Source organism: Manis javanica, chromosome 17, assembly GCF_040802235.1.
Source record: "Manis javanica isolate MJ-LG chromosome 17, MJ_LKY, whole genome shotgun sequence".
NCBI classification, from domain to species: Eukaryota; Metazoa; Chordata; class Mammalia; order Pholidota; family Manidae; genus Manis; species Manis javanica.
In genome coordinates, this window is record NC_133172.1 from 8,130,659 (window position 1) to 8,257,644 (window position 126,986).

At 47.7% G+C, this 126,986-nt stretch overlaps 4 protein-coding genes and 2 long non-coding RNA genes across 15 annotated transcripts; 2 read left to right on the forward strand and 4 right to left on the reverse strand.

The window, feature by feature from the left end:
- Window positions 1–3,711: 3,711 nt before the first annotated feature.
- Window positions 3,712–6,868, reverse strand: LOC140846958 (uncharacterized). Its single transcript, XR_012126532.1, has 3 exons — window positions 6,749–6,868; window positions 5,125–5,256; window positions 3,712–4,059 (listed from the first exon to the last, which is right to left on the reverse strand). It is a non-coding gene; the product is annotated as an uncharacterized lncRNA (long non-coding RNA).
- A 1,047-nt stretch (window positions 6,869–7,915) lies between these two features.
- On the reverse strand, window positions 7,916–9,112 carry INAFM1 (InaF motif containing 1). Its single transcript, XM_017663202.3, has one exon. It carries the CDS (start codon window positions 8,775–8,777, stop codon window positions 8,271–8,273), a length of 507 nt encoding a protein of 168 aa, XP_017518691.3. The 5' UTR covers window positions 8,778–9,112; the 3' UTR covers window positions 7,916–8,270.
- Window positions 9,113–9,556: 444 nt separating this feature from the next.
- On the reverse strand, window positions 9,557–21,197 carry CCDC9 (coiled-coil domain containing 9). 7 transcript variants are annotated; one of them, XM_017663214.3, is made up of 15 exons: window positions 21,073–21,197; window positions 19,351–19,429; window positions 19,102–19,206; window positions 17,332–17,430; window positions 16,893–17,141; window positions 15,552–15,635; window positions 15,298–15,471; window positions 14,514–14,695; window positions 12,927–12,973; window positions 12,687–12,819; window positions 12,216–12,306; window positions 11,733–12,129; window positions 11,310–11,402; window positions 9,917–10,319; window positions 9,557–9,726 (listed from the first exon to the last, which is right to left on the reverse strand). In XM_017663214.3, exons 2-14 carry the CDS (start codon window positions 19,351–19,353, stop codon window positions 10,216–10,218), a joined length of 1,761 nt encoding a protein of 586 aa, XP_017518703.2. In that variant the 5' UTR covers window positions 19,354–19,429; window positions 21,073–21,197; the 3' UTR covers window positions 9,557–9,726; window positions 9,917–10,215. The 7 variants fall into 7 exon arrangements, with proteins under 7 accessions (XP_017518703.2, XP_017518701.3, XP_017518702.3 ...); XM_017663212.3 differs by lacking the exon at window positions 21,073–21,197 and adding an exon at window positions 20,611–20,796; XM_017663213.3 differs by lacking the exon at window positions 21,073–21,197 and adding an exon at window positions 20,611–20,794 and having other exon boundaries at window positions 10,270–10,319.
- A 150-nt stretch (window positions 21,198–21,347) lies between these two features.
- Window positions 21,348–25,788, forward strand: LOC118969929 (uncharacterized). The gene is made up of 3 exons (XR_005057737.2): window positions 21,348–21,821; window positions 21,920–22,008; window positions 23,440–25,788. It is a non-coding gene; the product is annotated as an uncharacterized lncRNA (long non-coding RNA).
- Window positions 25,789–38,119: 12,331 nt separating this feature from the next.
- BBC3 (BCL2 binding component 3) lies at window positions 38,120–45,960 on the forward strand. The gene is made up of 4 exons (XM_037005033.2): window positions 38,120–38,257; window positions 40,967–41,255; window positions 42,675–42,865; window positions 44,865–45,960. The coding sequence occupies exons 2-4, from the start codon at window positions 40,982–40,984 to the stop codon at window positions 44,979–44,981; spliced, it is 582 nt and encodes a 193-aa protein (XP_036860928.2). The 5' UTR covers window positions 38,120–38,257; window positions 40,967–40,981; the 3' UTR covers window positions 44,982–45,960.
- A 6,020-nt stretch (window positions 45,961–51,980) lies between these two features.
- SAE1 (SUMO1 activating enzyme subunit 1) lies at window positions 51,981–113,598 on the reverse strand. 4 transcript variants are annotated; one of them, XM_073226845.1, is made up of 10 exons: window positions 113,378–113,598; window positions 102,439–102,550; window positions 98,114–98,287; window positions 95,836–95,978; window positions 94,483–94,582; window positions 84,411–84,516; window positions 65,345–65,489; window positions 58,023–58,095; window positions 56,473–56,542; window positions 51,981–53,039 (listed from the first exon to the last, which is right to left on the reverse strand). In XM_073226845.1, exons 1-10 carry the CDS (start codon window positions 113,473–113,475, stop codon window positions 52,993–52,995), a joined length of 1,068 nt encoding a protein of 355 aa, XP_073082946.1. In that variant the 5' UTR covers window positions 113,476–113,598; the 3' UTR covers window positions 51,981–52,992. The 4 variants fall into 4 exon arrangements, with proteins under 4 accessions (XP_073082946.1, XP_073082948.1, XP_017518699.1 ...); XM_073226847.1 differs by having other exon boundaries at window positions 102,439–102,606; window positions 113,378–113,523; XM_017663210.3 differs by lacking the exon at window positions 58,023–58,095.
- Between the last annotated feature and the right edge of the window lie 13,388 nt (window positions 113,599–126,986).

Consider the following 126,986-nt stretch of genomic DNA (forward strand, 5'->3'; position numbering starts at 1 on the left):
CTGCCTATTTGAAGTTTGGTGGGGCCACGTGACTTGCCTCGCCCAATGAAATGCAAGAAGGAATATGTGCCATTTCAGTGTGGAAACTTTAAGAACTGGTACATGCTTGGCCATATTTTGAATTTCCCCTTGACCAGGGTGGCTAGAGAATGGTTGCTGCATCAGCCTGGGTCCCAGAGAGAAGACGATGTAAACAAGAGGGAGTAGAGCTCCCAGCTGACCCATGTGGGATGAGGTGCATGAATGAGAAGCAGACCTTTGCTGTCTCAGTCTCCGAGACCCGGAGGAGAGTAACTGCAACATAACCTGGCTTGCACCGACTGATATGCTACTCTAGGTATTTTAAGCATATTGGGATCTAATACAAGGGATTCAGTGATTTAAAGTCATTGGGTACAACCTCTATGAAAAACAGTGTGGCAGTTGCTCAAAAGGTTAAGCACAGAATTACCATATGACCCAGGAATTCTAGTTCCAAATAGATACCCAAAAGCAGTGAAAATAGGGACTCAAACAGATACTTGCATGCCAGTGTCCACTGAAGCATTACTGACAATAGCCAAACGGTGTGAACAACCCAAGTGTCCATGGGTAGATGAATGAATAAGGAAAATTAGGTATGTACATACACTATGATTCAGCCATTAAGGAGAATGGAGTTTTGATACTTGGTACGATATGGATGAACCTTGAAGGCATTATACTAAGGGAAATGAGTCAGGTACGAAAGGACAAATTTTGTACGATTCTACTTATATGAAATATCCAGAATAAGCAAATTCAAAGATAGAAAGTAGATTCCAGGTACGGGAAGAGGGGAATGGGTAGTTACTGCTTAAAGAGTGCGACCCTTTTTCATGCTCCCGCCTCTTGAGTAAAGCATACCCGACAGGGGCCACCTCCTGTCACCATTACGCTGAAGACTAGGTTCCGGTGTATATTTCTGAGGGGACACGTTCCGTTGGTAGCCATCACCATGACCACACCCGTCACTGTCACTTTCACCACCGGCTTTATCCAACGCCGAATCATCATCCCCATCACCGTCCTCCTCCTCAGCACCACCTTCTTCTGCTTCACCATCCTGGCTGCCTTGGCTTGAGTTTCTTCAGAAGCATACTCTGCGACGAGAACGTGAGTGCAAGTAGTTATTCAGGAGGTGATTCTAGAAATTGCAAGTGTGGAATGTGAAGCAGGAAAGGAAAGAAATCTAGGAAAGGGTGTGTGCTGAGCAGAGTCAGCTGAGGGCCAGTGGGGCTAGTCCCACAGGGACCGCCTGGGAACCCAAGTGGAATGCGCCTTCGAACGGTCTCCTCGGAGGACAGATGCCTGGAGGGATTTGTCCCCTCACTCCCATCATCCATGGGTTGAGGATTGCCCTAAGAACATGGTTTTATTTGTATATGGCCACATAGCAAGTCTCAAACAAAGTAGATTTTAAAAATTTCATGTTCTCTGTCTTGGTTCCTTGGATGGACCTGTGTTGATTTGAAGGCTTGACTGGGCTGGACACCCCAGATGGCTCATTCCCAGGGCTGGAAGTTGATTCTGGCTGACAAGGACGAGCACAACTGGGATTTTCTATTGGAGTCCCTGCACGTGAGCTCTCCGTATGATTTGGGCTGAGAGGAAAGTGAGCAGGGAATTGGGCACAGTTTAGAATCAGATTGTAGATTCTCATCTTATCTCCTGTCTTGCCTGAGGGTTTCAGCCATGGGCAAGTTCACCATGGATTCGGTGAGACTGAGAAATGACAAGAGAATGTTCTTGGGGTAAAAGGCTTTATACCCAGCCTTATTCTCACAGTGGTAGGTCAAGACTAGAATCACGTCTGCACCCAGCAGTCTGCAGGTCCTTAATCCACCTCTGTCTCTGCCTCCGCCCAGAGCACTGGCCAGAGCTCTTTATATAGTGACTCAGTCAATAACAGCTCATTGCCTGTGGACATGGAACCATTAGCCCAGCAGTAGGCCAATTACATTATCAAGTAGTTTAGGGTCAGATGAGGACCTGGCCATAGGAACTTCCATTTTCCCCACATCTTCCATCCACCCCTCAACACACACACTTATGACTCTGCAAATTACTATTTAACCTCTCTAAGGCACACAATATAAATATTAATGCCTTTTATATCACCCCTGCTCAGAAGCTCATATGCTTTGGTTCCGGTTCAGGTTTGAGCACAATGTCCATGTCCCTCATCCCTACCCCCACCACGGTGGCCTAGGCTGGGACATGACCGCCTATGGCAGATTAGATTACTCTTTAGGAGTCTTCACTCCAACCACCTCATCTCCTAGGAAGACATGTACTTCCACCCCTTTATACTGGGCTTGGCCATGCAACGTGCTTGACCAATAAGATGATGTCACGCAAAACACAGTGTCCTGAAATGTACCTTTGCAGTTGGGCTCACACTTCTGCCATCACCATGAGAAGGACATTCCTGGGCTAACCCACTGGTCCCATGTATTGGACACACCTGCCATTTCCAGCCAAGATCAGCCCACCCACAAACACCTGAGGGAGCCCCATCAAGCTCAGTGAGCCACCAGTCATGCCCAGCCCCCATCAGTAACCCCCAGATGACCACACACGTATGGGGAGCCCATCCACATCAGCACAGCCATCCAGCCCCAGTCATCTGACCCTCACACCCCAGATGCATGTGCTAGATACATGCCCGTGTGTGTACATCACATACAGGTTTCAGTTGTTTATTACCCAACAACAGTTAACTGATGTATTACCAGAGGTATAGCCACAAACTCCTCATCATTACAGTTACAGTGTGACTGCATGACTGCCAGATTACTTTTATTTTATGATCCATGGACCACATAGACAGTGCTGGCAACATCATAAGAAACTGTACCCAGAACTGGATATTGAATACTGATGAGTTGGAAGGCTAAAGGTGATTTTGCAACCACAGACGTTTCAGGTTAATGTGGTTGAGGGGTTAACTGGCTTGGAAAACTCCCACTTGAGACTTCCCATGACTTGTCTGGACTTCACCCAGAATTTTCCGAAGGTTAGTTTGTGATATTGCAGATCAAATGCAGAAACAGCTATGACAATACAGTTGTCTTCTACGGAGCCACACATTAAATATTCTCAAAAATGTAAGTTAATGCCAATCATTAATTTTTTTTTATTTTAGAAAATAGAGCATTTCTCATTTAAATTGTTATTTATGTTAAAATGCACTGAGTTTCCGAATGTCCATCAGCAGGTGAATGGATAAAAAAATGTGGTGTCTGTGCACAATGGAATATTACTCAGCCTTAAAAACGAAGGAAATTCTTAACACACTCTAACGTGGATCAGCCCTGAAAATATTATGCTAAGTGAAAAGTGAAATGAGACAGACACAAAGGGCAAATACTGTTTGATTCACTTACATGGTACATAGAATAGGCAAATTCACAGAGACAGAAAGTAGAATAGCGGTTACCTGGGAATGAGGGGCAGGGGGATGGGGAGTTAGTGTTTAATGGGGACAAAGTTTTAGTTTTCAAGATGAAAAGTGCTGGAGACGGATGGTGGTGTTGGTTGCACAACGAGAATTTACTTAAAGCCACTGAACTGTACAGTTAAAAACAGTGAAAATTTTATGTTATGTATATTTGATCACAATAAAATAATTTCCAAAAAATGCAATGGATTTTTTAGTGAATTAGTATATATACATATATTTTTTTTTAACTTCTCGGTCTTAATTTTATACCTATATATTGACAGATACAAGCCACACAACACAAAAACTCTTCGGGATCCTCAATAATTTTTAAAGGCGTGAAAGGATCCTGAAACCAACAAGTTTGAGAACCGCTGCTCTGTATCCAGCTGAGATGAGCCTGAGCTAGCTGTCCCTCCACTTTCGTCAACTCCCAGATGAAATGTCAAAAATGCCATTTAAATTTCTTCTAGCCAGGGTAGACAGGCGACCTCTAGTGGAAGTATCAGGTATTGCTTGACAGCACAAAATTTCTCTGCTAAATACGTAATTTTGTAGGGTCCGTTGAAATTCTAACACGCGGCAGAGATGGTCACCTGAAATAAGGATTTTACATACTCCCTTTATACCTTGACCATGCCTCTCATGCACATTCACACAAACACAAACATACATGGACCCACAGTCACATACACACATACACACAATTTGACACAACCAGATGTCCACAAACACAGTGACACACATGCAGACACAAACACACACTTATACACAATCTCTCACACAGACCTATATTTGCACACACACAGGAATACTGTCAAGCATATACAAGGAGACACAACCTCACCCATGGACATACACTCACAGTCACATCCACACACCCTTTCACATACAGAGACACACACACACTAAAAATAGCGAATTAACAAAGGAGACTTAGTAAATGAAAGCTATTCTCTATTTTTAAAAAATTGTAATGGAAAATGACTTTCTTCTCAACGCCATTAAATAAATGTTGAACAAATAATTAAGATGAATCTGAGTTTGGCAGCATGCCCAATCAGAGGTCCACAATCCCTTAGCTGAAGTCCTTGGGGACAGAAGCGTTTCAGAACTCAGAATTGTTCCAATTTTAGAAAGGTAATTTTGAGCAAATGCCATATATTATGTAACACTCCCAGGGGCCTGAAGCAGCCCCACCCCCATCAGGCATGTTAATATATTTGCAGCAAAATGTGTGAAAATTCACACCAAAGGAGATAAATAAAGAGTGTAAATAAATCGTATTTGCCATCATGTGAGACTGGGCCAAAATGACCCCTCAAAGGAGTATTCTTTGGTTATCAGAGCTTTTTGGAATTCGGAACTGAGGATAAGGGATACCGGACTCTATAGCAGGCCCCTCACATGTGCGTGTAAAGACATTCCTGCTCTGATTGTAACTTCAATTCCAGGGATGGGCGTGGGGCAAGACAGCGGGATCCAGGAGGACCGTCACTCTTGGCAGTCCCAGACCTTGCATTTTGGCTGCGGAGCTGGGATGCCGGCGGGCTTTGGCCAGATCCAGCGCTGGATCCTGATTGGCCTTAATCTGGAGTAATCCCGCCTCTACTTGCCTGTGAGTAACTCAAGAACACAAGTCTTAGCCAACCAGCACCTACCACATGTCATGTGACTTGCGTTGATCCAATCAGATTGAAGGAAACCCTTCGGCTCACCGAAGGACGGGAATGAGGAGCTCACAGGTGCCTGATCTGTGGGCACCCCGCGAAGCTGACTGGGGATGAGGCCAACTTCGTGCAAAGAAAGAAGTAGAAATGATTTAAGTCCATGTGGTCCCCATGTTGGAGCGCTGCTGAGGTCTAAGAGATCCTGCTGCTGAAAGCATAGCTTGCAGTCCCGCCGCATTGGAGCCAAGGCCAGACCTCCCTTGGGCTGCTCCCAGTGACAGAACACAGTAGGTACTGGTGCCAGCCGACTGCCACCAGACCCACGACTCCTCAGACGGGCGATCTTTGCTCAAGGACCCCACACATACCCCTCTCCCTTCTCAGCACCGTTAACAGCCTGAGGCACCTCTGACCCAGTCTCCCGCCCTCTCTCTTTTCCCAGCTCTAAGACCTGTGGATGGTGGCGATGGGCGCATAACCTAACATACTCAACTCCCTCCACTGTACGCTTTTAAATAATGGTTAAAGTGGTAATTTAGGCTATGGTATTTACACGCACACACAGGTCTTGACCACCCACTTCTCCCCTCCTGTCCGGCCACCACCCTGGTCTAGCCACCATCGTCCCTCACCTTGGCTCCAGCTTCCATCCTCACCCCTTACAGGTCATCCTCCAAGGAGCGGTCCCAGGGTCCTGTTAACCTAGTCGGCTTACGTCCCCATTTTAGAAACCTACCACAGCTCCACCTTATTCAAAATAAAAGCCAGAGTCCTCATCATGGCCCCTGAGGCTCTACCCCAATTCCCTCTTGCCTCACCTCCTGCCAGTCACCCCTCATTCACTCCGCTCCAGCCACACTGGCCTCTTGGCTGTTCCTTGAACTTGACCTGAGTCCTCCAGCCTCAGGGCCTTTGCATTTGCTGTTCCCGCTTCCTGGGACACTTCTCCCAGAAATCTGCATGCCCTGGCCTCACTTCCCTCAGGCTTCTCCCAGGTAACCAGCAACTGCATCAACTCCATCATTCTTCAGCAGTTCCACCTTGGTTATCTTAACCCTTTGTACTTATTAACGTATATGTAAGTTATTCATCCTCTTCCTTGTCTGTCTCCCCCACCACTATGCCAACTCTTTTGAGAGCAGGAATATTTGTCTGGTTCACTATTGTGACCCCAGTGCTTAAAATAAGGACTGACACATAGTAAATGCTTGATAAATATTTGTAAAATGCAAGATTAAAGAGAGCCACTAAAGAGAGACTGAAAGAAACAGGAAGAGAGACAGAGAAGGGGGAGGAGGTAGGATAATGGAGAGGTTGAACTAGGGGCAAACGGGAAGGAAGGTAAAGCAGGAGAGCAAAATGCTGGGGAGAGGTGAGGAAGGGAGAGCTGGGATGGAGAGTAGCAGAGAGGAGAGGGCAAGTCAGACAGCAGAGTGACGGAGAGAGAGAGAGAGCATTGAGAGACATCAGGGAGAGACAAATTGAAAGAGACAAAGAAAAGAGAGTGAAAGGCAGAAAGAGACGTGAAGAGAAACAGGAATTAGGAGACACGGGGCTGGGAGAAGAAGACTGGAAACTAGAAGGAGGTGGACAGAGTCAAATCCCTCTAACTCACCACTTGCTGGTGTCCAGGGCTCTGGTCTGACCTGTTATCCCTTGTGATCCAAGCTGTGACTTTTAAAGGCCTGAGGGTCAAAGGTGGGTGGTGAAAAGAGACATATGAAGCTGTCCCAAGAACTTGAGATCACTAGTTTACTCTAGGAGATACTATCACCTTCATTTTCTAGGACCAAAGAGGTTGAGTAACCTGCCCAAAGTCACATAGCTAATGAGAGGAAGAGCTGCGATTTGAATCTGGCCATCTTGGCCCCAAAATCAGTGCCATTCATTACTACCTATGCTAACTGTAAAGGGGTGCTGGCTTCCTCACTTCCTCTTTGGTCCGGAGACATCCTCTGGGAAATGGTGCTAAGGGGCAGAGAGGAAGAAAGCAATGAGTGACATTCCTGACCCAGTCCCTGCCGACACATGTCCCAGCCTGAGGGAGAAGGCTCAGCTTACCCTCCTGAGAAAGTCTCCAGTGCAATGGAGGAAGCTGGACACAAAAACCACTTCCTGCGTGCAGGGCCCAATGCTTGCCCAGAGCCAGGCCTCAATCTTCCAATAGGAAAACAGACTCAACCAGCTCTAATTCGCAGTGGAACCTGAGTTTCTCTGCCTTGGTTTACCAGCAGCATTGCAGACCAGAGAGGTTGCACTGATCTTCAAAAGCAGCACAGTACTTTGATAACTTCCTCTGTGATTTCCAGCGAGACAAAGAAGCCCCACCACCACCCCTGTCCACCCTCAACTCACAAACCCCAGAAAGACATCATTCCTTCCCAGCAGTATCCTGACATCTCAGAATAATTTAGCCTCTGTCTCTGATATTACCCTTCTACTAATCACAATTCCCAGAACTTCAGCTCTTGCCAGAAATCATCCCACCTCTCCTGTTGCCTCCTCCGCTGTAACAGGAGGGCAGACACTCTGCTTCTCTCCAGAGGCACTTGCCCTCCGTCCCAAACAGGCAGAAACTCTGAAATCCTTCACGCTGCCTGACCTTCATCTACCCTGTTGCAGATAAGCCCCTTTTCCCCACCTCAACCCAAAATCTACATGATGGTGACAGAAGAAAAGGGCCCCCCTAGGAGGGGAAGACTGACAAAAATCAGACGCCATTAAGGACTTGCACTCACAAACTTGAGAAGTACCTCTGCAAAACAACACGAAAAACACAGGAGGCTGTTGGGACTGGAGTTTATTGCAGGTGGATATACGCATATGCAGATTCAAGAAGGGGAGGAAATGGGCTGTGGGCTCTGTGCTCAGAATCCTAAGGAGAGAGTGTCAGGAGGCTGAGGTCGGCATGGGGTCTGCCGGATGGTGGAGGACCCGGCCCGACGGCGGAGGAGCCGCAATGGGTGAGGCCCGCAGCCAGCTCCCCTTCGCCTCGCATTCTTTAGGATACCAACTCCAGAAACGCTTGGTTGGCAATGTCGTGAACAGGGAGCCTGGGCCCAACTGGAAAAGCGCATCCGCGGTGGGGGCGCTGAGCTCTCAAAGGCCGGCGGTCCAGCTCGGGATGGAGGAGACGATTACCCGGGTCCTCGCTCCTCCGCGGCTTCCGGCGTCTCTCCGGGCATCGAGCGGCTCCGGCGGCGGCGGCGGCTGCGCGGCAGCTGCAGCTGGGGTCGCGGCCCGCCAGGGGCTCCCAGGAGGCAGGACACCGAGGCAGCCTCGGGCGCCCGGGCGGGCGGCACGCCGGGGCGGGCGGCGCACGGAGGATACGGAGCGCTGGGCGGCGGGCCTGCTGGGGCAGCGGGGGGCCGCGTGGGAACCCAGATGAGACCGTAGTAGACAGCGAGAAGCACGGCGGCCAACGAGACGCAGAGAAAGTAGGCGCAGACCGGAGCCAGGCGCAGCCAGCGGCCCCGCGGTCCCTCGCTTAGCCCGGCGCTACCTGGGCTCTCGCCGCCACCGCCCACGCAGCTCGTGCCCCGCATGCCCGCAGCCCACTCCGCGAGGCGCCACCACCCGCCACAGGCCCCGCCCCCTCCGGGCTCCGCCCCTAATAGAACCGCCTCCGCAATCTCCCGGGTCATAAACCTCCTCCGCAGCTATGACTACGCCCCTGCGTGGGCGGGCCTATTCCACGTTCTAGGCCCGCCCCCTCTCAGCCTCCGGCCAACCAAGCAGCTAAAGCTTAACCACAGCTCCCTGACCCCGCCCCTACGTGAGTCTGGCCCTCCCCAAGGAATGCAATACATTTTTTTCCTCAAATGCAGGTCTCGGCCCAGCCGACTCCTGCCGAACTTCGGTGTTATACCCACGCCTCTTAAATAGTCCCGCCCTATTTTCCCTGGCCTTTTTCCCGCGCCCTAACTCGTTGCCCCTTTTGGGGCCTCAAACATCTTCCAGAAACCTAGCCCCGCCCCCGAGCCCCACCCCCTTGCCGGGCTTGGATCTCACAAGCCCCACCCCCAGCCTTTACCCCGCCCCAGCTCTAATTTGCCTGTTCTCCCGAGTCAGAATCTGCTCCCACAGGCAATCCGCCCGCTTCTCCCCCGGCCTCATCGCTCCACCCCTTTGCTGCTCCTCTCTCCACTGGTTTCAGCATCATATTCTGACCTTGCCCTCCACTGGCGGCTGAGCCCCACGCCAGCCTTAACTCCCCATCTAAAACAGCTCTTGCAACCAAAGCTCACATCCTAACATTGTCCCTTATTCTGACTCCTTCAACCAGCACTCTAGCCCCCGCTCAGGCTAGCCACGCCCCTCAGGGGGACCTACCTCCTCCTGGCCCTCCACCCTCTGTGTTCTGAGATCTAAACTTACTACGTTCCCGTTCCGCCCAACACACCAATCACACCACTTCCGCAGCAACTGTCCCTTAATTTCTTTCTCGCCCTAGCCCTAGGGTCCGGAATGGGCTTTGGGGAAGAGAGAGCAGAGTCTGGAAATCCAGACTAAACCCCTCCTGCCGCCCCCTCCCCATCAAGGCGGGGAAGCTTCAGTCCCCTCCCAGCGGCGTCTTCAGGAATTCGGGGAGGCCTGTGGGAGGTGGGGAGGGAATAGGTATCAGGGAGGTGGAGGAAGACCCCTTCCTCCCGCCTCTTCTGCCAAGGTAAAGCTCGCCAAGCACAGCAACCCAGCCTGCCCCTGCCAGAATCACAGTTCAAAGGTCAGCAAAAGCACTGCGTTTAATAATAAACGGGGCGGAGTCCGAGTAATGCAGAAGTACCGGCTATTTGCCATGCCCCAGATGTAGGCTCCTGGAGGCGGGAAACTCCGCCCGGGGACCAGCACCTAAGCCCCACGGCCTCCATAGGAGAACGACTCGCGGGCGTCTCAGCCATCCCGGTCCCACAGCATCCCAGGTGAGACAGGACTATTGCCCTGGCCCCACCCCTTTCACTGTCCCTGACTCCTCCCCCCTTACATTTAACCCTCTCTTGGCTGGAGTGTAGCGGAAGCAGAGGATAGAGGGGCAGGGCGGTGCGAGGTTAGTACACAGCACGTAGCCGCAGTCGGCGGGTGCGGTCAGCGGGCTGTCCCCGGTGGCGATGTGGCCGCCACCACCTTGCAGAAACGCACCCTCTGGAAGTCGGTGATCTCTGCCGTCTCCTGACCTTCGGGGCCCGCCTCTGGGGAGAGAAGGGGAGGTCAGCGTCGGGAAGTAATTTACCCAACCTCTACCCGGACCTAGGACATCCTCGGAGAGCCCCGCCCCTCATCCCAAACGAGCCAGGCTACAGCCCACCCCGCGCTAAACGGTTTTTTGGGCTTAGACTCCTTTAATCCCCGAAGTGGACGCACGAATCAACATACACCCCCCACAGAATCTTGTTCCCAACCGAGTAAATAATCTGGTACTGCGAGGTCAGGGCAATTGGACAACACGTGGTAGGAAAACAAAGGGCCTGGGCACACTGGCTTCCCCTACCACACTGAACTGTCCTCTCCGATCCCACCCCACAGGCCTAAACCAACCTCCTTCATGCCAGCCTTACAGGCCCCTGCCCTGCACTGCCCATCTCCTGAGTCTTTATCACTCCCTGGCTCTCGCTCCAAATCCTAATCCATGGAGGGGAGGGGGGTATATTGTCCCTTGTTCGCGACCTGACTTCTACCCCTGGAGGTGGAAAAACAGAATTTAGCCTCTTCCTCCTCATCTGCGAGGCCCAACATTCTAATGGGGGCCTACATTTGTATTATTTACCCCGATAGTTGCACCTCTGAACTTCAACTCTGCCCACAGCGAAAATCCATTACTCTGCCCTTCCCCTTTCTCACTTGCATCTGTTTTAGTTTCTGCTCCTCCCTTTGAACCTAGCCCCTCTCTCGCTTATAGATTACTTCCCAAACCGCTGAAACCCACCTCTAAATCCTAATCCCATTCTGGTTCTACCTCCACACCCCCAGGCCCACACAGACACAATTCCCAGCTGGCTGGCCCCAAGTCCTTCCTTAGCTTCACCCCTCTGACACTGGCTCCATTCCCACCCCATTCCAGCATCCCACCTCTCCCCCAGGTCCAGCTGCTGCCCCACACACCAATGGAGCCCAAGCCCTCCTGCCGTCAGCCCCAGAGGAAGAGGAAAGCCACCTCCACCAGGTCCCATCCTCTCCCCCACCTGGAGCTGCCTCAGACCTCTCCTCTTCAGCCTTCTGGATTCCTGGGAGGCTGGGCCCACTCTCCAGGGAGGCAGGGGCTGGCTGGTCACCTCCTGGGGAAGGTGGAGGACCAGTCAAGCCCCTTCCCCCCCAAATATCCTCCCACTCCGAGACAGAAGGCCCTGGGAGAGAGAGGATTCAAGGAAACACTTGGGGAATGTCATCTGAGGATGTGAACTCTTTATTGGGAAGGGGGCTCTGGCCCACAGCAGGGGCAGGACCTGGGACCGGGCATTCCAGAGGCAGGCACAGTGCACAAAGCAGGCAGCTCCCTTGCCACCAGGGCAGTAGGGCACGTGGGTTCCCTGGCCCAGCCCGAGGGTCTCCCCTGCCCATGCACCCCTTGAGCCAGCCTCATGCATTTCCAAAAGGCCAGGCCTCACCCAGAGAGAGGGCATCAGCCGGGTGGGCGGTCCGGGGAGAATTCAGCTCCATCTCTTCACCCCAGTCGGACACAGGCTGGTGGCCCCCAGGGGGCGAGAAAGGACTGGAAGGCGGGGCCGGGGTCTGGGGACGTGGCCGAGGCTCCTCGGGCCTGGAGGGCTCTTCGTCTGCCGGCTCACTGGTGGGGCTCCCCGCTGGCGCTGCCTCTCGGAGCTGGTGATCTTGCGCTGGTTCTTCCTCTTCCCCGTCAGCCTCTTCCTCCTCCATCTCCTCCTCGTCCTCACTCACGTCTTCCCATTCCTCATCCTCCCCGTCGTCTTCCTCTACCGCCTCCTCCTGCTCCTCCTCCCCCTCATCCTCTGGAGGCCGGTGGGCAGGGGCTGGGGTCTCGGGTGGCTGTGGGGAACAAAAGGCAGGTCGGGAAGAGGGTGCGGGCCCTGAGCACCCCCACACCCCCACCCAGGGATGACAGCCCGCCTTACTTGCGTGGGTGTCTCCTCAGGAGGAGGGGTCTGTGGGGCCTCAGGGGCTGGGGACACTGCCTCCTTCGTCTCCCAGCGGTCATCGTGGTCACTGGAGGGGACACAGGGAAGGCATGAGGCCCGGGTGAACAGGAAGACGGAGCTTCCCACCTCTGGCTCCTCCCCAGAGAAAAGCTTCAGGATTCCCAGGTGAGGACTGGGGATGCTGGTACACTGAGGAGGGAATGGTGGGCACGTGTCCCCAGGCGTCAGGAACAGGTAAATGGAGAGGGAGAAGTTGAGATGGGAGGGAGATGAGGTAAAGGCCCCAACCCCCTAAAACCAAATCCCTGACCCATAGGGAGACAAGTGACCAAGAGACAGGGCCAAGACAGCACAGACCGACGCACCACACACACGTCAGAGCGCAGCCAGAGAGAGCCGCACAGACTCACGGTGGCGGCGCACACACCAGGGAAAAGGGTGTCGCACCTGTAGGCACGGGGGGCTGCCCTGGTCTGGGGTCGGCTGCTCTTCCTCCTCCTGCGGCTGACCTCTGCTTTGTGCTGGGACAGGAACTCCCGGAAAGTGGGGGGCTTGGGTGGCCGGGCCCAGGCCTGGTCATCTGCAACAAAACCTAGCAATCAGGGGCAGGGGGCACAGCACCAACCACCCCTGCCCCCTCACTTGGCCCAACCAGCTGCCTCGCCCCACTCAGGAACACCCACTCACCATAGCGGTGCGATGGTTCGAGGGCAGCAGCTGGGCCATCCTTGAACCTGGGGAAAAAGAAAGGGGGTGAGCGGGCAGCTGGGGGAACAGTGGGGACAGGAGGGAAGGGATGAGGGCAAGTGTCAGAAATCAGTACCATAGAAGGAGAGACGGTCACTGATTGGAAAGGGGGACAGGGTCAGGTGATGGACAAGAGGCAAATCTGACAACATAATAACAAGTACAGAAAAAAAATTCAGTATTTGACACTGATGGACAGTGACTGCAATGGGGTATGGGGGGGACTTGACAATACGGGTGAATGTAGCAACCACATTGTTTTTCCTGTAAAACCTTCATAAGAGTGCATATCAATGATACCTTAATAAAAAAAAAAATCAGTATTTGACCATCAGAACAAAAATTTGCAAAGTGTGTGATCCTGTCACTTCCTCTCTCAGCTTGCCAGCTAAGCAGATTTTCCTGCCACACAGAGCTCGTCTCAGGGCCTCTGCACCTTCTGCTCCTGCTGACAATCTTCCCCAGATCTTTCAATGACCCTCTCTCTCACCTCCTTCAGGCGTCAACTCAGAGGCCTTCCTAAACCACCTCTAACGTAATCATATACTATGACATACATCATCGGAGTCTAAAACAACAGCTCCCATTCCTCTCCACACCATGCTTCATTCTTCATGAGCCGCTGTTAAGATCTGTTGATTGCCCATCTTTCCAACTAGTCTCTCAGTTCCATGAAAACAGAAGTGTTTTGTTCACTGCTGTGTCCCCATAACCTAGAACCTTGCGTGACACACCGAAGGACTCAAACATTTGCTGATGAAATCAACACACGTTAAAGAAGCTTCTTAGAAGCTGCTCTGGGGACACCAAGAAGAAAACAATTACTTTCTTGTTGTTAACCCTGTGAACATTTCCCAAAAAGCTCAGCTGCCTATATCTAAGATCAGCTACAGTATCTATGCAAAATATTTCGCATGCTTGCACCAGCTTAGTTCACAATCCCAAAATGCACATCCCAACCACCAGACCTGGAGAAGAGCCCTCCTCCTCTAGCTGGCACTGACAGACTTACGGGTGTGCAAACCTCCAGTGCAGCGAAGGATGGAGAACAGGGTGAGAACTATAGTTGCGGATCCTAAGACTGCCATTCCGCTCTTTTAGAACCTTCTCCACCCTTGGTAGGACCTTGGTCCTCCTGTCAATGATGCAATGATGCCTTTAAGTTGGACTAACTGGATGTTCCCGGAGACCCAAAAGAGGACACAGTAGGACTTGAAGATACTAATGCCACCAGAACAAAGGGCTCGGGTTTGTGGGGGATAGATTAGAGGGATGAAGGAAGGACACAAAGGTCTATCTGTTATCAATTCCTCAGGCCCTCCCTGCATTAGACCTGACATCCATACCGGCAGTACCACCCGTGAGAGTGGCAACTTAATTCCCGGCCACAGCTGGGCCTGTTGGCTAATAGAATGGGGAAAGCGTGTCCCTTCCTCGCCCTGCATTTGCCAGGACCAGCATTTCCCCAGTAGCTGCTCCCCTCGGCCTGAACCCCAGAATGGGCTAAACAGGCAAGTGGGGACTCACATTCCATCAGTCTTCTCAGCGTCCCACTCGCGCCGCCACTGGCCAGTGGGCTTGCGGTGTCTCTGCAGCCGCTCTTGGTCAATCTTCTCCCTCTCCTGCTTCCAGCGCAGGTACTCCGAACGCTCACGGCCCGTCATGGAGAGTGTCATGTCCTGAGCACCGCCCATGCCGGCCCGGCGGCCCTGTCCCCAGTGGACAGACGGTCAAGGCCCCGTTCTACAACCCACCCCACCCCACCCCATTCCCTCTGAGCTCGGGGATACAGCCACCTGCTCAAGACCACACAGGAGGAGGTGACAGGGCAGAGACTAGAACCAGGTCTGCTCACCTGCCACCTCCTCAGAGGGCAGCCCAGGTCCCTCTGAAGACAGTACCCCCTCTACTTTTCTGTCCCCTACCCCTACTGAATCTTTCTTCACAACCTTTGGCATCACCTGACATCTTCTTTATACCCACTTACTAACCACCAGAATAAACTTCAATAGGGCAGTGGCTCTGCCTTGTTCACAACTTAGCACCTGAGACAGTGCCGGCGCCCAGCAGGTGCCCAGGGAACATCATGAGCGTTAGTAAGGAGAGGACGTCACCAGAACAGGCCATGAGGCTGTGAAAAGGTAGGCGCACAGTGACAGCACAAGAACCCACAAGAGACTAGGGCTGGAGACGGGAGTGCAAGGAGGCGGCCTCTCTGCTCAGTCTCACTCGCAGCTGTGCCTGACATTTGCACCCCCACTAAGCATATGCTGCTGAAACGAGATGCTGGCTGCAGAATGCCAGCTCCTACCTGCCGCTCCTGCTCGAGGCCGCAGCGCACCCGCTCGAAGTCGGGACCCCCCCAGTTACGCCCGTGCCGGCGGCTGCCTTCCCGGCGGTCCCGCTCAGGCTCCTCCAGGGGCCCGCTGCGTCGTCGGGGGTCATCCAGGAAGTTCCGCACGGGGTTGGGCTCCAGCACGCCTTCCTGCGGCCACAGGGTGTGGGGTTAGCAGGCTCACGGGGCCTGGCGGCTCTGCCGCGCGAAGGGATGCTGGTGGCACTGACCCGCTGGTTGCGCTCATACTCTGCAATCTTCTCCATCTCTTCGTTCATCTTCTCGATGTTCTGCCTGCGCCGCTCCTCCCACTCCTGGAGGAGGATGACACAGACCCTGGGCATCAGGACCTGAGTGTGTGTTACCATTTGTGCCGAGGGGTTAACACGGCGGGCCTGAGCCTCTCTCCTTCGGCTGGCTTTCACAGCGGGCCCTTGCCTGGCGCTCAGGCTCACCGGCCTTTACTGTCTGCGCAAATACCACGGTGTATGCCGACCACCTGCTTTCCTTCCGGGGGTGTGGATTCTGGGTACGGACTAGGCAGAGGGCACCCACATGACCAGGCCCCAAAAAAACCCTGGGCCCCAGTCTCCAGCGTTCTGGTTTCCTCCAGACTTCAGCCCGTGCGCCTCTTCCCTTTGCTGACTGTGCTTTGTAACCTTTCATTGTAATAATCTTTCTGGCAAAACGCTGACCCTGAAAGAGGGGTTGGTGATCCCAATGCCTCCTAGTTTCCACAGTAATAATGGCAGTAATAAAGAGGAATAACTTGGCAGGTGGCTGGGTGACCCCCACCCCCAAGCCACCCTAAGAGAATTTTAGATGAGCACATGGCCAAGCTGCTGGGGATGAAGTTTTCATTCCCAGGGCTCAGCACACAAGAGAGAAATAAACTTCCACTTAGTTTATGCTAGGGCATTTGGGGTTCTTTTTGCTACAGTAGCCTAGTGTGTACAAATAATAAACATTTCTAAGTTACATTCACTCAGCACTTCCTCTGAGAGTTTCAACACCTGATGTCACACAATGCTGACCATAACCTTTAAACCTGATTATCATTCCCACCTCAGAGTGAGAACCAGAACCTCCCGTGGAAGTGAGCTGCCCGGAACCTCCCGGAGAAGTGAGCTGCCCAAGCTCAGGGAACTAACAGAACCAGGCTGACACCAAGTTCAGGGTGGGCTCTAAGCCACTATGCTACACGGCCTCCCACCCTGCTAACCTGAGCATATGAGTGGCAGAAGCAGTTACAATGAGAACACCACTGCTCCCTAAACAAATCCAAGGAGTGAGACCAACAGGGGGTGTGCACGATAATCAGAGCCCACCAGAGACAGACAGACAGACAGAACCACGGAGAGCAGAGATGCAAGGGAGGGCAGGTGGGCAAGCAAGCACTGGACAGCGAAGAGGAGGGAGACCGGGAAGCAGACTCGGGCACTGGCTGGGAGAGGAGGAGCTAGATGCAGGTGAGAAGAGACAGACAGAAAGATGGACAGGAAAATGGTCTGAGAGTAGAACTAGAGAAACAAGACGGGAGACCACCTCAGCCAGCTCCCTCTGGCACCCACCTTGGATTTGCGGTCGGCTGCTGTGGCATCGCCAGCTCTGGAGAGATGAGGGGACCCTCTGGCCCGGCCCCTCCGACCACGGCCCCCAGTTCCTCCTCGAGGCTGCTCACCAGGACTGTCCTCCCAGCAGTGGAATGCCCGGCCCATGCCAGCCCGGCCTCCCTGCTGTGGGGTGGTCCGGGCTCCCTTGCTGGCCCCTGGGGGCCGAGGAGTCCCAGGAGCCCTCCTGGAGGGACCCACGTTCTTCTCCTGGAAGGGGACAAGGAGAAAAAGTACAGTCCCTGGGGCAGGGAGACTGGGACACCCCAGGCCCAGGGGGCAGCTGCCCACTCCAAGCCCACCCACAGGGTGTGGGGCCGCTGGGAGCGCTCCTGGGTGTCCGGCCTCAACTCTCCCAGTCCCTGTCCTCCCAAGTACCCCACCCTGGTGTGGAGCTCACCACCTCTACTGCCACATTCTCCTCCACTGCACGGCCTTTCCGCGGAGCTGTCACTGCCACTCCATCCAGTTCGGCTTTTTTACGATCCTCCTCAATCTCCTGGGGGCAAACATCAGAGGAAGGGCTGTGTCAGGGGTCCTGGGCGCCAGCTGGGTCCCCACGGCCCAGAATCTCCACCAAGCGTGGCCCCAGCCCAGGCCTCTCTCCTGAGCTCTCAACAAGAAAGCTGGTCACATCAGCACCTTCCTGTAGCGCTGTTCCCCTGCTCAGAACCCTCCTACGGCACCCATCTCCAAGGAAGAGCCAAAAGTTTCCCCACAGCCCTTGGGGCATGACAGGGTCTGGCCTCAGCACCCTGACCTCATCTCCCACCCTCTCCCCACTGCTCACTCTGCTCCTAGAACATACCACGTTCAGACTTGCACCTGGTCCTCTGTACCTGTGGTTTCCTCTGCCGAACACTCGGCCTGCAGAGCTCCTTCAGTCCCTCATCCCCTTCGGTCTCTACTCAAATGTCCTTCTCAGGGAGGCTTTCCCTGATCAGGTCCCCTGCCATTCCCTCATCCCTTCCCCCAGTCACCACCTGGCATTATGTGTATTCTGCTCATTGTCCAACCCCCATCCCAAAACAGAATCTGCCCTAGGACAGGGTTATCTGTTTTGTTCACTGATATATATACCCTGAGCCTAAAATGTGCCTAGCACACAGGAGAAATTCAATGCTTTTTTTTAATGAATGAATGCATGAAAAATGAATAAATGAAACACACTCCTCCTCCCAGGGTCCATCTCAAGGACAGCTCTACCACCTACTCTGTCACCTTTAACAGGAACCTGGACCTTGCCCTGGACTCTCTCCTCTCTCCCTCTCCCTGACTCTCACCACTGCCCGTGAATCACTGAGTCCCTCCCAACGGCCCTGTCACTGGCCAAGTACCTTCTCTCCACCCGAGGTCCCTGCCTCAGCTTCTTCCTTGGTCTCTTATCTCCAGTACCACCTCCCCCCACCTGCCACCCCATAGCAACCAGAGGGGAGTCTTCCTAAAAAACTATTTTGACCTGGTCCCACTCCTGCTCAAAGCCCTCCATGGCTCCCCAGTGCCCTCTTAGTCTGGCCCCTGTTGACCTCTCCAAGTCAATATTCCCCAACCGACTCTCCAACTTGAAGGTCTAAGTTTTTGCACAAACTGTTCCCTTTTCTTGATACGTGTTCTGGTCTCCTCCTCAACTGGCTCACCCTTCAGGTCTCAAAATCCCCTCCTCCAGGAAGCCCTCCCTAATATCCCCTACACTGGAACATTAAAACACTATCTAGCATACAACAGAATCTCAATATGCATTATTTATTTATTTTTTTTGTTTAAAGAAGACCCCTCCTCAGATTCAGTGCAGCTGCCTGAGACACAGGCTCCCAGAGACTCCTGAACTCCCCAGTCTCAGCCTTGCCCACTCTGGGTCATCACTGACTGCAGACAGGTCTGTGCCCCCACTGGACTGGGAACTTTGGGAGGGCAGGCCCAGGGCTGTGTCTGTCACAGTTATTTCCCCAGCACCATTCAGCACAGGGCCTGGTACAGTGAAGCAATCTTGGTGAGTATCTGTGAATGAGTGCTAGATGATGGCATGAAGGAAGGAATTCCAGGCTAAGGCCTTTGGCTTTTGTCCTGAAAGTGATGGGGAGCCATGAAAAGTTTTAAGGAAGGGAGAGGTCAGGGAAACTCACTGCTGGGAGGAGAGGGGATAGGGTCTCCCAGGGCAGGGCTAGGGCACCTGGTAGCGCCGAATAAGGGCCTCATTCTTTCTCCGAAGAGCCTCGATCCTTTTGTCCAACTCAGCATCCTTCTCCTCCTTCGATTTCAGATCCAGTGCAGCTGCCTGAGACACGGAAACAACTGACAGAGGGCAGGAAAAACCTGCACTCATCCCAGGGATATTCAACCCAGGGTCTGAGTCTTGCATCCCCCTCCGCCCAAGCCCCCACCCCAAAGCTCAGACTGGAGACCCCACTTGCCATCTCACCATTCCACTGGCCAGGGTCCCAGAAAAGGGAGGCCAGGGTCCCAGAAAAATTCCCTTGCAGAATCTGAACACAGCACCCCTGAGGGAAGAAGGAACAGACGGACTAAGCCAATGCCCATGCCCCTCCAATCTGTTTCTACCTCTCCCGTACCAGAGGCTCTTCTCAAACACAAACACCTGCACCCCACAAAAATTCTAGCCCTCATCTCACCCCTACTTTAAGGTGCTATCCTGCCCCTTACTTGCAAAAAAAAAAAAAACCCTCGTGAATAGTTGGGCCCATCCATTCCTATGTAAACACTTGAGTCACACCCACCCTGGGAAAGTTCTGGCCCCGCCCCACCGCTGAAGGAAACATCCCCTTCCACAGGAAAATTCTAGTCCAGCCTCCACATCCCTCTGTTGGGAGTTTTAATCTAAGCCTTCATCCCGAGTAACCTGTACAAGAGGGCCCAACTCTCTGTGCCCATTCTGGTGCCATTAACATCCCCATAAACACTCTAGGTCCGCCTCTTCCTCAGGAAAATGTCAGAACCGTCCCATTACCCCACACTCAAAAAAAAGCCCTAACCCCTAACTCCTATAAACTAAAGGGACCCTCAGAGAATATTCTAAACCCACGCCTCCATCAGAGTTGTCCCAGCCCCAAGCATCTCAAGACAAGAACGGCTGCCTTCCCGCACCCAACAAAGATTCCGAAAATAGGCCCGTTACCCACTGACGAGGCTTTCTGGGTCTGGCTTGACCTCCCCAGTTAATACTCTTAACCTCCTGGGAGCTGACAAAGCTTCCCCGCGCGCCTAAGGCTTTCCAGGGAATAACTCCAGCCTTGACCCGGTTGGAAACGCCACAGCCCCGCCCCGACCCACACAAACTTTCTGGCCCCGCCCACACGCCTGCGTCATAATCTGGACCCGCTTCTGCCTTTCCCAGCCAACTCAGGCCCCGCCCCCTGGATTCCCAGGCAACAGCCCGAACCCGCCCCCTTCTTGCGTTATTACACCGGTCCTGTCCCCCCTCCCCCACCAGCTCTCCAACCAGCGCTCTGGCCCCGCCTCCAATTTGCTCAGCCAAGCTTCTCGTCATCCCCCAACCCCGTCGTGTTAGTATCTATCCCCGCTGCCGGGGAACCCAGCCTAAGCTCTGGGTCCCGGAAAGGCTTCCCCGCCTACGTTCTGGCCGCACCCCTGACTCCAGCAAAACTTCCTGGCTCCACCCCCAGGACTCCCAGCCAACACTCAGGCCCCGCCCCTGGCTCACCTCCAACTTTGATCCGCCCACACTTCTGCGTTAAGCCTCCGTGTCCACCCGTGGCTTCCAGGCCAACGATGTGGAGCCGCTTCAAGCACTAGCAAAACTTTCTGGCCCCGCCCGCAGTGCATTCGGCCAGCACTCCGACACCGCCCCCAGCCAGCCGGGCAACATTTTGGCCCCGCCCCAAGCCCAAACACAACTTTTCGGTCCCGCCTCCAACTGCCCACCCATGCAACGGCCTCGCCCCACTCCCCGCAGCCCGGCCTGCCCGGGCCCTGCCCACTAGCCGACGTCCGGCCCCGCCAGGGCCCCTCTAGCTTCCATGTGGGCATCCTGTCCCCGCCCCCCGCAGAGTACTCTGGCCCCGCCCCCGCGGCAGCTCGCCACCCAGCCAGCTCTCACTCCCCCAACGTGGGGCATCAGGCCCCTCCCTCTCCGGGTGCGCTCCCGGCCCCTTCCCTCGGTCACCTGTCCCGGAGACCCAGCGGCGTCCGCTACTCTGGCTCCGACGGCCTCCGAGTCTGCAGCTCCCGGGTCACGCGCGTCACTTCCCGCCGGCACCACGTGAAGAAGGGAACTAAAGAGGGCCACTTCCGGTCCTGTCGGCCCGTTTCCGGGAGCCTTAAAGGCGCCGCGCCCCCGCAGATGGAGGCGGGAGTGGTTAGAGCTAGTCCCCAAGGGTGTTCTGGAAGCCTGTTCAGTTTCTGCCCGGATTACCTCTTTACAGGGAAGGGAAAAACACCATCCTCTCTCTAGCTTCTACCTGCTTCCCCTTTTTTTCTGACTCCAGTAAATGAGTGCCAGGCACTGGGCAGTGGCTCCTGGAAGCCTGACCTGCCAGCTTGTGCTGGGGGTAGGTGGAGGCATTCCTCACTCTCTTGCCAATGAAACCTTAGAGTTAGTTGTAGAAGCTTAAAATTTCCAACAGATAGAATCTTTCCTTCATTCTCTAAATCTGCGCCGAAGTGCCAGGCTCTGGGCTGGAGGCGATGGGGAGGAGCAGAGGTTAAAGCAATGAGCAAGGCTGACCCCATCCCTGCCTTTCCGAGAATGTGAAGTAACGTGAAAAGTAAATGTGAAATAACAGAAACAGAAATGGGGGAGATAGCTTGCGAGAGGGGCAGGAGGAGAGGCCTGAGGATAAGAGCGAGTCCAAGCAGAGGACACAACCTGTGCAAAGGCCCCGTGGTGAATGAACTTGGTGCATTCCAGAAACTGTAAGCAGCTCAGAGAAAGATCAGCTGAATTTCACTACAGAGCCCAGGGAGTCACATGCATTAACCAAAACTTAGCCATAATAAACCTGTTTCTCCAGGTTTCTCTGTTTTTCTGCGATAAATGCTACAGAATACCCTTGCCAGAGGTGATGATAGCTGTAAGAGGGCAGACGGATTCTGTGAGTTTGTAAGTAACTTTATTTTGTGATTTAAAACATGGAAAGTGGAAGTACCTGGAAATCCCTTGCCCCTAATGTGGTTGCTGTTAACAGCCCTTCAAAGAGACTTGCTCTTACACATACAACTTAATTCTCTTGTCCCCAAATAACCTCCTAAGTTCACTGCATCACTTCTTCAAGCTCTTTATTCAACATCACCTCCTCTTAGGGACCTTGCTTGAAACCACTTCTTTGAAAATTGCAAAACCTCTCATCCCTTTTCCTCTTCCAACTTTATTTCTCCATTTTATTATTCACCCTCTAAACTGCCATATGTTTTATTCACTTACTTGTTCCTTATCTGTCTCCATTATACTGTTTTATACCTTGCTATGTCCCCAGTGCCACCAACAGTGTGTCGTACATAGTAGGCTCTCAAATAATGTTTGCCTACTGAATGAGTGCATCTTTATTACTGCTATCTTCTGCCCTTTTTATAAAACAAAAAGTATACTGAACTGAACTTCTATATCTTCAACTTAACAATGGATGGTTGACAATATTTCACACTGCTGTGTGATATTCCACCCTAGAGATGGGCCTTAATTCGTCCCACCAGGTCTCATGGGCATTTGAGTTTACAATTTAGGGAGATTGCCAACAATGTTGCATTGAAGTTCTGTGGGCACACATCTTTGTGAGTATATAATCTGGAACTTGCTCAAAAAGGACTCGTAATGTCATGGTTAAGAAGCATGCTCTCTGAGGCCAGAAGAGCTGGGTGTGAATCCTGTTTCTGTCACTTACCAGCTGTGTGACCTTGAGCAATATATGAAACCTATCTGGACTTGAGCTTCTTCATAGAGAAACTAGATATCATAGCACCTCCCTGCTAGGTTTGGTGTACAGAATTCAATGGATTAATGAATGAATACACATAAAGTGCCTGGCACCGATCTGAAAAATTGTAAGTTCTCAATAAATGGAGACCATGATTATAGCTTCTAAGAAGACAAATTACTGGATCAAAGGCTAATTCACATTTTTACATCCCAGTAAAAATGGGCAGAGGCGGACCCAAGGTGCACAGGACCTAAAGTTTAAACAAAGTTGGAATCCCTCTTGAAGAAAGAGAATAAAAGAGCACTTCAGGGAGGTACACCACAGGCACCTCCCAGGGTGTTGGACAGAGTCATGGAAATGGAAGTCCCAGAGCTTACATTCCATCTGCCTCACAGTAAAGCCACCTCTGATGGTGGTGGCTCAGCAAAGAAGTTGGGCCCACTTCCACTCCGCCAAGCGGGACAGGAGTGCACGCTTCCCCATAGCTTCACCAACACTGCGTTTTATCATTTTTTCATCTTTTCCAGTCTGCTGACCAAAGGGAGGTGTCCCGATGTAGTTTGAGTTGCCTCTCGCTGATTAAAAAGTGAAGCTGGGCACTTTCTGTATGTCTACAGGAGACCGGAAGATGGCATTAGGAGCGAGCTGGACCCTGACACTCTCTGCTTGAGGCACTCAGCATTTTGCACCAGCACTCTGAGCACCTAAGGGTGTTCATCATTATTTCCACTTTGCCAGTGAGGACAGGGAGACACAGCAAGAATCCAAAGGTCAGTTAAGCTACCCCTGAGTGGGTAACCTGCCTGGAGCCAAGCCACGGGCTCAAGTCCCAAACAGTCGTGATCTCCTCCCCCCTCCCAGCCAGCCAAGGAGGTGAGCAGGCTCACCCCTATTTTAAAGATGCAGACACAGGCCCAGAGAGCTGATGGCACTGGCCCTAAGTCATCAGCTACTCAGCAGGCTGACGTAGAATCTGAACCTGGGGCTGCTTGACTGCAGAGAGGTAGTGTGGAGAGAGAGAAGAGCAGGGGCTCTGCGCCCAGGATGCCTGGGTTCAGATCCCGACTGGAGCTGTGGGACCCTGAGGCAGTTACTTAACTTTTCTGAACCTTGGTGTCCTCATCTGTAAAGTGAGGGTAAGGGCCCACCCCACTGGGCTACTGGGTGTGGAAGGGCCCAAAGATGGCCACATCCTGCCCCTGCCCCTGTGAATGTTCATTTATACAGCAAAAGGGACTTTACAGACGTGCAAAGAACACAGCTGAAAAATGGACTTGAAAAGGTAAGTAAACTGATTGTGCCCTTGAAGCTCCTGATCTGGGAGCCTGGCCTTGCTGACACCTTGATCTGGGCCCGTGAAGTTGATTTTGCACCTCAAACCCCCAAAAGTGTAAGAACATAAGTGTGTGTTGTTTAGGGGCAGCCAGAGGCACCAAAAGCAGTGCCTAGCCACAAAGGGTGCATTGAACTGTCACTACTGTGACCTAAACCCCCCACCACCACAAAATCAAATAGTCCAGCGCACAAATGTTTGCTAACTTTTGGTGAAGGGAACACTCTCTTATAGTCCGTTATCATTGTCCTGAAAGGTAAGTGCCTTGTTTGTACCCATTTTGCAGAGAGGACAGCAGGCTCAGTGAGCGTCCCCTACCCAAGGTGTGCCAGCTGCTAAGCAGCTATCTTTGTTTCCTGGGGCTGCCATAGCAAATTACTACAAATGGTGTGACTTCAGACAGCAGAAATGTATCCTCTCACCGTCCTGGAGGCCAGAAGTCTGGAATCAAGGTGTCAGCAGGGTTGGTTCCTTCTGGAGGCTCTGAGGAGGAATTTGTTCCCTGCCTCTCCCAGCTTCTGGGAGCCGCTGGAGAGTCTTCGCAGTCTTGGCTTATGGGCATGTCACTCCTGTCTCTGTCTGGGTCTTCGCACGGCCTTCCTCTCTGCGTCTGTGTCTTCCCCACTTCTGCCTCTTACAGGGACACCTGTGATTAGGTTTCAGGCACACCCTGGCCCAGGATGATCTCATCCTGAGATCTGTACTCTAACTACACCTGCAAAGACTCTTATTCCAAATAAGGTCACAATCTGAAGTTCTGGGTGGACATAACTTAGGGGCTGCCATTCAACCCACTGCGGTGGCAGGGCCAGGATCTGAACCCAGTCTCAGAGACTTGCCAGCCTCCACGTGGCCCGGCCCTCCACAGAATCTTTCAGATGGAGGGAGGCTGCTCAGGGCACCATAGCCGCAGCTGAGAAATCCTACTGTAGCCACACTGAATGAAATTTTTGGTTCCTTGAAGATAATGCACTCTCCCTCCTACCTGGGCATTAACATAGGCTTTTCCTGCTTGCAACACCTCTTCCTCCAGGCTTACCTTGACCCCAGGCTAGATGACCCTTGGGGTTGTCCCAGTCCACCTGGATTCTCACTGTCCATTCAGGGTCCTCACTGCCCAGGGGCAGATCTGTGTCCCCCACTGGACTCTGAGCCCTGTGGGGGCAGGTTTGGGCTTGTCTCTGCCCCAGAGAAAGGACCAAATTGTGTCCCCAGCACTGTCCAGCACAGGGCCATGCACACAGTAGGTCTCCATACTTAATTGAACAGCTAAAGCATCCTGATTCTCATGGAGACGTCGCGTCTCACTAACCCACTAGACCAGCAGTTTCCAGCATTATTGAATCCCAAGTGCCCTTTATAACAACCCTTTCCTAACATTACTGTACCTTCCTGAGATGAAATGTCTAGAGAGTATGTCCTACCTACATATATCACTTAAAAAATCAATATAATTACCTAATGTAACATAAAGACCTTTTAGAAATTAATTTATAATAAAGAGACATATGTAAAAATACATTTGTACCACTACACAGGAAAACATCAAGAAATAGTCCAACACGTTCACCTACTTATAATGAATGTGTTTGAGTATAAGAGAATTCACACACTCACTAGTGGAATATTGTCAACACCCTTTTTATATATTTGAGGTTTATTGTATTTAATTATAACATTTCATTTAATTATAAAGTACTTATGTATTTTATATATATTATATATGTTTGTTATTTATGTTGTTTATTACAACTATTATATATTTTATATTTGTATTTATGTGTATTATTTATACCATACATACTTTTATACATGTTATTTTTGAGATTTATATTCATGTTTGAGGAAGGGTTAAGTGAGCATGTGTGAGTGTATGAATGTATATATAAGGACCCAGCTTGAATGTGACATCTGGGACAACACACACAGATGCTGTCCTCAGACACTTTGATGTGACTTTGACACCAGAAGTGGCATGGCAGTGGTGATATTATTATCAGAAATGGTGCCTAACCCTTAACTGACTTATTAACAAAACATGCTACAATTCTCCTTCGAAAAAAGCAGATGCATCCTGGGAAATACAGGTTACATTAAAACCATGCAAATAATACTTTGCAGTTACCCACAAAAGAATGTCTCAAAATGACAGGGCCTGACAATGTCAAGTGCTGACAAGGATGTGGAGCAGCCAGAACGCTCACCCACTGCTGGATGGGATGTAAAATGCTCCAGCCGCTGTGGACTGTTTGGCTCCCGGGGTATGAGTCAGCAAATCCACTCTGAGGGATTTACCCAACAGAAATGCATGCGTGCAGTCACCAAAAGCCATGCCATGTACAGAAATGTTCATAGCCCCTTTAACACAATGGCCCGTCTCAGGGGCTGATGTGTGCCCCACCCCAAATCCATATGTTGAACTTCTAACCTCCCCACCCCCATATTTAATAGTGTGAACTTACTTGGCTAGAGGCCTTTTACAGAGGTAATTAAGTGAAACGAAGTCATGAGGGTGGGCTGGTGTCCTTATAAAAAGAGATTAGGATGTAAATGGATGGGGAGTGACCACAGGAAGACCGGGAGAAGGCAGCCATCCACAAGCCAGAGAGAGAAGCTTCAGAAGAAACCAGCCCTGCCCACACCTGGATCTTGGACTTCCAGCCTCCAGAATCACATGCAAACGAATTTCTGTGATTTAAGCCACCTAGTCTGTGCTCCTTATTGTGGCAACAAATCCTGCCCCGAATTGGAATCAACCAGAATGTCTGTGGACAGTAGGACGGATAATCACTGAGGTGCCGGCATACTCGGGGATACGAGTCAGCAGAAACGAACAGTCTCAACCTATGCTCAACAACATGGATGAACATCACAGACGTTACGCTGAGTGACACAAGCCAGGCAGACGCACAGCACATCCTGCATGGTTCCATTTACACGAAGTTCTCAGCAAACCTAAGCTCTGCTGTTAGAACTGAGGATGATCATTATCCAGAGGACAGAGACTAGAAGGGGCCTGGCGGGAGGTCCTGGGGGACTTGCTCCGTTCCTTCCCTGGGGTGCTAATTACACTGATTGGCATTTGTGGTTTTTACAGAAGTATGTAACTTGTGCCTCACTTTGAACAACGTTTAAACAGTTTTGAAGTTCAAAAAATAATCGTAAGAAATAATTTGAGTTTATATGTGAAATGGAATTAAATTCTGTCATTAGTACGTAATTATCAGGCTACCGGAAGGTCTGGGAGAAGGCTGAGCGCCAAGCCGGCCGACTTTCGTGGTGCGAGTTTCCCACTCGCCACCAGAGGGCGGTGTGGCGCACAGTCTGCCGCTTTAGACGCCAGACAAGCATTCATTCAACAAATAGACCGTGTACCGTGGAAACTACTTTGTGCCGCGTTCTGTTCTAGCTTTCCGATCTGTGAAATGGGGATTAGAATGTGCAGCTGTGCTGGAGGGATGTCTCTGTCACCACGGAGCTTACTTTCTCTAAGAGACAGGCAGTCAGGTAGCTAAACAAATGAATATGTTAGTAGATGCGTTGTGGAGCAAAATAAGAGCGCCTGAGGGGCAGAGATCGTACAGAAAGATTTCGTTTAAGAGGTGACATTTAAGGAGAGGCCAGCGTGAAACGCGGGGGCAAGCCAGACGAATGAGGGGGAGTCCAGGTGAAGGGAAGGAATATGGTGGCTCCAATAACCAGCTCTACAGGTGAAAAGGGAAACTGAGGCAGGCCCTATAGGAGACAAAGGATGGCACATTATCTGACACAAGCAGCTCAGGCCGAGGTACAGACAAGATGAGCCCCTATGAGCCTGCGGGCGGCAAAGAGACAAACAGAGGGTACTGCCTGGAGGAGGTGACACAAGACTCAAAGCTTGTAGGCCCCTCGGTGTGACTGAGTATTTTATCATGATTGCTTGAAAGTCCTGACTGGCTTTGTCTATTGCTGTATTCCCAGCCCTGAAAGAGAGTCCGTACTAATACATCAAGAGCGTTTTCTTCCTCTTGGCCTCACTTTTGTTATTTGCATTATCTCATAAACTTATCTCCAAAGCCCCATGCTTCTAATTTCCATTTTACAAAGCAGGACACCAAAGCCTGGAGACATTGTGAGCTGCCCAAAGTCTCACGTCCAGCCATGATTTGAACCTAGAGGGAGGGATCTTCCTGACTCCCAGAGCACCCTCTACCACCTCTATAATTAAATAATTATAATTATTAGTAGTAATGTGCTAGGCAACGTACTTAGCTAGGCTGTGCCTCAGTTTCTGCATATGTAAATTGGTACTTATGTTAACATGTTGTGAGGATTAAATAAGTGCTGAGAACAGTGCCAGTCACACACTAAGTGTGTTTGCCATCATTGCTATTATCCCTTGTGTCCACAAAGAGCTACTGAGCAATCATGTAGACTATACTTTCAAAATAAATAAATCTAAATAAGTCAGAATCCGACCACATCCCCCACCTCCACCTCCTGCCTCTCAGAATAGTCATAAGGATTTAACGAGGTCAGGCACATAGTAGGTGCACAGAATGTGAGAACTGCAGTTAGAATTATTATCACGATTATTATTATTCTCTTGGCCCCTTCCTCCTTCCATCCGCTCAAGCCAAAACCCAAACTCCTCTTTTTCCCTCGCATCCACACTCAATGGCTCAGGGAATGCCATCGGCCCCACCTTTATTCCCACCCTACAGAGCCTGCGTGGTGGCCACCATTCCAGCCTCAGTCATCACAGTCGCCTCCTCTCTGGGCTCCGGCTCTCTGCTCACATCCTGTTTCCCACTTAACCGCCAGAGGGCGCCTGATAGAACGAAATCAGCTCACGTCGCTCTGCTCAGAACCCTCCTGTGGCTCCCACCTCAGAAGGGTCCTTGCCACGCTCTAACCCCCTTTCGAACCTCACCTCCCTACCCTCTCCCCTCGTTCACTCGCTCCCAGCTCTTCCAGGCCCTCAATAGTTCCTCGCCTTCCTGGACACTCCCATTCTGGCCCCAGGACCTTTGCACCTGCCAGTTCCTCTTTCTGGAGCATTCTTTGCTCCCTCACCACTTTTGGGCCTTCGCTCAACTTTCTCAAGAAGACCTTCCCTGATCACCCTAGTGAATAAGACCACCAGCAACCCTCTCGAGCCGTCTTCCCGCTTCCTTTCTCTACCTCCAGACTCACTTTGTACTGTTATTTCTGTTCATTGTCTCACTGAACAGAGCATGAGCATCATGAGAAAAGGGGTTTTTGTCTGTTCTGCTCAAGGCCGTATCCACAGTGCCCACAACAGTGCCTGTCACAGAGGAGGCCCCCGGGAAATCTTTGCTGAAGGAGTGACTGTAAGAATAAATGGCCACAGACATCTTGGTGTTTACAAGCATCCTCTTCTCTTCCCATTCCCCAGCTATGTGACCATAAGAGGCCGACCTCAGTTCTCTCATCTGTTTCCCAGTTGTAAATGGGATTTAAAATAGTCTGTGTCTCAAGGGGCTGTTGGGAGGATTATATGGGTTCGCATTTGCAGCATTCCTAAACTGGCGACAATGGTCAGCGGCAAAGCTGAGCTTTCGGCGCGGCACCTGCGCTTCCGTCTTCCGCCGCTCGGGGGCAGCAGGCGTCCGGCGGATTCGCCCGCGCGACCCGCGCGGGATGAGGAGCGGGGGCCACTCCGGCAGAGGAAGCTGATGAAATCCAAGCCAACTCGCAGTGAGCTCATCCCGCCCGGGCGCCTCCGGAAGCCGCGGGGCCGCCCGGCCTCCGCCTGGCGCGAGCGATAAAGCTCCGGTGCCGAACCAGGCGGGAAGTTCTTCCTGAAGTCTGCCCTGCGTGGGGGCTGCGGCCAGAGGCTAGGCCTGAGGGAGGGGCGAGGAGGAAGGGGTGAGGGGTCCCCCGGCTCTCTCCGCACAATGAAAAGTGAATTTTGAGCGTGGCTGTGGGAGTGGGAAAGAGGAGGGATGGGGGGGCGAAGGGGGAGAGAGGAGTCAGAGACTAGAGCGGGGAGCGACAACGATGGGGAGACTGAGGCAGGGAGGTGGAGACAGAGGCGGAGAGGAGAACCAGCCCAGGAAACTGAGAGGCAGGGGCAGAGATGGGGAGAGACCGTGAGAGACAGGGAGGCAGGGAGAGACAGCGGTGGGACGTGGGAGAGAGAGGTAAAGAGAAAGGGACGGGCGGGGACCCAGAGGCAGGGAGAGGCAGGGACGGGGAGAGACCCAGCGAGGGGCGGAGACGGGAGCGGGGAGGCCGAGGTCAGCGGGACGGAGTCGCGGGGACGGGACTGTGGACTGAGGTGAGGTGGGCGCCGGGGAGGGGCGCTCGGGGCTGGGGTCGCCTGCAGGGGCGGGCCCGTCCCGGCTCCCAGCTCGCAGCCCCCAGCCCCGCGGCGGCGGCGCGGCCGAGTTACCGAGTTACCAAGTTACCGCAGGATTCGGGCGCTGCTCACTGGCGAGGCCGCAGCCAATCAGAGAGCGGCGCCGCTGTTCTCGGGCAGGAGGCCTGCCGACGCGCGCACCTTCCCCCGACACCCCGCGAAGCACGCTGACACACAATCACAGGGGTTCACACACGTCCACTGTCCCAGGGATGCCCAGCATCGCCCACACGCACACACACAATCACAGAGACACACACAGCGACATACACGCACGGTCCCAGCAACACGCAGAGACAGACACACAGCATCGCACAGACCCGCACGATCTCAGTGAACACAGTCCCAGGACACAGCACTGATCAAACCCACAATCACAATGATACACGGCGTTTGTGTCGGTGCCGTGTGGCATATGCACACCCAGCATCACCCAGGCACATGCAATCTCGGTGATTTAGTCCCTAAGAAAACACAAAATCAGTGACACACACAATCACAGTGACACCCTCATAATCCCCACAGCCAACTGGTCCTGAAACACACAGTGTCACGGTGACATGACCACAACGACACACAACAGTGAACAGACACACAATCTCATTAACATATACACAGTCCCATGGGCGCACATCACCCTGACGAACACAACCCCAGTGACACATGTTTGCAATGACACACAGAATCATAATCATGATGACACACAGCACTGCACAGCTGCACATACTCTCAACACCACAGTCCCACAGACACAAGTCCCACAGATGCAAGGACAGTGTTATACACACAATCGCACTATATACAGCAGCATCCAGACACACACAATATTAGCGACATAATGCACATCTTCCCCTGATGCACAGCAAAGCACACTGGCATACGTATTATCAGTGTATGTTACCCTGTGACACACATTACACAATTCCATTCATACACTCAGTGGCACATACAATCCCATGGACATGCAGCATTGTACACACACACACACAACCATCATGGCATACACATACAATCCCACCAACACACAGGATTGCACAGGCACAATCATCGAGACACAACCACATGACACGGTGTTACACTCATGCATACAGCCATACTAGCACAACAGCACAGTAACATGGTAACAGTTCAAAGTTCTGCTACACATCATTCCAGCACATATACAGTCCCAGTGTCACACAAACACAATCACATGGACACATACCATCTTACTCACACCTACCAGCACATTGCACACAACAGTGCATTGGCACAAACAACACACAGATATACTATGACACTCGCACCCAGCACACCAGAACATCCTGCAATAGCAGTGACACACAGTCGCCCCTTTGGACAAAATGAAGCCTGCTGACACAACACCATCCACTGACACACACTCAACTGATACAAATAGCACACTGACACAATCACACACATATGTCCCAACACAAAAACCGCCCTCATATGTCAACACCCTGACACACGGCATACTGACCCAGCAGACCTACAGAGAACTCTTCAACACACAAAAACACAGCCACACAAACACACACACACACCCAGCCCTGCCCTTGCCCCAGTAAGACGTGTGCGATGTGGGATGCTGGGTGGGGGATGCATGGTAAATAGGCCTGTGTGTGTGTGTGTGTGTGTGTGTGTGTGTGTGTGTGTGTGTGTGCGTGTGTGTGTGCGTGTGTTTATGCCTCCCCCTCCCGGCCCTTCCCCGGGGGCGGGGCCGTGCGCCAGCCGCTGTTACCGGGTAAACTTCCCCGCCCCCCCCCCCGCGCGGCCATTAGTCAACCCCCCCCAGAATGATGTCATCGCCTCATTCTGGAGTCTGAGTAATCCTAGACTCCGCCCCCCCCAGGTACCAGGGTAGGGGCGGGCCGCACCTGGGCTCACCAGGGTCTGGAGCTGGGGGCTAGGCTGCTTGGGTTTCTGGGGTGGGGACTGAGGAATCTGAGTCTCTCTGGAGTGGCCTTGGGGCTTACGTCAGGATCCCTTGAGGCTGGAGGCTCTCAGTCCCGGATCCCTGGTGGCCAACTAAAGGCCCTAGGAGGCTGGATCTTCCAGACCGGGGGTCCTGGGACTCCCAGCGCCCGGGGACTGGGAAAGGGTCCCCTGCACCACTCTGAGGAGCTGAGTCATCTTCCCAGGTGTCTGGAAGGGGCTGGTTCCGATAGACTTGGGGCTTAGGCTCTGGGTCCTTGGCACTTTGAGGTCTGGGACCCTGGGGTGGGGTGGGGGTTGGGTGCCAGGAAGTAGAGGGAGTGACTCTGGGGTCAGAAGCCTGGGTCCTGGGAGATCAACAATCTGGACCCTGGGGAAAAGGGCTTGGGGCGGGGAGGGCACGGGAGCTGGCAGGTCTGTACCCTGGGGATGGGCAGGTGGTCATCTGGTTGAACTGGACACCTGAGGGTCTAGTGGTTGCTCGGGGGAGGGGTCTTCCGGAGCAATGTGGTGAGGGCCAGTGTGTCTCAGAACCTGGGGGCCCAAAAGCCTGAGTCTTGTGTCCTTTGTGAGTGAAATGCTGAGATCTAATTTCCACAGAATCAGACAGGCCTGGTCCCCTTGTTTCCTGGGGCTAGAAAACGAGCATTCCCTCGGGGAGGGAGCTTACATTCTTGTCACAGAACAGAGCATGCCTGGGTCCTCAGTGGAGAGGCATGGGTACCCCTATATCTATGGGGTCAGGACGCCTTGGTCCTTTTTGGGGGGGGGAATCCCAAGCCCCTGTTTTTAAGAGCCACGATGGCTGAATCCTGTTTGGGGGATGGGGGCCAACAACCAGACTGTGTTCATGGGGTCAGCATGCCCAGATCTCCCGAAAGGGGAACGCCTGGCCCCTTTTTTCACAAGGCCGACTCCCGCGTACCTTGCTGGTGGGAGGGACGGGATGCACAGCCCCAGTTCCCAGCCCATCCCAAGTGCCCATCTACGCCCGAGAGTTCGGGGCAGGGCGGAGCGGGGAGAGGGATGGGGAGGGACGGTGCCCAACCCGGCCTCACCCCAGCCGGCCGCAGCCTTGCAGGCCGTGTGCCCGGCAGCTCCCCGGGGCCCAGCTCCCCGCCCCCCGCGCCCAGGGCTCCCCCAGATCCGCGCGGGCGGGCGCGGCGGCGGCCAATGAGCGCGCTCGCCGTCTCCGGGAGCCGGGCCGGCTCTGCCCGCCTGGCATTGGGCACGCGGTGGGCAGCGGCGGGCGGGGCCTGGGGGTCCTCGCGCCTGGTTGGGCCAGGCTTGTTGCTGGGTAACGGGGCGGCGAGTTTCCCCTGGCAACGGCGGCGGGTACCGCTCACTGGCTGGCCGGGAAGGAGGGGGGGCGCGGGCGCAGGCAGGCCCCGCAGACCCCAGCAACAGCGCGCGGCCCCCGCCCCGCCGGGGAGCAGTAACCTTCACACGCGCCGGCCGCTCGGACCCCGCGGACACCCGCGCCCCCGCCCAGCCCCCACCCTGCTCCGGTCCAGCCTCCGGGCCGGAAGGCCGGCCGCACCGAGGGCACGCAGGAGGCCCCCTCCCCACCGCGGAAAGCCGGGACTCAGACCCTGCAGTGAAAAGTTAAGTCCTTCCCAACTCCCTCTGTCGGTGCTGAGACATCTACTTCCCCAGAATGGCATACAAGATACTGGGGAAGGCAGTGGGTCTGCAGTTAAACCAGCTGGCACATTTATTTTCTTTAATCAACACCGCAGGCGGAGGCCACTACTGCCGGGGACCGTGCTACGTGTATTACAAATACGAACTCATTTAATCGTCACGTATACTTTGAGGTCCTATGGTGATCCCCTTTGCACATATGAGGAAACTGAGGCATGGAGCAAGGGAGCTGCTTGCTCAAGGCCATCATGTGAACCCAGGTAGCCTGGTTCCAGAGTCTGGGCACTTCACTATGTTGAATGTCCTTTTGAGAGGCATTAACGTTCAAAATTAGAAACTTCACAGGTCAAACAAAGCCCACCGCGGGCTGGCCCCTGGGCCACCGGTTTGAGCCCCTTGCCCCAACCCGACAGTCTTAGCTTGAAGTCCTTGATTGAGTTCTCAAGACACCCACACTCACAGTAGTAATGATAGGTAACAGTATTAAGCACCCAGTAGGCCCCCAGTGCTTTATTTTTATTGACCTGCACATTTTGTAGACCCCTATGAGGTAGGGACCTGTGCTCTAAGGTATAGGGACCAACTCCCAGATGAGGCAACTGAGGCAAGAGAGACACAAGGTCACACAAACAGTAGGTGGCAGGGCTGGGGATTCTAACTCAGGCCCATGCTCTTTGGTGAGCTCTGCATACAGACTTTTGCGGGGTGGGCCACAACTGTGGAGTCCCCACAACTGTGGGGACTCCTACCTAGCTCATGGTTCTAAAGCAGGGGTGATTTTGCCTCCCTGGGGGATATTTGGCACTGTTTGGAGACATTTTGGATTGGCACAAAAGGAGGGGGTGCTACCACAGACAGTGGATAGAGGTCAGGGGAGGTGCTAAACACCCTGCAAAGTGCATGACAGCACCCCACAACAAGTGATCATCTGTCCCCAAATGTCAATGGAGAGGTTGAGAAACCCTGTTCTCTGCCAAGCAGACCCACCTCTCACCCCCACCCCTGACCCCCCTCGTTTTCTCTCCATCTAGCTTCTCCCTGTCTCTTTCTGACTCTCCTCTCTTCCTCTCTCTGTTTGTAACTCAGTTTACCTGTTTCTCCCCCTCCGAGAAGCCTCTGATCTTCAGAGTCACTGTCCCCTCTTTGGGCAGGGCTGGAGTGAGGCCCAGAATGCTCCTCCAGGAACGTAGAGGAGGGAGTCCCTTGGTTCCTCAGGGTGGGAGAGAAAGTAGTCTGGGAAATGGCAGTGGGGCTCCCTCCCTCCCTGTGACCCTAATGGAGGGAACCTCAAAAAAGGCATCTCTTGAGCCAGTCACAAACTCTTCTTATCTTTGCCCACATGGTTTGTAAGCCTCTGGAAGGACCTAGCTTACTCCAATTAAGCCACAGTTCCCACCATTCCCTGTTATCTTACACTAGACTCTTTCTCTCATTTATTTAAGGATGGCTCTTGAGTTTGAGAACCTTATTCTGGAGAGATAGGATGATGGAATTTGAAACAGGATCTGGGCTAAATAACGGGAAGGATCTTGACAGGTGACAATGTTTGTGGCCTGGCAGACCCTTGGCCTCTCCCACTCTCCTACCCCTACCCACCAAGCCAGATTCCTATTCTCCTTCACACTCATTTTCTTCTCAGAACATATCAGCACATCTGACCTCCTGGTGTCCAGCCCTTTACTAGGCAGCTTGAGGGCACTGGTCAGTGGTTAACGGGTACAGAATGGGGCCTGCCTCTCTCCTTACTTCATCTCTGTCAGGCATAGAGCAAACAGTGACAACAATTAGTTATACTGAAGATAATAGCTAACATTTATTAGGTGCTTACTATGTGTCAGACACTGTATTCAATGATTCCCATGCATGAGCTCATTTAATAAATGTCTAAAGTAGCATTTTTTTATTAAAGCATCATTGATATGCAATCTTATGAAGGTTTCACATGAACAGCATTCACCCATATTATCAAGTCCTCATCCCCCCATTGCAGACACCGTCTATCAGCATAGTAAGATGCTATAGAGTCACATTACTCGTCTTCTCCGTAAAGTAGCATTTCTTAAATCCTTTAAACTTGGGTTACAGTCGGAAATATACTTTCTTTGTGACCTGGGATGAATTCCCTATATAAACAAAATTTTCACAAGACAGTATTCTCCTTTGACTTTATGATTTTAAAAAAATGATATTCTATTTTGTATTTTTTTACGTGAGGTCAAGAGCCACTAAAGTTGTAGGTAGAAAGGATTTCCTGTAGAAGGGCACAAGGGAAGTATTTTGGGTGATGGAAATGTTCTGAGTCTTGATTGTGGTGAAGTACAAGAGTGCACTTTTGTCACAAATCACCGAACTATAAAAAAAAGTGAATTTTAGTGCATGTAAGATATCTCAATAAACTTCAATAAAAATAAGATCCATGAAAGTGACTTCATGATCCATAGTTTGTTCATGACCCACACTTAGAAAAACACCGGAAGGAAGAAAGGAAAGAAGGGAGAATGAATGGATGAATGAGGGAAGGGAAGGAGGAAGGGAGGCTAAATTAGTGCCCAATGTTTAAAGTAGGGGGACTTTCAACTGAATTCTGCATTTCCTGCTTTTCTTGAGAAATGGATCTGGCCCCAGAGGGAGCCAAATTTGAGAACCTGGACAAGACCTTTGCTCAGGTCTGGCATCCCTTCTCTGCAAGCCCTGTGCAAGGCATTCGGAGGTGACTCGCCCTGTGGTGACAAGGTGTGGTTTGGGCTGTGACAGAAGGAATGGAAGGTGCAGGGGAGACAGGGAGGACATGGGGTCGCCACATCCAAGTGGGGGAGGGAGTGACAATGAGAAAGTGAGAAGGGAAAGGGAACTGAAAGCCGAGAGGCAGAGTGAGAGTCAGTGCAGGGGCTGCCCGGGCATGTCTGTGCCAGGTGCCCGGGGCTTCCTTCTCACCAGACTACAGGCGACAGAGGCCAGGTGCACGTGCTCCAGACTGTGTCCCGTCATAAAGCAGGAACCTGTCACAGGTGTGACTTTGTGACTGTGTTGGGGATCATTTTTTAATATCTCATGATCTATGTCTGTGAGGGTCAATTTCCTTTGTCATATATGAGCTGTGAGCTGGTATGGGTATTTGTATGTGTCCCTGTGGGACTGTCATCTACATCAAGGTCTGTGTCCGGAGTCCAGCTGCACCCAGGTAGTCTGTATTTCCTGGGGAGCTCTCAGCCTGTCTGTGTGGGCCTGCCACTGTGTGTATGCCTTGGGTGCCCGTTTCAGAGGGAATGTTTGTGAACTGTCAACATGGTCCGTTCATGGGTCTGAGCGTGCTCATCAGTGTGGGTGTTTGTGCAACCGTGTGTGTCCCTGTCACTGTGTCAGCGTGCGTGTCCCAGTGACTCTGTCAGAGAGCAGTCTCTATACTTGTGTCTGGGTGTGTGTGTGTGTGTCCTGGTCAGCGTTGTGTCCACGCCCCTGTCCAAGGTGTGCGTTTGTGCGGCTGTGGCCGTGTGTCTGTGAGTCGGCTTGTGCTCGTAGCGCTCGCAGCACGTGACTTTGTGTACCCCAGAGCGCCGGTGGGTCAGTCTGTGTACACGCCTCTGGGGGTGTGTGTGTGTCTGTGGGCCCCAGTCAGTGTGTCAGTGTGTCAGTGTGCGTTCGGCTGTCCCGGGTGCTCGGCAGCGCGCCTCGGTCCTCCAGGCCCCGGCGAGGCCCCGCCCCGTCCGCGGCTGCAGGGAAAGCCCCGCGCGGAGGTAGGGGGCGCGGCGCGCGCCTGCAAGTCCCGACTTGTCCGCGGCGGGCGGGCAGCGGGCGGGGCCCTGGCGTCACGCGGGGGCGGGGCGTGGGACCCGCTGGGCGGGGGCGGGGGCGGGGCGGCCGCCGAGCGGGCCGGGGATCCGCCGGGCGGCCTGAGACGCGCGGCGCGAGCCACATGCGAGCGGGCGCCTGTCGGCGGCGGCGGCAGCGAGATCAGCAGCGGCGGCCACGACGCAGACGTGCCTGCGTCCCGAGCAGCAGCAGCAGGCACAGCAACAGCAGCCGCCACTGCAGTTAGAGCGGCCACCGCAGCAGCAGCCACAGCGGCAGTCTCAGCGAGCGGCGCTCGGCGGGCGCGCCCTCCTCAAGGAAGCCGCCCGCCCCCCATTATCGCTCCCTCCGGCGTGTTCATGCCCCCGGGGTGAGTGTGCGCACCTCGAGCCCCCGCCGCCTGCGAGCGGCCAGGCCGGGTGGGCTCCCTGGAGGAGGTGGCGGGAGTGCACTGAGAGAGCAGTGGGACCTCACTGCACCTTCACACCGTGCCTCCCTCTCTCCTCGCCGTCCACTTCCACGAGGGTCCCTGGGCTGGGGTCGCCGGGCGGGAGGCGCTAAGAATCCGGGAACGCAGGTACCTCGGCGGTCTGGCGGGTTTGTTTACAAACAATGGGGTGCAGGCTCGGCAGCGCCCCCTGGCGGCCAGTGCGGCCCCGGGGAAGTGAGACCCCGACTGCCCCGGCCACCGCAGTCCGGGAGGGGTCGAGGGTGGACGGCAGGGAGGGGCGGCCACACCCCGGGCGCGCGCCCGCTGGGGGCGGTGACAGGGGCGGCTCGCGGGCCGTGGAGTCTGCGGCTCCTGCGGGCGGGGGCTGCGCCCCAGCAACAGCCAGTTATTGGCCCCGCGCTCGCCTGGCAGGCGGGGCGGGCGCACGTGGCGGCGGCGGGGTGGGGGGGCTGTGACAGCGGAGGGGGGCGTCTGGGCCCGCCGTGGGAGCGCGCGTGTGCGGGGTTGTGGATCTGCAGGTGTCTCGCCTGGGTGTGTGCGTGTGTGTGTCTGGCTCCGAGTTTGTGCTGGGGTCTGCAGGGAGTGGTGGTGTCAGTCCAGGGCAGTGCTGGGGTTGCGGCCCGTTGGAGTGTGTGCGTGAGTCCCCATGTGTGTTTGTGGGGGCTTCTGTCTCTGCCTGCCGTGCCTGAGGGGTGGGTGCTCTGTTTATGTGTGGGGTACCTGTGTGTATGTGTGTTCTCTGTGAGAGTTGTCTTCGTGTGGTTTTGGGGGTGATTCTGTGGGTCTCTGTTGCCTGCCTGTGCTATACAGTGTGTGGTTGTGATGTGTGCGTGTTGCATGTATTTAGTGTCTTGCCTGATGTTCTGTTTGTGCGTGCTAGTGTGTCTTGACTATGTGGACTCTGTATCTGCAGGGCATGCGGTTGAGCTAAGGGTTTGTGATAGTGCCTGCTGTGTGCTGATGTCTGTTTTCTGCCCAGGTGTCTGTGAGAGTTCTGCTGGGTGAGTGCGTGTGTGTGTGTGTGTGGTGGGTGATTGTCTCGGTCTGTGTTTGGCTTGTGTGTCTGGTATCCGCGGCTGGGAATTGAGGACCAGGACTCTGTGGGGTCTGTGCATTGCAGTCAGTGGGTGTTGCTGGCAGTCTCTTGTATGAGGCTGTGTCTGAGCCTCTGTGTGTGTGTGTGTGTGTGTGTTGGGTCTGGGGGGCTTGTCTCAGTGATCGGCTGGCTCATGTGTGTCATGTGGGCTGCGTGTGTGTAGTGTTTATGTCAGTCACGTGAGACCAGTGTTTTCTGTGGGTGCTTTAGGTGTGCATGCTGCCAGGGCTATGTGGGATTAGAGTTAGCTCTGTGTGTGTGTGTGTGTGTGTGTGTGTGTGTGTGTGTGTGTGTGTGTGTGTGTGTGTGTGGCTGACAGTTGGTGATGGTGTTTTGAGGCTGGGGGAGGAGGGTGGGTGGGTTGATGTCTGCTCCTGCCTGTGTGTCGTTGTGGGCATGTGTGGTGATGCCTCAAGGTCTGATGACATGTACCTGTGATGTGTGTGTGCCTGGTTTACATGTGTCCTGGGGTCTGGGAGTTGGTGACAGGTGGGTGTTTCAGTTTCATTGGTCTGTGTGTGTCCAAGGATGCCTGTTTTGTGTCATCACAGTACCTGGCTACTCTCCTTGCGTTTTGTGTTGTTACGTGTGTGAATCTTGAGGTAGGTAGATCTTGCCTCGTGGGTGTGTATGTGGGGGGAGCAGCACGTGTGTTTGGGAAGTGTGGCGGTGCCTATTTAGTACACTTGTAGTGGCTGCGCTGTGTGCGTGGCCTTGGGCATATCAACAGTGGGTCTGTGTGTGAGATCCAGACAGAGTATGTGTCTGGGGATGGTAGGCATGGGTTGTGCCAGGCAGTGTGCATTGTGTGTGTAGCTCTTCTGATGGTCTGTGTATGTGTGTGTCCACGTTTTGGTCTGTGTGTGTGTGTGTTTGTCTGGGGCAATCTCAGTGTTTCTGTGCAATGGGAGATGAGGTTGGAGGTCAGGCTGGCCAGTCCTGTGTGAATCCTCGTGTATCTGTTATGTACTTCACCCCCACCCCTCCAACAATCTCCATTTGGGTCTTGTGTAAGTCCCTCTGTATATTGTGGGAGCCATCAGAGTATCTGGCTACCCTCCTTGTGTGTCCATCACTGTATTCCAGAAGTTAACCCACCAGCCAAGTCCTGTGTGAATCCCAGGCTGTGTGAGTTTGTATTATGGGACTGTCAACCCTCACACACACACACCCCCAACAGACTCCTCCATCTGGGTCCTCTGTGAGCCCTTGTACTTGCTGTGAGAGCCATCCTGTGCCTCCTTGTCTCTCATGTGTGCCCATCACCAGGTGCACAGATGGCTGTCTCTGCCAGCCAGTGCCCTGGGTCAGCCCTTAGGTGGATGTGTGTCCTGTGGGGTCATCACACACAGCTACAGTCCCCCCTTCTGGATCTCTGCGTGTTGTGGGCACCAACCCCGCTCCCCACGTGTGCTCATCACTGTGTGCAGGAGTGGGGGTGCCCATGGAAGTCCATGGAGTGTGTACCTTGTGGGGCCCTGGTGCCCCCTGCACTTCCCAGCTGACCGCACCCCTCTCCCCTTGTCCTGCAGGCCCCAGGGAGCGCCATGGCCCGAGCACGCCAGGAGGGCAGCTCCCCGGAGCCCGTAGAGGGCCTGGCCCGCGACGGCCCGCGCCCTTTCCCCCTCAGCCGCCTGGTGCCCTCCGCCGTGTCCTGCGGCCTCTGCGAACCCGGCCTGCCCGCCGCCCCCGCCGCCCCCGCCCTGCTGCCCGCCGCCTACCTCTGCGCCCCCACCGCCCCGCCCGCCGTCACCGCCGCCCTGGGGGGCTCCCGCTGGCCTGGAGGTCCCCGCAGCCGGCCCCGAGGCCCGCGCCCGGACGGTGAGTGCCCGCCCCACACCAGGGACGACGGGAGCCAGGAAAGACACTGAGGACCCGGGGAAGAGGGAGGGAGTTGGGGGAGGTGGCGAGCCGGCCGGGCCACAGGGAGGGTGTGGCCAGTGTGGTCTTTGTGTTGCAAGAAGCAGGAAGACGGAGTGAGAGGCTGGAGTTGGGGGAGGCCGAGTGGGAAGTCCCTCCTGGAATCTGACTGCAGTTCCCGAGTTGCAGCCCACGGCCTTTTCCTGGCCTGGGGCAACAGCTGTTTCCCAGCCCCCTCCCCTAGTTCGGGTCCCCGTAACCCCCCCGGAGGATTGTAGTTGAAGGGAGTGGGAGCAGACTGGGGGCACTGTCACTTAAGGACTTAGGAGAGGGGTCGAGGGTGGCCTCTTGCCTCTATCTGCATCTCTTTGGCCAGGCCCGGCCCTCTGCGCGGTCCTGGAGCTAGAGAGGGGGAGGGGCCAGTGTGTCGATAAAAGTGGCGGGCGGGGGTTGGGGAGGGCCTGAAAGTGGGAAAGTCAGTCCTGGGGAAGGAAGAGTTAAAGTTCCCCAGCCCGATGGGCTGTTAACTCTGCGGTGCCCGGCTAGCCCCATCCCGGCCGGCGCAGTCGGTGGCAGGGGAGAAGGTCCTGCTGCCCAAGCCTTCCCCACCCCCACCCGGGCCCTGCGGCCCAGGCGTTAACGGGAAAGCAAACTTCCCCGGCCCCGGTCTCTGGCAGTGCGTCAGGAGGGGACCAAATTTCAAGACCAGAGTTACAGGTGAGGGAACGGAGGCCCTGATTTTCTGCCTTAGGGATCCCTCGTACCAGGACCTGGTGTGACAGGAGGGAGTCGGAGACCTCGAGGAGCTTAGAAGGGGGTGGGGCAGGAAGGCTTCTCCCGCTTTCCCAGCCCCCAGGCCCGTGCTCTGAGGCAGCCAGTCTGGCTTCTGGTCTTGGTGCCACATCCGGGGGTGTGGCTTCACTGTGGTTGGACTCGAGAGGGCAGGAGACCTGGAGGCTTGTGATTCTGGGTGTAGTCAGTGCTGTATCCCTGTGTGACCTTGGGTCATTTCTTAGGGTGCGCCTCAGTCTCCTCGTCTGTTAAATGGAGCAGGCAAAGTTTGGTCCCGTTTTGGAATAGAGGAACTTAGGTCGGATAAGTGGAAGGACTTCCAGACTAACACGAGTAGTGGTGTGGTAGCTGCTAGACACACGATCTCAGAGAGGCCTCCTCAGGACCTCCTCTTGCTGTCTGGTGTCTGGGGAGTTGCAGCTGAGAAATCTGGCTCTAAGAGGGAATCGCTAGAAAAGAGGCGAGGACCCGAAGGGAAATAAGGCGGCTGGAAAAGGGAGAAGCAGGCCCTGGCTAACTGGTCCCTCGGGGATACTTAAGGGCCCAGAGGGGTGGTGGGTGCTGACCACGACCCTCGGCTTCTCCCAGGTCCTCAGCCCTCGCTCTCGCCCGGGGAGCAGCACCTGGAATCGCCTGTGCCCAGCGCCCCGGGGGCCCTGGCGGGAGGCCCCACCCAAGCGGCCCCGGGAATCCGGGGGGAGGAGGAGCAGTGGGCCCGAGAGATCGGGGCCCAGCTGCGGCGGATGGCGGACGACCTCAACGCGCTGTACGAACGGCGGGTGAGTCCTGGGGGAGGGGTAGGCGGCAGGTGGGACTTCCCGCCGGGGAGGGGGCTGCGAGCCGCCCCACCAGATGTGCGGCAGCTGCTGCCCTGCGCAGCGGGGTCGCGCCGGGGACAAGCAGGTGGGAAGGGTGGGGTGGCCGCGGAGCCGCCGTAAGGCCCGCGCCGCGGCTGGCACGGCTGGGCGAGGGCCGGAGCCGCCCGGAGAGCTGCGGCGCGCCGGTGGCCCGCGGCCGTGGGCACTGAGGGCGGCGCTGCGCGGCGCAGCTCATATATCCCGGGCTATTTATAGCCGGTGAGTCAGCAGCGGCTGCGCGGCCGCGCCCGCCCGCGCGGCCCGCGGCGCGCCGCCGCCTTCCCAGGAGGGCCCCGCCCCCGCCCGCGCCCCGCGGCAGCCTCCGCCCCCTCCCCGCGGCAGGCCCCGCCCCCTGCCGCGAGGCCTCTAGTTGAAACGAAGTATTTGAAGCCCGTGGCAGAGAATAAAGAACAACAAACAGGGCACCCACCACCCATCTCTGTCCAGTCTGAACCTTACCCCGCATTGCTTGCTTCGAAGAAAAACAAACACCGGATGTTATGAAGCCCCGGGTTCTCCTCCCTGACCCTCTGACCCTCCCATCTTCCAAAAGAAACCTCTCAGGTTGGCTTGGTCCGTTCCTCTGCAGGTGTTCATTCTGTTACTACATATTTACCAGCCCACAAACAATGCATAGGATCGTGGGGCTCTTTTAGCCTCATGTACATGATATGGTGTGTGTTCTCTGCAAAGTTCTTTCCTTTCAATATAAAGCTTGAGTCAGCAAAGAGCTTTAGTTACTCATTTTTACTGCTATGTGGCATCCTTTTGGATCAACACCAGATAGTACCCTTGTTCATTTTCTCATTGATGGATATTTAGGGTTTTTAAAAAATGTTTCGTTTTATTTAGCCTTTTTTTTTTTTGGTCCTTTCAAACGATGAACATCTCTTGGTGCACTTGTGTGTGTCTGCGGAGTCTGCCTGGGTGATCTGCCTGCCCTCGGCCTTGCTAGATGATTGCTAACTTGCTCATAGAGGTGGCTGTGCCGTGTGGTACCCCATAGCAATGGGACATTGGCAGACTTAATTCCAATCTGACATGCCCCCTTTGCCACCCTCTGCCTGCAAGAGTTGGTGAGGCCAGGGGCTGATACAGGGCATCCCACACCCAGGTACCTGCTAAGATAAGTGGGATGATTTATCTGGCCTTCTTGTTCTCATCTAGAAGATCAGTTTCCCCTTCCCGTTTTAGGGGGAATGCGATTGGGCGGAGCTGACCTATGAGCACAGGGCCTGGCCATGCACTCAGTACAGAGGGCAGGAGCGTGCTCTAGCTTGCCTTTGATTTTTATTGGTGGGGAGTCTTTTCTTGTATCTACCTCCTTCATTCCCACTTTCAGCATTTTGGAACTGAGAGGGTCTAGAGGCCACCCCAGGCCTTCACCCTGCCACTGGGGAGAGGACAAGGGTTAGCTTTACCTGGACACACATCTGTGCAGCCTCAGCACAGTTCTCCTCCTTCCACAAATTATTCTAAAATCACTGAGACGAAGGGCACCCTGCACGATCTCTCCATCTCACCAGACTTTTAGGGGCAGGCAGGGTGGGCTGCAACCCAGCTGCACCCCTCAGCCTTGTGTGACTTTGGTTGGGTGACTTTCCCAACCAGAGACCATAGCTTGGGTCCAGGCACTCAGGTTTGCAGGCACTGTGCTGAGGGCATTCCATCTGCATCCTCTGCGTCTTGTTCCCATGTTCTAGGTGAGGATGCTGCAACCCCAGAAGGTGACTTTGGCCCAGGTGGTCGTTGGAACTGGGATTTGGACTCAATTAGCCATAATAGCACCTACCTCAGAGGGTTGAGTGAGGGCATCCATAGCTCCCTCTTAGGATCGTGCCTCCCTGCTCACTGCCTGCCACCCGACCACCCCTGTGCCGCGGTCATACTCCCAGTCTCACTTCTTCTCCCTTCTCCATAGAGACAAGAGGAGCAGCAGCGACACCGCCCCTCACCCTGGAGGGTCCTGTACAATCTCATCATGGGACTCCTGCCCTTGCCCAGGGGCCGTGGAACCCCCGAGATGGAGCCCAATTAGGTGCCTGCACCCGCCCGGTGGACGTCAGGGACTCGGGGGGCAGGACCCTCTCACCTCCTGACGCCCTGGCCAGTGCGGGGGACTTTTTCTGCACCATGTAGCATACTGGACTCCCAGCCCTGCCTGTCCCAAGGGCGGGCCAGGGCAGCCACTCCAGACCCAGCCCCGGCCCTGCCCGGGGTGCACTGACGAGAGGTGGACTCCTGGGTCCCTGGCTGAGAAGCCAGGGAAGAGAGGGCTGCGGGCCTCAGCGTTGGAAGGCGGCGGTGACTGAGGGGGTGGGGACTGAGCCGCCCGCCTCTACTGCCCACCACCATCTCAGGAAAGGCTGCTGGTGCTGGCTGCCCCTTCCAGCCGCAGGGTGATGCTGGGGGGTCTCCCTCCCAGTGCTCCTTCTCTTTGGGCCTGCCCTCAGGCCCCTGGTGCTTCCCCCCCTCCTCCCAGGGAGGGGACCCGTGAAGAGCAAATGAGCCAAACGTGACCACTAGCCTCCTGGAGCCAGAGAATGGGGTGTGTCTGATGGCTGCCCCAGCCCAGCGCCCAGCCATCTTCCCTGAGCCAGCCGGCGGGGGGTGGGCATGCCTGCCTCACCTTCATCTGGGGGTGGCCAGGAGGGGCCCAGACTGTGAATCCTGTGCTCTGCCCACGACCACCCCCCGCCCCCATCAATCCCATTGCATAGGTTTAGAGAGAGCACGTGTGACCACTGGCATTCATTTGGGGGGTGGGATATTTTGGCGGAAACCGCCCCAGCCTTAGTCCCCAGGGCGAAGCGCTGGGGGGAAGACGGGGAGTCAGGGAGGGGGGAATTCTCAGAAGAGGGAGGAGTCTGGGAGCGGGGAGGGGTGGCCCAGCCTGTAAAATACTGTATATGCGCTGCTGTAGATAATGGAATGAATTTTCTGTACATGTTTGGTTAATTTTTTTTGTACATGATTTTTGTATGTTTCCTTTTCAATAAAATCAGATTGGAACAGTGGATACTCTCTGCTCTTTCCCTGTTGCACGTGGCCAGATCCCCATCTGGGAGGAGGTGAGAGAGGCAGTCCACGGGCACACCTGGGTGTCTGCAGCTATACCTAACGGAAGGCTAAGGAGCATGGGCGCCACTGTAGGCACCCTTCATCCATCCCCGCTTAACTCACATTAAAAGCAAAGTCTCTGAAGGCATGGGTTTTTTGGTGCTTTATCCTTACTTTATCCCCACTGGATAAAGTATGTCACAGAGGCTGGGTATTCATTAAGGGAATGACCTATAACTTACTCAGAAGCACCACAGTAAGAGTCCTGGGAAATGTGTCAGTAATGAAATGGATCTCGTCCCTGTCCTGATGGAGACAAGGTGACAAGGGAGTGCACCTCGAGCCAGGGTCATGGGGAAGCTTCACCTGTAGCTAGCTGTTCTGAGGACTGGCCCACTGCCTGGCCTGAAAAGCCTGTTGGATTCACAGAAGGGGAGCTCCCACTGTTACCTTCCTGAAGACAGGGCAGCTGGCCAAATGCCTCTGCTGTGCCCTCTCCCATAGGGTGGGCTCAGACCCCAGCTCCGCCCCTTCCTGGCTGTCCTCACTGGTAGAGGGGAAGTTCACGGGCAATGGCCCTTCTAAAAGGCCAGGCTGGGGTAACTGGGAACCCTGGAGAGGAATTTGGCCGAACCTTGTCAAGCTGAGGATACACATACCTCTGCTCTGCCCACAATTGCCTTCCTGGGTGTCTCCCTTGGAAGTGGGTATGTGCAAGTGTCCAACTATTGGCAACACACAAAACCAACCATCTAAGTCTTCACCAGTAGACAAAAGGGTCAATCAAGTCTGCTCTAGTCATTCAACAGAATGTTAACATACTCATAGGAGGTTAACAGCAGTTAGCCTCCGATAGACGAACTAGATTTCCATCGATATGAATAACAGTGAGCAAAAATAATCACAGTGAGTCCTTGGGCATTTATTCTAACACTTGTGCACAGGCCCCACGGGGCACTCAGCCCAGCTGTCTGGCAGTACAGCTCTTCTTGGGCCTCACTGCGTTCCAGCAGTGCCCCTGGCAGATGTTTCCTACTCCTGTGACCAACCACCTCCCCTGTCCAGGAACAGTTCATGGAATTAAATCTCTAGATTTATTGTGTTTTCCATTTGTCCTGTTTTTGTTCCCATGTCCTCTCTCCTGCCTCCTGTTGGATTATTTGAATATTTTGAGTCCTTTTAAATGTATCTTTTGGCATTTCAGCATTTCTTTAGTATTGCTCTTGAGTTTACAAACACATCCTTACCTCCTCGCTGTCTAGAGTTAGTATTCACTTCCCTTAAATGTGGAAACTACCACTGCTCAGTCACTGACTCTTCCAAACCTCCCATCACTTCACGGGATGGGACACATTACAAATGCCACAAGACAGTATAATAACGTTTGCTTTGAAGTTGGACGTATTTCAAAGAAATGAAGAGAAAAAAGTCCCCATTTATTTACCACTTCCAATGTATCCTTCAGTTCCAAGTTCATTTGAGGATAATTTCCCTTAGTGCCATTAGCATTTCTTACAGTGTATTTCTGCTGGCAACAAATTCTTTTTTTTAGTCTGAAAATACCTATCTTCACTGATTATAGAATTCTGGGGTTGACAGCTTGCTTTCAGCATTCTTAAGATGTTACTTCATTGTCTTCTGGCCTGAATCATTTCTGCTGAGAAATCCACCATCTCTGGAATCACAGCTCTCCTTTGTAATGTGTTGTTTTTGTCAGGCACTTTCAAGACGTTTTTCTTCATTTTTGGTTTTCATATTGACTCTATGTCTAGGCACAGTTTTCTTCAAATGTATATTCATAAGTTGGGGGCCATTATTTACTCAAATATTTCTCCTTCCTCATTCTCTCCTCTGCTTCTAGGGCTCCAATTACGCAGCTGTCAGACTTCTTGAGTGTCCTACAAGTTCCTGAAGCTCTTATTTCAAAAATCTTACCCCTTTTTTAGAGTGGTTACTTTCTATTTGTGTATTTCCAGTTCACAAAATCTTGTCTCCATCATCTCCATTCTGCTCTTAGGTCTATCTGTGGATTTTAAGAACCGCAGGTATTGTACTTCTCGGTCTTAGAACGTCCATGTGGTTCTTCCGTTTTCTGTTTCTCTGATGAGGCTTTATATTTTTCGTCATTACACATAATTTTCCTTTAGCCCAGCAAGCATAGTTGTAGTAACTGCTTTAAATTGTCTGCTAATTCCAACACTTGGCTTCCCTCGGTCATCTTGTCTTTTCCCTTGAATGTGGGTCACATTTCCCTGATTCTATGAATATTAGCTAATTTTGGATTGTATCCTAGATATTGTTATGTTGTAGACATTTTGGATTCTGTTATATTCCTTCGAAGGCTGTGAATGTTTTGTTTTATGAGGTATTTGTATTTATTACTCAAACTGCTGCAGTGGGTGATAGCTCAAATCCACGTCATTTCAGTCCTGCTCAGAGTCGGCTCTGTGCATTCACGGTCCAATGGTCAGCAAGAGACTTGGGCTGAATTTATATGCATACCTGGGGGTTTCTCTTCCATGTTCTCCTTTCCAGTAGTTGTGGTTACTCTGGACTCTGCCCTCTGGGTCTTCAGGCCAGAAGACAGCTGGTTTTCCACCTGAGTTTTATTTTTAGTTGCCTAGTGCAGTACCTGCCCTTAGGCTAAGCTGTGGGAGAAACAAATGCTCGTGCTTGCACGCACGCACGCACCCCGGAAACGCTCCCTGCGGTGGGCTTTCTACAACTCTCAACTCCCTTCCAGAATACACCTGCTTTTTGATCACTCTCCAGTCTTCCAGTAGTTTTGTTTTGTTTGGTGAGGTGTTTTTTTTGTTTTCTTTAATAGTGAGTCTTATTATTGGTAGGGTTTGTCTGTTAGAAACTTACTCCATCACACCAGCAAGAGAATTTCTGCACATTTTTAGTAGACCCAAACCTATCATTTGTGGGACTGAAAGGAGGGAATCCTATCACATTATCCAGGTTAGATGGAAGGAGGCAGACCCAGGCACACTCAGGGCCAGAGAAGGCCATATTTTGTTAGCAAAGCCCAAAGAAAAAAAAGATCGGCTGTTCCAGAGGCAAAGGAAATTAGACCTAAAGTCATCTATGGACTTCTCTTTTGGACCCAAGGTGTCTAGCGGTCCTGCAGCTCGGCAGAGCTGAGGCTGAGGAGCTGGCAAGGAGGCTCTTCGCTAAACCAGTGCCACCCACCAACTGCAACCTCCAGCAGGCTAACCCCAGAACCTGCACCTGCAGTCCTCACCCGCCTTCAAATAATCCCATCCTGCAATGGCTGCTTCCAGAAAGGGAAGATTTTCTTTTCATTGCTTATATAGTTTTTCCCCTGCCTAAGAAGAAAAAAAAATTTTTTTGCTGCCTGTCTCTGTAAACCTTTCAATTCTGTACTGTTTATGTGTTATCTATTCAGACAACACATTAAATGTTAAATGCTAACACCCTAGCATTTGGGAGGAATCAACATCTCAAATGCATTTGCATACTCTAACCCTGGCACCTGACTGGGGGGGGGGGTGTCTTTCCCAAGTGTGTACAGAGGAAACCAGCTCAATGTCACTCAACAGCAGGCTGATTAAATAGCTTATGGCTCCTCTACGGTTGTGGAATTTGAAGCACAATGCACTAAGATCTCCACTACATAGTGAGAAAAAGCACATTTCTATGCGATGTATTCTATGAATGTGCATTAACAGTGGCAAAAGATGAGCAAACTCTCAGTGTATTAATTCTCACAGATCAGAGAAATGTACTACTGTTACTCCATTTTACAGATGGGGCAACTAAGGTACAAAAAGTCACTTCCTAAGGTCACACAGGTTAAGTGTAAGGGTCTGAGTTTGAACCAGAGAGTCTGGAAGGATTCACTCAGTAGCTGGCCAGGAGTGACCTCTGGTAAGCAGGTAGGAAAGTGGATACAGCATATCCAAAAAGCATCTCAGGTTTCTCTCCAAAATCCCACTCACCTGTGAAGTCAGCTGCTTCTGCCGTGTGGCCAACGTGGTGCTGACAGACTGTGTATGTAGTGGGAGGAATCTTTTCACTCTTAAACATGTGTTTTATGCCCATGTTCTACTACAAGCTTAAACACAAAACCCACCTGTGCTTCTGGACCCAGCTGCAGACCCTCCCTCGGCACCGGGGCCTGCCTGATGGTCTTCAGTGCTGCTGACGAGGTCTCCGGGCCTCATGAGCGCAAAGCCTGAGTTTCCTTATCCTCACGGAGATAACAAGGTGCCCCTCAATCTATGTCCATTGATGTCGTGCATAGAAGCCTTGCCCATCGTCCCACTGCATCCTTCGCAGGTTTCCTCGTCTGCAGTATGGGCGTGACCTCAGTTCCGACCCCCATGGTAGTGCTGTGAAGATGCAATTTAGCTGAAGTCTAAGTATTTGGAAAGGTACCAGGCCGGTGGTTGTGAGCATCTTGCTGCCGTTATTATTAACCTCTTTTGACTTGCCAACTACCATCTAAACCCCGATCTCCCACCTGTAAAAGGGCAAATAGAGTATCCCTAATACATCACCCCCATTTATATTAATTGGTCAGCAGAGGGGATCCATGGAATGGGGGGCTGTGATGGGACTGAGGCTGTCATTTTTTACTTTTTTTTTTCTTGAGTAGAACCTATTCCACTAGACTGTCGTCTTAAGTCCTCAGCACATCAGGCCCTTGAGAGTCTCGCTCCTACTCATGCCAGAGACCATGTAAGGGGAGTATGGAGGGGAGACGGCTGGCAGCCCCAGGACAGCCCACGCCTTTCCTTCGGTACCTCCAGCACCCAGTGTCGCCTTCACAGATGACTTCCTCCTCCCAAGTGGGCTACACACCTCCTGGAGGTACTAGAAGCCCCAGGACAAGTACTGTGTGCTTCCTGGAGACTCAGGAAATCCACCCTTATGGTAATACCCACACGTAATAGGGGGGTATATGGACTTTGTGGAAATGAGAATAAAGACATTTCCTCCCTGAGGCTGGCAGCTCCCTGCACTACCTCCGACCCCCAAGGGGTCGTCTCTGGATGACTCAGTCTCCGCCATTACAGACATACAGCGGTGGGAAGTTCAAAAATCCTCACACAAGAGTCTACCATGCCGATTTTGTTTTTAATCCATCCAGACCCGCCTGCTCCCCCTTGTGACGAAGGCCTCGCATTGCAAAGTAAAGGGTATAAGATCAAAATTTCGAAGACCATGTGAGAAGTATGCACAGAGAAAACCTTGGTGCCCCCGACGTGACAACATTGGGGCCCAGAAGGGGGTCCCACCGGAACCGCAGCCCTGGCCTCACCTAGGGTGGGAGCAGAGGTGACCGGGCGGCTCGGGCACTGAGCTCCTCCTTCCAGTGCAGCCAGTGCATTCTGACTGACTGCAGCACGACTGCGAACAGGAGCGGACCGATTCACTCAGACTGGCCAGGCCCTCACCTCCCACAATGTACATCAGGAACAAACTGAGGGCGAGAACTGGAGCATCCCTGGGCTGCTGAGTCGAGACAAACCTGGTATCCCAGTGAAAGATCTGACCGTACAACTATGGCACTTCAGTGTCACTTAACTTAAAAATGAGCATGTTAGCTACTATTATTAAAAGTCTTTGACTTGCCAAATACAGTCTAAGCCCCCATCTCCCACTGTCACTCTGCACAATGCCTGGCACATGCAGGATCTAAACAGAGGGCAGCATCGGTATCCTGTTTAACTCCTTTTCCTTTATTATCATAATTCTTGTCACTGAGAACAGCCACTATTTAAAGTGAGTTATCAACAGACAATTGGAACCAGAAGCTTCTACACTCTAAAATTTGAGCAATCTAACTCTGGCGGCATTACTCAGAAAAATGGTGGCAGGGATGGTGACTTGGGTGGGGGGGAATCTGAGTCTTACTTATTAAAACATCTGATATTTCTTCAGATTAAAAAAGGCATGGTAGGATCACTCCCTGGCAGAGGAAGGAGGTTCTCATGTGCAAGAAAAACAAGCTCTAAAGCAAATAACTTTATTTCATTCAATGCTTCTTAGAGAACCAAGGAAGTACAGAAAATATAAAAAAAACCCAGACAGCTGTGATTCCAGGGGTAAGTGAGGGACCCCTGAGCCCAAAGTGCCGCAGCCCCAGGGCTGTTCTGCTGCAGCGGTGACGGAGCTGCGAAGAAGGCGGGCCCTCCATCCTCACTCGGCCCATACATCACAATCGCCAGGGGTGGGACCCTGGAATCTGCCTTTTTACAAATTTTTCCATTAATATTCAATGCGCAAGGTCTTGCCCTAATACCCAAGAGGACTTGGTAACATTTCCCCTCATCCAAAATCCAGGCTGGACCCAACTAATCCTAAACTAAAACTCACGCACCACATACCAGGTGGTACCTGTTGTTTTTCAGACCACAAACTCTGGAGGAAATACATTCCGCCTGCCATGTTTTTTGCCTCTAAGACCACCTGTCGGCACTTGGAACCAGGTTCCACTAGTGTGGCATCGTGCTTGGGCCTCATTCCCCAACTGAAGTCACGCTCCTCTGTATGATAACAGGTGGGGAGTAGGTCCAAAAAAATGGCAAGAGGCTAAGCAACAAGGTGCACTGGCTCCCAGCAGGCATCTCGCGCAGGGCCCCAGAGGGCTGGGGCGTGGTGACGGCGCCAGGACAGAGAAAGGCAGTGGAGGGGGCTTTCGGGTGATTGCCACTTAGGGGAGCTGGCAGGGCTTGGGCTGCACACAGTCCTGAACAGAGCTGGGATGGAGAAGGGAGGCCCTGTGTCCCTTGTTTAGCAGCTGCTGGTGCTCGGAAGAGGCACGTCCCCACAACCTCACAGGAGATGGTTTGTCTGGGTCCAGCGCCTTCATTCTTCCCTTGCCTGAAGATGCCTCTGTAGGGGGACAGGGACAGGGGAACACACGTAGGCATGCTGCAGGTCAGCGTCTCCGGGGCTGCAAGTCCTGGGTTCACTTGGGGCCAAGGCACTCCACGACCCCACTCCCCTTCACACCATCAAAAAAGAAGAAGTTGTTGTGAGGAGGGTCCCTTTGAGACAAAGCCTGTAGAGAAAATGAGAGATTTCAGCTCAAGTGCTTTGGAAGGGATAAAATGGACAAAAACCCGTTAATAATCAGATTGAAAAGCTGTTTGGGCAGTGATGTGACCTCAATGGAGGTGGATTTTCCTCCCCAGGGGCTATCTGGCCATGTTTGGAGACACTGATTGTGACTGTCGTGTCTTCTCGCTCTGTCCCTCACCACCTGTGTGTCTTTGGACAGACCATTTAGCCTCTCTGAACCTTACTTTCCCCACTTAAATGAAAATAACAAATGTATTATCTTAGGCATTAAAAGAGATGATGTACCTCAAATATCAAAACCAATGTCTAATATGGAGAAGTGCTGCTTGGCACAGGGCACTAGGGATTCGCTGTGACTATTCAGCTGAGAAAGGCGGCGATTCACTTCCACCCATTGTAGGCTGCAGCCTTGGTCACGGACGCATACTGATGCAGACGTGGCTCCTCCCTGAGACTAGGCTGCTGCCTCTACAGGGCGGGCCAGGCTGCAGTCAGAGGGCCTGGGAGATGAGATGCTATCCAGCCATGGAAACAGTGATTATCTCGTGGGGTTGACAGGACAAAGCACTTTCAAGGGCCAGCCTTCCTGTGTGCACATATGGTTCTCAAAAAAGGGTGGCAGTTGAGTTTTCTGAGAGGTTCTTACCCCAAAAGGGGTTCGGTTATTATTTACAGAAGAGGACATTACCTAAACAAACTGTGAGGCAGGGTTTAAAGGTTCCTGGGAACACCATGCTTGTCATTCATCAGGTAGGACCCTCCTTCAGAAAAGGTTAGGAACATGCTCTAACCATCCTGTAATTTCTCTTTGAATTGAGCACCCATCCCAATCTGTTTCCTCATTTGTAAGGTGGGGACAATTATACCTATTTCAAGTGGTTATTCAGTCACTTGTCCAAGGAAAATGTACTGAGCATCTACTCTGTGCTTGTGTGTGGAATGGCAAATAATAGCAACACCTGCAACTGTTTTTGATGAGAATGAAATGTAAGCATATTGTAACACGCTTGGCACACAGTAAATTCTCAGACAGTGGGAGCTGCTATTACTATTAACAGCCAGGGGTCAAAGCTCTACCAGTGTCTAAGGGTCCCAAACTCTGAGCCAGGTGGAAAGGCCCAGAGCTGGAACTCTTAGAACCCATGGTATGGAAGACGACACACACGGAGCGTTTTCGTGGAGCCCGGTGTGGCTGCTGCTATCACCACCCCCTCGAGCACTGGAGGCAGGGATACCTACTTGTGGGGACGGTGGGGAGAAAAAGGGAGGGCGATGTAAACCGTTGGAAGCACATGACAGGGGACATGGATAGGACATGTAGTATCTGCAAGGACAGAAGGAAGGAAGGAAACAGATGATTCCAAGGAACAGACTTTTTTACATTTGCCCCCCCTGTATCTTAATGCTTATTTTTTATGAGTGGTCAGATGGTCCCTCAGGAGAGAAGGGGGAGGCCTGCCGTCCTCAGACAGTGGCACCTCGCTGCCTGATGGCTGCGGGCTGCAACTGTGTTAAGTAAAGGGAGCGGTGGGGAGTAAGGAGGGCATGGGGTGAACATGGGCAAAAGGTAAAGCGTTTCCCAAGCCGAGATCAGGGTAGGAGGAGATTCCAAACACACCCAGCAACCAAGAATGCAGAGTACTCTGGCTATCCGGGAGAAACAGAAACAAGATGCTGGGCAGCAGCTGTCCCCAGCAGGCAGGAACGAGGGGGCTGCACCAGAGGTTAGGACTAGGATGCAGGGAAGCCACTGCGAACAGTGGGGTCAAGGCACCCGCCCTGACCCCCAGTCTCCATCCCACAAAAACCCGGGGGCAGCTGTGCAGTGGATGCAGAGAGTGAGGCCGTAGGTGCAATGACAGAGGGCCTAGGTCCGTGCAGACAAGCGCTACTAAGTGGACAGAGGGCCACTTAGGGGCAGCACCTGAGCACAATGGCCGATGGTAAGGGCTCAGAAACCAGAGTTTCTGATGAAGGGCTTAGACCCTGGCTCCGCCACTTCTCTGCATCCCAGCCCCTCCGCACACAGCAGGGATCACAACAATTCCTACTTCACGGACTGTTTTGAGGACAAAATGAGTTAATTTGTGTAAGAACATGATCTCGCATGGTCTGCGGTGGGCTTCTAATGAATGCTATCTGTGGTTGCTGTTGTCATTATAGGATACAAAAATGTATTTTTGTTCTCATTCCCCTTATTTCTCTGTCATGACACACTCTCCTGCTGACTCTGCCTACAGGCAGCCTCAGAATCCTTCTCAACACAGTCCTCTGGGTAGCCACTACCAACTTCTCAGCCTGGGCACAGAAGCTGAAACTGTATCAGCTGGGCTAAGCAGACAGCGTGAGCGAGCCGCAGGCACGACCACCGAGCGCTCCTCCTCTCCTTCCTCTTCCGGGGGCTCACCCAGGTCTACTGCCTATGACACAGAAGGCAGGATTTAGGGAAAACATCTGGTCCAGAGAGAAGGATTGGGGCAGAAGAGAAAAAGGAGCCTTAAGAAGATGGTGGGACTGTGAAACGGAGTCAAATGTCTCCAGAGTAAATTTAACAGACTCTCAGACAAAGCTCCCCAAATGGGTCTGCTAACTTGAACTTGACATATAAATGGATGTGCAAAATAGGCACAACTGCTCCACGAAGGAAAGGACAAACCACCAGTGCAAGTCCACGGAAGCAGCCAAGAGCCTACAAAAGGCAATCGAACATCTCTGTCCCCAAGGCAAGTAAAACACATCTGTGGGTTCGCTATGGCTTTGGCAATCCAGGTGCTCTGGAAGAGACTCAAAGGCTGTGCTAGTTACAGCTGACATGACGCAGATGAAATACTTCCCTTCTGAGAGGGACAATGATACCTAAGGTGGCCACAGGTCACCGAGAGCCTCTGGGGCTTCCTGGAATGATGTGTGCACTCCAGTGATATTGATGTCCCCCTCCTCTATTCACATTCATGGTGTGTGCATCAACAGGGGGGAGATTTCACACCAGTCACAGATGGAGAGAGAAACCATATGAAGTGGAAGTGAAGAACACAGGCTTTGGAGTCCCTTCTTTGGGTCTCAGTGTCCTCGCCCTTAAGTGGGGATTGTGACCGTACCCATTCCACGGAGCCCTGAGAAGAACACGCAGCAGGTATCCTAAGGCCCAGATAACTAAGGTGTAGTTAGGGGAGGCACCAGTCCAGCTCTGGGCCTAGCACAGGGTAGGCACTCAAAGGTCATTTGCTGAATGCCCACCTGGATGGGTTAGGAAGAATGGGATGGTGTAGAAAGGAAAACGGTGGGTATGGAACAAGGATGGGTGGGGTTACAGAAACCAGGCAGCTAAGACAGTCCCGGGTTCTCTCAGCTACCACATCTACAAGGTCATGGTGTGGTGGGTCAAGGACTTTCTGTTCCACACTGACATTTACCTTCACAATTTCCTGGGCCAGGATCCCTCCAACCACTGCACACACTGGGGCCATCTCGGAGAAGCAGTACCTAAAGAAGAAAACAAGTGAAATGGAGCACTGAAGAATAGGCAGGCTGGTAGGCCATCTGGGAAAGACCTCGAGTGGTGGGCTCACCTGGATCAAAACATCTACCAGGAGGAGTCGATTCGGACAGTAATGCTAACGCTGGCATGGAGGTGTGAAAATGAAAACTTGTCCAGAAGGTTAGCAGGTGGCTGGGAAAGGCCTTCGGCAGGGCAGGAATTGTTTCACAACTTTTTTTTTAAGTTGAAGACTGTATCTGTGCTTCCTAAAAATAACGTCCTACAAATACCAGATGTTTCGGTGCCCCGGTCACATTCTCGCAATTCTCTCCTTACCCCTAATGGGCAGTGGGTTCTATGTACTACTCCCAGACAAATGTCAGGGAGGAGGCCTGTGTTGACACGTAGGAGGCATGGGAAATTTGGGGCCTCAAATTAAAACAATGGGGAAGAAAAAGCCTTTGCTAGCCACATAGATACCAATCCTTCTGGGCCAGGATGGGACATACAGAGGGCAAATTTTAGCTAATACCAGCAGGTGCCCCTCCAAATCACCCATCCTGGGCAAAATATTTTCTTTTACCACCTCCCCACAGGAAGTGTACTCTGCCAGTTCCAACCCTGAACACAAAGGTGCTGTTTAACTGGGCAAATTGAACACAGACAAGGTGAAAGGAGAGCTCCTTCAGGGAGCCCTACCCACCAGGAGACTACCTCCAATCCTCCCAGTTTGGTGCACATTCTTCTAGACCTTTTTAAAAGTGCATACATCTAAACATATATAATTTAACTCCCAATTAGTATCAACTATGATTCATTCTGCTCTGTAACCTAGTGATAGATATTTAAGCTGGTCAATGTTGCAATTATACATCTTTGCAAAGGGTCCAAACAATTCTTTATGTCAAATTCCTAAATACAGAATTGCTGGATCCTAATATATGAAAGGCTATATCCATTTCAACTGCCAACTGCGTTTGAGGGTGCTCATCTCCTCACACCCTGGCCAGAACCAGCATCTGTTCAATCACACAGGTCATTTTTCTTCCTGTTTATCAAGGTCTACTGTAGAACTATAAAACATGTGGAGAAAAATTAGTCATCTAGAATTTCACTACTGAAAGATAATTTAATGTAGGAATATTTTCCTTTTAAAAGAAAAACACCTATATTCTGTGATCACATTATATAATTTAATAGTCTGCTTTTTATTCTAAAAACTGTATTATCTCAACAAAATGCTAGCAAACCAAACGCTAAAGCAATATATAGAAAGGATTATACATCACAACTAGAAGGGATTTATGCCAAGAATTCAAGGTTGGTTTAACATCTGAAAATCAATGTAGTATATGCCATATTAATTGGATAATGTATAATAAACACAGGATCATCTCAATAGACACAGAAAAAGCATCTGAAAAAATCCAACACCTTTTCATGATAAAAACACTCAACAGACTGGGAACAGAAAGAAACTTCAACCTGATAAAGGGCATCTATGAAAAATCCAGAGTTCGCTCTCATCCTCCATGATGAAAGGTTGAAAGTTTTTCCCCTAAGAGGAAGAACAAGATAAGGATGTTGGCTTTTACCACTTCTTTTCAATATCTGTACTAAAGGTTCTAGCCAGGGCAATTAAGGAAGGAAAAAGAAATGAGACATTCAGATTGGAAAGGAGGAAGTAATACCCATTCACAGATGACATGACCTAATGTATACAGAAAATATTCAGGAATCCAAAGAAAAATTATTTGAACTATTAAGCTAACTGAGCAAGGATACAGAATACAAGATTTATAAAAATCAGTTTTTCTATATATTAGCAATGAACATTCTGAAAATGAAATAAAAAATTCCATTTACAAAAGCATCCACTAAGAAAATTTTTCAGAATAAATCTAAGATGTGTGAAAATTAATATTAAAAATAAATAAAAATAAAAGTTTAAAAATTAAAAATAAATAAAATTTAAAATAAATAAATAAATAAAACATCTAAGATGTGTGAACTTTTGTCCTCTGAAGACTACAAACCATTGTTGAAACAAATATAAGACCTAAATAAATGGAAAGATACCCCATGTTCATGAATCAGAAGACTTAATATTGTTATGTTAATATTGTTAAGATGGCAATACTCCCCAAATTAATCTGAAATACATTTGACGAAACCCCTATCAAAATTCCATGTCATTTTTGTAGAAATGGATAAACCTATCTTAAAATTCACATGGGAATACAAGAGACCTAGAATAGCCAAAATAATTTTGAAAAGAACAAAAGTTGGAGAACTCAGATGTCTCAATTTTATAACTTACTACTACCAAGCTAAAGTAATCAAGACAGTGTGGTACTGGCATACAGACACAAAAATCAATGAAATAGAACTCAAGAGTCCAGAAATGAAGAAACACATATATAGTCAGTTAATTTTTAACAAAGGTGCCAAACCTATTGCAACAGGGAAAGCAAAAGTGTTTTTAACAAATGGTACTGGGACAACTGGGTATCCTCACATTGAAAACAATTAAGTTGGACCCCTACCTCACACCATGTACAAAAGTTAACTGAAAAATGCCTCACAGACCTACATATCATAATAGCTAAACCTTTAAACTCTTAGAAGAAAACATAGAGGCGTAAATCTTCATGACCCTGGATTAAATAACGGTTCCTTAAACGTGATGCCAAAAGCACATGTGCCAAGAGAAAAATAAGATACATTTTATTTCATAAAAATTAAAAACTTTACTTCAAAGGATACTATCAAGAAAGTAAAGACAACCCACAGAATGAAGAAAATTTCTGCAAATCACATATAAAGGACTTGTATCCAGAATACATAAACTCCTATAATTTCACAACAAAAAGATAACTCAACTAAAAAATGGGCAAATGATCTGAATAGACATTTCTCTAAAGAACATACATAAATGGCCAGGAAGCACGTGAAAGGATGCACTACGTCCGTCATTAGTCTTCAAGGAAATGCAATTCAAAACCATAACGAGTTAGAACTCATTACCCGCTAAGTCTAAAACAGACAATAACACTTGTTGGGCCAGGATGTGGAGAAACTGGAACCCATGTGAAACACTGGTGGGACTGTTAAGTGGTGTGGCCGCTGTGGCAGACAGTTTGGCAGTTCTTCAAAATGTTAAACAGAGTTACCATATGAGCCATCAGTTCCAGTCTTACATATACACATCCAAGAGGAAGGAAAACTTATGTTCACACAAAAACATGTGAATGTTTATAGTGGTTTTAGTCATAATTGCCAAAAACTGGGAACAACCCACATGTCCTTCATCTGGTGAACAAGCTGTGGGATCTCCATACAATGGATTACTTACTATTCAGTTATAAGAATAAAAGAGCTATCGATTCATTCAACATGGATGCATCTTACATGCATTAAAAGCAGTGAACAAAGCCAGATTCAAAAGACTACGCATGCTGTATGATTCCAATTATATTACTTGGTTAGAAAAGGGAAAGCTAGAGGGATAAAGAACATCAGTGGCTGCAGACGGAGAAGGGGCTGATGACAAGGCAGCACGAGGGAATTTTCTGGATAACAAAACTTTTCTGTATCTTGACTGAGGTGGTAGTTACACAATTCTACGCCTTTGTAAAAATTCAAGGAACTTTAAAAAAACAAAACACACAACTCATGGAACTGTGTAACAAGAAAGAATGAATTTTATACTGTATAAATTTAAAGAAAAATACATCAAGAGGAAACAAGAATGAATTTTACTGTATACAAATCTAAATATAAAAAATAAGCAAGATAAAACATGCATCACCTTAAGAGACAATCAAACAAGCTCAGAATATGGGATATTATTGTACAATAAAAATGGGCCTGGACACCTTGAAAAATAAGTGTTAAACTGTTCTAGATCAGGAGTTGGAAAACTTTCTCTGTGAAGAACCAGACAGAACTTTTTTTTGGCTTTATAGGCCATCATATGGTCTCTGTTTAAACTCTTCAAGTCTGCTGTTGCAGAGCAGTAAAAACTCTACAAAAGCTGTCACAGATAATACATAAGTGAGTAGGTGTGGAATAAAACTTTATTTACAAAAACAGGTGGCAAGCCATAGCTTGCCAATTCCTAGATTAAAAGAGACACCGAACCAAATGCAACAGATGAACTTGGATTCATTCCTAAGCACCACGTCATCATCATGTGCTGCCCAAACAGAATGTGAAATATCAACAACTCAATCTGGCTGAGTGGCACATAAGTGTTCACTACTGCACTATTCTTTCCATTTTCCATATGCTGGACATTTTTCAAAATAATCATTTTTAATCCACGCATAACCCTGCAGTGTCCTTTACCGTTAACATTTTTTATTAAAGCATTGTTAATATACAATCTTATGTTGGTTTCAAATGTACATCACAGTGGTTCCACAGTCCCCATGATCAACTTATACTGCGACTGTGAATTATTATGCCCTTTTATCCCCCTCCCCCTGGTATTCAACCCAACCCCTTCCATTTGGTGACCACCAGTCATTTCTCAGTGTCTATGAGTCTAATGCTGTTTTGTTCCTTCAGTTTTGCTTCGTTGTTATACTCCACAAATAGGTGAAATCAAATGGTATTTGTCTTTCTCTGCCTGGCTTACTTCACTCAGCATAATATCCTCTAGATCCATCCACGCTGTTGCTAATGGCAGGATTGTTCTTTTTATGGCTGAATAGTATTCCACTGTGCATATGTACCACCTCTTCTTTATTCACTCATCTATTGATGGAGACTTAGATTTCTTCAGTAACTTGGCCATTGCAAATAGTGCGATGATAAACACAGGGGTGCATATATCCTCTTGAATCAGAAATTTTGTTTTTTTTGGGTAAATTCCTAGAAGTGGAATTACTGGGTCAAATGGCATTTCTATTTTGTTTTTTGAGGAACCTCCATACTGCTTTCCACAATGGTCACACCAATTTGCAGTCCCACCAACAGTGTAAGAGGAGGGTTCCTATTTCTTGGCACCCTCACCAGCATTTTGTTGTTTCTTGTCTTTTGGATGTTGGCCATCCTAACTGGTGTGAGGTGATACTCACTGTGGTTTTAATTTGCATTTCCCTGATCATTAGTGATGTGGAGCATCTTTTTATGTGCCTGTTGGCCATTTGTATTTCTTCTTTGGAGAAGTATCTGTTCAAGGTTCTCCACCCATTTTTTAATCGGGTTACTTGTTTTTTGGGTGTTGAGGTGTGTGAGTTATTTATATATTTTGGATGTTAACCCCTTATCAGATGAGTTGTTTATGAATATATTCTCCCATCCAAAAAAGATGCCTTTTTGTTCTGCTGATGGTGTCGTTTGCTGTAGAGAAGCTTTTTAATTTGATGTAGTCCCACTTGTTCACTTTTGATTTTGTTTCCCTTGCCCAAGGAGACGTGTCCAGGAAAACACTACTCATGCTTATATTTAAGTGATTTTTGTCTATGTTTTCTTCTAAGAGTTTTATGGTTTCATGACTTACATTCAGGTTTTTTATCCATTTCGAGTTTATTTTTGTGTATGGGGTTAGACAGTAATCCAGTTTCATTCTCTTATGTGTGGCTGTCCAGTTTTGTACCATTAACTCTTTAATGCCTTTCCCATTTCTCTTACAAATACGATAATGAGTATCTTTTGTACGTAAATGTTTGCTCATATTGTTTCTTCAGGGTACATTCTCATTACGGAGGAGCAGAATTACTGGGCCAATAAGGGAATATTTTAATGACTCCTGATACATAATTGCAAACTGCCTCCTAAACAGGTCACACCTTTTCTATCACTGTTAACAATGAATGAGTATTTTTTAAAAATCTACAAAGGATTTTGTTGATTTTAAATATGCTGTGATAAACATGTGCAAGATATATGACCAAATGGTTGGTGGTTTCTTCTGGGTAATGGAATCATGAGTGAGTGATTTTCATTTTTATCTTTGAGTTTATGCTGTACTATCTGATTTTTCTATAATGTATATTATTTCTGTAATTTAAAGACCTGTAACTTTACCACAGGACAAATATTGTAGGATTCCACTCATGTGAGATACCTAGAATAATCAAATTCTAGGGGCAGTAAGTAGAACAGCAGCTACCAGGGGCCAGGGGCCTGGCAGAATGGCACCTGGTGCTTCACAGGCACAGTTTCAGGTAGGGATGATGAGAAAGTTCTGATTATGGAAAGGAGTGATGGCTACACAACAGTATAACTGTCTGAATGCCACCGACTGTACATTTAAGAATGATTAAAATGGTATATTTTATAATTAAAAAAACTTTTTAAGCAGTAAATATATTACATATACAAATTATGAATGTTCATCATAAATATTTACAATAGTGAAAAACTATGAACAACTTACATGCCCACCAATGAGGTAATAGTCAACTAAATAACCATGCGTATCAGATAGTCTGAAACATTAGCAAGTATGAGTGAGGAAGTGGATCTGTATTTTGGCCACCAACAAGTCCATGAATGATGAAAAAAGAAGGGTGCCCTGCAAAAAGCAGCATCTCATTTAAAGAGAGAAAACCTGAGTAAACACACATGGAGAGGTCTGGGAGGCTTAGCCCCAGAATGTCAGCAGTGGCTGCTTCTCAGTGGTGGGGCTGCGGGTGATCCCTTTGTTCTGTTTTACACTTTCTGGCATGGGTATCAGTTACTTTCATAATCAGAAAAGCAATAAAGCTCTCCTTAAAAAGGGTAACGTCACATAAGGACAACACAAGCAGACCACAGACAGATGAAGGAAATGGAGACTCGGCGCAGCTCTCCCTCCTCCGGCGAGCGCGCCTGCTCTGCGCCGGCAGTGGGCAGTTTGTGAGGGAAGCCCAGCTGCCTCGGCAGCTCACTCCTTGCTGACAGCCCCACCTACCCACGGACAGACTTCAAGAAGCCACCCCACACCAGCTACTTAAAGGGCAACAAAGCCAGAGCACCGGAGCACCTGCGCACAAGCGACCGGGACACGGGAACACGGTTCCTACACGCAGGGCGGGCAGAGGAGGAAATCACTTTGGAGTGACGCCCAGCCAACAGCTAGTTAGGCTGTGGCTCTCCTTCTGGGAAGGTGATTCCTGCGATGCAGAGGCAGGCCGTTCATCACACTAAATGCCCAAATTAGTCACTCAGCTGCATACACACGGCCTGGCACCGGGTATGCTTGGCAGCTCAGCCTGCCTGGCTGCGTCTGCTGGACCTAGAGCCCTGTGTGGCTCAGCCCCTCATCTTGCTGAGAAGCACACAGCAGGCACCACCTGCTTCTCATACACGGTCCTTCCTCCACTAAGAGACGTCTGCTTGGCTTTTAGCACGAGACATGGACCCTGCCCCAGCCTGCAGTGTCACTAGCCCTGACCTTACAGCACCAGCTTATAAAAGCACCTAGGGGACTGCTGCCTCTTTCTGGCTGAGGGCTTGCCAGACGGTTCCAAGCCCACTGCAGTCCTAAACTGGGTGCAGTCTGCTAGCAGCGATGTGAGTTCCCAGTCACAAGTGAGGAAAGCATGGACTAGGGAAGGAGAGTCTCTGCTTCACTTTATTGCTGAAAAGAACCAAGGAAATGTGTTGCTATGAGTGTGGTGAGACCTGGGTAAAATCCTGCTGCTTACTAAAAACTCTGGGAACTAACTGTACCTTTCCAGCCTCAGTTTCTTCATTTAACTAATGGGAAAATAGTTAACACACTTCAAAGGATTATTGTGACAATTAAATGTAGCTCTGCAGGTAGCGCACAGAAAGTCTTCAACACATTAATTACATAATCTCGGTCTAGTCACTCTAACTGTCTTTGGAGAAGAGGGTTAGCTAACCTAACTAACCTAGCCTCTCTCCTCTCCTACAGAATGGGCTGCTATGGAGAGAGACCACGCACATAAAGCGGCTCCCACGATACCTGGGACACAGCAGCCACTCAGTAACCGACAGCCACCGTTGCTACTGCTACAAGCTGGAGGCACCACAAAGCTGTTTAGGGAATCCCCACAGGACCCTGGAAGAATGAGTGTGTGCAGATGATCCCAGAACCAGGATTCTTGACCTAGTCACCATTTGGACCTCTCCAAGCAAATCCTAAACCTGACTGTGTGTAAGCAAAACACTGGTTGCCTATGGTGAAAGGGTCCCAGTGCCCAAGGGTGAGGATGCTGGGAAGGAGAAGGCCTTTGTTGCCTAGGGTATAAACTGATAAGCCAGCAATGGAGGGCATGGGGCAATGTCTACCAAATGACAAATGACATCTTCTGACCCAGCCACTCCCCTCTAATAATTAACCTGCAGTCATACCTGCACATGCCAAATGACATACGCAGCAGGCCGTGTGCTACAGCATTATACAATAGGAGCAGCCCAGGCTCGACCGGGTCAGGAGGGAACTTGTTCAACAGGCCACTGCTCCCATGACAGAAACACTATAGAGCTGCACAAACGAGGGAGGAGACGATCTACTGATGTCCTGATCTGGAAACATACCTTAAAATTAATGTAAAGTGAAAAAAGGTACCAAATAGTGTATATAGACTTTATATTCCCTTGACTTTACAGCTAAGTGAATACAAGAGAACTATGATAAAAAGCAAAATCTGCACCTCTTTATTTTTCATACACTGGGGCCATAGCAACGGAGGGGCAGAGGTCTGTGAGAGCAGAGTCGGCAGCCTGCGGCCAAGGAGGCTCTCCTCAGGGCTTTGGTCCTAAAGGATCTCCCCAAATTAAGGCAAACAGTGAAAAGAAGATAGTTTATCAATCCAGGCTGACCTGTGAGAAACACTGAGACCAACCTGACAAAGTCTTCGGGAAGCAAGTCAGGGCTCACCCCCAGGGACTCAAGCACATCGTTCCGAATCTGGAGCAACAGCTCAGAATCTTCTCCAAAGGTATCGGAGCTAGGGTCTCTTCCTTTATCTGTGCGGAACTTCAGGAGCACTGGGAAAGGAAAAGAAGGTAGGTTAAAAGGCAAGTCTTTCATAATATATACTAACAGATGTTGGTAATTAAAAATTTTTCCCATTCCATAGGAAGTAGTACATCAGGGAAAACATGGTCCCAGTGAAATACACTTTTAATTTAGCCAACAAATATAGTCAGAAAGACAATCAAATAGTTATAAAAATGATTAAAATCATTGTGATGAGTGTCACAATGGTGTAACAGGGTGGTGTCAGGTAAGGCTTCCCTGCGGAAGCAATAGTTGAGTGACATTGTGAGTTTGTGCGGGGTAAGAAGAGGCTTGCAGCAGAGGCAAAGACCCTCTTATGACCCAGAAGAGAGGTTAGGAGTGGGAGGCATGCATTCTAAGCATCAGTTCAAAGGGCTGCTTCAGCCAGAAAGGCCAGCCAAATGCTCACTCATCAGACAGGCAGGTCATTACAAACAAAACCTCCCTTAGTACAGTAATTATGTCAACCTTCAGAAACTGACGTTTAATTTTGGTTGTGCATGAGAGGAAATTCAGATGATGGTGACAAATCAGGGCTGCTGTTTAACGAGACCCGAACAAGGCTTGAATTCTTAGCCCAAGCAATACAAGGCAGGCAGGAACACGGTAAGATCGGTCAAAATACCAGCACCTTCTACTGCTACACCACCTTTTCCTTGAGGTCAGAATGCTGGGTGGTGGCACTCCAGCTCCCCAGAGGCTCCCCACAGCAGGTGCACAGCCAGCCCTGAGCCTTGTTTCCACAGCAATCCTCCCACATCACACAAGCTGTTTCAGAGCAGAGGTAGAGACATGCGGACCCCCAGGTGCTCCCGAACAGCACCTCATCCCTGGAGGGGGCTTTACAGTTTACGAAGTGCTTCCATTTACGTTTCATTAAGTACTTGCTGACTGAAAAGTGAGCTTACTCAGCAAATTACACTGTCAGAATAAGGGGTGGCTCTTCCCTAACATTTAAGGTGGATTCAAAACTCAGAACTGCTGGCAGGCTCTAAAAATCAAAGTATTTGGAACCCCCGACTAAGGAATCAAGAGTTTTTCTACATTTTTTCTTAGGTCTCACAAATAGCTTGGATGAGAGGTTGAGAACCACTCTCCAAGTATTAGTATGAACTCGGTCATTCACCCGCAAGACTGCGCACTTACTGTGTGCCCGGCAGACCCAGGTGCTAAAGGTACGCTGGTGAGGGAGCAGTCCTGGTCTCAGCACGTATGAAGGAGATGTGGGAGGCCAGGGAATGCAGAAGCCACAACAGATGGCTCCAACTGAAGCTGAGAGAAGTTCATAAATGGGATATAAAGTGTTCCAAGAAGATCCCAGGGATTTTACCTCGGAGGCCCAGGTAAAAGACACAACCTGCTTCCAGACTGCTTTTCTCAGTGTCAGGGTCAGAGGAACTAGCTTTCACATGCTCAGTACAGCACTCTGCACATCAGAGGTTTAAAAAAAAAAACAATGCTCCAGAACACTTATCTGAAATACCGTTTGCTGTCGGGGGTCATTCCTCTCCCCTCCTCTTTACGAGCACAGCTCCTGGGACCCTCAATTCTACCTGACCACTAGGCAGCAACTCAAAGCTGATGACAAGATTGGTGCTGGCTAACACTGATCTGCCATCACCGAAGTGACTTCTAACTGCAGATGTGTTGCCGGGATTCCAATTTGGAATAAATAAATGCAATCAAGTAAGCATTTGGGGGCAGGATGGAGAAAAGACTGGACAAGTGGTGGCTGCTCCCTGTTTAGACCGAGCTTCTTTTCCAACAGTCCCCATGAAGAAAGGAACCTGGACATCTGCTAGTCCAGCCAAAACAGAGGATACTGAGCAGACTGTATCGAGTATCTGCAGAATTCCTGCCTCTCACTCCTGAGAAGACAGGACAAAAGACCCAGAATGAGTATCAGTGTTGCCCGACCAGATGATGGAAGCAGTGACCAACACAGGTTGTAGCCTCCTGCGTGATCTAAGGCCTGGTGGCAACCATGTGATGACTGAGCGAGGCTGCCCGCTCTCCAGCTGTCAGGGTGGTGGCCAGCAGCAGGAGCCCATGCAGGCTGTGCCCTGTGTGATCCTTTCATTTCTGTGTCACTGGGACAGAAGTACCAACTGCCAGAATGGATGGAGAAGAGAGGATAATAATGTTTTCAGCCCTCACCACAAAGCTTATCTTCTGAATAGAAAGCATGGCTCTTGAAGCAAAGCTCAAACTGTTATAATTGGAAAACATACAGTGCCTACTCTGTACTAGGCGCCATTCTGAACATTTTGCATGCATTAACACTCAATCCATAATAACCCGGTGAGGTAGGTTAGGTAGGTCCTAATACCTAACTCTCCCTATATTACAGATTAAGAGACTGGAGTTCAGAGAGAGGGGCATGTTCAACGTAACAGCCAGTAAGTAGTGGAGCAGATATACCAACTCAGATCTGGCTTCAGAATCTGCTTAACCCTAATTGAATCCAGGAGAAATGGCAGAACAATCAGGAATACAGCCCCAAGGATTCCAAGTGGTCTGGCTCTTTGCTCCCCACCTCAAGAGGACTCCCATTTGACCACATTTCTGTGAGATGCATTTTCCAGATGGGCCCTGCCCTCTCTCAACTGGCCCATTATTTTTAAGTTACTAGATCAGTGGGTGAGAAGTAGAGGCGGAGGCCATATGAAACCTTGCCCATCAATCTTCACAGAGTAAGACAGTTTCATCTCAGAAAGAAATAAGACAGCACTAAGAAGAGGAGTGAAGGCAGCCAGCAGCTGGCCCCAATGTTTCTCTGGGCCCCCTGCCTGTTCCTGGGTGCAGGCTGCCTGGACATGGGCCGGCAGGCTGGCACCATCCAGATACCTCGCTGACCACATCTGAAGTCCTCTCAGGGTCTCTGGGAAGAGAGCCAGTCAATCCAGTCACTTTATTTGCAGTAAAGCAAACAGAAGCTGTATTTTTCACTCTTTTTTAAATGTCAGCACTCCAGTTAGCAGGGATAGAGGGTGGGGGGAAGAAGCCCGCGTTCTAGACAGGCAGCAACTTCGGAACTGACCCTAGCCCCTGACAAGTTCTTGCTTATTAAATTTTCCTCTCTGTCCTGCTCTCCACCCCTCCCAAACAGCCAGACACAGCACTGTTGACTCTGCATTTCTGAAGAGCACCTCCCCACCAGTTTCCAGATGACAAAATGGTTCCACTAAGATCAAATATTGTCAGGGATGGAGAGCTGCTCTGCCAAGAGATGACTCATTGAATCGTATCAAAACACTGCACAAAATTAGAGCTCCAAACTCAATTAACTTCATCCTGAACCTTTCAGTTAACTCAGGGTGCTGAAGTCCAGGGAAATGACATTCATCGCTTCAGAGGGCAGTGTCTCTGCTTAAGTTCAGGACTTGTTCATGCAATGGAAAGGCTAACTTTGAAAAAGAGAAACCAAGCACCTTTTTTTCACACATTAGAAGAAAAAGTGTGCATGTCTGAATATACTACTACTTTTGCAAAATGAAATCAACACTCAAATTCAAATTTAATCTGCATCAGAATATCAGGTTGGTGCTATAACAGGAATTTGGAAAGCAATAACATTAATCACTGTATTTCTAACAATTTCTCATTGCATTTAAATAGTGTGATTAAATGTAGCATACTAAAGCCACAGGAAAAAAAAAAACAGTATTTTTATAGGAAAAAAATGAAGTGCATGTTGTAAATTAGCCCCAGTCCAATTGCTATCCCTAAAACAGCTCAACTGAGGAAAAACAAAAAAAGCTGAATTTATATAAAAACCTCACTTGCGTGACTGACTTCATAAAGCTTTTCTGTGCCAGACACGTTGTTCCAATGTCTCTTGTGTTCCCCAACCTACAGTAGACCTGCTCTCCTCAAGCTGGCTCACTCAAGGGGGATTCATTACCTCTGGAAATGGCCTGGAAATCAGCTCCACTCCCAGCTTACATAAACTTCCAAGAACACAAAAAGTTAGCCCCTTAGCCAACAGCCTGTCTTCTAAGGCAAAACACTAGATTTGACATTTAGTCAATTATTCACTCATTAAATATATACTGAGGATGGTAACTCGAATTATTGGGGTGCTCATCTGGCACAGTATACAAATATTGAATTATTAGGTTGTAACCTGAAACTAATATAATGGCATATGTCAATTATAGCTCAATAAAACAAAAACATAAATAAATGTGGAGCACCAACTTTGTGCAGGCCCTGAGTTGGGCAGGGAACAAAATGCATGCTCTGTCCTCTCCCAGCTTGAGAGTGACAAACAAAAACTACATATGGGGTAACAAAAGGTGGGACCCAGAAAAGGAGCTCGGAGACAGAGAATTCTGGGGGTGGCAGGGGTGGTCTTGAGCAGCCAGGCTCCCCACCATGGGGCAGAACCACCTCATCTTCACTGGTCCCCACCTGTGACCCTTGACCCAGTCAGGCTCCTTCCCTGGCCTGGGGGGTTCTGGAATTGGCAGGCAGCAGAGTGCAGCAGTGAGCACGGCTCTGGAGCCAGGCTGCCTGGGCTGGATCCCCTATCTTCCCACTTACTGTGATCTTAGCCAAGTGACAACATCCCTGAGCCTCCTCTGTAAAACGGGAATCCCAAGAGCACTCACTTACGGGGTTTAGGGACAAGCGAATAACACATGGAGAGCCCCAGGACGTGGGCAGGTGTGGGCGCTGGGTCCTCTTCTGCCATCTCCATAAACCTCGTGGAGAAGCTGACACACCTGCTCGTGCTGAAATCCCTCATCTAACCGTGTCAGGGCCGCTGTTCAGCTGTGAGCTCTGGAGGCGACTGTCTGATACTCTCTGCACCCTACTCTTTCCCTTCACAGCTCTTAACTGCAGTTTGTGATTTTAGTCATCTGTGTAAATTCACTTGCGTGATGACTGACTTGTCTCGTCCACTAGATTGTTGTGACTGTGTGCTTATGCCTAGCCAGGGCCTGCCCCATAGCAGGCACTGAGAAAACATCTGTTCCATGGGAAGCCTCGATGTTTTGGGGAAGGAAGGAAACAGTCACACACGAGGGATGAGGGCTCACAGCAAAGTGACTCCAGGTGCTCAAGGATCCTAACCAGGCCTGCTTTTACTAATCTCACGGGATAGCGTTTTCAAGATACCCAGGATTGATCTGTCTCTTAGCAAGTATTTACAAACATGCTAGATATGGAATGCTCAGCAAGAAAACAAAAACAGATACCCAGTGCACCATGTCTGCTCTCAAGAAGGAACAAGACACAAGTCTGCTTTCACAGCCGTATCTGAAGGGTAAAGGTGCAGAACAGCCAGCCCACGGGTGTGACGCCCGCAGGAGGGACAGAGCTGGGCTGGGGAAGGCAGGGACGTTGCAGGGGAGCACTATGAGTTTGCCTTTCTGTGTGTCACCTTTTGTGGCTTCTGGCTCAGCTCAACTCCACACTACTCCTCCCTCATTTATCTCACTCATAGTTTTTCTCTTTAGCCCAGAAACTTAAAAGTACATGTGTGTACATATTCACTCACTTTTTCATTCCCAAACATTTCCTGAGCACCCACACTCCACCCCCATTCCCTGTGCTGAGCTGCGCAAAGGACCAGAGTAACCCAGACAGTCCCAGGCCCTGCCCTCAAGTGCAGGGTTTCAACACACAGAGGCCACGCTTACAAGCACCCGTCGGTCATCATGGCCACACTGTACTTTGATCTCTTTCTCCAAGAGCTTCACCTCCAGAGTGGCCTCTCCTGCAGACTTACTCTGAAGGACCCCTTCTGAGCAACAAGTCTTGGCCACCCTCTCACCTCCCCAGTGAAACCAGTCTCTGACCTCAGCACCTATCAACTCAAAACAGAGAAAGAAGCCTGTCTCTAGTTATTTATATTCTCACTCTCTTCTGAAAAGAACTGGAGGCAGCGGGATCAAAGTTGTTGACGGGGGGAAAGGAGAGCACGATTTCTCAGAAATGACTTGCAAACGGGATGCTTCTTTTTGCCTGGCAAATTAAAGGCCAAGATCACTCAACCTGAGCTAGAAGGCAGAGGGACCGGCTCTGTTACAGAGCTGGTGGGATGTGAATGCTCAGCAAACCATGTGAAAACAGGATACAGAGGATATTTACAAAAAGGTCATGCCCCTCAGCCAGTAACTAACTTATGTATTATAAATGGTCTTTGCCTTGTTATTTCTACCACAGAAAATCTGGAAATCTCACATCCACTAATTTGTCAAATATGATATATTGACAGAATGACATATTATTCAGCTATTAAAATTGTTTAAGCAGTTTCTAGTCAGTTCTTTTGCAACATTTAGGTTAAAAAAAAAGGCATATAATATCCTAAATTCAAAATGAGCTCTGCTATGTAAAATCAAAATAGAATGCAGAAGGTACAAATGTTACTGCCCCCGTTTTGGAGGTGGGAAACAGGCTTGGAGGAGACTTAGGGTCACAATGGACTCAAAAGTCCCCACAGTTGTCTATGTTATATTGCTTCCCTAGGAGCAGGAATAAGATAGAACACATGCTAGTTAAAAAGATAAACATCGCTTCAAATGGCTTTGGCTCCCCATCCCAGAGCCCACCAGTTTAGAATTATGCAAACCACACATTCAGATGGTAGGTCTGGCCAAATATACTATTTCTCCTCTAAAAAATGCCAAGGGATTCCTAAGCTTGACTCTCACCTTTAAAGTTGGGCATTCTTTGACTAGTACGAAAAGACTCTAATTTATAACCAGAAGGGGACAAAAAAATTACAGAACACAGAGGCAAATCATGTAGAGGACAAGTACAGAAATCCACTGACGCGTACCACGTGGCCCCTCATCTCTCAGCTTTGCCAACCACACCCTCTGCTCACAGAGTGATTCTGACAGAGCCCTCTACATTCAGACTCACCCTGCCCAGTCACAGGCAGCACGCAGACAGGGTCTTTTCTCTAGCCCAGCACTTGAGTGGCACATGACCTTAACTCCGGGCATCTGCTGCTCTCTGCCAACTGCTCTTACCAAGGGAAGATGGCACAGGACATTCCCGTGACTGTTGTCTGACAGTCATTGAGAAGATGTGAGGCTTTGAACAAGAACTGCAGCTGGGCTTGGGGGCCCAGAGCAGCTCAAACACAGGCTAACGCTGGGGACGGGGGAGATGCGGGCCTGCGAAGCAACAAGGCAGGTTGCTGACAATGTTGCCCATTATTACAATCTGGTCTCAGTGAGCCTCAGTTTCCCATCTGCAAAAGTGGGAGTTAGAAAATGTCACAGGGCTCTTGTGAGGCTCAGATGTAAAAGGTGGACATAATGCTACAGAATGCTAATACTTAAAGGCTGACTGAACACGTGTGGGCAATGCTTAAACACTTACTAGGTCTGGTGACTCTGGACAAATGACAGCCTCTCCAAGGCTCAATCTCCTCACGGGAAAACGATATGATCATAACATCTGCTCTCACAGGGTGTTGTGAAGATTTAATGTGATCACAATGCATGTAAAGCACTTAATCAACAATTATTAATGTACAACATGTGTTGGTACTCCATTTAATCCTTGAGACCCTCTGAGGCAGACTTAGGGTCTTGCCTAGTTTTCAGATTGAGGAGTGAAGCAGGTGCCTAACCAGAGGTGGGTCTCTCCCCAGACTCCCCACTGGTGGCTGTGAGGCACTAGACAGCACTTACGGGTCCCTCTGCCCTCCCTCCTCTCTCCGCAAGGCAGTGCCTTCTTCCTTTCTGAATGGCTGTGGTCTGCATTCTCTACCGCTGATAAGGCAGTGGCCCCAAAAAACCCCGAGCAACAACAAAAAACCCCAGTGCTTTTTTCTTTCATCTTCCCTACAAGTTATTTTTAAACACTTGTGGTCATGACGGCAGCAAATCACCAAGTGCTCAGCCGCCCCTTGCTGCGGCCCATGTCCCCAAGGCTGCCACCTCCTCAGCAGTTCTGGTCAGTGCTCGGCACTGAAACACACACCGGGGAACCCCAGGCCGATGAGCCCTGGCTGCCTCCGGCCTGGTTTGCAAAGGTCGCTGAGTTCTGAGATCAGAGGCTCCTTGGGAAGAGAGCTGGCACCAAACCAAGCTGAAGTCTAGAGACAAAGTCAATTAACAGCCATAAAAACAGGAAAGTTAGGAGTGGGGTAGGGGAGGAAGAACTGAAGAAGGGGAAATTAAAGAAATGGTTTTTTAAAGTCTATCTTGTAAAAGTAAAAAAATTATGAAGTTTCCATCATTAAGAAACCCTCCAAGAGAATCCATGCAGTAAGGAAGAATGAGGTATAAAATCTGAGAAAGTTCTAGAATACACAAGAAATGAGTTTCTTCTGAGGTATCTGCATGTTACAAAGATGTCTAATGCTTACAATAAAAAAAAGGAGAAGACAGAACTATTTCTAAGGCTCCCCTATATGTGATACTTGGGAGATTATCATCTCCCCCATTTCTACACGAGAAAACAGAAGCCCTGAAGTGAAGGGACTTGCTCAAGGCCAGGAAGTGTCAAGGCAGAGCTGGGACCTAAACTTCCTTCTTCCAAACCCAAATCCAGAGACCTTGAGGCTTAGGTGACTGAAGATTCTACCCGCAGGAGAAAGTAGATGTGAATTCCAAACTTGTTTGGCTAGTTTTATGGGCCAAGAATGATCAGCCACCTCAAAAAACATAGGAATTCCCCCAGGGAGGGCCCTGGGTCTGCCCTGTCAGCTTCTAGCAGACGCAGGAGTTCCTAGCAGAGACAGGAGCTGAGCTGCTGGCTATTAAAGAGCCCTTGCCCCCTGGACACGGGGAGAGAAAGAAGAGTGGGAGTGCTCTCCAATCCTTTGACTGGTTCAGGCACAGTCCTGCTGCCAAGCCTCGGGCTGAGAGGTACTTCCTGTCTTGTGGCACAGTGGGGAAAAGGCCAAAGCCAACTATGCAAATCAGCACCATCCAGGGAGCTTCCCATGGGTCTGAAATAAATTAATGACGCTACAGGGTAAGAAATGGTAAAGACGCTCCAAACTTGGGACAGGTGGCCACAACAATCAATTAGTCCACATTTACCAAGCCCCTGCTGTGTCAGGCCATGCTGGACAGTCAAGAGATGAGGGAGTTGTGGTCCCTGCCCTCAAGACAGCTCTGCTGTCCAAAGGGTGGTATGGCACTACAGAGGAAGGAAACCCAACTCAGATAAGGGGGGTTTGGTTCTGGAGGTGATATCAGGGCTGATCAGTGAGGGTAAGCAGGAAGAGCTGAAGCAGGATATTCCAGGCAGAAGGAACAGAAACATGCCTAGAAATGAGAGTCACAGCACGGACTGACAGCTGCCTGGGGGGGCAGCAAGTATTTCAACATAAGTGTAGGTCACAGAGGGCAGGAGGGAGTGGAAAGGAGAAAAAGAGGTCAGCAGGCCCAGGTTTGTATGTCAACCCAGGAAGTCTAAACTGATTCACAGAAGGGTTTGGGCATTTAGATAGATCAGTCTGGTGACTTAAAATAGACTAGAAGGAGATCAGAAGGCAGAGGTTGGGAAAAGCGCTAAGCTGCTAGTGAAGGCTGGTAGTGGGAAGCAGTCCTATGGGAGACTTCAGGAGCGGGGAGAACAGGGGGTCTAGGCTGACCTCTAGTCCTGCAGAGGACCACATGGTGTGCCTGTTAGCGGCTCTAAGTAAAAGAGCTGCCAATCCAGTTCTTGAATTTGAAAAGAAAATGGCAAGTGGGTTGGAACAAACCTAACAGTTCCACCTGGAGCACTAGTCTCCAACAGACTCATTCCGGCTCGGGGTGTACACAGGCAGGAAATTAGGACAGTCCCAGCTCATCTTTTATTACCTCTACAACCAGCAATGAGGCTCACCAGGGGAAGTAACTCCCAGAGGCCACCACATACACCCTTTGCCTCCCTTGTACCTACCTCCAAGCCACCTCTTCTATTCTTAGTAGGTCCTGTCCAACGCTAGACAAAAGTAGGAGGCTTGTCTGCAGTTAATTAGTTGTTTATGTGCAAATACACCCCCTACAGTCTGCCTAATTCTACTGCTTGGCAGTGGTAATTCTTGCAGAGCCAGGGTCCAAAGTGGAGGTCTTCACAGCCTGGCTAGTGGTGGGGTGGTACTTAACTGTCTCCTGTCTGATTCAAGGCTTTGCTGTTCTCATTCATGAGATGTGGCATTTGTTCCACAGCAGAGGGCTCTAGGCATCTCTGAAAATCCGGGGGAACCTATATGGCTCCTTCCCAGACGAACTGGAGTAGAGTCCACCAGGTTAAGACCTCACCCCCCGGCTGAAGGGATGAGGAGGATGTGCTGCTAACTGTGATCTTCCTATGGATCCAACACGGATCAAAGCTCTTTGCAGGTAATACTCATCACCCATCAAATATCGGTTATTTTTCCCCATGCTGAAAATTAGGTTTCTTGGAGGACTTTATTTTTAAATAAAATTTATCTTAAATTTTACTTTGAAATAATGTTAGACTTACAGAAAAGCCATACACATTTCTGCATCATGTCACATAGAGTCCCCAAATGCTAATATTCTACTATGTCATTACTTCTTTATATTTGTATATATACATACAGTTTCCTGAATGACTTGAAATTTGTCCCAGAATTCTTTAGTATTTTATAAAAACAAGAATATTATCTTACATAACCCAAAATTATCAAAATCATAAAATTAACGTTATCTAATAGATATACCTTTTTCAAATTTTACCGACTGTCCCACTGATGTCCTGTGAGAGAGAAAAGAAAAAATAAATGTCCCCCCCTGCTCTCGGATACAACCCAGGATTCTACTTTCCCCTGAGTGATCACATCTCTGCATTCTCCTTTAACCTAGAATGGAGTTCCTCAGTCCTTCAGGATTTTTTGGAAGAGAACAGGCGCTTATTTTATAGAACATTCTTCTTTTTGAGTTTGTCCGATGTTTCTCCATAATTAGACCCTGATCACCCAGGGCGGACAGGAGAACCAGAGCAGCGGCGGGCCCTCCTCCGTGCCTGCCAAGAGCAGGACATTGCCTCATCCTAGCCCTGCAATGCTCACTTTTGGCTGAGGTACAATCTGCCAGGGTTCTCTCTGAAGTCTCTCTTTGTTATTAATTAAAAGTACCCTGGGAGGAGACATCCTGTTTCACAGCAAACATTCCTATTAATTTTATCACTCATCAAGGATTCTTGACTAAACAATTTTTACTACAATGGTGATGGTCAACTACGGATTTACCTTCCTCACTCCTGGTTTATTTATTGATTGTCCTACTGTAAAAAAACTTTTCCCTCTCTCCTATTTATTTACTTATTCACTTATCTATCAGTACGGACTCATGGGTTCTTATTTTAGTCTATGGGTTGTAATTTCTTAGTCATTATTCATTTGATCCCCAAACTGCCCCAGATTTGATCATAGGAGCCCCTTCTAGCTGGCTCCTGTGTCCTTCTGATGTGACCATCATTCTTTGAGCACTTCCTTCCTTTCTGACATAGCAGGATGCTCCACGCTCACCTGTAATTTTCCTGCTCTAGCAGTGGAATCAGCCATTTCTCCAAGGAGTCCTGGTTCCTTAGATCTGGGCATGGGGTGTATTCACTGCTAACAGTGTCTTTGCTTTCTAAACTCTCTCAAAAAACAGAGCTGGGAAATAGCACCTGTAGAAATGTGAAGATGCATACACACACACCTATTTTTTTTAACTTTTTTTTTTTAAGGTATCTTTGATATACAATCTTATGAAGGTTTCACATGAGCAACATTGTGGTTACTACATTCCCCCCTATTAACAAGTCCCCCCAACATACCCCATTAGTCACTGTCAATAAGTGTAGTAAGATGCTGTAGAGTCACTACTTGTCTTCTCTGCACACACCTATTTTTACATCTATATATAAAAACCTGTGAGTTCATCTAGGAGACTCCAATTCCAATCCAATCGCATGGGGCTCCTTCTAGCTTCTCCCACCTTCCCTGTTTATAGAATCTATTTGCTGGCAATAAAAACCCCTCATTTTCATTACCTAAAATAATTTACCTATTTGCTCAATCCTAGAACAAACAGTAGGTAGTTTCAGAATTGCTAACCCATACACTGAAAAACAAACCTACTAAGTAGAGTTCAGTATTTGTTTACAGTTTTTTCCCATAGTTTGTGGGCATATAGTCAAAATGCTGCATTCAAGAGCTACAAGAGTTAGTTCCTTTTCTCCTGCCTCAGTGCAATGATGTCCTCATTTGAAGTCCTTAATAAATTTTAAAATGGAACTATAAATGAGCGAATTAAGCTTTGATGTGGGACATAAGTTCCCCTTCTCCTATGGCAGTGGTTTCCCTCTAATCAGATGATCCTTTAGAAACCTAGGAGCTTTATAAAAATGCAGATGCCAGCTACCCCACATTATTTTGATTCAGTAAATGTTCCCTGAGCGATTCTGACATCCTCAGGTGGGGAACCTCTGGCTCTAAGAATAAAAGCCTAAAAAGCAGGGTCTTGATGGCTTCAGCTATGTATGGCCTGTTCCCACCACACTGCAGTCTCACTGTGACATCATCTTAACGCTGCTGGCGGTTTGCAGGCACTGCTCCTTTACCTGCACCCCTCTACCACCTAGCAAATACCTATTCTTCAAAATCCAGCTCAGATGTCTCCTCTGTGAAGACTGTCCAACTCCCCAAAAATGGCCACACCCTCAGTACCAAGCTGCCGTGTTTGCTTTTCATTTAAACAGAATGATTTACACATAGTGAAAAACAGATCAGTGCAACATGACAGCTTTTGCAATAGCCTTGTAACACTCTCCTCACAAGAAGTAGAATGATTTGTGTTTCTCTTTTCCACTGGCAAGAAAGATTCTTCCTCTGATAGTGATTCCCAGGCACAGGATCTGGCACATAGTAGGTGCTTAAAAAAAGTTTGGTCTGTGATTTTCTTCAGCTTTAATTCTGTGGCTCAACATGCCCTAAGTATTTTTCCATGACTCAACACAACAGAGACTGAGAAAGTTAAGATGGCCAAGGATTCTCTGCTAAGTAATTCTCAACTTGTGATGAAGTCCATTTCTTCCTGCTCTGGGCTAAACCTGCACTATATTGTTCATGCTAATATGTGAATGCTGTTTCCATACTAGACCTGATATTTTTAGCACTCCTGTTATGATAAACTCACAGTAACCTCAAAAAGAACAAATCAAAGTCAACTTTTTGCCACAGGAAACCAGCTCACATTAATGTTTTGCAACATGCCATGGGAGAATAATAAAAAGATGAGACCTTTTGCTCACAGATGGTGAGGCCAACTCTCAAGATAGTGGAAAAATGCAGCAGGAAGCATTCAGCCTGGCCTCTATCTCATTAAGTAAACTGGAAAAACACCCAACACCCAAACAAGGCAAACACGCATGCAGACAGCAGGGCAGTGCTTCAGCAGAGGCCGACCTGTGAACAGGGCGGGCTAGGGCCAGCACAACACTGCAAACGCCTGATAGGTGCCCTGGGAGAATCGGGCAGGCAAAAGGATCCTGTGGGGGCACCAGTGGGCAGTTGTGGAGCAAGTGACCAGAGAAGCTATAACCAGTCACTCACACAAAACAACTATTTCTTCAGCACCTACTATGTGCTCCATTAGGCAAATGTGAAACAAGCTCAGGTTCCTTGGGGAGTATTCTCAGGTATACATGACCTATCCTCATGAGGAATCCCTAAGGCATTATCAGGTGCACCCATCACTTTCCTGGAAAGGTTCATGGGGACAAACTCCAAGGACTGGGAAAAACTGAAAACAACTTACATGCCTTTCAAGATAAAATTGGTCACAGATGGTACACTCAAAGGAATGCTACCTTATGCCGCCAACAAGACATGACTCCCTCTATATATGCTCCAAGATCTTTCCATGTCATGTCTAAGGCCATCAAGTGAGGAAAAGCAAGTTGCCAAATGGTGTTTTAAGTTTGGATACAAATATATATGCATAATTACAATAATCATTTTTCAAGAAGATACATAAGGAGTTCTTAACAGCAGTTGTACCTGAATCCTAGAAGAGAGGGAAGTGGGGAGGGCTTAATGAAGAAAAATTATTTTTCACATCTCTGTGAATTGTTTACTGTGACACTTTTCTAATAAAAATAAAATTCATTGTTTGTTAGATGGGGGACAGGAGGACTGCTCAGGTCAGAATTCAGACCATTTTTGTTACTCTGTTACAGATAATACATATTTGAACCAGGGTCCCTGTAGTGTAGCCGCGATCCTGTTTCCCTAACATGCAGAGCTCCTACTTTAAAATTTAACATAATTACATAGCTTAGAGGTGAAGAGCAGAGTCAATGGGTCAGACAGACCTCATGGTCTAAATCCTGGCTCTGGCTCTGTCTATAAAACCAAGCATATGACTTTGAGCAAGTCACAGCAAAACTACCTCAGTCTACCCAAAGGAAAGTGGCATAACAACTATACTTCAAAGGTTGTCACAATATAAGAGAACATGTCAGATGCTTAACACAGTGCCAGGTAAGGAAGTAAGTAGGGTTCAATATACAATAACCATTCTTATGTGCCACAACCCAAAAACAACAGTGCTGCCTGAAAAGTTGACCACTCAACCTGGATATTCCCCAAGGCCATCCCACAACCCAAAGTCAGAATGTTACCAGTGTCTGACTTTGTAAGAGCAAAACCAAGGTCACTTTTTAATTATATCAATTTTAGGTATACTAACCTAGACTAAAAAAATAAAACAACAACAAAAACCCTGCCTGGTCCTCCTCAACATATGATTAGAAAATGTTCTGCAGAGCCAAAGAGGCAGATTAAATGGTGCAGAGCTGGACGCTGGCACTGAGAGCCCTTACGCTGACCATCCCACTCCCTTTCTCAGAGCTGAGGGGAGGTGGTGGTGTCCCCTGGACCCCTTAACCCCAGTCAGGAACCCAGATCTGAAGTTCACACACCAAAGGTTGGCCCAGCTGAGACAAAGGGGGAACTGGGACCTGAACTCAGCTCTGCTGGACTCCTAAGCCTGTGTTCTGTGCATTACACGAGACTGCCCACTACTCCACTTGGACTCACTTTTACTGCCATGGCTGATCATCAAACAGATTGAGCAAAAATATGGTTCTAACCAATTAAACCTTAGGACTAACTTAGGAGGATATTTTATTTGAATTAATAATTTCTAGAAATTTTTAAAAGAAATACACTTAAAATGGGTAAATTTTCTGGTATAAATCATACCTCAGTGAAGTTGCTAGAAGTATAAACATAAAAAATACAGAAACATAGGACATAAGGAACTTTTTTATTAGATTCATTGACTATTTAGAATGAGAAAAGATTTTAGAAAAGGCTAACTTAGTCCTATCATTTTTCAGGTGAGGAAACAAAACCCTAGCGAGGCAAGCTGACCTATTTGTCCAAAGTCACAAAGACAGCTGATGGCAAGTATGTCTGGCAAAAGGCAACTTCACATGTGGAGGGTGCTTTGCTCTCCTGGATAAATCCAGTGAGGTCAAATTACAGGAGACTCACAACTATATGAATGGCCGAGAAGAAAACTGAAAGATTTTCCTGACTATAAGAATAAGGTGATTACACTTAAAAGCTGCAGGTCCCAAGCATGCTGGCAGTAACCGGGGAAAGAGATCCGAAGAGCCATTTCCTTCTCTTTCCAACCACAGTCCAGCAGACAGCTGAGGGAGTCAGTCAAGCACGCACACCAGAACCACACTGGGCCCTCCTGCTCTCTGCATCTGGAACTTCATGTAGTTCCAGTTACGGCACCTCTGGAAAGAAGAGCAGAGCTTAGAAGAACCGGGAGGGGGGAAAGGGGGCATCCCAGGATGGGATGGATGGACGGGGACATCAGGAATGTGCATATGACAACACATGACAAAGGTTAGGAACTTGTCATCTGCTGCAAAGAGAAAAGCCCAGGGAAGTTAACAGTTGAGATCAAAAAAAGGTCAGGAAGAGCACTGGGTGTGGTGCAAAAGAACTAGACACTGGAAGAGTCAGGAGACTTGGGTTCGAGACCCAAGACTACCACTAACTTGTATGACCATGGCGAGTCACTTCCCTTCTAGGCCATGTGCTTATCTTTATAGTTATTCTAATTAGGTTGAGAAGTAGGTTCATTTTGCATTCAAGTCAAAGAGTGAATGCAGGTAGTGCTGTTTAAAAGATTTCGAAGCTAGAGGAAAAGTGGCCTGATGGTTTAGACATGTCGACCAATGACGAGGGTTCTTACAGGCATGCCTGACAAGGGGAGGGGTGGAGGGAAGGGTGGGAACCCCTTATCTGCCATCCTTGGCTTAGCCTCTTCTAAAGTGCCATGAGTACTATAGAAATGTATATGCAAAAACGGTTAAGATGGTAAGTTTTATGGTGCATACTTTTAATCATAATAAAAAAATTCTATGACTATTAACTAATGAACGTAGTTCTAATCACCAAATCCAACGCCCTGGAACTTGAAAGTGAAAAGATAACTAGTGCCACTTAGAAGGGAGAAGTAAACATATAGGATACATTATCCAACAAAGTGTCACCAGCACAAAGTTAAAACCTGACAGGATTGCTAAGATAATACTTACTGAAATCTGGAATTAAAGGAAACTGAGTCAACCCCAAAACTTCTACTACACAGCTGCAAAGTACCCATGCTCCCATCCCCTTAAAAGGCCCACTACTTCATGGGTAACACAGACTCTAGAACTTGCTCTGTGCTAATAAAATGTATACCATCCAAGCCTCAACAAAGCCCTCTCAGGCAAGGGCTGTTAACAACCTCATGGTCAAAGGGGAATCTAAGGGAGCCTCAGGGAATTTAAGTTGGTGGCTCAATGTCACCCAGCAAGAAAATAAACAGAGCCAGGACTGACAGCCAGGTCTGTTTTGATGCCAAAGCTCCCATTCTGAATAACCATGCAACACGGCCTGCCATACAGGGTGTAACACAAAGGCTGCTGCTGCTTCCTCATGACCTGTCCACTCCCTCAGCCTCTTGTAACCTCTGGTGGTGATGGTCAGCAGCACCTGGATTAAACACACACTCTGCCCACACTTTCCAGGTGTTAGCTTTGCCTCTCCTTCTCGATGGGCTCCTGAGGGCAGGGATGACATAGGCCTGCGCCTTCACCAGTCTGTGTCTTTTAAAACATATAAATGGGGGTACAGCTTCATATGCATGTGGTGAGGATCCAATGAGCTCATACCCACAGAGCACCTCAAATGGAGCAGGGATGCTATTACCAGCTGGTATCTCACACAGTATTCAATGAATCGCACTTCACAGACCTGAGCTGTTCGGGTCCTGCTTCCTTGGCCATCGACTATCTGCGTCCTCATAGGTAAAAACAGAGCCTCTCTGGATCTGTTTCCTTATGTCAAGAAACCAAATGGGGACAGCACTCTGATGATTGGATGGAGAAAATCCTCTGGAAACTGCGAAGGGTTAGATCAAGGTTTCTCAACCTTGGACCTATTGACAGCATGGGCCAAGTTATTGTGGGCAGCTATCCTGCCAGGGACATTTAGCTAAACTACTGCCCGCGCCCCACTAGATGCCAGTAGCACGTCTCCCTGCCCTACCCGCCTGCTGTAACAACCAAAAATGTCTCCAGACACTGCAAATGTCCCTTGGCAGGCAAAATCACCCATGGTTGAGAATCAATCATGGATTATGGTAAACTCAAATACCAGCTGACCCCTTTTATAAGCAGCAGTTAGAAATGCTCAGGCTATATCCAAAATCTTTGCAAATCAACGGCTACTGTTTACTGATGGTTTCTGTGTGCCAATAGCTTCTCCCAGTGGCCCAAGCCCTGTGCCCTGGACTGGAGAGGGCACTGCTCTGCCTCCAGTTGGCACTCTCACAGTCCTTAAAAGAAAGCATTTTCTAAGTCTTATCATCCTCACATCGACAAGACTCACTTCTACTTGATCCATTCATTTCTACACAAATGGGTATTTAAAGCTCTAAAATAGCTCATCCCCACCTCTCCCGGTCCCCAATCTGGTTAACAGCACTAATTAGCATGGGGAAGCTTTACTCACAGAGAACAAAAAGGAAAAGTTTAGTCTCATCTGATCCTCTTACTAACTTGTTAAGGAACTTTTATACAGTTTACGTATTTCTCTTTGAAATCAATAAATACAGTGCTTGGGGGGAGGGAGGAAGTTTTTTAAACTATTGCACATAGCCACCCTCTTTCCTGACTTGGGGGAGTGGGGGGGGTTCCTGGAGTCTGCACAGACAGAGGGAAGGAAGAACGGTGGAAATGCAGCTCTCAACCCAGACCAGGGGAAAGGAAGGCTGAAGACTGTCCTACTGCAACCAGAAAATGCTCAGCAAGTTTTATAAATAAAAGCTACACCTCTCTACCTCAAAGCCTCCCTGCGAATGGGTTATGGTTCTGCAGAGACAGTAACTCTCTCAGCTCGGAGTGGACACATGCGGCCTGAGGCAGGTGACTGCAGGACTTTGTATCCTGTGCACATAGAGGGCTCCAGGAACGTGATGTGGGAAAAAAAAGCTGGGTGTGTACTAAGCACTCAGTGTTTCTGACTGTTATTTTTTAAATAATATTTAAAAAATTTGAAATGCCAGGCAGAGGAACACAGAGGCCCACCAATACTTAGATAAATGACCCCTTGAGCACTGGCGAGGACAGTAAGAGGGCAAAAAAAACCTTTCAGGAGAGAAAGGCTGGCTTTGAGGCCAAGGAAGAACTCTGAAGAGGAAAAAGTAGTGATGAAAAGTTGTGTGATTTATGACACTTATCTCAGGCTCAACTGTCACGGGCAGGTCATTAGAGCTCAGTGAGGGACCTCACCTCCATTCACTCGCACATTCTGAGAGGCCACTGAGAACCAGCTAATGCGGAAGGCGACCCAGGGCAACATCCAGAGGCCCTCAGGCATGGGCAGCCCTTCTGCAGAAATCGGCACAAGCACCCACCTTGGAGGAGGAAGTAATCGGACGTTGTGCGCTTCAGAGCTGCCTCTGCCTTGTTCCCGCTCCAGTCCACCTCCAGCGCATCCTTAACAGGGCAGAAGACCTCCTTCTGTTGGAAAAAGGCAAAGCTGCTCAGGGATTGCCGTATGTTGGCCTGACCTCGTGAGGTAGTAGCTCTTGAGCCCGTGGAGGGAGGTCACTGGCTAAGGTTTATTGCTCACCAGAAGAAGCCAAAGCCCAAGAACCCAGCAAGCACTGACCAAGCGCTCTCTCCTCTGGGCACAGGGCGCGCAGCAGCAAGCGGCTCCCATTCCCTGCACGGAGCAAAGGCAAACGCAGAGTTCCCCTCTGGCTCACTCGTTAGCTCGGCCTTATTTATACCGCAGAAATACCGGTACAGCTGCGCAAGAATGTGCCCAAAACCTTAGATTCAATAAAACATTCTTTGTAACAGTAAACAAAACACAAATTAAACGTTTCTCAGTAGAGGGATGCTTCAGATGACAATGGAAGACAATACTAGTAAATAAAGCAAGAAAAACTAGCAAGGGGATGGAATGAAAGCTCTAGAGTAAGGAAACGGAAATAGCATCTGCAAAAGCCCTGTGGCAGGAGGAACTACAGCTAATGAAATTATCTTGAACAAACAATTATGAGTAAGTGGTTTTCCTTTCCCTTTCCTTAACAATTTGGTCCAAAAGCCCTTTGTTGGGATGAAGAAGGGCAGGGAAGAGTGTGTGTAGAGGTGACCTGGCTGGAAGGGACAGGGCAGGTAAGAGCATCCCTAAGGGAGCAGCAACAGTACATCCAACTTGATGCAACAAATAAATATACTAAGAATCTGGGGAGCCAGGTTTCTCACTGTCAGAGGAGAGAATTAGAAATACAGAGAGGGAGAGAAGTAGAATAAAGCCTGTAGTGAGGATTACTGGCATGAACTCATTTTCAACATATACAGAGAAGGAAATCAATGCAGACACGTGAGTATGTGGGGGGGGGGGCGCACATATGCACATACAAATATTAACTAGCTACATTCGCCAAGAAGGTGTAAAAACAGTGAAACTCTGGTAGCAATGAGCACACCTAACACCCAAATCCTGGTTTCTATTCACCACTCCCACAAAGAGAAATGGCTGGTTTCAAAGCTCGGGCAGGGAGAGTGTGAGAGGGGCCTGAAACATCTCACCCGTCAGACACGGGAGCGCTCCAAGGATGACGGGACATGGGAGGAGGAAACCGGAGCCACCTTAAAGAAGTTCCCACTGGTTACCTCTGGAACAATTTGAGGATAAAAATAGGAGATTACAACCCTTCAAATACACTAGAATCCATTAGTCATAGACCTAAAATTAACTAAGTAATAAAGTTTGAGGAGGAATAGGATATTTACACATTTTCAAAATACCTCTCCACCAAATCGCACAGAGAACTAATCACACGGTGAAAAGCAGAGTTGTTTTCAAGGGAGAAGTCTGGCAGATATACCTGTACTCAACTGACCAAAGCTAACATTCCCAGTGAAGGGGTGTATGGAAACCGTGCACCAGACCACAGGCTGAGATGGGAGGCACCCGTGCCGTGGTGTTTTTGCCAGAGACGTGTAGCTGGAATTTAATCATGAGCAAACTCAAATTAAGGGATATTTTACAAACTGGCATATAATCTTTAAAAGTGTCCTGAGAACTGAGATGCACGCACATCCTGAACTGGATCCTGTTGCCACTAAGGACATGATTGAACAACTGGGAAAAGCTGAATGGGGTCTGAGGATTAGCTGGCAGGGAGGCATACACTTGAATTTCCTGATTTTGATGGCTGGAGTGTGATTATGGGGAATGCTTTGTTTGAAATACAGACTGAAATATTTGGGTGTGATGGGAGAGGGTACCATGTTGGCACCTTAACTCTCAATTGGTTCAGAAAAAAATGGTTCTCGGTACTAGCTACCTTCACTAAGTTCAAGAAGTCTGTGTATGAGTGAAAAGAATCACATCAAATCTGCAGAGCTATGTGTCTGTCTTCCTCTCCATGTAGGCATGCGCGTGCACACACGTTACACAAACATACACACCAACAAACACACACCCAGATATTTAAGAGAAATGATGAAAACAAAGAATCAATATCAGCTATCAGGCAGTTTACAGCTTGCTAATGACCAAAAGAGATTTGACAGATGGAAGTTCAAATTGTCAGTGGGGATGAAACAGTCATGGCTTTTATGGTGGCTTTCTGCCTCCCCATCATCACTTCTTTGGAGTTTGGATCCACTGTAAAAGCTAGTATACAAGAGGTGCCTACTGCCCTCAAACCTTTGGTCAGGGGTTCTGTGTGACCTGCAAAGGCAGTCATGTAGTCAACCCAGTGACACTTGGTGCCTGATACAGACTGCCAGACCCTTCTTAAGAAGCCTTACAACACAGATCAAAACATCAGCAATATGGTCTGGGAAGGCCAACACAATGAGGAAACGAAGTGCTTACTGTCTCAAAAACAACCATGATTTTAATTAAGAATGTTTGTAGTTTGCCTGGCTAAAAGCAATGCTAAGAATCCACTGATTCATTAGGCTACTATATGATGGAGTAGGAAAAAAAGCATTGTGTTTTAGATTCTCAGCCAGGCCTGACCCTAACATTTTCAGGTCCTGGGGCAAGAGAACAAATAAAAAGCCATATATCACGTCTCCATATTTAGTTATAAATCACACTAACAAACTATTAAATAAAGTAGTTTATTCTCCTGCCTTGACAAATATACCTTCTCCATAACCGCTCAAAGACCAGCTTCATACTTGGAATTCTCACACTCCAGAATGAGGTGCACTGGGAAAGCTGGCCTCATCCCCTCGTCATCTCTTCCCACCTCTGGCTCTGTCCCACAGTGCAAGAGGCCTTGCACTGGAGTGCAGCCATACAGCCTGTCCTTCCTCACCAAAGCATTCGGTCTTCAGGATGAGGCATGCAGAAACTGTGGCAAGGTCTGCACTCGAGGCAGATCAGGGAAGAAGCCACGAAAGCCTGGAAAGCCAGCCTGGGGTTGTCCAAAAAGGAGATTCTGGGGGTCCCAGGTACCCACAAAGTGGTCTAGAACTAGGGGAAGGGGAAGGCTATGGGCTTCAGGTGGACACATCTCCTCGATCCCACAGAATCCTCACCCTTTAAGGAGAATGGCTGGAAGAAGGTGAGAGCAGGACCTTCTTGAGCACTAAAGCCCTTTTCCTTCCCAAGTCTAAGGGCAAAACTATTCCCAGTTCTGCCAGTAACTTGTGACCTTAGGCAAATGAATTTACCTCTCTTGGGCTTGTCTGTGGCTTGCAACTTTTAGGGACGTTCCCTGGTATCTGGGGAGGAGGCCCCCAGTGACTTTGTAATGTGTAGTAGCCCCCCTCCAGCTACAGGTGACAGAGCCAGAGGTGGGCACATGGACCCAGCCAGACCAATCAGATTCTTTCTCCTGGGAATTGAGAATTTGAAAGCTGAAAATGTAGACACATTAATGGCAGGGCTCTTTAGATAAAAGGTAAATTTCTACTGCTTCTGAGGTCCCCAGCTGCCCCAGTCTTTGCCCTTCTCAGATCACAGTGGACATTCAATGCTTCATGTGCTCCTCCAGCCCACCTCCGCCGCCAGTTAACATCCCTTTCTTTGTTCAAACTATACAAAGTCTACAATGGTTGCTCATAACAATTAAAAATAAAACAAAACCAAGTCACCTAATCTGTACTGGGACAGATGCAAAAGGTGGTATTTGCCTAACTCACCTCACCAGCATTGGGTTTACCAAGAGAAAACCATGCTCAACAGAGAATGAAGGGCTTTTCAGGTAAGCACTCAGTACGAAGCCTGCTGGGGGCAGCACCCACCCCACACACCCCTGAAAATACACTAAAACAGGCAACTTTCACCCTTCCCTCACTGCTCCGTGCCCCTGGCTCCCGATCCCTCTGTCTAGATGCCTGACCCAGGCCTCTCCATTATCCATTTCTTCCCTGACAATTCTGGGCCTTGAGAATTTCAATCTGACAGTCTAGTCAGGACAAATAACAAGCCCTCTTACACTGTTAACTGATCTCTCCTCAAATGGTGTCAGCTTCCGGAGGCAGGGGCCACGGTGAAAGGCACAGCACTGAAGAGACTAGATTTTCAATAAGTCACCGTAAGCTGAGTATCCAACTTGCTTTTCATTTGCCAAAAAGCCCAACAGTAAATATAAAAGATGAATTCTCCACACAGTCTATCAGCCACCAAATTATGGGGTTGTGCGGAGCCATTTAGAATAGTGGGAACTACAGAACCCTCAACGCAGCAGGAGCCTGGTTCAATAAATTACGGCAAGGCAACGAGAGGAAAAAACTTTTATAGCCATTTAAACGCATGCTCTCCAAAGTGGATTGGAAGATTTGGGGAGTGCTTGTGAAGACATGTTGAGCAAAACAAGCACAAGACAGTACATAGATATGAGGTCATTACGTGCGTTTTATGTGGACCATCACATAGTGATCAGCACTCCCACTGTATCATACACGTACATAACAGGATACCAAAGGGACGTGACAGTCATCATTGTGTAGCAGGGGTCACCCTTTCTCAACTTGGTCTGTATTTTTCATACTTGGGACTGTGGGCATATTTTACTTTTTAAATCAAGCTTATCTCTAACAAGTAGTACAGTTCTGGATATAAAGCTGAATCTAAGAATTGAAACAACTTTCAAAACTACAGATCTCTAGGACTAATTTCCACACCTACTCAGGGGAATCAATAGTTTCTGAAAGCACAAAGGACAACCACAATCCAATCTGAGAGACAGTTTCACTCAGCAGAGTGGCAAAAGTGAAGTTACCAGATATGACTGTTAAAATACTGCTGGTTTCGGAATGCAAATGAATAGAACTACCTGAGAGTAATGTAGCAGAGTCTGGCAAAGTTGAAGGCATACATATCTCAATTTTCCTCCCAATCATGCACTTATCCTAGATTATCTACACTCACACACAACACTGACAGCATAATGTGTAACAGCCAAAACGGACTTATCTAAATGCCCATCAACAGAATGGATAAGTAAATAGTAATGTTATCCATACAACAAATACCCTAACAACTTAAAAGAAAAAAGGATGTCCTGCAGCGCTGTCCAGGAGAACCTGCTGTGATGACAGAAGTGTCCTGTATCTGTGTTTTGCAATACGGATGCCAACAGCCACTGTGGTTACTGAGCATTTGAAATGCAGCTGGTGAGACTAAAGAACTGAATTTTTAATTTCAGTTAATTTTAATCTAACCAGCCACGTGACTAGTGGCTACCATAATGGACAGCGAAGCCCTCGAACTAAATACAAACGGATGGCCTTGCAAACATTAACACTGCTCTTAAAAAGCAGGTGGCAGTATACATACAACAGGAAGCCAATTTTGAAGTTAAAAAGCCCACCAAACAATTCCACATTACTTGGAAATACATACATATTATAGAGAGAAATGAGTGGGTGTTAAGTTCGGGAAAAGGAAATCCCATGGCAAAATACCTCTAAAAACCGAAACCAGTCAAAGGGAGAAATAAAGTTTAAAATCCGCTTATTGCTTATAAACTGCAGTCTGGGGCCGTTACTCTTTTTCCGGCTCTAGCAGAAGCCAAAACCGGCCCTCCCCCTCACCTCTCAGGTACAGATAAGCCCTTGGTAGCCCAGGTAATTACCCATTGATATGGAGATGAATTTCTCTCTACCCCTGAGGAATGATGCAAATGCACTAAAGCCATGGTTCTTTCCACCTCTGAACGCCTATTGATATGCAGATGTACTAAAACCAGGCGAGATATTCTGGGAGTATTACAATTTTACCCACAGTGGGAATGAGAACCACAACTGAGGACAGTAGCTATTTATGTTGGAAAGCAATAGCTAGGGGACTGACCACACCAGTAATGTTTTATGCTTTAAATCAGGTGGTAGGTACATGGTAGTTGGAGATACCATTCTTAATTCAGACCTAACAACACTTAATTCACGTTTCATTCCATTGTTTAGATTTACAAACACGTGGTGAGACACCATGCCAAGCAGAGCTAGCTCCATCCTCCTGAGGGCCTTACTAACCCACACAAACGTACCAGCAGCCCTGGCGGGGAAGGAAGACAGGCTGGTGCAACAGTACTGGGAATGCTTTGGTTTGCAGGTTAGTGTGTATTTATTGTTATGTTCCGTAACTTGCACTGATGTTGCATGATTTTTGAGTATCAAGCAAGTATGACAATAGACTGGATGGGACTGTGATGCTGGGAGGGACCCCCTTCCCTCATCCCTGGAGCCCAGAAACTTCCCCTGTGAGGTAAGGCACCACGAGCACCCGCCCCACACTCCATGGCCGTCCTACCCACAAGCCCTGCTGTCGGCATCCCACCAAACTCTGCAGTTTGCGCCCTGCATCCCTCTGCTCCCCAAACGCCCACCACGCGATTCTGACAATCAGGGCTTTAAAACTCTCTGCCTGCAGGTTCTGGTCTAGGCAACCCAATGACTGACTTCTAAATATTCCTGGCCAAGTCCCCATCTTCTTTGGAATTCTGTTCTCTCAGATCAGTTCAAATTACCTAAACTATGTACAAGGTTAATCCATTTAGTTGATCACAAAGAAAGTTAATTAAATATACTTCTAAAAATTGACAATAATCTCCTCCAGCACTGTGTCACATTAGGCTGTGAGACAGCCACAGCCGCACTAGACAAACACTGCCCTAGTAGGCCTGGGCCCGCAGGGCACCGGGAATACAGCGGTCAACAGGCTGCCCTGCCCCGCTGGAGCTTAGACTCTCCTGGAAGAGACAGACAATCCAAACAGCAATCAGCCACTCAGCATTACGAATCAAGGTGCCACATCAAAGAGGAGGAATGAAAGCAGTCAGGCAAAGGGAGTGTTTCTTTAAGGGTTGGAGGTGAGAGGAGGATAGGACAGAGTTGTCAACAAATTGCTCAGAAAGAGGGAATCAAAATAATGAATCACTGTTCAACTGTGGAATTTCACAACTGATTCATGAAGAGTATTAACAGTGCCTACATTAGTCACCTACTATTTCAGAAGCAGAGGTAAAATTAAATCTGTATTTCTTAGTATGTCATGAACAAATACTGCTCTATGTTTATTTTTAAACAGCTACTATCTTGATGGAGAGTAATCGCCATCAAGCACCTACTCATGTTTGGCAGCCTCTAACTATGAAGAAACACGAACAACAACATGGAAGTGTGATGGTAGCCTTTTACCTTCAAGGTAAAAGGTAAAATTGGAATGATCCCAATTTTCACATATTTTATCCCACCATCCTCTTAAAACTTCAAATTATCCTAGAAACTCCAAGGGGATTCACCCTGTAAGCCGCAAGGCAAGCCTGTGCCCTTAGGCAGGGTCTATACTGCCCCCATCTATGCCTTCTTACACAGATGTATGATCTGGGGCAGGCCATTTACCTTTCCTCAGCTTCACCATCAGCTGCAGATGGAGACAAGAATGCACGTGCTTCTCTGCACCCAATACAGTGCCTCGCACACAGTAGGCATTCTGCAGCTCACAGACAGATGGTTGTTTTGGAGTGAGGGAAGCCAGACTCATTGTGACCCTTACATTTGTGCTTTTCATTGATTCTATTTCCTGTGACTGACTGCTGATCCTGGCATCAATGTTTGGCAAACTGTCCTTCACATGCCAACTCTAACTAAACTTTTCTTCGGAGAAACCTTTCTGGACACTTCCTCTCCACAAAATCATTGCTCCTTCCTGGATCTAATGTGCATTAGTGCCTTTATCAAGTTTGTGCCAAAGACCTGATTCTGATAAAATCTGTCTCATGACTTCTCCTGGACACCTAAGGAAGTAAACTACAGAGCACCTACTTCTGAGCTATGCATCTTCCTCTGCAGTATTTATCACAATGGCACATGTGCTAGAAAGGCCATCTCTTCCTAGATGGTGTGAAAACCACAAGCTCCATTTTTCCTCTTTGTTTTTTATCGTTTCTAATTTAGGAGTACAAAGTGGACCTTGAAGCAACGGACTTTACACAGTTTGGTTGAACCTAAGGGAAAGGGGGAGGGGAAGGGAACCCTAGCCAGAAACCTTTCACAGGAAACAGGAAGTGGTTGCTTCCCCACCCCCAGCCTGCACTGAGCATAATCCAGTTATTCTGTACAATTAAGGCCAAAGGGCAGAATCTGAATCAAGGAGGTTTTGAGTTGGAAGAAAACTTGGAAATCACGGAGCTGTCTCCACTGCAATGGAGGTGAGGCAACCTGTTATTACAAAGGGGCAGAGCCACAGCCCAAACCCAGTTCAGCCCAGTCCTTCTGGAATGCCCTTGGCGAAGCAGCACAAAGACAAGGTTTGGAATCCCAGGGATTGTCACCAGGAATGCCCTGAATGCCTCACAAGCGTAAGGGCTGGGAGGTTGGAATCTGGGCCTGAATTGTCCAAGTGAAACAGCTGACTAACAATGTCAGCTGGGGAATATTTTGATACCTTCAAATCTGGCCCCATCTCGGAAGAGGCTGCACAAAGAGCTCTAAGACGGAAGAGCCCTAGGAATGGTAAGCAAAGGCCACCGAGTGCCTGCCCTGGCTGCCCACATTCTCCTCATAGCTACATAAAAGTGGCTCCCAAAGAGGCTTCAAGATCCGCCCCAGTGGGCACCGTCAGAATTGACTCCCAGGACACTTCCAGCTGTGGAGGGCTAACAAAGCTAGGGCTCTCTCTATTTGAATGTGAAAGACCTGCCTCAATCAGGGAAGACCCTTAAGCCATAAAACCCTTCACACCAAGGCCAAGTGTCACACTTGTAAGAGGGTGTGATTTATAAATTGACAGCACCCACAAAGCTGCTTTTGTACTCCTCTCTTAGTTAACAGTTTATCTCCCCCCACCGAACTCACAGAGCTATTCAGATAAAGCTTGACTGGGCCTCAAAAAGAAAAAGGAAGAAAGAAAAGGACCCAAGTTTTGGCCAAAACACCAATGTTCACTCTGGATAATTACAGTCCTGTGAATAGACACTAAAATTAGGGTTTAATAATTCCTCTGTATCACACTTGCAGCATCAAACTATTGCAGTACAAACATAAAGAGCAAGGAAAAGAAAATCTCCAACGCAGCTTCGTTGGAAGCTCGAAGAGTTCCACTTTTGTGGTTTTCTGCAGTCTCTTTGTGGTCTCTGCACTCTTAGAATCCCCTCTTTAGAGCAAATCTAACTCGATGCTCTGACCAGATGTTTTTCTTTCTCAACATTTAAGTCTACAAAGCAAAGAGTAAATATGGGCTTGGTCGTGTCTTTCCTCAGTTCAGCAAAACCAGTTCTGGCCCCTTCACCTTGTTTCCCCCCTTGCATGATTCCCTTCTCGAATTCCGACACTAGCTAAAGAAACCACCTTACGACGAGTCCCTCCTGACTCCTCTTTCTTTGAAACAGATTTAAATAACTGCACCAATACCAGTAGAGTAAATCCCTAACAGAAAATATGTTAAAAAAAACAACACACACTGGGTAACACGTGTCAACATCGAGGCCTTTCTTCTTAGGTTATTTGTTGCTTCAAGTTTAAATTGTCTCTCCCCTAACTCAGGTCCTTACTAAATTATCTATCAATCTGGAAAAAAAAGAGTTTGTATTAGAGTTGTGGCCTAAAGCTCAAAAAAACAGTCTTTCCTGGACTTACTTCTCCACACACCAGAGGTCCAAACTGGTGGACCACAGAGCAAATAAGTCCTACAGGCACATTCTCTCTGACTGCCACAGTTGATGGAAACAAAATTCAAATCAACGTGAGTAAACTGCTAATCTTAAAAAGTGTGGGACAGAGCATAGAAAAAAGTCAACATTTCAGAGTCTCTTGAAAAATCACATTTGTCATCACTGGATCCACACTCTTGCATGGCACCAGCTGGCTGGCAGTACGCAGCAGCCGCTCCCCTTTAATGGCACAAGCACTGGCCCTGTCAGTCCAGACCCTTCCCTTCAGGACTGCATGCTCGCTTCTCTAGCTTGCAATTGGAGTTGCCTGTGCCCCGCCCCACAGCACACATACCTTTTTGACCATGGTTGTCTCGGATGAGTCAAGTTTTGCTTTCTTGGTATCAGGCCCATCTTCTACTCCTTGGCTAACTTTGGCAACTTTGGTTTTCTCCCTAGAGAGTGACAAGGGGAGGGAAGTGAGTTCTACCGCATGAATCATGCCATTACAACAAAAGAGCCTCACTAGCTCACAGAAGAGGCTGATAGTTAAGAGCAAAAGCTTTGGAGTCAGACAGATTTGGGTTCAAATCCCGGCTCAGCCACTGATTACCCGATAAATCAGTTACCTATGATGTAGGAATAATATCCCAACAGGGTTATAAAATGAAAAATAAACTGCTTGGCACACTATCTAGCGCACAGTAAATTCTCAATACGCCTTGTACATTTCACTTAACTCAAGACATAAAGAGCCAAACTTAATTTCTCCTCTCTGCCATGGGGAGTTCACAGTAAAATAATCTGGCCCACTTTTCTTTGCTATGACCTCTTTACACAGTTATAATGAGCCCAAAGAAGTACTGTTTCTGAAAGCCATAAAGTGCCAGAGTTAGGAGAGCTCTTGAACATGCTTGTCCTTCCCCCATCTCAATTTTACAGGCAAGAAACTTGAAGGCCCAAGAAATTTCAGTGACTTGTCTGAGAAGCTGAACAGAAGAAAGCAGTTCTTGATTCTTGGTAGGAAGCTTCACCTATCATACCAGATCTCTTTACCTCTCATTAGCAAGGGGGGTGGTCAGAAATTACAACCAAAAAACCCAACTCATATAGTTTTACATTACTGGCATCATCTGCCATCTTTCATCTAGAAGCTACCAGTTCAAAACACTGCAGGTCCCATCATGTAAGAATTACCAAGGTCTGTAACCTCAATGTTCCACATGAGAGAATAAGGTCTGTTTGTTCCAGTCTCTGGACCTTGGAGCTTTTCCAAGGTAGACTGTGGCTGAACACGACTCCAGTGTTACCCATCTAAACTATCTCATACTCATTTTACTATCTCTCAAACTGAAACACACAAGCCCAGACTGAGGAACAAATGTTTACAATCCAAGCAAGCCTTCCCTACAAAGAAAGCGTGGCTTCACCACCTAGAGGCAAGACTGGTCAAATACCCACGTGGTGTACTTTGACTGCCGTAAGAACTCTGCTTTATGTTTCAGATTAGACGATCTTGGAAGGTAGGGGCCACATCTCCTACGATTCTCAACACACAATCTACGTATTCAGTAAACTGTTAATGAATCGGTTTCTCTGAATGTTCTAAGTATTATAGTAAAATACTTGCTTTAAATGGTTCATTTCCTACCAGTGAATAAATACATTTTGAATATGTTATGCTCTCCCTTCCTCTCCCAAAACTTACTCTACAAATTCATGCTCTCCAAGATTGGCAAATGTGTATCCATGGTAGCCAAAAACATCTCCTGTAAAAAACTTGATGCTATTTTTGTGACAGATCTGGTCAACTTTAACTATGACATCCCTGGAGCAGCAAGTCAGACATACCTGCAGAAAGAAAGAATTGGGTGGGTGTAAGTTTTGCAAATTGCGAACCACTGCCCTGATGTCTAAAAACATCATAATGAACAGTGTCTCTGGGCATGTCTAAAGCTAGATTCAAACTGGTACAACAGGTTCTTTGGATCCAACAGTTAGAAGACAAAAGGAAAGTTGCAGGTTTCAGTGTGTAGAAAATGTAAATTAAGAGACTGTCACTTTTTGCAACCCAAACCAAATGTGTTCAGCTGGAAAGTAAAAGCCATTCATTTCCCCAATCCATGAACATATATAAACATTTCATACTTTTTATGAAAAAGGAAAAAGATAGTAAAACAATGTAAATTATTTCTAAAGTATTAAATCTATTAAAATCTAAATAAGCCATAGCAAGAAGCAAAACTAGTTTTTAAAATTGACCCAAAAGGTCACATTTAAATGTGAGGGCATTTATTGCCCCTTCGCTTGATTGTTATGTTAAGATAACAAAGATAAGCAAGCCCTGTTGAGATTATTTTTCCACAGTTTCCAATGTGAAACTTTATCTGCATTTAAGGACAAAAGAAAAGGTTATAGACCAAGTGACCTTCCATTCAGACTTAGACAATGAACTGGTGATTCACTCAGTGGAATTATCAATGTTGCTCTGAGGCCTCTAGGTTGTGATTGTAGGTTGAGTTAGTAGAAATGGCTACATTTTACTGCACAGAACACCATTTTTATAGGAGAAGCTTTGTGATCAGGGTCAAGAAGGTAACTTCTGAATGCACGTTCTCTTCTGAACATAGGAAGCTGGAGAAGTTACAAAAGGTTATTTTTATTTGATAGAATTGTCTTCACTGTTGTCTGGCAGTCTACTACTGAAATAACACTCACAGAGAAGTGTGTGCCTCTTGTGTCATTCAGAGGATGCAGCCACCCAAGGAAAAACTAAATTTAAATAAAACGTGTGAGACGGCCACAGTTGAACATGCAATCAACTGACCAAATGGAACCCTGCAGAGCCAAATGTGTGCAACCCTTGAGGACCAGTCAAACAGGGCCTACAAGGCAGGCAGGCATCCTTGCCCTGTGCATATGCATTCTGCAAACTGGCCCATGCTTAAGTTCTAACAAACCCTCTAAGTACTAGAATTCAAAGAACAACTAGAATTAACCAAACATGTTTAGTATGAAAAAAAATGAAGAGAAGATAGACTAATGTCCAAACAGAAAATATTCCAATACCTGGAGATACAAAATAGAGTGAGTTTTTTAAAGAAAGACAAAATGAATAGGTAATCCATTGTGCCAAGCCTATATCTGAAAAGATGCACATATGTAATATAACTGTGGAAAAACAAATTACCCAACCCAAATTCTAACCTCTTGTGTAACAGACCTTTCATTTAAAAGACAAGTAGGTCATCTGTGACTATTTCATGGTGAACCAAGTTTAAGCTTTTCCTGGGTACAGGGAACCACGTCTGAAAGGTCACAGACATTGAAACAGAATTTAACTTATCCTTTCACCTTTGCATATATATATACTTGGCAGTGAAACCAAATGAGGTTGGATATGCGTCCTCTGGCTTGTGACTACAGTGAATTTGTCCAGTTATCCATGGCAACATGGCCAAAGTGGCTATGTGAGGGAGGACAGAGACCAAGATCAGGTGTGCTTTTTTTTAAGACAAAACACAAACTATAGCATGATAGCACTAGCAAAAAAATGCTGCGCTACAGAAATCAGTCACCAACTTAAGTTTTCAGGAGAAAACGTGTAATAAAGTATACTGAAGCAATGTGCAAAGAGTTTGGAAGGAAGACAAAACACCAGTGATGAAACGTGGTCTAGGGAAACACATGCCCAAAGAGACCAGCAGACAGCAAGTCACAAACAGCGACAGCAGACACGACAGACTGGCCCTGCCCACCGACACATTCAACATACTAGGGCAACAAGCTAACGAGGCACGGACACTACAGCAATGGAAGACTAAAATCTACTAAGGCAATAAAGTAACCCTAAAAAACTGAACAGTCTACAAACTTACTTGGGAAAAAGCTCAGAATTTGAGATCCTAATGCTCTAGTGTACCTAGATTATAGGTGCTTTCATTTGTTTAATTTTCACAGCAGATCTTATACTCTATGGAACTTACAGCATCATATTGAGTGAAAAACAACTCGGGCTTCTTTTCTATATTCTCAGTGTCCACTTTCACATCCACCATGGGGTTGAGATTCTGGGCTCGTTCTAAAGAGGCTTCAGCCCTGTTTCGGCCAACAGAGCCAGTACGGATCAGGAACTGAGCTCCAGGGTCTTCTGGAGATACCTAGGAATAATTTTTCTTTTAATACTTGAATTTTGGAGGAAAACAAATCTCAAAGACAATGAACCTTTCCATTTTAAAGGATAACTGAGATACCTGCCATGTGACTGTATTACTGTTCCTGCAGGAATTTGCCTAACGCAGACTACCTAAATTCATTCCTTCTGAAGCTGCAATAGACACATTTAACTTTTTTTTTTTTACTGGGCATTGCTGGTTAAAGAGCACCCTCTTGTGTTTATAAAGAAAATTCACTCTAAACAGAAAAGTCCATGGTATCTTCTTCCACTTGCATTTTAACTGCTAACAAAATGACATAATTATCAGTGGTAAGAATTTAACAAATACCTACCATGTGCCCAACTCTAAGCACTCAGAAATGAAGTTTAAAAGATGTAGTTTCTGCCTACAAGTGGTTTAAAATCAGACGAGTATTCAGACACAATTAGGAATGCTTGAAATGAACTCAAATTCAATTAAAACAGAAAGCAGGAGAGATGAGTGGTGCTGGAGCACAGGGATGATTTCACCCACAATGTTGGATATAAGCTGAAGCCTCAAAAACAGATAATATAATCACTTGACATCCACCAGCAAGATAACAGATTCCATACTGTTCATAAAGCATTTCTCCACATATCAAGACTGGGTCCATCAGAAGTAATCCCTCCCCACTCCTCCTGCAACTACCCACAGCACACTCTCCCTTACCATCTTGCCTCCAAGGAAATGAATGAGCTGGTCCTCCTCCTATTCAAGACCAGCCCTCCAATAGTATCATGGACCCATCCCATCCTGCTTCTTCAAGGATCTCGCTACAAGCCAAGAGGCTGTAGGTCATAGTGGTTGAACAACAAGGTTCTGGAATACTTCCGGTTGATTTCAAAGATTTGATTCAGATCTTGGCTTAACTGTGTGACTTGAGCAAGTATGAAGGAATTACATGTAAAACAAGGGCGTTAGTAACAGCAGTGCACTTGCTAATCCGCTCCATCAGCATTACTCTGTGTCTCCGGCCTCTCGGCTCCTGGCTCTCCTCCACTCCTCACTGAATATTCCAGTCCACATGGATCCTCTTGGGTGTGGCTCTCCCCAAATTCCAGTTCAGAATCACTCATCTTTTCCCTCTACATCTAAATAAACCAATTCAATGCCACTTTTAGTTTCTCCCCAAATCTGCTGCTATTTCCCCAATTGCTCTTCCTGGTACAGATTGCTTCCTGATCCGTCTGAGACTTATATTAAACTGCCCACCAGACAGTTCCTCCTGGGTATCCCACAGGCACTTCACATTCAACTCCTTTATTTGTTGTCTAATTGATGAGCCCACCATTCAGTCACCCAAGCTAGAAACCTGGTCTTCATATCCTTGATAGCAGCCACCTAGTGTGCCAGGAGTCAGACTGCTGGGTCTTAATCCTACCACGTACTACTGTGACCTGGGGTGAGCCAGTATGTCACTTTCTCATCCTCAGTTTTCTTATCTGTAAAACCCCTCTCAAGAGTTGTGAGGATTAATGAGCAACTACAACTGCAGCGCTCAGCAGTGTTCAGAATCTTCAGCGAGTGTCAGCTGCTGTAGGTGTTCCTTGCTTTCCTTAGGCTTCCATACACACCTCTACCAACTCGACCACTTTCTCACTTCGGTGTGCTTCTTACCATCTCTAAACCAGTGCCATCACTCAGACCCTTCTCACGTCTCAACTAAATAACTTAAGCAGCCTTCTGGGGTCTTCTGCCAGCCACAGTTATTCCAGTAATAAGTGATCTCCAGTAAGCCCAAGGCTGACCAGGTCACCCCTTCCTGATGTGAAGCTCTTCAATGAATCCTCACCACCTAGAGTATTAAGTTACAGCACAGCTCACGAGCTGGCCCTCGTAACTTGAACCTTACCTGCAACCTGCTCCCCGCCCCCTCCACTTCTTTGGGCTTCACACTCTAAGAACACCAAGCTGCTTGCTCTATTCTATTTCTACCACACCATTTTGTGCCACTGCTAAGACCTGTCCCTAAAACATGGCCCCTCAATTTGATAAACCTCTACTTCTTCTTTAAGACTCGACTCAGATGAGAACTCCTGGAAGCCTTTCGTATCTCTCTACTATGACCTTAGTCAGGTAGCCTGCTCTGGTCTCCGAAAAAACCTTGACAATGGGAACCAAATCTTGTGCATCTTTGTATCGACAGTACCTAGAATACTTCAGGGTCCCCAGCAGGTGCTTTCAGATGCTCACTGATGTAAAATAAATGAAAAACTCTTAAGGTGCAGGAATTAATTCATCTATCCTTATTTTATAGATAAGCAAACTGAGTCTCTAAGAGGTTAAGACTGGCCCAACTTAAGGAGGTGAGATTTGAGCCCAAGTCTGCATGACTCTTTTGCACTCTGCAGCATGGTCTCCCTGGGATGTTAAGAAGAGCACAAGCAAATTTTAAGAAAGAACAACCACACTGTTCATGAACTATTAGATTTAGGAGATGGGAGTCAGGCTGGGTAAGTTGACTGGGTCCAGGTTCTATCAAGCCAGGGGTTCTCAATCATCCCTCACTTTTAAACTCACCTGGAGAAGTTATATTTTTAAATAACTTCCCAAATATTCTGAAGTGCAGACAGGATTTCAAATCACCATATTAGACCTTGAAAACTAGAGAAGCTAAGCCTTATGGTAGAAGGCACTGTAAATCCTTATAGTGAAGAAGGGATGACAATCCTCCTGTTCACTCTGACACTTGGTGGCAGTCATCACTGTACTAAGGTGGTGACGGAACCACAGCACATACCCTCAGTGTTTTATCACTGTTCTCCATTCTCAGATCCCCCCAACCAGATGAAGAAGTCACTTTCCCCATGTGGTTTTACTTTCCCACGCCAAGGGCTTCCAAAGTTTGGGCACCCTCCGTCCTTGGTTCTCCATTCTTACACTCGCTACACTGCCAACTAAGTGTCTCCTGGGCAGGGTGTTCCTGCCCCGAGGGGGCACTGTGGCTGAGGAGATGTCAAAACTGCCAGTGTTCAGACTGCCAATCCAGCAGCTGGCTAGCAGGGATTTTTTTCCTTAGAAGGTTTTGAATTCAAGTAAAAATCAATTTGTGACTATGATATTGTTAGGCAACCCACACTTCTCTTTATATTGTAGGAAAATGAAAAAAATTAAAATCCCAGATACTGTTTCTCCCCTGCAACCCCAAAGTGAGCTTTTAAAAATTTCATTAACATTTACTTTGGTCCAGAGCCTACACCTCACACTGTCTACCAGTTACTAAGGATGAGACAGGACCCTATTCACTAAAAGAGAAGACACAATATCATGTGACAACACAATCTTTGACGTACTTTACCTAAGAAAGAACATGATGATTTCTGGAATTTGCTTTAAAATACTACCACCCAAAAAAATATAATGGAAAAGTTAAATAAAAAAGAGCAATAAAATATTGGCATCTGTAGAGGCCAGGTAGTGGGGTGTCAAGTATTATTCTACTTTTGCATATATTTGCAATTTTCTATGAAAGAAAACAAATGTTATTGAGGATGAGAATGTAGAAACAGCAGTTATTTTCATCTTGGACAAGACAGGAAAAGAAAGCTACACAGGTGTTGGGCACTATTAATACATTACCCATTAAATATCACATAATTATTCTTAGTGACTGGACGAATACAGGCAGGCACTATGCCAAGCAGTCTATGTACATTCTCTCTGATCCAATGATTTCCAAAGTAATGTCTATGAACCACCTACTTGAAGATCTCCTGAGATAACTTTTAAATGTATATATTCCTGAACCTCATCCCAGACCTTCTACATCAGAATCATAGGGGGTGAAAATGATACTGTAATAACAAAGTCCTGAGGCAATTAAGCAATTTTAATTAGTTATTTAGGTGATTATAGGCACAAATTGGAAAATTATTCCTCTACTCCTCATTTACCCTCCAAGGGAGCAGTTAATTCCACTGCACAGACAGGCAGGCTCAACAAAGAGACAGGATGTGCTAGTGCTGTCAGCCTCCAAAGGCTACAGCTGCACAAAGACCAGCCCTCCTTCTACAGCCCTGCAGGGGCACATAGGAACTCACAAAATATCCCAGTGTTTATTCTGAACATGACAGTCTGCAATGGACAGTGATGAGGTCGCTGAACCAGCTCACCTGCTCATGGTCCAGCATGGTCAATCCTTTCACCCCCGCCAGGATGAGATTCTTGGCAATTTCAGCCCCGAGTCCTTTCATGCCGACCAGAAGCACACGAGAGGCCCGCAGCCTGTAGGGCAGACATTTTAACTGGATGACAGAGAGCAGTGGAACTCTGTGAAATCACTGAAGAACAAAACAAGACAAAGTAACGAGGGAGTAATTTTGGTTTTCACCAAATGTGCTGAGGCATCACAGCCTCATATTGAGGGAAGAGACAGGCTCTAATCTTTCCTGCAGAGAAAGAGACACTCAAAAAGTATTTACTGGGGCACCTGCTATGCCTCTGAAGTGTAGAAATACCACGGTAAATAAGACAGACATAATCCCTACCCTCCCAGAGCTTGTACTGAGTGGAAGAGACAGACAAGTATACAATATGTCAAAAATTGATGAAAATCAAGCACGACATTGGTCAAAAATGATATAAGGCACTATTTTAGTCAGCCTGATAATGAAGGCCTTTCTGAGGAGGTGCTGAGCAAAAATCAAAATGAAATGAGGGATGAACGTACAGATATTTGGAAGAAGAGCACTTCGGGTTGAGAAAACAAAGAGTGCAGAAGCCCTGAAGCAGAGGAGTGCTTGGCATGTTAGGTAGGAGGACAGAGCGGCCACGAGCATCGGGCAGAGGGCAGAGCGGTAGGAGACACGGTGCAGACAGAGCCAAGGGCCCCGTCACGAAGGCTCTGACAGACACTGTAGGGATTCCGGGTGTTATTCTGAGCACGGAGGAAAGCATGGCAGGGGTTGGAGGACTGGAAAGAGAAGAAGGCCACAGTTAAGGTGAGAGGGGATGGCTTGAACTAGTACAGTAACACAAGACAAAGTGAGAAGAGCTACCTATTTAGGCTATAACACAAGCACAAATGTGGCAGCATGAAAGAGGGTGCATTTGGATCATTCTATTCCAGTCTGTAAAGTGACAGAAAATGAGGCTAAAAAAAGAGGCCAGGCTATCCCAAAAAGTCTGGGCTCAAAGGTAAGTGGCAGGCAGTATAGGTCCAAATATCTTATTTGAAATTCCTTAATCAGAAGCATTTCAGACAGAATTTTTCAGATTTGAAAAAAGCAATCACTTACATCACATTTTATAAAACAACCCCATCAGGCTCTCAGGCAGCACTCTGTAATGGAACTCTTTAAGATCTTTGCACCAAGTACACAGTTATTCATACTGGGAAGGAGTGGTGAGAACTAAGGACAATCCCACATAAGTTCAAGTTCTACTGGCCAGGGAGTCTGCTCATTTATGAACTAAGTCAAGTCTCAGTAAGAATCAGTATTAGAAAGAACATGCAGAAGCTCTTCTCCATAAATGGTTCAAAATTATGGACACTTGCATGTAGTCAGACTGGAAGTCCTCGAATCTAGAGGACTAGGACACAAGAATGAGAGCTGATAAACACGGTCCTGTGCTGACCCCTGGTGCTAGCACACTTTGGATTTCCGTCACTGGTACAGCCAAAGGGTAGAATGGAGGGAGGGGGACAAACTGATATGATTTCCCTCACAGGCATATGTCTGGGTCTCAGGGTCCTTTCACTACCAAACACAGGCTAGCTGACAAGAGACTTTCAGGAGACAATTCCACTATACCAGACTAGGAGGGAATTGGAAACAGCTTACAAGACACAAGGAAGGTAAATAAGGATGCTAGCAATGAGCAGGTCTCTTATCACAGATTGACAGCATTATACCAGTGGATGGAAGGAGGGGAAGCTCTGCGGCCTCCCAAAGGAGCTCCCATCTCTTGAGAATCAGTACACACAATAAGCAATGTTTCCACAAAGCATAAAGTGTACACAGCAAACCTTTGACATCCTTGCACTTAGCTGCACCTGTTAGGTGTCTGCTGTCACTGTTAAGTCTACAAGCACCCCCCGTCAGCTGGCTCTGACATTGTAGCACCTGGATTTCCAAGTTCCAAGTCCCCTTTCAGTCTCAGTGACGGGTTTTGGTCGTTTGGCTGCTCCAGTGCCTCAAAGATATGGCTAAAATGGCCCAGCTCTCTTCTGGGAATCTGTTATCTTCAAACATACCCAAAGGCCTCCTAATCTCCAGACCCAGTAACTTCTCAGGCTGTTCTCCTTGACACTCCTTCAGCAACAGGCACTGCCAACCACTGAAACCCTCTAGGTCTGAACACTGGGCTTGAATTCTGGCTTTGCCAATTCCTAACTCAGTGACCTGGTGTCTTGCCTGAGGGTTTCAGCCCTGAGCAATTCGCTCTGGATTTGGTGAGACGGAAAGATGACAACAGAACGCTGTGGGTAAAAGGGTTTTTTTTAATACCTAGCTTTATTCTCGTGGTGGCAAGTCAACCGTTTAAAATCCTGTCTGCCTCAGGGCAGGTCTGTGTGCAGCAAGCTGGTCCCTGCCACCCCACCATACTGGACGGTGCTCTTTTTTATACAGACAGTAATAACTTATTGCCCACTTGTGTGCAAGCCTGCACCTGTGAGCACTGCACGTGCTCACAGGGCAAGCAGACCAGGGTCAGCTGAGAAGCCTGGTCATGGAACTTCCATCTTCTCTACACCTGGACAAGCTGCACAATCTCTCTAAACTTCAGTTTTTCCATGTGTAAAGTGGGGATACCAAGTCTGACTTCCTGTCATTTAATCCCCTCGGCAACATGGTAAATGAAACATGTGCAAAACCATCTAGCATAACCCCCAGCATAAAACAGATGCTCAACGTGTTAGTTGAATTTACTGAACTCAATCCCCATTGCCTTCATTATAAATGGGTCAGGAATGGGTTTGATTCTGATTTTTAAAAATACGTGACATAAAATAACCTAATGCTGGCATTTAAGAGCACTCAGTATTGGCTCCCTCCTACTTTCCCACACTTATCTCCCACTACTACCAGATGACTACTCACTCCCAAACATGCCTTCAGTTTCCCACCTGCAGACTTTAAATCACAGCATTCAAAGTGCAACTGAATACCACTTCCTCACAAAACCCTTTCTTATCATGGCAGACTCAAGTGAGCACTCCCTCCTCTGATCTCTTAGCACAAGTGTCACACATAAAAATGCCTCTGACATAAATCACAAATAACCCTGTGGCCTCTGCACAATTCCTACATCCTATAGAGCTCCATAGACTCTGACTGCTTAGGTTTCTTACCTAACTACCATCAACACAGAATATTGTGTTTATGTATTTAATCCTTAACCTGCTAGGGGTCCTGAAACTACAGTTTATTTATGGCTCAATTACATGAAAAGCACTTAAAATAATACCTGGCCCACATTGCTGATCATTAGAGAATAGCAAATTAAAACTACAATGAGATATCACCTCACACCAGTTAGGATGGCCAACATCCAAAAGACAAACAACAACAAATGCTGGTGAGGATATGGAGAAAGGAGAACCCTCCTACACTGCTGGTGGGAATGTAAATTAGTTCAACCACTGTGGAAAGCAGTACAGAGGTTCCGGTTCCTCAAAAAACTAAAAATAGAAATACCATTTGACCCAGGAATTCCACTTCTAGGAATTTACCCTAAGAATGTAGCAGCCCAGATTCAAAAAAACATATGCACCCCTATGTTTATTGCAGTACTATTTACAATAGCCAAGAAATGGAAGCAACCTAAGTGTCCATCAGTAGATGAATGGATAAAGAAGATATGGTATATATACACAACGGAATATTATTCAGCCATAAGAAGAAAACAAATCCTACCATTTGCAACAACATGGATGGAGCTAGAGGGTATTATGCTGAGTGAAATAAGCCAGGCGGAGAAAGACAAGTACCAAATGATTTCACTCATCTCTGGAGCATAAGAACAAAGCAAAAACTGAAGGAACAAAACAGCATCAGACTCACAGAACCCAAGAAGGGACTAACAGTTACCAAAGGGAAAGGGACTGGGGAGGGTGAGTGGGAAGGGAGGGAGAAGGGGATTAAGGGGCATTATGATTAGCACTCATAATGTAGGGGGTGGATATGGGGGAGGCAGTACAGCACAGAGAAGACAAGTAGTGACTCTATTGCATCTATGCTGATGGACAGTGACTGTAATGGGGTATGTGGTGGGTACCTGATAATGGGGGGAATCAAGTAACTACCATGTTGCTCATGCGACTGTATATTGATACCATAATAAAAAAAATAAGTAAAAAATTACTACTGTACAAAAATAAATAAAATAATAGATTTCTACAAAAAAAGTAATACCTGGCCCATAGTCAGCACTTAATGAATGTCAGCTATTATTATTATTCATGCTCTGAAGCAGCAATCCCTCTTCTCGGAATCAATCCTACAGAATTACTCGAGTGGGCACAAAAAATCATGTGCAAATATATTCACAGCAGCATCAACCATCCGCTTCCTTCTACCTCAGTCACCACCTGACTGAGCCACCACGTCTCACCTACAGAATTACGGCAGCCTTATGCACCTGGTACACCTGCTCTCCCTGCTTCCTTTCTTGCCCCCGCAATCTACTACTCCCATCTCAGGCACAGAGCTGTTAACAGATCATGCCACTCTTCTGCTCAAATCTTTTGATGGTTTCCTATGCAAATTCCTTATCAAAAGCCTGCGTACCACTCCCATTGCAAGTCTCATCCTATTCTCTCCCTTGGTGATGCACCTACAGCAGGGCCAACCTTCCCTGACCGAAGAAAATATGTTTGCTCCTGCATTAGAACTTTGGCACTAGTTGTTTTCTGCTTCCTCCCCCAACTTTTCACAAGAACCATTCTTTAGGTCTCAGCTCAACTGTCACCTCCTTAGAAGTACACACGGGTCACCTAATCCAAAATACGTCCACACCCTCTTCTGCCAACACCTGGATTTCAGCCCAGCAAAACTCATTTTAGACTTCTGGCCTCCAAAACTGTTAAGAGAATAAATTTATGTTGTTTTTAAACCACTACACTTGTGGTAAATGTTTCAGCAGCAACAGGAAATGAATACACTGAGTAGAGTTGTTAAGGAACTTGCCAAAGATCACACAGCTACCAAGCGGTAAAGCAAATGTATTAACTCAGGCAATACTGCCTCAGAGTCTGTGCTCTTAGTTATACTGCTTCACAATAGCAAAAGTAAATGTGCACTTTTATGGTGACATATTGTGCATATAGTCCACTGGTAGCAACAATGGCAGCAATTACCATCCACAGAGGGCTAAGTACCAGGCACTGAGCTAGGTATATGACATCGCACTTCACTGAAACCTTGATTATGGTTCTTCACCATTTTTTCCTCCCAGAAAAAAAGCACATGTATCCTAAACATTGCGTAAGATTTTTCTCCCTAAAAGTCCAAGGGGCTCCCTAAACCTCAGGGTAGGCCATCAAGTTTCCACAGGGAAGGATACATGTCTGCCTTTGTCAAGGAGAAAACTGAGGCTCAGAAAAGGTGTCCAAGCCCTCACACTAATGGGTGGCCAGAACAGGGATCAGAATTCAGTTCCAACCATAATCTATAATTTTCTCTCTCTTAATGTCCTCCCCATGTAGATTCTAAAAATATTTGCTGATTTGCTCTCCTCTCTTTGACTTCTGCCACAGGAATACCTTCTACATTTCTGGGAGGGAAGGAACTAGAGCCTTTACATCACAATCTGAATTCATAATACATACTGCAAGGTAAGTCAAAACCAATGAATTCCACTCATAGTTAAACATTCTTAAGACTACCAAATTCACATTCAAACCACATCTATTGTATGACAGTGAGTCATACAAAAATCTGGTATAAAACTATTTCAAGTAGGGTAAGCACAAAGTTCCCAAAGCCAGAGAGAACCTGAGCATATTTGAGGAACAGAAAGATCCAAGCAGCTTGAATGCAGCGAGCAATGGAGGTGTAGACAAGGTCAGACTAGGCAGGGCATGAAAGGCAATGCGTTTTAAGAGCTTCGGATTTTATTCTGAGTATAACAGGAAGTCAATGGGATGCTTTAAGCAGGACTGTTGTGATCTGCTTTATAGAGTCAAGAGTTGAATGGGGGAGCAGTGAGGAGACTGTTGGGGTGAGGTGATCAGAGATGCTGGGTGTGGCTTGAACTAAATGAAGAGAGGAGGATGAGACAAAGCTTGAAGTAGAGCTGGTAAGACTTGCCAATAGATCGGATGCAGGCATAAGGGACAAAGATGAATAAAGAACGCTTATGTTTCTGGGCTGTGCAACCGAATAAACCATCAGCATTTGGCATATTTGATAGTTTTCTCCTAGAAATACTCTCTTCTTCACTTGACAGTACAGCATTTTTCATTTAAATCTACAATTCTGCTGCATCCAACTGCCCACTCATTGTATTTATTTAAATGTCTTGTCAGACAGTGATTTCAACAGGGTATGGGGTGGACTTGATAATATGGGTGAATGTAGTAACCACAATGTTTTTCATGAGAAACCTTCATAAGAGTGTATATGAGTGATACTTTAATAAATAAATAAAATAAATAAATGTCTTGTCAGAATCCAAAACAGAACTTAAGACTGCTCCCCACTGTCATCTGCCTATGCATATCTGCTCCTTCTACAATGTTCCTCATCCTTCTGGAGTCTCCACTCTTCCCATGGACTCCTAATCTACATTTATTGCCTTATTTATCACACAGTATTTCCTATGTAGCTCCCCTTCTTTTAATGCTGGTGATGTATACTTGCTAAATAACTATAATTCAGTGAATGCTTTCTGTGCATACACACTATTCATATTCATGCATTAGCTCATTTAGTTCCCAACAAGCTCATAAAGTAGATTCTATTATCTCTGTTTGACAAATGAGAAAACCAAAGCACAGAGAAGTTAAGAAATGTCTCCAATGTTAAATAACTTGTTTTGGAGCTGAGATTCAAACTCTACTATTAACCACTATCAACACTACAATAGATCTGTCCTTCTATGAACAATCAGGAAATGAAACAATCAGGATTGGCTTCTGGGACAGAGCCCATGTGCTCAGTCACTTTTATGGCAAGTATGTGCCTATGGAGACAAATTAAGTTCTTTGGAACAGCAGCAGTGTTGGGGAATGAGTGTTTGAAAATAGGGAAGTTCTGCAGTCTCTTTTTTGTAAAGTCAGAATTTCAGAGTCCAAAGAGTTTTATTAAAGATTTAATCACACTCACCCCTCCTTTTTTGCAGATATGGAATTTCAGGCCAAGAAACTGTGTGACTGACCCATAGTCAGAGCTAGTTAGCAGAGGTGGTAACTGAACCCAGGTTACCTGACCTCCTTGCTTTTTACAGTGTTATGTTCATTTCATTCACTCAACAAATACCTGCATGTCTACAAACTTGCCAAGACTGGAAATTTAATAGAGACTCGTCAAAACCTGTATCTTAACTAATGGACATTTATAAAGGGCTTGCCCTCACTGAGCTTATCATCTAATTCACTCTCTAGTTATTCCCTTTCCTCACTCCTAGATATGGGATAACTTACGGTTGAGTGAAAGAAAAATTAGCCATGCCTTTGGCTGTGAAAGGCAGTGCAAAAGCTGCAGAAGCACACATTCTGAAAACATGCCCAGCTGCCTACATATACCTACAATACCTACATATACCTACTGCACCCATATACCTACAATACATCACAGTATTTCACACCTTTAGCACATACCTCCAAAAACATGACATTCTCCTCCATAAACATACTATTATCACAGCTAGGAAATGATTCTCAAATATCCTTATAGGATTGGACACTCAAATTTTCCCTCGTCTAAAAGAGGTTTTTATGGAAATCTTCTTTTTGAACAAGGATCAAGTCAGGGTTCACACCTTGCATTTAGCTCCACCCCTTTCCTCTCTTTTAATCTAGAACCGTCCCTTCACTTGTTTTTCCATGACATTTTCCAGGACAGTTGTCTTGAAAAATGTCCCACATTCTGGACACCTTATCATTACCTCAATGGCGTTCTCTAATTTGTTCCTCTGTTCTCTAAACGCTTGATGAGGGTAAAAGATACCCAGCAAAAAAAACCTAAATGATGATGTATTACGTTTTGTTTCACCAAATCAGATGGCACATTATTAATAATCACTTCCAAAGAAGTGATCTGTTGTTTGAATATTAACTTGGCCTTATGGATTCTAAGTTATTTTTAAATGAAGTTGATTTTGTTCTTTCTGATACTCATATTGTCTCCAATTTGGCCAATTCTCTAAGTTTTTAAATGCTGGCAAATAACTTCAAAAATCTGAAACACTCTATCAGATATAACCCGGCCTCTAGACTCTAGACTGTACTTGGTGATCTTGAAGCCCCTACTGCCCTTTCCAGTTTTGACTACCTTGTCCAACATCACAGCAGCAAAATCTGTAGCCGGAATGCAGCCTGCTGATTCTCAGGCTGCCTTCCACTTTACAAAGGAACCACAGTGCCGAGTTCTCCTAGCTCACCTGCAAGTTCCCTCAGAGGCAAGTCAGTTTGCTTTGTGGAGCCTCCTTTCTGTCTGTACAGTGGAGGAACTCACTGCCCTTCCTACTCCAGAAGCTGTTATGAGACTCAGTTGAAAATGAACATGAGAGAACTTCAATAAACTCCATAGGACTGTCTATAAATAAACAGATTGCCCATTTTAGATAGCCCCTTCCTTCCCTCCTAGGACCCTCAAATAATCCTTCTCAGGTTCTCCACCGAGTTCAGTATGTCTCCACTCCCTCAGTAACCCACACCACAAGAATCCTATACCCTGACTTTGATTTGCGCCTTGGGTCATCTCCTCCTCAGAAGCCCCCACTCATTCTGTACTGTTCCTCAGAGGAATCCTCCCCGCCCATCTGACAGTCCCCTCACTACATTCCAGCAGAACCCTCACCATCTTCACCCCACCTCAAACAGAACTAGCTGCTGCCCCCAGAGCTTGGATCAACCCTTCTAGTACACTTAGAATCCCCTTCCCAACCCTTTAGGACCTCCTAATACTCAGTCCTTCACACAGCAGTCCCTGAAAGCAAAATCAACCCTCACTACATCTTCAGGCCCATTCTCGTTATTTAATTTCCAATCTCCAATTTCATATGCCCTCAATACTCAGACCAGTGCAACCCCTCAATCACAGAAGACCCAACACACCTAAACAAACCAGAATAACTGTCACCTCACCTTACACACACACACACACACACATGCACAACACATTCTCTATCATCAAAAAATTCTAGAAACCCCCACCCCTGAAATTAAACTCTCCTGACCTGTCTCCCCAACCCTTAGATCAAGTAACTCTGTAGTCTGTACTCACATCACATAACCCCTCCATTACCCAAACCCCATCTCTAAACTCACCCACCCACATACTTCTACTTAGATGTATAATAAACATCTAAAAGGAAGCCCAAAGAGAGCTCCTGATTCTTTGAACCTCATCCCATCAAACTTAGGGTTTTCCCCATCTCAATTAGTAAACAGCAATTCCACCTCTCCAGTTGCTCAGGCCAAAACCTTTGGAATCATCCTTGACTTCTGCCTCCCATACTCCACACACTGAATCCTTCAGCAAATCCTGTCCTGTCTTTCAAAATATATCCAGAATACCTCTATATATGTGGTCCCTTCTCTAGAGTTTCATGTCTCCATTACCTATGTCTCAAGTGGATTACTGCAGCAGTTTCTTAACCCGAACCCTTATTTCCACTTCTGCCCACTTCAAACTATTCACACAGCAATGTATTCACCAATTCATACACTGGGTTATGGAGGGGTTATGTGATCCTTTCAAAACACAAATCAGATACTCCTATACTGGAAACTCTCCAGTGAGTTTCCCAGAACACCTAGAATAAAAAAGCTACTCCTCAACTCATTTGGTTCCAGCCAACCGGTTTCTCTAATTTGCCAATCACGCTCTGGTCTCCAGGATTGTACACATGCTGTTGTCTGTGTTATGGCCACATGGCCCCTTCCCTTCACACAGGACAGAAGCTCAGTGTTACCTCTTCAGAGGCCTTCCCTGGCTCTCACCTCACCATCCTTTACTGACCCTCTTATCCAGCCTTATTTTTCTCCCTAGCACTTGCATTACTTACCGTTATATCATTTACGTTTATTGTCTCCCCCCACCAGCAATGCAAGCTCCATGTGGGCAAGGAGCCAGTCTAGTTCACTGATGGACGCTCAGTGCCTGGAACAGTGCTCAATAAATATTTGATCAAATTATTTACTTCTCTCAAAGACCTCATACTCTCCAGTAACTACTCAATACCCAAGGTATGCTCAACCTTAGTGTAGGGTCCTCTCTGGACACACCCCCACACCTAGACATAAGATACCACTTCCGGTATGTCCCACCCCACCCCCACACCATCCCCCGCCTCCCAGTCTTTCCGAGCCTCTCAAGACTCCTACTTGAAATAACCTGCTCAAAAACACCTCAAAAACCCTCATTCTTTCAGACTGGCACACTCACTCCTTGGAAGCCACAAGAATGAAGCTCGTATCTGTTCGGTTAGCCAGTCTCCCCAGCGTCCGGCAGAGCACAGGTGCCCACTTTATGAATGAATGAACTATGCACCCCACTTCACCGTTTCCAGGCATCCCTGGCCCCTCCTATTCCCTAAGCCCCCACCCGCGACCAAAATCTCACCATCCCCTCCTTCAAGCGACCGAAGAAGCCCTGAGTTAGAATCACCTCGATTCCTCAGGACTCCCCCACCTCCTCTTCCGGAGGCCTCCAATCGCTGAGAACGGCCCTCCCACCACCCTGGGACGTCCCCGCTTCCCATACCTTCCAGAAATATCCCAAATCAACCCCTCCAGTACTCTAGGGAGAGCTACCATCCCTGGGAGCGTAATTCCCGCCTCCTCTCTTCAAATCAGAACCACCAGTTCCCTGAGGGCCGCGAAGGCCTCAGGCCAGACGCCCCCTTCAGACCCTCAGCCCCACAAGCCGCACCGGCCCTGACCGTTTCTGGGCCTCCAGTCCCCAGAGACGAATCTGCCGGTCATACTGCGCGGCCTCCTCCTCGCTGATGCCGCCGCCAGCTTCCTCCTTCTCCACCATGGCGGCAGCTCTCCCTGCCTGCGTTCAGGTTCTCACCGCAGCCGCCCGCCGGCCCCACGCGCCGCCAACCGCCGCCGGCGGAGTCTGCGCCTGCGCCAGGCCCCGCGCCTGCGCAGTACCTCCTCCGCGGCCCGGACAGCCCCCAGAGCCGGGGACCACGTGGACCCCCGAGCCTCAAAGGCAGGCCAGCGATCGGCAGTCACGTGGTCGAGGCTCCAACCAATTGTGGCCCAAAAATGGCGTAGTTTATGGCCCTACGAGGATACCTAAGTGGTCGTATAAGACGCTATTAATTCAGCAAATATTTACGGAGAGCTTGCTGACATCCGATGTCGGGGTGTTGTGTAATAGAGTGGAGAATAAGACAAAGCTCTGCCCTCATAAAGCTTACATTCTATTGAGGAGAGCCCAAAGAAAAATAAATATCAGACTGATAAATGCTTTGGAGAAAAATAAGGCAGGCTATGGGATTTTATAGGGTGACAGGAGAAGACAGGGAAGGCCTCTCAGAGAAGGCGACATTGAGCAGAGACCTGAAGGAACTGAAGAAACAATAAGTGGGATATGGAGCACTTCTGGTCAGTGGGAACAGCTCATGCAAAGGCCCTGAAGCTGGAGTATGCTGGATTCGCTGAGAAACTGTGGAGAGGGGAGGGTGGCTGGAGCAGAGTGAGAGATGACAAGTGGTAAGAGAATAAAATCACAGATGAAGCAGGTGGGGAATCATGTAGGGCCTTGTAGGTTAGTAATAGTGATGCCGGGGTTCTTGTTCACAAAGCCGAAGAATGAGCTTTACAAACACTCAAGGTAGGAGAACAAGGTACAGGCTTTTATTTAGAGATAAAGTGAGAGGAAAAAGCTCCTGAGGGACAAGAGAGTCTGGGGTGGTGCATTGTCTAGGAGATTTATAGGCAGTTGAGGATTTTGGAGAATTAAGGGCTTAAGGTGTGGACTTGTACCACCTGCCCTGCCCTCCAGGTGGGCTGGGTTGTTGTCTGTTTGCTAGGGCTGTTTACAGTGAAGTCGCAGGTTATGCTGAGATACCCTTGCAGAACACTCAAACATCTCAGGCCAGGCCAAGTTTCTCCTGGCCTTCTGACCTTTAATTGATCTCACTGAAGATGTCTATATTCCTAGTCTGGTATCTTTAGAGAATTAGTTTGACCTTGACTTTGCATAATGCTGAACACAGAGTTTCCATTGTTACATTGCTTTGACTGTAAATATCTTGCCTTGCTTTTTCCAGAGACCCTCTCCCTACTCTGTCTAAGCCCCTGGTCCCTGTCTCAATAGTAAATATGTATTTTCCTTAGGCAAAGTACCTTTTTAATAGTCATTCAGCAAATACTTATTGAGCACTTGCTATGTGTCAACCATTGTTCTCTGCTAGAGACAAAGCAGTGAAAAAGAAAAAATAGCTCCCTCTCCTGGAGTTTAAGTGGGTTTTACATGGATTATTTCTCTAATCCTTATAGAATTAAATGGGTTCTTTAATTTCCATTTCATAGCTAAGGAGTCTGAAGCCCAGCAGTTAACATTAGTAGCCTGAATGAAATCTTATATCTTATAAGTAGTGAAGCTAGGATTCAAAGCCTTCATGCTTCATCAGGAGGGGCCCCTACTGGTAGTATGTTAAGCTCCTACTCTGATCTTGCCTGGTGACATATATAGTCCGTGAACCTCAGAGGTTGGATATTTCATCCCCTTTTACAGATTACAACTCTGGGACTCACAAAGGGGTGGCAGCTCATTCAAGGCCATAATATCATTCAAGAAAATATTTGGTCAGTGCGTACTCTATCGGTTATGGATATGGAATAAATTATGTAAAACTGTAAGGACTTAAGACAATAAGCATTTATTATCTAAACATTTATGTGGGTTGGAAATTCAGGAGCAGTTTGGCTGGGCAGTCTCAGTAGGATGCAGTCATGTCAGCTGGGGCTGTAGTGATCTGATGGGGTGGGGGGGATCCCTTTCTAAGGTGACTCTCTCACAGGCTGGCAAGCTGATGCAGGCTGGTGGCAGGGGACCTCACTTCCTGTCCACGTGGGCCTATCCACCCGGGTGCTGGAATGTCTTGACATGGTGGCTGGCTTCCAGAGAGCGAGCGATCCATGAGAGCAAGCTGAAAACAGCAGTGCCTTTTATGACCCAGCCTTGGAAGTCATCCCATTGGTCACACACTGCTCAGCTCTATTCACTGTGGGAGGGGATGATAGAAGGGAATGAAAGTAGGGGGCAACTATCATTTGGGGACCACCCTGGAGGCTGGTTACCACACTACCTATGCATCATGTGCTGTGAAAATAAAGTGAACAAAAGAAACCCAGGTCTGCCCTATATTGCGGGGACCGTCTAGCAGGGAAGACAGGCAGTACTTTATCCACCAAAGAATTATTCACTAATTCAACTACTCAACAAATATTTAACACACCGCCTACTCTGTGTTGGCCTTTGTGCCAGGCCCTGGGGATACAATAATGATAAAAATGGACATACTCCTGCTTTAAGGGCAATTACAGTCCAGTGGGAGAGGGAAAATAGAGGCTTGAATATAAATAGATAGAAACTTTGAGAAGTGCTGTGAAGGAAAAGAAGAGGGCGCTATGGCAGTGTGACTTAGTGTAGGAGTCAGGAAAAGATACTCTGAGAATATAAACAGAGTAAATAAAGGTTAAGACTAACAAAGCAGAGGAAGAACCCCAGGCAGACAGGATGGCTGCACCTGCCAAGATTCAGAGTTTAAGTTCATTCTCTCTGTCTCACTCTGCCTCCCTGGGGACCCCTCCTTGGCCCTCCCACCACCCCCAAGCACTCCATGGGAGGTCTAAAACATGTCCACAAATCCTTTGATAGTCTTCATTGATCTTGAGAGGGAGGGATCTATGTCTCTTGTCCTTGAATGTGAGCTCCCTGACTGCTTGATGAATAAAATATAAGGGAAGTGAATGCTGGTGCGATTTTTGGGCCTGGGCCTTAAGCAATGGGCAGCCTCCTCTTGAAGAAGTTAAACATAGAATTACTGTATGACCCAGCGATTCCACTCCTAGGTGTAGACCCAGGCAAATTGAAAGCAGGGACTCAAAGATAATGTGCATGCCAACTTTCACTGCAGCATTACTCACAAAGGTGGAACAATCCAAGTGTCCATCAACTGATGAATGGATCAACAAAACTGTGGTATATACAATGGAATAATATTCAGCTTTAAAAAAGAATGAAGCACTGACTGACTCTACCACATGGATGCACCTTGAAAACTTTTTGCTAAATAAAAGAACCCAGACACACACATGAAAAAGAAAGAGGGAATGGTGGTGGTGACATAACACCACGAATGTACTCAATGCCACTGACTGCATACTTAAAAATGGGTAAAATGGTGGATTTTGTTATATATTTTTACCACAACTTTTAAAAATTAATAATATACTGAAACCTGAATTGGACACTTCAAATGGGCAACTTGTATGTGAGTATCTCAGGAAAGATGTTTAAAAATAAAAAAGTGGGCAGCTTCCACTTTTTATCTCTTGGGACATTGCCCTTAACCCCAGCCTGCTAAGAGAAGTCAAAACAGTCCATGGAGAAATCACACTGGGAGAGGAACCGAAGCTTCCAACCCTTAGCCAGGCCAACAGCCCCAGCCAGCAGTCAACACCAACCTGCTGGCTGTGGGAATGAGCCACCTCGGAAGTAGATTCTCTGGCAGTTGGTCAAGCCACCCCAGCTGGAGCAGAGACAAGCTGTTCCTTCCAAGCCCTGCCCTAAATACTGACCTCTAAGCAAAATAAATGATTGCCACTGATTTACACTACTAAGTTTTGGGATCTTAGTTACACAGCATTAGATAACAGGAATATTCTCCCACATATACACACCTGCCCACTCTCTCTCCTTATACTTTCCTCCTTCTTATTTTTCATCATCCCTCCCTCTCCCTGGCTCTCTTTATCCCTCTCTCCCTCTCCCCCATCTCACTCTCTTTCTCTCCTTGGCTCTCTTTCCCTTTCTCTGCCAACATTCTCCATCTTTCTGATTTTAGTTTCTCTGATACACTCATTCATTCAATATTCTCTGAGAACCTCCTTTGTGCTCAACCATGTGCTAGGCAATACATAAACCCCGGGAGGAGTATTTTGTACTGAGAAGTAAGGGACCACCTCTCAGAAGAAGTAATGTCCAAGTAGAGACATGACAAATGAAGAGAAGATAGGTGACTGAGCCAGGGTGACTAGAAGAAATAAAGGCATTGTAACATCTCTGACACCAAATGAGATAGTATACTTCTTCCCTACATATATGTATAACAGTAACGATATTATACATAGCAGTCATAGTAGTATAACTTCAGGTACGGGGACTGATTCCAATGTGTGTAAATAATGTAGGAGGGGGTCTTCCCACACATGTAATTCTCGAACACCAGCAGGGTGTTGAAGAACTCAACTCAATTCTGATGCCGTCTTCCCGGAGACAGCACCAGATTCCCAGGTTAAGGGCTCCATCCAACAAGACTGCGAGTAGCAAGTCCCAGGCAGTTCCCTGCGCTTCTGACCTACCAGCTACAGACTGGAGGTTCCCACGACCTTCCCCTTAGCTTCAATTAATTTTCTAGAGCAGTTCACAGAACTCAGGAAAACCCTTAGGTTTACCAGTTTAATAAAGGATACAAGTTAACAGCAACATGAAGAGAGACACAGGGCAAGGTCCCAAATAAAGGAGCTTCTATCCTCATGGAACTTGGGACCTGGCTCAGTGGCATATGGATGCGGTCTGGTTCCCCAAGCGCAGAGGCCCTCCTTGACCAAGAAGCCACAAGAGCAGAGCAGGCAGGCAGAGTGGAGACAGAACAACTTCTTCTCATAGGTTTTGTGAGGGCTTCGTTGCATAGTCATGACTGACAAAATTTTTGCTCATTGGCTGATTCACCCTCCGGCCTCCACCCTTGGGTCCAAAAGTCTCTTATTAACCTGACGACACCCGTCTCACCTTTAAGACTCTGCAGATTTCAGGAACTGTGGATGAAAAACAAATATACCTGGGAAATACGTATTTGGTCATGACCAAATACGTATTTCTTATAACTCATTATATCACAGGCATCAATCAAGAAACGAAACCATAAATTTTTTTAAACCCTGGAAATCTAATGGTCACAGTATGTGACCATCGTACTTTGAGGCAAATAGAGATACATTGAAAAATCAGGACCCTGACACTAAAAGTCGTCTTTTCAAGAATGAGTATTGCATGGGTTGACATCTAAAATATATAAAGAGCTCACACACCTCAACAAATAAAAAGCAAATAATCCAATTAAATAATGGGCAGAGGATCTGAACAGACACTTCTCCAAAGAAGAAATTCAGATGGCCAACAGACACATTAAAAGATGCTCCACATCACTAATCATCAGAGAAATGCAAATTAAAACCACAATGACATATCACCTCACACCAGTAAGGATCGCCACCATCCAAAAGACAACAACACACGTTGGCGAGGATGTGGAGAAAGGGGAACTCTCTTACACTGCTGGTGGGAATGTAAATTAGTTCAATCATTGTGGAAAGCAGTATGAAGGTTTCTCAAAAAACTCAAAATAGAAATACCATTTGACCCAGGAATTCCACTCCTAGGAATTTACCCTAAGAATGCAGCAGCCCAGTTTGAAAAAGACAGATGCACCCCTATGTGTATCACAGCACTATTTACAATAGCCAAGAAATGGAAGCAACCTACATGTCCATCAGTAGATGAATGGATAAAGAAGATATGGTACATATACACAATGGAGTATTATTCAGCCATAAGAAGAAAACAAATCCTACCATTTGCAACAACATGGATGGAGCTTGAAGATATTATGCTCAATGAAATAAGCCAGGTGGAGAAAGACAAGTATCAAATGATTTCACTAATCTGTGGAGTATAAGAACAAAGAAAAAAACTAAAGGAACAAAACAGCAGCAGACTCACAGAACCCAAGAATGGGCTAACAGTTACCGAAGGGAAAGGTACTGGGGAGGATGGTGGGGAGGGATAAGGGGAAAAAAAAGGGGGGCATTACTATTAGCATACATAATGTAGGGGGGGCACAGGGAGAGCTATACAACATAGAGAAGACAAATAGTGATTCTACAGCATCTTACTATGCTGATAGACAGTGACTGTAATGGGGTATGTGGGGGGGACTTTGTGAAGGGGGGAGTCTAGTAAACATAATGTTCCTCATGTAATTGTAGACTAATGATACCAAAATAAAAAAAAGAATGAGTATTGCTTTGCTTGGAGTGATTAGAAGTTCTCTTTGAAATATGCAAGTTGGGAAGCATATGCCTTTTCAAATCTGTATTGTTTCTTCCAAATATTGCCCCCTAGAGGCCCCCTGGGAAAGGCCCTCTCCTAACTGCTTTCCTGACCAGGGACCCAGGCTCCAACCACTTACCCCTTTTCTTAATCCAGAGATAAAGTGAGGGTTCAGATGGGTTGAAGTTCAGGGACAGAATGAGAATAGTTGACACTACTGTGTAATTTTTATTTTATTTTAGTTAGTTACAAATGTTTATTTTGAAGACTTTAAGATTATGAAAAGAAACAGTTCAGTGAATAGTCATATATCCTTTTTCTAGATTTGTTAGTTTGAAGTTTTGGCACATTTATTTTCTCTAATATATATATGTGTTTTGTATATATATTTATGCATATATTAACATATAATTATGTGATACTGAACATCTATTTCTCTTAATTTTTCTTTCTTTTTTTTGGCTAAACCATTTTAGAATTAGTCATCCCAGGTCTTTAATAAATACAGGGAAAAGTTTTAAAGACCAGAAATCTCACCAGGAAACTGCAGTAGGCCAGATTTCCTTAAATATTTCCAGCATGTAAAAAGCCAAATATGTACAGATTTCCTTAAAACAAAACTTTAATTCCAGGAGTCTGGTCACTTGAACATTTCTATATTTAACTCAAACAAGGGGACAAGGTCTCTACAACATTGCTGTGACCAATTGCATTTTGCAAAGATGACCACAACAGTATCTCCCACCCTACATGCCCTCCTTATAACATCCCTTTGACCCCCATTGAGGGGTGGGGGGAATCTATGTTCTCTTCTCTTGAAGCTGGATTGCTTTGGTTACTGTTTGACCAATAGTCTATAGTTTAACCCCAGCTAAGTCAGAAAGAGGAGGCTGCTTCCACCCTGTTCATTGGACCACTGACCTGCCAGATAAGCAGGCCCTCTGCCCTGAGGCTGCCATGTTGAGAGGAAGCCCAAGCAGTGCAGGAGAAAAACCCACATGAAGAAGCTCTAAAACTACACCAAGACAAAGATACCTCTCTAGCCCCTCATTTTGCAGCCATCCACCATGCCAGTTCTAGCCACGTGGTCTGCAATCTCATGAGAAGTCCCAGGTCAGAACCAGCCCACCAACCCTCCCTGAATTCCTGACTCACAGATACTGGGAAAGAGAGTAAGATAATTGTTGCTGCTTCAAGCCACTAAATTTCAGGGCAGTTTTTTTGTTTAACTGTGAAAAAATACACATAACATAAATAGACCATCTTACCCATTTCTAAGTGTATAGTTCAGTAGCGTTAGGTATAGTTACACTGTTGTGCAGCCCTCTCCAGAACATTTTCATCTTGCAAAACTGAAACTGTTTTCCCATTAAACAACTCTCTGTTCCCCTCTCCACCCAGCCCCTGGCAACCACCATTCTCCTTTCCACTTCTATGAGGTTAACTCTTCTTGATACCTCTAATTATACAGTATTTATCTTCTGTGACTGGATTATTTCATTTAGCATAATGTCCATAAGGTTCATCCTTGTGTAGCATGTGTCAGAACTTCTTTCTTTTCTAAGGCTGAATATACCCCATTGGAAGTACAGACCACATTTTGTTTATACCTTCGTCCATCAATAGATATTTGGGTTGCTTCTATCCATCGAACATTGTGAATGTGGCTGTGAATATGGCTGTACAAATAACTACTTGAGACCCTGTTTTCCCTTCTCTTGGATATGCACCCATGGGGCAGTTTGTTTTTCAGCAACAGCTGATCAGAACAGCTACCAAAATGGAGACTTTGTAATTTAAAAGGGATGAAGAGCAATTATTCAATAGATCAGGCTCCTGGGTTTAAGGATTACATAATTACCTCCACCCAGGTGACTGCTCACCATTAACCATTAACCACCGCTGTGGTTCTCAATCCCACCTGCACATTAGGATTATCTGGGGAGTTGTCAGCAAACACAGTGCTGATACCCCACCTTCAGAGACTCTGACTAATTGGTCTGGGGTGGAGCTGAGACATTGGGGTTTTTCCAAAATGCTCCCCAGATAATTCTAAAATACAGGCAGGGTGGAGAACCATGGAACAAAGATCTGTGTACTGCTTTGCTCTAGTCTCAATTCTTTTCCTGTTCTTCCTGTTAGAACCGTGTAACTCTTCAGGGCTACTTAAAAAACATGGGAGCAAGCCCTGGATATCTCTCATGGCTCTACAACTTTTAATCACACTTTCCTATGCCATTCTATAGAAATGGGCTGCTGTTCAGAGTAGGAGTGTATGGGAGTCAAGTGATAAATGGGTACATAAAGACTAACATCTTTTAATAAAAGAATAATTATGTATAGTAAAGTATACATATTTAATTATACAGTTTGATGGATTTTCACCTATATGAGGTGCTATGGGTTGAATTGTGTCTCCACAAAAAGACATGTTCAAATCCTAATCCCTGTTACCTATGAATGTGACCTTATTGGAAATAGGGTCTTTCAGATATAAAATTAAGATGATCATTAGGGTCCTAATTCAATATGACTGGTGTCTCTATAAGAAGAGGGAAATTTACCCTCTTACACTGCTGGTGGGAATGTAAATTAGTTCAACCACTGTGGAAAGCAGTATGGAGGTTCCTCAAAAAACTAAAAATAGAAATACCATTTGACCCAGGAATTCCACCCCTAGGAATTTACTCTAAGAACGCAGCAGCCCAGTTTGAAAAAGACATATTCACCCCTATGTTTATCGCAGCACTATTTACAATAGCCAAGAAATGGAAGCAACCCAAGTGTCCATTAGTAGATGAATGGATAAAGAAGACGTGGTACATATACACAATGGAATATTATTCAACCATAGAAGAAAACAAATCCTGCCATTTGCAACAACATGGATGCAGCTAGAGGGTATTATGCTCGGTGAAATAAACCAGGTGGAGAAAGACAAGTATCAAATGATTTCACTAATCTGTGGAGTATAAGAACAAAGAAAAAAAGAAGGAACAAAACAGCAGCAGACTCACAGAACCCAAGAATGGACTAACAGTTACCAAAGGGCTGGGGATGATGGGTGGGAAGGAAGGGATAAGGGGGGAAAAGGGTCATTATGATTAACACGTATAATGTAGCGGGGGAAGGCAGTATAGCACAGGGAAGACAAGTAGTGATTCTATAGCATCTTACTACACTGATGGGCATGGACAGTAACTGTAATGGGGTATGTGGTGGGGACTTGATAATAGGAGGAGTCTAGTAACCATAATGTTGTTCATGTAATTGTACATTAATGATAGCAAAAAATAAAATAAAACAAAATAAAATAACCAGTCACCTTCCAAAAAAAAAAGAAGAGGGAAATTTGGATACAGAGACACCCAGGGAGATGTTTATGTGAAGATGAAGGTAGAGACTGGAGTGATGGATTCACAAGCCAAAGGACATGGAGGTTTTTCAAGCTTTACCAGATGCTAGGGGAGAGGGGCAGAGAGCAGATTCTGCCTCCCAGCCTTAGAAGGAATCAACCCTGCCAGCACCTTGATCTTGGACTTTAAGCCTCCAGAACTGCAAGAAAATAAATGTCTGTGGTTTGATCCACTTAACTTGTGGTATGGTGTTACAGCAACCCTGCTGCCCTAGGAGATGATATGCGGAGTTAAAACTGGAATCTTCCTCAGGGTGTGCCATTGGGAATCAAACTCACCTAATGGTTATAGCCCCTAGTTTTAAGTGTTTCCTTGGAAAAGATTGATTCATAACTCAAGTTAGGTTGTCTCAATACTGGAATAGGTACCAATACAGAAAAGGTGAAAGCTAGAATGGGCTCTCTGTTACCGGATTGGAATTAGAGTTATGGATAGGTGTCAGTTTCCTAGGGCCGCCACAACAAATTGCCACAAGCTGGGGGCCTTAAAACAGTAGAAATTTACTATTTACAGTTCTGGAGGCTACAAGTTTGAAATTGATGTCTGAGCTCTCTCTGAAGGCCCCGGGGGAGGAGCCCCTTTCTTGCCTCTTCTAGCTCCTGGTGGTCGCCAACAATCCTTGGCTCAGAGATGCATCGCACCCATCTCCGCCCCCCTGTTGTCACATGCTGTTCGCCCAGTGTAGGTCTCTGTGTCTTCTCTCATCTTCTCATAAGGACGCCAGTCATATTTGGATTAAGGGCACAACCTACTCCAAGTGACCTCATCATAATTTAATGAATTGTATCTTCAATGACCCTGTTTCCAAATAAGGTCACATTCTGAGGTTCCAGGAAGGACATGAATTTGGAGGGAGGGAAACACTAAACCCAGTACAGGTCTGAGTGTACATTTTTAAATAATATAACAACATAAGTAGAAATAACTATATATGTATACATGGGGATGGAGTAAGTCTGGAATTGCATTAAAATAATCTAGCAGAGTCGAGGGGGATGGTCAGTGGGTGGGAGGTAGGAACTGAGCTTGGCTATGAGTTTATAATTGTTAAAGTTGGGTGATGGGTATATGAGGGTTCATTTTACTCTTCCCTCTCTGTTTTTTGCATATGCTTGAATTTTTCCATAACAAAGTTGTGTCAAACTATCATTTTAATGTTCTGAATCCAGAGCTTTCACACTCTGCTGTGCTACTTCACCACTCAGGGAAAAATGCCAATGACAGGATCAAATAACCTGTTGTGCAAGAGGCTTTTAGAACCATGGAATGACCAGGCAGCAAGGGGTTATATCAAGTATCTTTTGGAAATAAACACTTTTGCTAAGTTGCCTTTCTACTATTAGAGAGAAATGTGCATGGATCATAGGAAGAGAAATAAAGGCAGTCAAACTATTTTGAAGAGATAAAACTGATTCTTAGTCTGCAATGAGTTAGTAGTTAATATATTAACCTTGAGATGACCCTGAAGATTCACTGCATGTAGTCATTTGTAAGTGCTTAGGGAGTGACCTGAGCCACTCATTACCTGTGAGTACACAGTGCCCTGTAAAATGATCACTTTGTGAAAAAGTGCCCTGAAAATGAGCTAACTGCTCTATAAATTACTTTCTCCTGCACTTCTAGGCCTGTGAAATGTCTACAAGGGTCCCTTTTCCCATTCCCCTTATGCCTTTCTAGTGCTTATATAGATAACTTAATGTAATAGTATTCCTCAAATTCGAGGGTATGTATGCTTTTAAACTTTTTTTATTGAGGTGCTCCCCCAAATTCACACAACATACAATTAACTGTTTTAAAGTGCACAATTCAGTGGCATTTAGTACATTCACCATGTGGGGCAACCACCACCTCTAACTAGTTCTAAAATATTTTTATTACCCCAAAAGTGGTAGTACATATTTTGTGAACTCCCAGTACTCTACCATGACTCTGCTTTGCACCCACTCCAAAAGAACTGGAAAGGTTCAGCATTACAACTTAATATAATTTAGTATAACCAGTTCTCTTCATTACTTGAGAGCTATCATTAACTTCATTCAGTTGATCATTCATTATGGTTATCATGTTGCAGGACATCCTGTCATCCCTGGTCCCTGTCCTTTGATGCCAGTACAACTCCCGCATTATTGTGATGCCCAAAAAGGTCCCCGCAAATTTCCAAAACGTCTGCAAGGGAGCAGTACTGTTCCCTGTTCCCTTGAGAACCAGTTGACAACCAACACTCATTAATTCCCCATAATTTCCAAAATGTCCTCCAGGGGGCGACATCATCTCCTTGAGACCAGTGATTAGCTAGATTATAGCCTAGACTAAGTGACCCACCCATGATCTCCACAGTAAATCCACGTTTGGATTAGCAAGGAAGAAGGAAGAAATAACTATTGGGTTGACATTCACGAAGATCCCAAACACCATAATGCCTCTTAGGCCAATGGTCTCCGCTTTTCTTCCCCAGGTATTGCCAGAGGCTGGAGCTGGCTGCTGGTGTTTCTTTCACACTCCGTGTTTTGTCTTCTCTGTAAAGAGCTCTTCATCCACAGTGCACAGAACTCACCCTACAGCCACCACAGGAACTAGAAAAGTAAAATCTTTTTGCCAGAATAATGATGTATCAAGAGTAGAAAGATAAGGTATCATGGATGCATGGATCAGATTTGTGGGTATTACTGAAGGTTCTAGCTTAGAGAAAAATACAACCACCTGCCTGCTCAAAGATGTTTTGGAGGTCCAGAGAAAGAATTGGGAAATTTTGGAATTTTTTCCCCAAATAAAGGGCAAGTTGCTAAAAATTGTGCACGTACACCCCTCCACACACATGAAGAAAAAGCCACAGTTTGGTGGCTCTCAAAATTTTGGAGGCGTCTTGTATTATGTGTGGGAGACTTGTTCTCCCTCATCAACAAAGAAAGCTCTGAGGCTTCTGGGGCCCCATGCAGAAGGCTCTCTAGCTGGTCCTGTATTGTAAAGGACTCTACCATTTGGATCTCCTAGCCCAGCAATCCAGGAGCTCTAAAAAGTGAATATACTGTAATTTACTCGTCTGTTCTTCTGTTGATGGACATTTATGTAGTTCCCAGTTCAGCACTATTTAAAATAGTGCTACTGTGCATACTCCGTTGGTGTATTTGTTGGATATATACTTCTAGGTGGAATTATTGAATCATAGCGTAGGTATATGTTGTGCCATAGTTGATACTGCCAAGCCATTTTTCAAAGTGATTCTAAGGGAACTCTTGTTTCTCTTCAACTCTAACACTTTATACTTCTGTACTCTGGTCACCAAAGGTTTGGAGGTTTTCCCACACCAAGCAGTTCTCCAGTCGGACACCAGCTGAGGTTCTACTCTTCAATTCTGACACTATCTACCTAGTTAACAGGAGATACCCACAGTAGTCGCACAAGACTGCCTACTCCCAACTTCGGATTCAATTGCAAGTGGCTGACTGCTATACATCGGAGGTTTCCACAACCCCTACCTAAAAATAGGAGTTGTCTGTGGATCTCTGCTAAGCCTCAAGAGGAAGCATACACCCTGGGCTTTATAAAAAGTCATGACCTCAGTAATTGATTCCTCTTGTTCTGAGGATTAGCTCTTGTCATATCTGTGGGTTCTCTGAAGACTGAATGACTGGCTGCAGAATCCCAGGTGGTGGCGCAGTACCTGATGCATGATGCGATGAAGTGGGCAGGCCCAGTATCAACTCATCAGCACTTGGAAATGGTATATTGGGGACTGAACTCAAGCAGGTCCTCGAGGCCCAAGTAGTTGTGTGAATAAGG

What these genes read in the sequence shown, in the direction of transcription:
- CCDC9 (XM_017663212.3), bottom strand. Translation starts at nt 20,732, where the DNA reads ATGCACTGCGGGCGGGGCCAGAAAGTTTTGCTAGTGCTTGAAGCGGCT. An exon ending in GGACCCTGGCCAGTGGAATG is followed by an intron (nt 19,207 to 19,350) that starts GTGAGATGGCAA and finishes TCCGTGTCTCAG; the next exon opens with GCAGCTGCACTGGATCTGAA. An exon ending in GCTGAGAAGACTGATGGAAT is followed by an intron (nt 12,974 to 14,513) that starts GTGAGTCCCCAC and finishes CTTTTTCCCCAG; the next exon opens with GTTCAAGGATGGCCCAGCTG.
- SAE1 (XM_073226845.1), bottom strand. Translation starts at nt 113,475, where the DNA reads ATGGTGGAGAAGGAGGAAGCTGGCGGCGGCATCAGCGAGGAGGAGGCC. An exon ending in TTTTCACTCAATATGATGCT is followed by an intron (nt 95,979 to 98,113) that starts GTAAGTTCCATA and finishes TTCTTTCTGCAG; the next exon opens with GTATGTCTGACTTGCTGCTC. An exon ending in CGATTACTTCCTCCTCCAAG is followed by an intron (nt 65,490 to 84,410) that starts GTGGGTGCTTGT and finishes TTCCTTTCCCAG; the next exon opens with TGCTCCTGAAGTTCCGCACA.
- INAFM1 (XM_017663202.3), bottom strand. Translation starts at nt 8,777, where the DNA reads ATGACCCGGGAGATTGCGGAGGCGGTTCTATTAGGGGCGGAGCCCGGA.
- BBC3 (XM_037005033.2), top strand. Translation starts at nt 40,982, where the DNA reads ATGGCCCGAGCACGCCAGGAGGGCAGCTCCCCGGAGCCCGTAGAGGGC. An exon ending in CCGAGGCCCGCGCCCGGACG is followed by an intron (nt 41,256 to 42,674) that starts GTGAGTGCCCGC and finishes GGCTTCTCCCAG; the next exon opens with GTCCTCAGCCCTCGCTCTCG. An exon ending in ACGCGCTGTACGAACGGCGG is followed by an intron (nt 42,866 to 44,864) that starts GTGAGTCCTGGG and finishes CCTTCTCCATAG; the next exon opens with AGACAAGAGGAGCAGCAGCG.